This window comes from Sinohyriopsis cumingii, chromosome 1, assembly GCF_028554795.1.
Source record: "Sinohyriopsis cumingii isolate HCF-2022 chromosome 1, ASM2855479v2, whole genome shotgun sequence".
In the NCBI taxonomy this organism is placed as follows: domain Eukaryota; kingdom Metazoa; phylum Mollusca; class Bivalvia; order Unionida; family Unionidae; genus Sinohyriopsis; species Sinohyriopsis cumingii.
Window position 1 is genome coordinate 79444702 of NC_142961.1, and position 144179 is coordinate 79588880.

The 144179-nt window shown below is 35.6% G+C and overlaps 4 protein-coding genes and 1 non-coding gene across 5 annotated transcripts; 2 read left to right on the forward strand and 3 right to left on the reverse strand.

The window, feature by feature from the left end:
- The first annotated feature begins 14311 nt into the window (after positions 1 to 14311).
- Positions 14312 to 16591, forward strand: LOC149807191 (dynein light chain 2A-like). Its single transcript, XM_089935178.1, has one exon. The coding sequence runs from the start codon at positions 15118 to 15120 to the stop codon at positions 15745 to 15747; it is 630 nt and encodes a 209-aa protein (XP_089791304.1). The 5' UTR covers positions 14312 to 15117; the 3' UTR covers positions 15748 to 16591.
- A 7784-nt stretch (positions 16592 to 24375) lies between these two features.
- Positions 24376 to 63649, reverse strand: LOC149807192 (glutaryl-CoA dehydrogenase, mitochondrial-like). The gene is made up of 11 exons (XM_089963383.1): positions 63507 to 63649; positions 61981 to 62016; positions 58629 to 58763; positions 53699 to 53822; positions 50027 to 50136; positions 45369 to 45498; positions 44479 to 44698; positions 36002 to 36105; positions 33235 to 33360; positions 30587 to 30747; positions 24376 to 27312 (listed from the first exon to the last, which is right to left on the reverse strand). The coding sequence occupies exons 1-11, from the start codon at positions 63592 to 63594 to the stop codon at positions 27239 to 27241; spliced, it is 1308 nt and encodes a 435-aa protein (XP_089819509.1). The 5' UTR covers positions 63595 to 63649; the 3' UTR covers positions 24376 to 27238.
- A 245-nt stretch (positions 63650 to 63894) lies between these two features.
- On the forward strand, positions 63895 to 91963 carry LOC149807193 (meiotic recombination protein SPO11-like). Its single transcript, XM_089963395.1, has 13 exons — positions 63895 to 64072; positions 66436 to 66549; positions 67153 to 67238; positions 67467 to 67533; positions 74687 to 74795; positions 75753 to 75839; positions 78200 to 78236; positions 78735 to 78844; positions 79412 to 79511; positions 81762 to 81799; positions 82987 to 83063; positions 84563 to 84674; positions 90361 to 91963. Exons 1-13 carry the CDS (start codon positions 63936 to 63938, stop codon positions 90478 to 90480), a joined length of 1194 nt encoding a protein of 397 aa, XP_089819521.1. The 5' UTR covers positions 63895 to 63935; the 3' UTR covers positions 90481 to 91963.
- A 4379-nt stretch (positions 91964 to 96342) lies between these two features.
- LOC149807194 (eukaryotic translation initiation factor 2 subunit 1-like) lies at positions 96343 to 119828 on the reverse strand. Its single transcript, XM_089963406.1, has 8 exons — positions 119661 to 119828; positions 114172 to 114454; positions 111032 to 111111; positions 109531 to 109679; positions 107714 to 107820; positions 104957 to 105054; positions 99316 to 99459; positions 96343 to 97148 (listed from the first exon to the last, which is right to left on the reverse strand). The coding sequence occupies exons 2-8, from the start codon at positions 114407 to 114409 to the stop codon at positions 96981 to 96983; spliced, it is 984 nt and encodes a 327-aa protein (XP_089819532.1). The 5' UTR covers positions 114410 to 114454; positions 119661 to 119828; the 3' UTR covers positions 96343 to 96980.
- LOC149807195 (small nucleolar RNA SNORA31) lies at positions 106986 to 107110 on the reverse strand. Its single transcript, XR_016413471.1, has one exon. It is a non-coding gene; the product is annotated as a small nucleolar RNA SNORA31 (small nucleolar RNA).
- Positions 119829 to 144179: the final 24351 nt, after the last annotated feature.

The following is a 144179-nucleotide window of genomic DNA, read 5'->3' on the forward strand; positions in this document are numbered from 1 at the left end:
CGAGATAAATTTATAAATAATCGCGCCGCCTACATTAATAAACGAATCAACGTGTAATTAATAGTGGTCGCACCCCGTTACAGATTCTTTAAGTCCAAACATTTGACTGATCACCCACCCCCTGCGCTTCCTTCCTCCTGAAATTAGTTCGTTCTATGCAATGAACAACTAGACAGCGGTTTATAAGTCTTTGTTCGATGTATTGGAAGTAATGTGACTATCACAGAAGACCAGCTCAATTACTTTAACTACTGAAACTATTTTATTATGAGGGCTATACAAGTTTCTCGACTGAAAAAAATTGTCTGGGTGTCATCAATCATCCCACTATTTTAACTACCTGTAAATGATGGCTTACAAATAAATGGAAAACTGTGAAAACTGTGAAAATATACAACCAGCAAACGAGATCGAAAAGCACAACGCTGTATACCGCCTATAGAAATGGTGTACCTATAAACATAAAACTGTCCTGGATATTCCATTGAGTCTTAGTACATATCAGATGATGACGCGTTTGAATTTAAGGATAATAGGACGATACAATTGGGAAATATTCCATTCGCAGCTTATCGCGTTTACTAAGTTAAAACACATTAATTTATCTTGCCTGACTAAGATAAATATGTATTTGAAAATTCTCGTGTCGTGTTATAGAATAGAGATTCCTTAATTTGATGTCACAGAAAATTCCTTGGCTTTCAAGCTCATGCCATGAAATGATATAAAAACAACTGAAATAAAGAAATTATTTATTTTATAACCCATAATAGTTTTTGAAAGATGTATCTTACGAGTGCAATTCGTTAAAATTAGAAGATTTATCTTCTCAGTATGACAGGTCAGGTGTGTGAATATATATATATATATATATATATATATATATATATATATATATATATATATATATATATATATATATATATATATATATATATTCCTATGAGTTTACACTTCTTTAAGAACAACAACTACTGACCGCTTTGGTTTAAATGGATACACATTATGGTGTTAAGACACCTATGCATTTATTCGTATGTTAAGTTATAGAGGTTTGTCAAAATTGTTTTAAAATGTTTTCGACTTCGTCATTTTCTGGTGACTTTTTTTGGAATTAACAAAAAATGAACTAGGTAACGGTACAGTTATGAAGTCAGAACTAGTTTGACCTATCACAAGTCTGCAAAACCAATGTACAAGTTTAACGTAGATAATATTTTTAAAATGATAAGAACTAAAGTACCTGCCCTAGAAAAACTCAAACAATTATTTAAATAGCAATGTGCAACAATTAGAAGTATATGCTTGACTATATCAATTGTCTGCAGCAAACTCGGTAAATAGTTTCAAAGGAAATAGTACAGGAACAAGAGTTGGATATTCTTGTGGCAAACAAGTAGTAAAGAGACGTATGTAGACAAGGGGAATTAGCATTACAAGCCCCCCCCCCTCCCCGTGACCCCCTGGGACGATATACGACAAGATTTATATGGACAATCGGAATTAATATTACAAGACACCCTGGGACAATATACGGACAAGGAATATACTGACTAAAGGATGGAACTGTATTCGGACAAGGGAAAATGGGGTTGTTGTATAGAGACAATAGGAATGGAATAAGTGAGGTCACGGTACTGGAGATCGGTAACAATGTAGCAAGCGGCTGACCTCAATCGGATCAGACAGTGGGGAAAAGTGCCTAGAACTCTTGGCGGGAATAGGGCTGGCGGGACATAGACATATATAAGACATAAAACATACAGACATAGATGGATGATCATCAATCTATCACACAAACAACTATACAGCCTAATAAAAAAAAGTTGTTTTAGGCAAGAAAGCAAATTGTTTCGAGGTATATGAGTGGCCCTGAAAAGGGCATTTGGGTTCTTATCTTTTTCTTCTTCTTCTTCTTCTTCTTCTTCTATTTTCACTTTTTCTACCATCTTCTCACTTTCTCTATTATTCCCTTCTTCTATTCCTTCTCCGGCATCCAGTCAGGAGGTCTCATGGATCTAAACTTTTCCTGAACATTGATCCAATTTTGATTCATTCTTTCAAAGTCCTCTTTTTCTTTCTGTTTTCTTTGTCCATTTTCTCCTTTGCCCAGTTATCTTTTATCTTCTTCACCTCCTCTTTCATTATCTTTTTCGTCATTTCTTCAGCTGTCTTTAATTGGTCTAATCCACACTTCACAAAAGTCTACTCTGTCAAATTCTCTATTTGTTCTAAAAAGCAAATGACTTTGATCACACCATCAAGTGCCTCCTTCAGTGCTCCAACTCTAATTTACTTAGGTTGAATAAAGCCTCTTTTCTCCACTTCCTCCTTTATCATGCCTTTCACCAGATCCCTCGTTACTCTCAGACTGGTCACAAATTCTAGGATACCGAGATACTTCCATTCATCTGCAAGCCTTTCCAACACATAGGCTCCATCCACCATTCAGTACTAACTGTCTTTTAAATCGTTGAATAAATTCATCTTCCTAATTTATCGCCGGGGTAGCCAGACTGGTAGGTCGGTCGGTCGGTTAGATTAAGGTCGTTTTCGCCCTTACAGGCATGTACGACCGGTTTATTTCCCGCTTGAGAATAATAGATTCTTTCGAGGGGGAAGGAATAGAGCCACTTCCCCCAACGCATTAATGCCCTCATTTGAGTGCTGATTGATTAGCCGACAGGTCGTATGACAATAAGTCCCTTTCGTCCTGTATGTAAGGCTATCTCGAGTGGGATTGGACCCAGCACGCGCTCAAGTTAAATAAGTAAATTTCTGTGTTAGAAGGTATAACAGGATAAGTCGTCTGACAGGATTGGGCACTGATCTTATGACGTCACCCCGGTTCCGTGCGTGGGAATCGGCCCACACACTCGTCTTTAAAGGTCCAAGCAGGCAAGGAGGAGAGTGACTCGGACGAGAGGCCCTAACGTCGCCGGAACGTACCTGAAACGCCAAGATTAATATTGCCAAATTCAACCCAGTTACTTATATAGTGGGCATTCCCTATTACCAAGTATGTGTTAGCCACAATCGTAATTAGTCTTGAATCTAAGTTTTGAATTTTCCTATCTTAATAATTTCCAAATGTACAAAATACGCATTAATACCTTAAATCAAAGGAAATTTAGGTCTAAGAGACCAAATACAATTTTTGAATGTCTTGCTAGGTATTGTGGTTCTGATTTAGGACGATGGTCAAAGGATCATATTAGGTATCAAAGTATTATAAAATCGAGATTTCAAGGCAAATTGAAATCTCTTAATAAGAGGCAATGATTAGATAGCCCTGAGAAGGGCTGAGGTTAATCCTCCTCCGGATATAGTAGACCCTTCAGATGTTTTGGTGGTGAAAACTCACGTCTCTCATCTTCTTCTACCGCCATGATGTCCGGGTAGATGATATCCCCGATGACCAAGTGTTCTAATTCAGATGTTATCTTAAATTTTGGTATTGTCATGTTGTGGAACTTACTCAGTTCATTAGCTATCAATATCACTAATGGCATCGGAGTCAGATGGAATCCATCATTAGTTTGTTGAAGATGAACTGTTGCTCTCAAGAAAGGTGTTTCTCTTGGTTGAAAGAGTTTTCCCGTGTGTTCTCTTTTTTGGTAGATGTCTACCACCAATTGTAGCTCTAGAACAAATCTTCTTGGTGCATCGTTTTTGTCTCTATGATTTAATAATCAAAAACGTCTAAGTCTCGGACGATTCTTCTTTTCTTAGTCTTTCTAGCTCTAGGAGTGTGAAGGCTTCAGAAGGGGTGTTTTCGTCGACTCTTTCTGCCGTGTCTTGCTGTGGCGTCAGGGAAGCAAGAATACCGAACTCAGAAGTGTCCAGGACATTTATGGGCGTTTCTCGTCGGACCAACATGTCTTTGCCCGTTTGAAGCAAGACATTTTTGCCTGCCCTCAAGAAAGCTTATTCGGTGTTTTGTTTCTCGATGATGACATTTTGGAGAAATTCTTTGCCGTGCGTCAATGCGGCATCTTTCAAGGCGTACAATCCTCGTAACACCATTTGTTTCAACACCGGGGCCACCGAACGAAAGACCGATTTCATCATATCTCATAAGCCATGTCCTCGTTGTCGAGCGATGCCTCGGTACACAGGATATATGACTTACGAGTCGTTAGAGAATCGTTTTCGAAAATGGAGTTTAGCCGTGACTTTTCCTTTGGAGAATGGAATATTTTGTCCCAGATCTCCTTTTACAGCAATCTTGACAGTGTCGAGGTACGACTTATTGACAGGCAAATAATGTGGACGTACAAATTCGTGGTGAACGTGATAGGTGTTTCCACCTTCCTGGTCATTGGCCATGGTAGAATTCACTTTGAAAGGAATGACACGCAGTAACGGTACGGAAGTGTGTCCCACCAGGTTGTACTCCACCACACATCGGAGTACACAAAGATCAAATTCAATCCTTGGTTCAGTTCATTAGGAGATCCAAAGCCCTGTAAAAGTCCATCTTGTTGTTGAGCTATGGGCTAAAATTCTTTGTTACCATCTCTCAAGGTCCACCCAGAGTTTCAAACAATCTACCGTTAAAACTAATAGCCATCGTTTCGGTAACCGAAAATTTCATCATTAGGCGACAAGCCACTTTATAGTACTCAGTCTTAACACTTTGTTTTGGCTTTTTCGGGGCTTTGCCAAACGCGTTCTCGAACCTGTCAGCAATTATTTTGTCCACCAAATGTTGACCGCTAAATTAATATCCTGTCGGAATTTTCACAGTGTAGATACTGAATAGTGAATTGTTTTTTAAAAAACTGGATTTACGTTACCTGAAAACTTGATTTTTCTCATCTCTTTTTGCAACTGTTCGTTCTTGATTTCAACGTGAAAAGTGTTTTGAGTTTCAGTAATGTTTTGATTTTATGTAGAGTGAATCATTTCAAACAAGGCCACTTCCCAATGGGCTTCGTGATCCAATTGGATGGCCTGAAGTAATTTGGCTACATGACAACACAAAGTGTTGTTGGGAACCACCTCAATGGAACTGTCAGTGGGTACGGTTAAGTAAAACTGGATGTTGTTGTTCACATTTTCAGAGTCCTGTTGTTTTCAGAGGGGTCACTTAAAGTCAGAGGAGTGTCTAAAAGAGGATTGTTGTTGTTGTTGTTGTTGTGGGGATGGTGACTGACGTTGCACATTGTTCCCGTTAGAGGAGAATTTCAGGGAAGGATTGGGAAGAAGGTAACCGATTCAGCTGCTCAGTAAAATGGTCCACAAATTTTTGTCTCGTTGTTGCAAACTCAAATTGGAAATAGCAGCACCGATGACACAATATGCCAAAAAGATTTGGCAGAAAAAGACGATTTGCGTTTTAGGCACACGTTCTCCACACCACACCCACAAGGGTTGCTTTTGTCGATCTTGCACAGAAGAACTGGGTGATGGAGTGGTCACTGTGGTGGTAGCTGAGCCTGTGCGGAAGGGCATGGTGGTCACTTATTTTTATATTCGATGATTTGCGAAGCGTCATTCCAAGAATCAAAATCGGGAGGATATCCTTTCCAACTCACTTTGACTTCTTTGACACGTCGTTTTCCCACTTTACGGGTTCCTTGTTAGAGAATGCTTTCGATATCGTACACTTCGTCTTCTTTTTTGGTCACGCGTTGTAACTCGGGCAAGTAAAACGTTCCTTTTAACATTTCACGTTCATGTCTTCCAATTTATAGACGGCATGATGACGGCCGCGCTCTCGTCTAGTGACACGAAACAATTCGATGGTCCAGTTGGGTAAGTAACCTTTGTCGAAAGTGCGTTTGGTTTTGCCAAAGCGCACCCAATCTCCTGCTGCCAACACTTTTGTTGTGGACTGTCACCGTCGGGGACATACCAAATAAGCGCTCAAAAGCGAGTACTTCGTTGTCGGGAGTCACTTCGGGGGGGGGGGGGGTATGCCCGATGCTTCGATGGTAAGATTGGTTTTACGCTTGAACCAAGTGCGGTAAGACGTCAGTGTACTTGAGAGTGTGTTGATGCGTTAAATATTTCCACATGCGTTCTTTCAAGGTTCGTTGAAAACGTTCTACGATGCTGGCTTTGGTTTTGGGATTCTCCATGGTGAAAAAATGAATGTCACGTTTCTTTAATTCTTTTTGAACAGCTTGGTTCAGAAAATCGGTGCCTTTGTCGGTTTGCCATTGAAGAGGGTGACGACCACTTTGTTTCAACACCAGTTGGAGGGCTAGCACTAATTCATTGCTAGATTTGGAAGTCAATGTCGCGATCCGGTCAAAGTTGGAAAAGACGTCGATGACACAGAACAAATATTTGTAGCCACGATTGTAGGTGGCCAAATGAGAGACATCGGCTAAATCGGCTTGCCATTAATGATCGATGCCCTCCACTCGAGTGCGACTTCTGGAAAATTTTCGTCGAATGGGTTTGTGTAAAGTGTGCGTCGTATGTTCTTGTAACCATCGTTGCACTTGAGGTAAACGGAGACTTTTCAGACGGGGTTTGGCAGCACGATACAATTTCTGAACGCCTCCGTAACCTGCAGGATGGGATGGATCATAGTAAATGCTCGCTAAGACCTTCTCCATTTTCTTTAATAAAAATTAACCCACTTTTGGATGGGACGAAATGGTGGTTTGGAAACGGCTTTACGTGTTCGATGTGCCATGGGAGTAGAAATTGAGGGTAGTGGCGGGGGTAGTAATGGAATGGCTTTGGTCTTCGTTTCTTTTCCACTTCTGGTTTCCCTTCTTTCTTCTTTTTTACTTCTGCAGAAAGAGTAGTGGACATCATCTTTTAAACTCAAGCTTTAAGTTCTTCTCGTTGGGGAGTGGGGAAGGGGTCAACCAGTACACTGCAATCTTACTAGGAATGGGAGCTGTTGACGGTGTTTGAACGACTTCTCGTTCCTCTTCTTCCTCAGACATTCGTGGAGCTGCGTCTGTCTTGACCCTTGGGAGTGGTAGTGATGGTCTTAAAATCTTTCAGAGTAGACAGAGATGTTTTGTCTAAAGCTTTCTGGTGAAAGAGTTGCAGTCGTTGCAATAGTTCAACGTACTTTTGCGATTTTTCTGTTTCGGAGAAATCGTTGCGATCCATCAACGACTGCATTTCGTGTTGTAACTGGGTCATCTCAATCAAATGTGGATTTGGAGGCAAATGCGGGGTCTGTTGTCTTGCAAACAATGGTATTCCATCCATCGTTTGTGAGGCACTAGAGCCAGTTTTCGTCCTTCCATCGGATTTCCATGGTCACGTCTGAGGTTTTGGACCCAAAAGATCTCTTTTATCTTCTTGGTCCTTTTTATCTTGCTCCCACGAGTCCTCACAGCATTGTTCCCAATATTCTTTTCAGCAAGGGTCCTAACAACATGGCGAAAATTCCTCAGCGTTGTACCAACATCTTTTTCTTTTGACGAATGGGTATTTTCTTTTGAACCATTTGGGAAAGAACGTGACGATGTTTGGCTAATCATTTTGTCTGGTGTTTAGACAAAGGTATTGTACCTTTCAAGACGTTCAAACAACTTTCGTACACGGTATTGATGATGTCTTTGGAGGCTGTTTAATGGGTCGTTTGTGCATGGGTGGAGAGGCTTTGGACAGGACGGACATGTCCACATGTTTGACTATACATGGAGGAAATCCTTTCCTTTTCTTTCCTTTGAAAGGAAAAAATTAAAAAGCAGAGAGTGAAAAAGAGACAGAAGAAGTGTATGAACTTTTTAAAGTGTTGTGTTGTGAATTGCATTGTAAAATCTGTTCCAGAATAGACCAGATAGAAAACGTAAGTGTCTCTTGGTTTTGAATTTTTAGAATATGGACCTACACTCCCGCATTACACACGTACATCATGGGGCATCAAAAGGATTTTGAGTTCTAATTGATTTTGGCAAAATGAATGATATCTCTTTCCGGGAGAAGTGGGTGGCCCTGAAAAGGACCGTTGGGTGTTTTTGTGTTTTATTAATTTAAACAAAACTCTGGAACGAGTTGTAATCCGCTTTATCTGCCTTAAGCCTTTGCCACGGCCAAGGCCTACTGCTGGACTTGCTCCTGTCAATGATTTGGTAGAAATCACTAAAGGTAGTTTCTCAGGTGTAGAAACAGGGTTGGGCTGTTTGGCTCGGGAAGATCTTTTCTCTTGGGTCGAAATAAAGAAGTCTGCTACATTTGTTTCAGACTCCTTAACTCTGCCAAAATATCTAAGAGTACCGTCACCGTTTGACTTTCACTGTCCTCCTTCTCTCTTGTTTTTTCTCTGCTGCTTCTTCATGTCGTTTCTTTCTCGTCTCCTCTTCTTCTTCTCGCTGTTGCTGTTGAAGGAGAAAAGCTTGTTCTGCTTCTTTCTGCAGTTATCCAAATTTCTCCAATTTTTCTTTCTGTCTCTGATTAAAATCCTCGACCTGTGGTAAGGAAGGAGAAGGTGGCGAAGGGACTGGTACCGGAGAGAAATTCTTGCGAAGAAGAAAGAAAATCTACTCAATCCCAATTAAAATCGACCTCTTCTGGAAGTAGGACTGTGTTGACTTTGGTAGCCGCTGATATACCATCGCTTCTCTTCTCGACGGCCGGTGCACCCCAAGTCAGCATCTTCTTAGTTTCCGTCATGTTTGAAAACTCTGTCGCATTGATTCACTGCGCACAGACGCTAGCGCACCTATATAAGGAATGTGACATAGAAAAGTAAATGGACTTGAATTTAGAATTTCGGATGATTCTTATGGAATTTTAAAATAACACGCTCACAGTACCTTTAACAAAGTATAACCGACAAAAGCATGAAACCACAAGGACAAGGACATGGAATATCCTAACCCAGGAAGATTTCATAGTAATGGAACAAACATAGACGCGAAAATGGACTTTGATCTAGAATTCGGGATGATTCATACGGAACTTTACAAGTTTTAATCTACAGCTGAAATGAATAGGAACTTTGAAACTGATTACAAACGGATTGATAACAAAATCATTCAAGGAAAACGATATCAGAGACTTATTTACAATATAATAATAGTTGAAGATTTACTAATCGAGATTGCCAAAAGATGAATTCCTCTTATATAAGTCACTGGAACTTCTTCAAATATGGAACCAGATTACAAATGGACAGAAAACAAAACCATTCGAGGATAATGATTAATGATTTACTGATCAGGATTGCCAAATGATGAACTTGTTTTATTTAAGATACGGGATTTTAATATTACACAACACTATAATTATGCGCGTTTTTGATCGATGCATGTTTTCCATCACGTGGACGTGACGGAAAATGTAATCCCTCCGGAAATGCCAACGTACTTCAAGTCTTCAAACTATCTGACTGAGGCAATCTGTAGATAACCTTTACATACAAAAACAGAAATGTGGATCTCCTGATAGCCAAGCCATCTAAGGATGTGCACTCCAAAGAGAGGCTAAGATGGAGAGCCTTATAATTACGGCCCAGAAGTCGAGAAGTTTGAGGAAGAGAAGAAGACCTATGTGATGACCTCTGTGTTAACGAAATGGTGTTAACAAAAATTTAAAATAAAAAAATAAAAAAACTACACAAAGGTCCTTTTCAGGGCCACTCATATACCTCGAAAAGATTTGCTGTCTTGACTAAAACAATGTTTTAGTAGGTTGCATAGTTGTTTGTGTAATAGATTGATGTTTATCCATCTATATCTGTATGTTGTATGTATTATATATGTATACGTCCCGCTAGTCCCGTTTCCGCCAAGGGTTATATATATTTTTACCCGCTGTTTGGTCCGATTGCGGTCAACCCCTTGCTACACTGTTACCAATCTCCAGTACCGTGACCTCACCTGTTCCATTCCTATTGTCTCTATATAACAACCCCACTTTCTCTTGTCCGTATACAGTCCCAACCTTTTGTCAGTATATTCCTTGTCCGTATATCGTCCCAGGGTGCCTAGTAATGCAAATTCCCATTGTCCGAATGTCGTCCCACTATACTACTCGGTATTTATATCGGTGTGCAGTCGTAGCGCATGTCGGTATTTATATCCGTGTTCATTCCTAGTTGAAAGTCATCTGATGACTTTTTCAAGTTGTTTGTTGTAACCAAAAATGTTAATAGTCATCAATGATCACTAGGCAATAAAAAATATGCCGTCACCATAAACAGCACATTTTATTGTAACTTTTAAATTTAAAATATATTGGTGAAATGGTATAATTATGCTTTTATCCGAGTCAAAGCATTCTTTGTTCATAATTAAATTCTCAGATAACTTTGTTCTACAGTATCTCGAATAGTGGACACGTTAGGTTTAACATATTTTCTGTTTTACCTTAGCACCTAAAATATATATAACATAAGACGGTATCCTTTGACCAATACAGTATTCCTTCTTCAGTAACAACAGTGCTGTCTTGCAGAAGGAAACAACCCTCCTATTTACTCACCACTTGTTACATCTTTATTAATTCCATCAGTCGACAATTTTCTCTTGCGTTTAACAGAACGAGCTCCTCAGTTTCTAAGCTTTTAGTGCATCGGCAGATGGAAGCTCTCCAAACCCTGGTGTACCACTCTATGTTCATTATGAGTCAAATATTTCACTAAAATAGTTCTCTCCGACCACGATTCGGTAGAATGTTGCAGTTATTACAGATTATCTTAAATTGTTCCGGATATAAAAACTGGTTGTATTAAAGGCCTTTCCATTGGAAGAATTATTGAGCTTTCTAAAACCGTTTTCGGTTTTGAAATTAGACCTGGATATCGATTTTACTTATTCTGGTACACTTTGATATGTTCAAAAAAAAAACTTGTGTTGCTGTGTCGTAAAACATTAAGTCAGCCAACCCGACTGACGAAATGGCGCCTGATCCGAACATGATGGCCCAAAGGGGCTTTGCCGCCACAAGACCTCTAGTGCCCGTGGTGTTAGTGCCGCAAAGACCTCTGGCGCCCGGGGCAACTGCCCCGTCCGCCCCATCACCCTTTAGTACGCTACTGGCACCCTATTATTGTTGACGTGTACTGCTCCTTGTTTGTAAGAGTGGTACGTGTTTATATCATTGTCGACTTCTCGAATATTTATTAATGTCAAGAGCTTTGTATTTTCCACCCAAGACCCCAAAACTCGGGTTTAGTATTTCGAACGCTTTCTGACAGTCTGTACATGTGGTAAGGGTAGTTTAATATTCTGTAATTACCCATTCTATGCCGAAAGAACTCTCATATAACCCTTAAGTGGTTCTTATCGACAACTTGAATAAATCCAAGTTGGTCTTTGGTTTTGCACTATTTACACTTACTTAGTTAAGATTATTGTTCGTCTTAAAGTGGTACACCTGGGTTCAGAACACTGTTGAAAGAAACAGTCGTGTGGTGATATATACTAGTATGTTAATTATACACATACTTGAATCCTTGTTAGTCTTTGAGAGAATATAATTTGTATTTCTTCGAGTCACTGTCATTTTAAACCGCTGTGTTTATAGCGGCACGGAAAGAAGAATCCTTCAGCACTTGCTTTATCCCTCGAGGTTCCACGTTCGATTCGCGGTGATATGATTTTACGGGCAACTAGTCACGGTTGTCGGTAATCTAATGTAATCCTGACCCCCTTCGCTAGAAATTGAGTACGGATGCATATCTTATGGACAAACATTAAATTATATGCATCTTTTTATTAGATTTCTTAATACCAGTTAACTTATGTATGTATGTATGTATGTATGTATGTATGATTGTATGTATTACATAGTTACAACACTCGTACTTGTATGATTCTGGCATCACTTGGTCTTAAGTTATTCGAAGTTTTAATATTTTGAATGTCGAGCACGAGCTCAATAATTGTGCTCATATAATTTGTCACTTGGTATCGTCGCCTCCTTCCCTTCACGTGAAACGGGATCAACTAATGCTATGAAGCCTCAAATAACTTAAGTGAAAAGTTAGTACCACTCTTACCTTGGAAGTGGCATAAAATTGAATTTAAAGCTAACGGTGACATTGCAATGTGTGGTTTATAAAGTGAAGAACTCTTTCTTATCAAGTGAAGTGTCCTACGCAAACGGGGGTATAGACGGTATAGGCCGTATTTATCTCCAGCTTATCCATGCTTTACAGTATTTACAAAACAGAGGTAAGCTCCATGTCCAATAAATGAAAATATTCGGTTTACTCTGACTTTATCCATAGTCATGTGTCGAAATACTCAAAATGCAATTTTTTAAATTATTTGAAAGAACCCGAGAAAATGGGTGTGTGATGCAATAGTCCGTTTTGTAACAAATTTATCCACAGGGATAAATACAGAGTAAAGCACATCTACAGAAAAAAAATATATCAACTTTTCATGGATGTGTATCTGGAGTGACGTCATTGAAACTTTATGGATTCTTTTCTAATTACTGGTAAGATTAGTTTGTTTTTATTTCCCCTTAAATGCAACTCAAGGACATGTAATAAGTCACAAACATCGCACCAATAATTAGGATACTAGCTCACCACGTCATCACTATTCAAACTTACAACGTATTTCCTCTTTCTGTGCTAATTTCAGTAGAGGACAATTTCGATTAACACGTTTTGCTTTGTTTCGAATTTTTGCAGGTGTGCTGGCTCGTTATTTTCGCGAATGTGGCTGTCTTTTGTGACATTATTGACATATCAAGGTATCTCTGTTAGAATTAAACTTTACAGTCTCCGGTAATGGAGCTAATAAATGGGGATGATATTGGATAATACAGTTCTTTACAGTGGGCCCTGGAGTCGGAGTCATTTTACTTTGATTGGTCATTTAATTGGTGATGAGTCAACCATGTTTTTAGAATAGATCACGTGACTTTACTTTGTCTTCGATCAACGCTTTAATTCGTCAGCCTTAAGTTGCTTCAGTTATTTAACTATGTGTGCGCGCACGCGTGTATGTGTGATTTAGATTTTTAATGTACTTTACCAATATTTTAGCCATATCGCTATGATGTCGGCAGTGGCTGTTGAAAGAGCTGTCTAGCACTGGCATCATGCGGCAGACACGTAGAATCATGTCCCACCCAGTTATATTATTCTGACACCAGGCAGACCAGTCATAACACTAGCCTCAGTGCTGAGCGCCAAGCGAGGCAGCTGTTAAGTGTCATTTTTATGTCTTTGGTATGACTCAACCGGGGTTAGAATCCGCTACCTCCCTCATCTGATGCGTACATTTGTATTTCATTACGTAATTTAGGCAAAGTACCTCCTTTTCTGATCCTGCTAAATTTCAGTAGAGAACAATTACGATGGACGTGTGAGGGGTATGTTGCGATGGACACAGGGAGGGGTGTAGGGTTATTTATTTCCCGAATATAAATTTTCTTTGTGACATCTCAGGGTATCACTGATAGAATCAACATTTTAATAAATAATTGGTACAATCTGTAATCATTTTTAAAATCATGGCCTCTGCTCCTTCGCACTTTACATTTCATCTCTTTTTTTAAACGTAATGCTTTGTTTGATCCATTATCGTCAAAATAATATGAGAGTACAACCTCTGTTAGTATTGACTGGACGTCGGGATGGAATGAATAGTGACCAGAATCATTTGGGACAGTACGATAGTGCTAACGTTTAACCGTATCTTATACATCAAGCAGTTTAAAAAAGAGTGACAACCAGAGAAGTACACGCTTATGCACGATGCACGTGCAGTGTTCTTCAAGGATACACTTAACTTCTACAAATGTGGTTTTGATGGCATGTGAAAAAATGTTTGAATGAAACAATTATTACAAGTAACACTGCATGGTACGTTTCTGCTGATTCCCAGTAGATTAAATCTCGCTCCCTCCCCCCTCCCATCTCTCTCTCTCTCTCTCTCTCTCTCTCTCTCTCTCTCGTGCAGACGAATCAATTACAATTTACAAGGTGTACAGAATAAATACATAGATGTTTCTTTGTTCTCCCAAACGGAAGGATGAAGTCTTCTTCATAAGAAACTATATGTGAGACATATTTTAAAACTATATGTAGGCATCCTATATTATGAAAATAATAACGGCAATCTTTCTACGTATTTTATGTATAAATTAACACAAAGCTTCATATAGAACTGTGTAGTTCTAGAGCATCCACAGCTGAGAGTGCGACACAGTGCCCGGTTGCTCACAAATATTTGCGAGTTTGAGTCGAGTGTCTAAAGTGAATAAAGCAGAGTATAAGCAATTTTGTGTTATTGTTAAAGTGGCTCTCATTTTTCATGGCTATATAATGAGACAGAGAACTATTGATTCAGAGTACTTAATTGGAAATGGCATTGGTTGCGGTAATATAGATCGCACATAGTAGTACACTGCGACAATCCCATCACATAACAAACAGCGGTATAAGTGGGTCGGACTTTGACGACAAACCTGTTATATCCCATTTCAGACTTTATGACTTGCGTGCTCACCCGCAATATAATATGATTTATTTCACGCAATATCGAGGTAGAGTCACACTATACAGGCAGTTGTCAACTTGATTTGTTGCTTTCAACAGAGCGGTATTTGTTTGAATTAGCCACACGATCAGTGAGGCCCTTTCCTAGCTTTAGCAATTAACTGGCAGAAAGATAAGAAGAATTATATTTTGAGAGCTGAATATAGTTGAAAGTGAATAGAAACATTACCACTCGATTCGGAAGGGGATATTTAAATGGTCATTCAAGGAGTGATGAGAAATTTGAAAGGTGCAGGAGTAATTGTCACTTCAGATATCAACGCAAACGAAAATCTATCCACTCAGTGATCGTGCGATAATTGTTTTGCTATAATTTGATTTGTATTTGGGAGAGAAAAAAAAAACACAGACCATCTACATTATTTGACAAATCAAAGGAAAGATTAATTTAAAGAGACACATTCTTTCCTGGAGTTTTCCTCTAACAAATATTATCTCGGTAGCATTTAAAAAGACCCGAAGTAGTTGAAGTGTTTTATACGTCTACATGAGATTCCATGTTTGAGTTGTATATTTTGCCTGGCAGCATTCGTATTAAAAACGTGAAATTTGATTCTTTCTTGTTCTGTGCAGAACTAAATCAATAGCGTGATACTCAGGAAATAAGATTAATACATATTGCAGTCATATAGCAATCGATTAGTCAATATACATTGGTTGCGGATTGGAAGATGCTTCGCAAGGCTCTGACCACTTCCAGCGAATCCTCGAGTCAAGATAGAAAGATGTCAAGGCAGGATCCTAAATCGTCGTCTTCTGATGCAAGTGTGAGAAAAGAGATCACCATGCAGTCTCAGGGTGCTGTAAAGCCTAGTTTTGCGCAAGTTGGGAAGGGTCCTTCATTAATTGGGCTGCTAGCCTCCAAGAGATTTGCCAAAAAAATGACCAGCCGGTTTCTATCCGGACGTACAGGTAGCATGAATGACTCGTCTCGAATTTCCAGCATACAAAAAGAGCCCTCTTATAGGCTGGAGCCCCACCAGAAGTTTAACACAGAGAAAGCACAGGCTGTTGTGAAAGAAGTTCTGGAGGGACGATTGGAAGGGTTTAAATATCATTCCAAATTCTGTGCCAACATGTCCAAGACTTTGAGCGATGAAATCAAGGACAGGATAAAGAAACTTCAATTTGATCGTTACAAGATTGTTGTAATGACATACATCGGAGAGAATAAAGGTGAATCTTTACTGATCACAAGCAGAGGTGTATGGGATGCAAAGCTGGATGGCTATGCGACATATACATACTCAACCTCAACCTTCTTTTGTACCGCAACAGTATACTGTCTGTACAATGAATAGAACACACACTTTCTTTTTATAACTGTGGATATTATAACTCTATGGAAGAAGGAAATGGTTGTACTATTTTTATGCATAGGATGCAAAAGCATTACCACCTAAAGGGAAATGCCAAAAAGAACCCTCTTGAAGTTTAACCAGTAAGCACGTGTATCAGTAAATGTGTATACGTAACTTGGTTTATCGTTTGACACAAAACAATAAGCTCATGCGGGTTTTTCTACTACGAGTGTAACAACATACCGAACTTGATTCAAGCAACCATTGTCACTTATGTTCCTGTAATTGGGAGATATGTATGTCAATAGTGAAATGAGTTTTGTTCTTTTTTTTCTTGCGATCTATGCTAGTTTCCGCATTGTTTACCTCAGTTTTCAGAGGGCAGACGGTCCGAATACAGAAAGGTGAAACATTATAGGTAATAAAAGGCACACTTCAAGCGTTCGGATTTTAATTTATCAGCAATTTAATTTATCTAACGATGAGAAGCATTGACTGGACACAATTTGGGATAAGACATGTAGCAATTATTACACCTTTATTAAATAAATTTGTAATACCATATGCAGTGAGGTGGCTTCAAATACAGGCAAGTAGTTTCTTTAATTTTATGACTGATAATGCTGATCGTTTCCAGATAGAATAAAATATCTTGCGACAAATCTGCCTGTTATTACTTCGATATAAACACCATATAATTTTTATTTTTGCTGGAATACTGAATTTCTTGATATATGGCAATATTGAAAATGACATAAACCAATGAAATACAATCAATAAATATGCTTTAATAGCTGATTATGTACATAAATTTAGTGACCAATTAAAAAAAAATACTAACATGCATACGTGTTAAGCTTTTGTGCATGAAAATATCTGAAAATTGTTATGTCTTCCCATACATCGTCTATTATCAGTTAGACATTTATGTAAATGTACACAAGCCGGAGAAATTTGTTATTATAGAAATAATTCTATGACAGGCTTCAGGTTGAATAATTTAACCTGTTTGTGCGTATGTGAACTATTCACTTTTGTCTATCAAAAACAGACCAATCTTTTATTTATTCATTTATAATTACCTTTGTACCATGGAGACTAATGAACGAACGTGAACATTATGGGCACGGTTTGCAAACTTTATAACAGTTTTATTACATATTTTGATTTTATAACTACATTTCTTTGACCAAAGCGAGCATATTACTCCCTGTTTATAGGACTAGTTTAAGTGACCAAAGCGGTTATACTACCCTCTGTTTCTAGGTTAAGTTCGAGTGCTATATCATTAGTTTTCCGTATATGTGTGTTCGTTCTTTGTAACGATCACTCTGCCGTATGGTAAGGATTTTATCTACCTTGACTTACATGTTCATATATGAAGAACGTGCAAACTATTTTAATTCTCCCGTCATAGGCATACAATGTTGGTCAGTTCCGTTCGTCCCAACAAGTCTCGTCCCGTTCCGTCCTTCGTGAATATTGTTCTAGCTCAGTAACTGGTTGAAATCCTTTGTTGATAAAAAACATAAAATAGTTTTAAAAAGGACAAAAATTTAGAATAAAATTGGCATGCGGTTTTATGTTAAAAGGACTAAAGCAAAATTGATATGTCGTCATTCTCTGACAATATGTAATGGAATTGTAACCTCTATTTGACTCTGAATTTTGCTTTCACGGCATCATAACATATAATTCTATTTCTAGTGTAAACTCTGAATTTCGTCAGTTGAGTAGAGTGGCTGTGCATTTCGAATACATTTAATTCCACGCGATTATGACTGACTTTACCACTTTAAAAACGTCCATTTGTTATTGACAATTAAGGCATAGTTTGCTACTGAAACTATTAATTTTAATATTGTGGGAGTATCGTAAAAAAATAAACGCCCGCTTGATTATAACCTATAAAAAATCGAAAAAGAAATAATGTATTTGTCGCAAAGAAATGTAATACAATATTATTTATACTTTCATCCCAATGATGATTTTTACAGGATGTATTACAAAATCTTGTCTACAAAGTGACGGAATGTCTACATTTTGATGGCCAAACACGATATAAATGTGAGGTTTTTATGAATTACTATCGTATTGCGAAATGTATCGGCTCTTGAAATAAATAAATAAATAAATGCTATTGTATTGTACCAGTTACCAAATGTGACTAAAAGTACAGATGGTACAAATATCGGTACCAACGAGAAACTATTTTTTAAATAAAAAAATATAGGGGTTAGCTCAGAACTTCGGAGCATTCAGAAATATATTTTACCAAGGCAAGTGCATTTGACCACACAGCCACCTGGGGTCCCTACCTCTGCTAAACCCAATATAGGATTAGGAATTTTGCTCCCAAACAAATCCTCTCTCAAGCGAAAAATGTACATTCTTAATCAGTAACGAATCTTAATAAAATGACACTAATGGAATCTAAATTACCATATTTATTATTTTTTTTATCCATTGGTTTTGATTATTATCCCCGTAATAGGTTGACCACAGGGTTGGGGAACACCATGCCAGGGCCATTTTACAAACATTTCTGGTCATCATATAATCAAGGGACAATAAATATGCTGTGCATGAAAATAAATGGACTCCCACCCGTCGCATTCATACATATTGCACGCCGTCATTTTTTTAAACACAATTTTGACATATAAACACAATTTTACAGAGTTAGGTGAGACAGACTATTTTATCGTTGCATTCCATAAAAAGAAGACCCAAATAAAGACAATCAATTGCTAGAAATAAACTGATTCTTACACAGGTTACATATTCCTTACTGAGGTCCATTGTTTGAAGAAGTTTGTCCCCTTATTTGTATTTAATTTAGTATTGTATTTTCAACGTTCTTATGCTTTCAACTATTTGCTTGAAAGAATGAACGGATGGATTCTGAAAGTGTAAATAAAATCGTTAGCCTAAATAAACAAGAAATGACATAAAATGTCCATTTGTTCACTTCCTTAATTTGTTTTGAAAAACTACAATATAAGGTGCAACATGTTTAATAACATTGTACAAAACTTAGAAGTAATATCAGATTCGCAGAAAATGTGTTCAGTTCGTTCATTCTCACTCTTAAGTACATTTTGCCGTCGTCTAATGTTAATTATGTTCAAAAACGTACTGGAAACAATTATGCTATTAATTAATTTGAAATTGGAAGAGATCAATATGGTATCCTTAGTACAAGTTTTCCCCGACTATAAATCTCCTTTCACTTCTTACCACATGTTTATATTCAATACATGCACCCAATTTTCTTGCTTATCAGTTTATTGCCTCTTCACCTTTACCTGGGTTAGATGAAAGGTCCTTGCCAAGGAGAGAGAGAGAGAGAGAGAGTTTGAGTTTATGTGGGTTTGTTCGTATTCAATCTTTTATTTATTGTCATTATACATGTATTGCCCTTGTTAGGGGGAGATATATATGACGATTTGTTCACCCAAAAAACATGTCTTGCTTTGGGTTAATAAAATTCCTATCATCTCAATAACAAGGGCAACAAATATAGCGTCTAATCTCAAGTAGTTATAACATGAAGCACTGACGTCTCAACATTTGATCCATTAGTTTAAGTGCTGTAAGCTTCAGGTGTCGGCAATAAAATGGGGATGAGTATTGTGTATCTCGTTAAGCACTCAAACTGAAGTTAAAGTCAAACGGGACATGTAGTCGTGTTGTACAGACTTCTGCAGTAATATATGTCAATTTGTCTAGTTTGATGTTATTGCGATTATTCTGTGTATTTCGTTTGTTTAAGCATTCAGTATTAATTCCAAGATCACCACGTAACCGCCAGAGGAAATACATGCGACAAAGAAAAGAAAAAAAAATGTTACAGCACGTGGGCATTTTTAGACGAGGCTAACCAATGGATCATTTCGCTGACCAAGGTTGCCGATTGATGTAGAACAAATTGGATCAACAAACCTCTCATACAATAGAGTGCACGCAGGATTGACTGTCATGCGCTATAATGTCACGATGAAAGCGCCGCGTGTTGGAAATTATTTGAATTATTCTGCACTAGTTATGATTAAATTTTAGACACGTTGTTCTCTTGTTTTTGCCCAACCCCAGTTTATAATCGAACACCCTCCTCCTTTAATTCAAGTCGAGAAAGAAACTTCGAATGTAATTTGCCGCCATTATACTCATATTCCGTACTATTTTGTTAAAGAGGCACAATTGGAACACTGACATCCCGACCCAGAACACAATTTTATTATATATTCTCTACATAGATTTCATTTCCAGATCATCACTAAGACCTTTTTACTCACTGAACACTGTCACCGAAATACACATCTACAACCACACCATAAGCTCATATTCTAAAGAATAAACAATTACCTTTAATTCCATACCAAGCATGCCTAAATCTAATTCTTGTGTCACCACCAAAAGGAGACAGGAAGAAATGTTCTAAAAATAGACTGGGACTACAATCATGGGCACTGTACTGGACTATTGTGATCTGATTACATCCATTTCTGGCACAACATTTTGGGGTTACATTTCGCCTCAGTTGAAACACCAAAACCCATCAAATGTATTTGTATTCCCACAACTCTGAGTACTTCTTCACCTGATGGAAATGAACAAGTGATGTTCTAATTGCCCAGTTTAGTACCCACCTGCCAATACAAAGGTCCATAACGACTGATAATTTTTACATACGGGCTACAAGCTTGACACTCATATCTGGCTAGTGAAAACATTTGGTTTACTCAGGTCTTATTCTTAATCTTGCTTTACTAGAGTCTAATTTTGTCATGGTAGTGCTCTACAGATATTATGAACTTCTGAGAGAGTGGTGATGTATGTCATTAGTTGTGATTTGGACCACTTTGGCTATTTACGAAACAAGTATTGACTGAGAATTAACAAATGATCAAACTATTATTTGTTTCTCATTTATACCTTCCTGGTTAATCCTACAGTCCATCAAATTGTCGATATAGCCAAGTTAGGCAATATAATTTTTTTTGCAAAGAAAATTTCTGGCAAACAAAATTAATGAGTATTATGTAAATTACTGTGTTGACATACATCTAGGGTATATTTTTGTCTTGCAGAAATAGCTAAGGTAGCTAAGAGAGACAGTGACATTAAAGTAGCTCTGAACTTAAATCTCACTGGCAGATCTTGATAAAAAAAAACGCAGAGGATGTTCTGATTGAAGGTGGATATTATGCAACAACCAGGAATGAATATACTTTGGGAAAATTATATTACTAATAAATTTTAGAATGACAATTAATATTTTGTTTAAGGTCAGTAAACGTGCCCACAAAACACTTGAGGGACTAACCATTATAAATTTGGGGGTGGGGATGGAATTTTATTGACAAGGACATTAAAATCATAAATAGCTTTAAACATTCATGCTCTTATATATTGAAAAAAAGAACATAGATCGATTGTATTGGTATATCAGTGACTGATCAAAAACTGATAGAAAAGTGTCAAAGAACTATTCTGGATAGGTTTTTGGATCGGTATTAAATATTTTCTTTTACAGATAAAATAGTATTTCACATAATCTGTATTAAAATAAAGATAAAGTTACAAAATTTGTTTTACAGATGCAACACGAGTGCTGTGAACTACATATTAAGTACCAGTTTGAAATAAATACTTTTCTGTGTCAATAACTGAAAACACAGAAACCACTATACTTCATTCAGTAAACTGACCTTTGACCTTAAATCAATAGGCTTCTCCCCAACGGCATTAAGAAAGTTAGGTTCAGGTCTGCGATTTAAAACTACTGTTACTATACCTAAACAATTTTTCACAGCAATCCTGGCCTTTGCCCCCAAATTGAGGGTATTTCTCCATACTCCAAGTGCAAGTCATCCACAAAGTTTGGTAACTGTAGATCAGGGGTGGGCAAACTATGGCCCATGGGCCGCATGCGGCCTGCCAAGGACTTTCATGCGGCCCGCCAAGGGTTTTCATGCAGCCTAGGAACAAGTCATCATTCGCACCAACTCTGTTTATGTTACTGTTTATCAAATAAATGTGCTTCTTTTGAAGTTTAACTTTAAGTTTTCAAATCTTAACAACATATTAACAACTGAAAATCAGATGTTATTTAGAAAAACCTTTTGCTTTTGCTATTTCAAATATTAATTATTTTGCTTAATGAAATATGCGGCCCGCGATAAGGTGTAAATTTGTGTATGCGGCACTTGCACTGGAAAGTTTGCCCACCTCTGCTGTAGATGATGGAAAATTCAAATTTTTCTAGGCAAACCATTTTTCCTTCTTTTGTCTCATTGGCCTTTAACTTTTGACCCCAAAAATATAGGATCCTTCCTTAGTTCAGATGAAGTCACCCACAAAGTTTCTTCTTTGAGTCATAGTGATGTTGACCTTTTACCCACAATCCTCAATCATTAGGGTTCTTCCTTACACCAAATGCAATCATCCACAAAGTTTCGTAAATGTAAATTGTGGACGACTTGAATTATTATGCAGCAATGAAATCTGGCAATACATGGTTGGATAGATATTACAAAATATGGTCTGCCTTGTGGCAGGCATTTAAAAACACTGTATATACCAAAACAATTTTTGTAAAAACTCTTTTTTTTCTTACTGGATTGTTCTAACCATAAATGACTTGTAAAAATGAAGTCATTTGTGATTGGTTCACAAAATATGAAGCTCAAAAGTTTGTGGACTCCTAGGGCTTCTACAGAAGTGAAACAGCAACATTCTGTAATTAAGTAATTCTCTTGCTATATATAGACCCAAATGGTCTAACAATTATTGTGTGATGTAGTTTTGATATGAAAGCTAAGGCAGACAATTTTGGCTCTACTTTACATTGTCTTAAATTGGTATGTACTTAATTCTGACCAACTTCTGCCATTTTAAATTTTCTTCAACTGTAATTTTGTCGAAATGAAATTTTTTGACACTTTGTTTTAATAATTTATGAACTGAGGCATTTGCAATTTCAAAACCGCAAAGTATTATTTAATTTTCAGCTCAGATAGATATAAAAATGGATAGTTAACTAGATAGCTAGCTAGCTAGTTGGATAGACAGATAATAATCATTCGAGATTGAGACAGCACTAATTTAAGACTGAGATGTTTACATTTACACAAGATGTTTTCAAAGTATGAAAGTAAATACAAAATATGTCTAGTCTCATTAAAAATATTCTAAAAACAAAAAGAAGTAAAGCATCTGGTTTAAAACTTTTTTTTTTACGTGCTCAGCACATGACTATGTATTTTGAGACTCACATTAACACAGTCATGTAGAAAAAACATAGGATGATATGAATGGTCACTACAGAAAATGTAAAGGATGGAGTTTTCCATCACAAAAGTTCCACAAGAAGGGGGAAATATTAAAATCACCTTTGTTAAATGAGGCCCCAATTCACACACAAACTGACTTATAACATGTAAAGTATAAAAGATAATTGCTTAGATATTGTTTTAATTACCAAAGAGTGTCCAGCATGAAGAAAGTAGTGCAAGCATAAAAGCAAAAGAGCTAATTCCTTAATTTTCAGAATAAGTAAAATATGAAGAATAAGAGGCCCAAGAAGGCCTGAGAAAACTCACCTATTTAACTTAAGCCCAAAACTAAATTTGAACAGCAACTGGTCAGGTAATCTGACCTGCAAGGTGTAAAGCTAGATGATTCTAAATTTAATCATATATGATGGTTTTCTTTTCTTTCATTTTTAAAAGGTTAATAATAATTATATTTCAAAGTCAATCAGCATTATTTACACAAAATCAAAAGGCCATATTTCCGGATATTGTCTATTAGGGTCACAGTCTCTTAAAACAATGCTTAGAATTTGTTTAAAGTTTTGTTTTGGTTTTTGAAATTGTTGTAATATTTGCAGATCAGTAACATTTATAACAGCTTGAAAGAGCTCGATGCAAAGATGTTCTCCCTGAAATTAAATTCTGCTGAGCAGTTTTTTGAGACAAACTCATTTAAAGATATTCTTTTATTTACATGTATATTTATATTAATGGTTGTCACATGCATATCAAGGATTGGTATTACTTTTAAAGACGGATAGGTCTCAGTGCAAAATAATATTTTACAGACTGAGTCTAAATGATTGTTGTTTGTTTTGAAACTGAAAACAGTAAGTGTTGACTGATACAGCACCTGATGTACAAATTACAAATAAGCAGTGCCACCATACCATAAGCTCATCTGCCTTTACAGGATGTATTATACATAAATAATTTCACTATTTTTGTTTCAAATCTCTCAAAGATAAAAAGTTGTGAAGACAAAGCCTGATTGGGAGGCATCCACATACAGTGTTCCCTCCTCTAATTGCACCCTGATAGATAACTTGTGAACTAACCCACTAATAACTTGGAGGCAGGGTGGATTTTTATTATTATTTTACAAAATATGCCCAGACTGATCAGACAGGGGCTGAACCTGCACCCTTTCAACTGTCGAGTCTGGCATGCAAACTGTTTAGCCACCACAAAAGAAACTATCTAAATATTTTTAAGGCTTTATGAATCGATAGCAATGAAGATGAAATTTCATTAGAATGTTGTGCTTATACATGTCCTTGAAAATGCAAAGAACAAGCAGACTGTTAAAAACTGTCTCATAACCTTTAATAACCATATAGTTAGTGCACTAACACAAGTGTTAATCAGTATTAGTTATTAAATGTGTACATAAAAATAAATAAACTGTCAGTTAATTTATTTACATGTATTTACATATTAACATGAAGACAAACACAAAGGAAATACAACGGCAAAAACCCCAAAAGTCAAATCTAGTTAACACCATTCTGATTCAGCCAGCTGGATTGGCAAAACATACAAGCCATCTGTCTCTCTGTGTAAGGAAATATGTTTTGTTAAGCAGACCTGCCAATCCTGACGAGTCCGTCTCAGTAAGGCAGTTTTTCTTTTTCCGTAAGATTGACCAGTTTTCAGTAAGGTGTAACAAAATATCAATAACTGTTATTGTAAAGCTGGAAAATGTAATTAAAAGTTTAACACATCAACGATAAACATTATGTTCAACTGAAAAGTTTGTAAAGTATGCGTAGACTTTATTTACCACTAGTACAGTTGCACAAACTCTAGTTCCTAACCCTATGCAGCTCAATGGCTTATTGATATCTCTCAACTTGACATAATTCTTGGAAATTTGTTTCCAGTTCACATGATGATGGCAATCATATTTCCCGCCACAAGTCATACTCAAAAATTGGCACATGATGTCCAATAAATGTAACTGTGTCCTTTCCAGCTTTTATTCAAAAGAATCTGAATGCTCCTTTTTATTCTTCTGTGTTGATTATTAACACTTTTCAAAAAGCTTATTTTCCCTTTCATCTTAAACATGCATCACTTTCTGGATGCCATTTTAAAAAATTCTATAATCAACAATTTGACCATGCAGACACTTAGCATGAACAAATAGGCGTAGTTTAAAGTGTCTGGGGTGCTGCTGTAAAGTTAGTCTGGTTCCCTGACTAATTTCACTAATTCTAAGATGAAACCCCCGATCTAAATAAAACAAGGATGAACCAATTATCTGGATTTTTTGGTAATGATCATTTTTCTGTAGTTTTTGGTAGTATGCCTAAGTTCATATTTTAAGGGTAATTGACGTAAGACTTACAACAAAATTGTAAGAGTTGGCAGGTCTGGTTAAGTAATACTAAAAACTGAGAACTCTGTTCATCTTCAATTCAAATAATTATAAATAATCCTACTGCTGGAATGATGAAACTGGCCAGAATATGTAAGAAATGTACATATAACCTTCAATTTTATTGAACTTATACTGACTACATTTTAAATAAACTTGACAAAAATGTTATTAAAAGACATAGCTTTTAATGTGTTACGTTATTTTTACTGACATGATCCTGAGTGTGAATACTTGAAATCTTAAAGCTATTTAACTCTGTGGAAAGTCCAAGGTTTTATTATTTTATCTGCCTTTGTATGGTAACTAGAATAACATGTAGTAGTGACAGGTGCATTGTAGAAAGCTTCACTCTTTATAATTTGCCCAGTGTTCCTTAAATAAAATAACTTCCGCTCGAAAACCAAAAGTTTGGAGACAGGCAATCAAGGACCATAACTCTTCCTAACAATGATGCAGAAATCCACCTCATTTAGTGTCTCATCAATATAAGGTGCATACTAGAAAGCAATTAGAGGCTATGACTCTTCAAAATGATACCATAAGAATCTTAAAATGAAACTCATTCAATATCTGATCAACATAAAACTGCAAGTCAAATCCTTTTTACGAAGAAAGGTTAGCAAAGTTATGCTTCAGAAATGAAATTCAGGAGGAGGGCAATCAAGTGGTAGTAACTTGTATACTCATAAAAATGAAAACGTAGAATACTGGAGATCAACTTGCTCAAAGTCCCATCAATCTGAAGCCACATGCTAAATCTGGTTAAAATCCAACATATTCTGGTGATGTCTTCCAGAAACCAAATTATGAGAATCAGCAATCAAGGGACCATAACTGTTGTAATGAGAAAAACCCAACATAAGGCATATGTAAGTGTATAAAACAATATGTATTATCATCAACTGCATCAAATATGTTCAACAGTTCTGGAGTTATGCAAGTTACACCCAACATACCATGTCAAGATACAAAGTTAATTGTCAAGGGCCATAACCTCATATAAAATTTTATTGATATGACAAAACCCATATAAGTCTTATTTAGGGCTATAAGAAAATGTCTGTACCAAACTGCACTAGAATATGTTGAATGGTTCCTGAGCTATGTTTGCTATAAGGACTGGATGTAGTGGAAATGTAATACCCATAAAAAGGGCAATAACTCTGTCAAATATAGCTCTGAAAAGACAGAACCTTTGAAAGGTGCATCTAGATGCAATATTTTATTCACCTACCAAAATGGTATCCAGTTTTGTGCATGTATTGCAGAACTATGCTGGTTACAAGTAATGACTCATGAATATATGAAGTTATTTGTTAAGGGCCATATTTACATGTAATAAGCAATTCAACAACCAAATGGCACTCAGTTATGCCAAATGTTATTTAGTTATGTGTAATAAGCAATTCAACAACCAAATGGCACTCAGTTATGCCAAATGTTATTTAGTTATGTGTAAGGGCTGCTGAGCTATGCTTGTTACAAATAGTGTGAACAGACAGACTCATGAAATAAGCTGATTACCACAGACATAAATGACATGATACGGGGCAGTAATTTAATCTCTGGCAAACATCATTACTGTATTTAGATTTTAGTCCCATGGAACTGTAGCATTCTCTCACTGATTCATGCAGGTCAAACATCATCAATGTGTTCCAGTTATCCATGAATCACTGAAGACCACTTTGATTATAACTTCAAAAGTATGCAAGCTGTGTTAGCCAGCTTACAAATTTGTTCAATACATGAAAATCTGTTTATTTACATGCATTAAGTGAAAATCTGTTTAATTATCAGTTGTAAATGCCTGCAGTCCTGTAATGGCACGTCCCAAGATCAAGGCATGAATATCATGGGTTCCTGTTAGAAAGAGAAAAGTAAATAAATGAGAAAATGTGGCCAGCATATACATGCAAAATAAAATCTAGACATTTTCTTAAAATTCTTAAGACTATGTTTTCACTATAATATGTATGGTATCAAGGGCATGGGCCAATAAGGCAACATGTATTTATTCTGCTATCCAGCTATACCACATAACATCAATTTTCAGTGCTTGTCATCAGATAGGACAAAAGTTGTAACATTTTGAGTTTTGATAATTTGAGCTTGTTAGAAATTGTCCCCTGTCCTGCCAAGATGTGTGCATGGATACAGAAAGACTTGTTGATGGTTTCATACATAGACAGTTGTATTTATGAAATATACTCTGATGTGATAGGCATCATGAAATGAAAGTGTGACTGGTCAATGGATGGGTGACTGTGTGAGCAGGCAATGAATCATAATGTTAAAATGACTGCAAAAGAGGACTTATTAATAGTGAAGGCACATTTATACACCTAGTCTAATATGTGTACCAGTTTTGTATAGATATTGTAAACATGTCTGGAATCTTGCCTCAGAGAGGAAACTGAATGAGCTGACAAAATTATTGAACAAAATTATTAAAAATATTGAATCTAATGTTAGGAGTAAAATGTTTCTTTGATAATAACTTTGTGATCATAATACTTTAGGAGTATGACTACTACCTTGCAAATATACACCCTCCCAAGTTAACCTTTAGCTACAAGAAAAGCCAAAAGTCATCTGCTCACATAGGAAGTTAGACTAGAGTGATCTTCCCTTGGATACAGGGACAGGCACCACATCCCATCAGTACTCCAATTACTGCTGGAGTGGAAAGCACTTTCTACCAGCAGGATGTAACTGTGGGGAGGTTATCAGAGTGTATCTGTATTGTGATTGGGTAAGTGAAAGAAACATGTTTTACTTTAGTTTCTTTTCAAAATATGGTACCCAGTCATAATACATTAGGAGAATATATAAGTGCAGGAGGTAGTTACATCCCTTTACCCTAAAGAAGGCCTAGTCTCCCAAGGAATGTGAAGCAGCTTCCAACTTGATAGAAATATACAAACTTAAGCAGTGTCTCCACATGCCCAGACCCCCTCCCCCAAATCCAGTTGAAATCAATAGGTCATATTATTAAGAATCTGCCAAACTCACTGAATGCTTTTGAAGTATTCTGTCCAGGTAGCTGAATGCCACATATGTGTAGAAGGTCCTGAAGTGTGTGTGTGTGTGTGTGTGTGTGTGTGTGTGTGTGTGTGTGTGTGAGATTTTTAAGCTAGCTTTAACAATTTTTCAGTCATAACGCTATGATGTCTGCAGTGTGGCAGTTTATAGTGATGTCTGGCACTTGGGCATCATGCTGCAGACATGTAGCATTATGTCCCATGCAGCCACGGGACATAATTCTGTCCATTATTTTTGTGAAGTCCCAAGGATTGATGTTGTGTCAAAAAGGATGAACTGAAATATTATATTGCTGAAAGTTAACCTCAGTAATTTCCTGGAGGCCTTGTGTATTGGAATGTGGAGCTTGCATTTTGCACATACAGACTTACAGCAAAGTGACCTGAATTACGTTTAGAACCAGTATCAATCAACATCTCCATTCTGGACCATGTTGCCCACATGAAAATCTAGTTGGAGCTCAGGTCTATGATTGGCCAAAGTGTGTCTATAGCTTTGGATGCTAGGAACAGTTTTGAATAAAAACCCAGCGTCTTTGTGTTTCAAACAATCTCTACCACCCTTTGTCCCAAGTGAGTGACTTTCCTTTTTGCAGAATGTTGGACCTGAAAGGATCTTTTGGGACATCTATGGCAGTGGGGTCCTGGATGGTGAAGGAAGGGAACTGAATGTAACATGAAGCTCTTCCAAGACAACTTAAAGGATCTACAGATAACTAGGGCAAAGTCTTTCCCATTCTATAGCAAAGTAAAGTCTTCCACTCAGCAAACTATATGACAAGGGTTGCATGAGCATGTCATTTTGTGCATGAAGGATGCTTGAATAGAGACAATGATAGCCCTCTCCATTTCTTGTTGTCAGTAAGCCTTGAAATCTGTCTTGCTTTTAACTAGGGCTGTTAGGCTGTTACCCCGATGGTTGCTGTGTAAAGAAAGGTTTGAAGACACCTGGGTCTTGTAACTTCCTCTCTAAACAAATTCCTCAAGTCTGCCACTCTATCAGACTGTGGTAACTGCTTGAATTTGGACTGAATTTTCTACTCTTACACCTCTGTCCACCCTGGCATTATACTGTGTAGATTATACACTATGAGTACCAGAATTTTGCTGCTGGGAAATGCATGACATTGATTGACTATATGGGTACTCCCCTCTGGCATCAATGTAAGATTGATAAGCCTGATTACTGACCATGAGTTATCTATACCTGCAGGATTCATTATATTGGGACATTTTGAGGGATACTGGATCCACTGCAACTGGTCCCTGTCTGCATCAGGTAAAGCCATATTTGAGCTGGTACTGACCACTGTTGATTTGCCATATGCGATAAGAAATGTAGTAGGTTTATTGCATCTATTCAGTATTAGATTTAATGGTATTTAAAAAATCTTTTGCCAAGCTGAGGAGGTGAAGGAGAAGCTGTGGCTGAATGTGATGCTTGGGTTCACATCCTTTTCTTCTCCACCAGAGCACTCTCTACTTCCTTAAGGAAACTGCTCACTGATGTGGCATCAGCAGGTAAGCTAACAATGTCCTCTTTGATAGTTTATTCACTTTAGCTCACAAGCCAATGGCTAAAACTGGAGCCCACTGACTTTCCATTAAACATGTGCGAATTTCCCATGTATGGACTGAGTCACATCCCATACATTCCAAGCATGTCAAAGTACTGTCCACCAGTTTAAGCCATTTGCACTTGATGCACTTTGCCATGACCATTGTTGACACCTTTAAATACCGACAGCTAATAGATAGCATATACAGTTGAAATATTAAAGTGTGGCCTAATTTGCTGAGACATGGATACTAGTGAACAATATGAATTGCCTACATGACTTTATGGTCTATGATTACCTAGTCAGTGACTGAAAAGTGATGCATAATCTTACTGTTAAGTGGACACTAATAAACAAATGCCTATGTGAATTGTCTGTATGACCTTTCTGGTGAGTTAATTTTTAGTCAGTGGCCGCAGATGTATAATAAATCAGTACACATTGCTGTTAATGATGCCATTACTGACAGAAAAGTTATAAGTGTCTCTCACCTTGCTTACACAGGTGAGAAAATAAAGGATGTTATAAACCTACCTTCGTATGTGTTGACAGCCTCAAGATTCATTACATGTCGAATGACATGGTATTCATCAGAGATCCCATTTCCCCCAAGAATGTCACGGGCTAATCTAGCAATCTCCAGGGCTTTTCCACAGGAGTTTCGCTTTATCATGGAAATCATCTCTGGAGTGGCTCTACAAAAGAGATTTCAGTTTCTATTAGAGTGGCAGACCTGGCAATCCTCACGAGACCGTCTCAGTAAGGCAGTTGATTTTCTTCCATAATTTTGACCAGTTTTTAGTAAGGTGTAACAAAATAGGTGCTACTGCAAAGCTGGAAAAATGTATTTAAAAGTTCAGTTCTTGAAACATGCAGTGATGGTAAATATTATGTTCAACTGAAAGGTCTGTAAAGTACACACAGACCCTTATTTACCACTAGTACAGTTGCAAAAACTTCAGTACCAAAGCCTATGCAGCTCAATGGCTTGTTGCTATCTCTCAACTTGCCATAATTCTTGGACTTTTTTTTCCATTTCACATGACGACAGCAATCACTTCTCCTGCCATGAGACTCACAAATATTAAGACATGTGATGTCCAATAAATGTAATTACGTTCCTTCCTGCTTTTATTATGAATATTAATTTTTATTTTTCTGTGCTGATTACTGGCACTTTTTAAGAGGATTATTTTCCATTTTGTCTTTAACATACATTGATTGCTGGACTCCATTTTAAAGAAACATCTATAATTAACAGTTTGATCATGCAGATGCTTTGCATGAATAAAACATGCAGTTTAAAGCACCTGAGGTACTGCTGTAAAATAAGTATGGATCCCTGACTAACTCCACTAATTCTAATATGAAACCTGGATCCAGATTAAACATGGATGAACCAATTATCTGCATTTTTAGCAAAAAAATTTTTCCGTAGCTTTTGCTTTTTTTTGTAAGTCAGTATTATAAGGATCATTTCTGCAAGACTTACAGCAAAATTGTAAGGGTTGGCAAATCTGGAGTGGATCTGTGCTGATTTAAAAAAGTAAAGTTAAAAAGTAACTGCAGATCAACTAGAAATAAGTAAAATTCAGGACATTTTTAGTTTTGAAATTTACTGTAAATGTTGTTGGTAAAAGATCATAAAATTCGTATGCGAATGAAACTCTGAAGCATTACTTTAAAATTTCATGTACATGTACCGATCAACCTTAGAACTGAATGGTGTCAATGAAACAGACTTTAGTTTTTAATGGCATTTCATCCATACATCAAGCAATATGGTATTTCTCTATTGACATCAGAAGTGCTGGAATGATGCCAAAAAAAGTTAATTATAAAGACACAATGATGTTGGTGACTGATAAGGAGAGCAGACTAGGCCACATTTATTCTGCACTGGTTCTAAAACCACCAGCTCCCTCAATTTTCAAGAATCAACAACAATCATAATGGACCATTACAAAACAATTGCACTCCTTTTTTTGTTGATGAGACAGACCTAATGGTGAAGGCTTACAACAGATAACCTTCCACATCAGCCTGGGAACATTATGGCTAGTTGGCTTCCCTTACCATTATTTCACTGGTCCTCCAACAAATGCAAGAAATCATACTTTCCACCACAATGCTTGCTAGATGCAAACTTATTCAAGTGCCTGGAATAAAGTTTCTGCTGTTACAGTTATATGGTCATAAAGTAAGTAACAGAAAGAATAAAAACCAACAAGTTTTGTAAAACTTAACAAATACTTTAATTATCAAAGTTATAAAATGAACATGCAAGAGGAACTTACAGTATTTTGAAGTGAATCCAAAATAATCCTAAAAAGTTCTATTCAAGTCCAAAAGAATCGAATGTTCCAAATTAATTTCAGATCCTCGAACCTCGAATGTACAAAATCACAATGGCATAATCCAAAACTCCTCTGAATAATTTATAGAAGTCCCAGAATAATGTTCTAGTCCTATGAGAAGAATAATCCTCTCAAATTATCTAAACACAACATTAAACATATCTGCAGACTGATACAAACATATGAAATAAGAACACAATAAAAGAATGAATCTCCTTATATACACCTTCAAGACTATATTAAAACTATATTTCACAATATACCCCACATGAAAGATCATACTACTCAATATAATATTTCTAAATACCTATTCATGTGACCTAACCCATCCAATATGAATTTACTTAATTCTTCTAGGAACTGACTAGCCAATAAGATATTACCCCAAAGTTGTCAACAAAGTATATTTAATTATTAATATCATATTAGTTATCATAAACACATTTGTCAAGAGCTATTTATAGATCCTATGCAATCTACACTCTTAATACCTTAAAACAGAAACTATACCCATAAACAAAACTTAGGAATAGACAATTACTACAATTTAGAGTCATGAATAAACATTACAAAAATAATAGATATACATAAAGCTGTGTGTTAATAAATTTTGTTCCTTGGATCCATGCATATATGAGTCATTGGATATCTAAGTAACAGGTGATCTTACATGCTCCACCATATTCAACAGCATGTACATACATCCTTTCCCTTGTTTCTTTTCATCTATTTCAATACATCAACTAATATTTATCACAGATAACACCAATGCAGTAAATCCTCCTATTTGTGAAAAAAAAATATTTTGGGGAGCAGAATACTTACAATCCTTCATCTTTCAGTCTGCCAACTTGATGACAAGCCTGTAAGCCTATGGATATTTCTGTCAGCATGTCAGCTAGTTTCTTCTGTATCAACTGATTCTTAGCCAGTGGTCGTTGGAACTGGTGCCTACAACAAAATAGTGTTATATATGGTAAACTATTCACAATGTACAAAAGTTCTCTGCATAGGCATGGCTGATTCTGGAGATTACTGACCAGTGGGTCTCTATGAGCTGAACCTTAAGTAAAGGTATGCTACCTTGAGCTAAAAATATTGTGCAGAAATTTAAATTTTCTTTTGAAACTTATCATGACTATGACTTATTACAACTAGATCAAAAAATCTATAGGTTTCTTTATTAGCCTAAGAGCAAGCTATCCAAAATATTTGGTTATGGAAATTGCTCTAGAACAAAAATTATTCTGCAAAAGCCATTTTCTTTAAGAGAGAATGATCCTCACCTTGGACATTTTGACCTCTTCATAGGCCTCTTACCAAAACTTAAGTGCAAGCCCTCTACATTTTTGGTCAGGGTACATTGCTATTATGTCAAAAACATTTTCAATCATTTACTAAAAAGTGACCCTAACATTTGACCTTCTGACTCCAAAACTGAAACATTTTTCTTACCCAACATGCAAGTCATCCACAAAAATTTGATGATGGTCCAAGGTCAAGAAATGAAGTTTGTGAGCAGAAACCATTTTTGGTTTTCCTTCAAGTGAAAAAACCTTGACATTTGACCGTTTGATCCCCAAAAGTGCAAGCCATCCACATTGTTTGGTTCAGGTCTGTGATGTAGAACTAAAGTAACTGCGTGGAAACAATTTTTCTACCTTCAGTCACAGAGAACTGAACTTTGGCCTTTTGACCCCAACATCAATAGGCTTCTTCCTTACCCAAGTGCAAGCTATCCACAAAGTTTACACAAAGTATGTGATATAGAACTAATATTATCATCTGGAAAACATTGTTTTTCTTTCAGTCACAGTGACCTTGGTGTTTGACTGACCCTGAAATCAAAAGGTATCTTCCTTGCACAAATGCAAGAAATCCGTAAAGTTTGGCAACTGTAAATGACACAGAACTGAAGTTATTGATCAGAAAGGAAAAAGTTAACATACTTAGGACTGATGGATAGGATCAAAGCATCAAAATGTTCTGCCAAAAGGCAGGCATATAAACATTATGCATACAGTTGCAAAAATCATATACATTCAACTATTAAGAGTAAATACATGTAAATATGTTCAAACAAAAAAAAAAATCATATTATAAAATCATTACCTTTATGTAACTGACAAGTTTAAAAGGATTTTTACTGGTATTTCTGGAACTGTAAATACAGTTGTCTCTAACAATAAATATAAACCACTCAGATTGTTGCATCCCTAATAAAGCACAGGTGTGGTCATGGACTCCATGATGTTCAGTTAAATTTATAGGTTTCATTTTCTGTGACTGTCACCTAATTGACTTGATTTCTGTTCTTGGTTGATTATAATCCATTATGATACAATTGCACAAAAAATACTTTCAATCATGATGTGTTTTTGCAAACTACTTGCAAATATAACATGTCTTTTGCTAATTTTTTTCCTCAGTACAAAGCAGCACACTGTATTTGACATTTTTTGTACTTTTAAATTTTTCAAAGAAAGTTTCCCATAAGAATGAAAATTACTCATTTGTCCTTAAATTTTTGAAGCAGAAAAGTTTATCTTTTAAATTCTAATGTTTTTGATACCAATGTAGACTCCAACTATACGATATACATGTTGGAGAATTAAAAGAGTGAGTGTGAATATTTACCGAAAATAGCAGAAATATAGCCAATCTTTAACTGAAAACCTGTTTTACACATTTTTTTTAATTACCTGGCATTTGTATGACATTTATTTTGAGAATTTCTCTATTAAAAAGCCAATGTATAAAACTATTTAAGTATTTTCAATAGAATGTATGTTTAACTGAAGCAACTACAATCTGCTATCGATCTATCAATCATACCAAGAGTTCCTCTATGTTTTGATGTCCTATTCTTTGAAAAGAATTTTCTCTAATCTCTTAATATTTATATAAACATCTTCAAACACTTCATTTCTAAGACTTTAATATCATAATGTTGACTAATATATTCACTCTAAAGGAGATATTGGTATTTATATTTTCAGCTGTATTAAGTTTTATTAGTGCAGTAGAAAAATGTTTTGAAAAGTAAATATATACAATTTTGTTCTCTTCATGTGACTGAGCTACTTAATTAACATTCATGTGGCTTGAGTTGATTGTATGATGTCATTTTTGTCTTCTCTGATGGCTACTCATGTCTGATTCTACCATTTAACAGGTTGCTGATATTGTCAGTGTTTGATTCAGAGCTTAAGCGCACAAGATCTACTTATGCAAATGTTGATTTCATGACATGAAAAACACCGTCCTTATTCATCAATACAGTATTATCTTCATTTTTTAAGCCTGGAAGGAAAAGGGAATGGATCTGAATTTGAAGGTTCAGTGGTAATGACAATTAGTAAAAAAAAATAATTAAAAACCCACTGTGACTTGAGTACATTATTGGACAACTTTTTTTAAATTGCACAATGGCCCTTAAAAATACTGAAATAATTTGTCAAAAAAACTCCTCAAAACATAAAAAGCTAGGAAAGTAAAAGTGATCCATACATTTCTAACACATGTGCCCATACACCAATTTTAGCTTCATTTCAAGGTAATGGGCAGCTGGATGGTGCCTGTAATAACTGACCTGTCCAAGGCATACTGTCGGGCTGTTTCTAAGCAGAATTCGGCAGCACCAAGCGAACCCCAAGCAATTCCATAGCGTGCATTGTTCAGGCAACCAAAAGGACCCTAGTACAAATTAAAAAGGACTGTATTACTATGATCTTATAAAGGGTAAGCAAGAAGTAATAAAATATGTTGAAGTGTAATGATTTGCCAAAGGGTATGATCATGAAAAGAATATGAAAAATTACTTAAATATGTCTTGGTATGATGATTTACCAAGAGCTGCATGAACTCTTGCTGCACCTGCCCTTCTTCTTCCCCATGTCATTATTCTAGTCATTTGGATCTTACCCACTGCCATCCTTTAACTTTGTACCTCCCCCCTCACTCCACAGGCCCTTTTATATCTTGTATCTAACCTCGTTAGAAAATCGGTCCTTAATGGCTCGAGATGAGAGACAGCAAATGAGAACGGTATCTGAACAGCTCCAATAAATGGAAATGAATATTCATGCTTATTATTGTTTGATGTTGTCTATTAATCTAAGGCAAAACTTAATAATAATAATAGGTCATACAAGACTGTACCTGATTAAGATTAACTTGTATATGCAATTTTTGGGAGTAATATACTTTATCTAACCAGGATATCCCTGTTTTCTAGGAACAGGGTGAAAGAAGACAACAGGTTGGCACCCACCACCGCCATCATGTGAGCTGGCATCCATACAGACCATACTCTCCAGTTGGGGGTTCTTCAGACGGATTCATGCTACAACAAATTTCTGTTCTGCTTTATCTAGATCAAAATCCATTCATCTATATGTCTGTTAAAGTGGCAGAATTGGTTGAGGAGAGTTATCTACAGAGGGGCATACAAAGACAGCCGAGGTAGAAATGGGTCTATAAAAGTAATATGAGGAGATGAAAAACTCTTTCAAAATTCCACTCTTTGTTGGAAATTGACTTAGTCCAAAAATCCATGCAAAACACTTGGGAGAAGAATGAACTAGATTGGGGTGAGTCAAAAACTACATGATGCATGAAATGTTGGGAGAGAGAGTTCTGACTTTTCCTGTTCATTAGAAAGCCCATCTGGGAAAGAAGTGAGAGTAGTCTGTTCATATCCTAAACTAAAATCATGCTTTACCATACGTTTCTGCAAAATATCATCCAGGTACACCATTGCTACTGCTGATAAAGTTGATCTGAAGAGGATAATGACACAACTAATGGTCTTCATGAAAGCCTATTGGCCAAGATTTAGTCAAATAAGGAGTGCTTGAAACAGCTACACCACACAGTCCAAGGGAATGTAAAACAAAGCAACTTCCTGATGCCTGATGTATTATATGAAAGCAGGCATTAGTCAAGACTGATTGCAAACTTGTTCCTCTTCATCAGATTGGTATGGACCATGCTGTTTCCATCCTGAACCTTGACATAGCTATATACTTGTTAACTGGCTCAAGTCGATAACCAGCTGGAGCTTTTTGTTGGCTTATGGCACAAGGAAAAGTCTGGAGCAGAAACCTGGGGAGTTATCTTGAAACACATCTCCATGGCCTGCTTGGTGAAAAAAAAAAAAGATCTACTGCAACATCTCTGCTTTCTCAGGATCGATTGGGATGTCCATCATGAAAGGGCAAACAAAAGGGATGGGGGTCGAGCAAACAAATTTTGAAGCCCCTCTGACACTGTTTGGGTTACCCACCATTCATTTTTCAGCAAGAAAAATCTGTATCCAAGCCTGACAAAGGTGAATGAACATGGTACCTAATAGAAGACTGGCAGTAAGTGGATCATAAAGCAAGACACTTTAAGATTAGGAGGTTTCAGGGAGGAGAAAGTAAACTTAGTCACCCCTTTGTTATGTTGTTTCCAGAATGGATGGGGTTTAGTTCAACTGCTGTTGATCAGGGTTTTATAAAATCTTTTGTCGGTGATCTCTAGACTCAGAATGAAGTGGGTGAAAACCTGAAGGGAGGGAACAATAGCTCAAGAGGCAACCCTTGTGTGACCTGCTTCCATACTTCCTTAATGCAGCTGCTTAACAGCAAGAGAGTTCACAAAGGTAACGATTGCAAAGCCATGGAATTTTGTGGCTTATGTGAAGGTGAACAAAGGCATATTGTCTTACCAAATGTCTTATGAGACTGAGTTTGCATTGCACCATTAAGTGAGCTTTGCCAAGTTTGCAGTTTATAAATGGTAAGCCTGTGAGTACAATACCAGTTGGCAGAAAAGAATGCTGCCAGCTGGTTCCCTGAGAATAAAAGGCTTTAATGTAGCTGGGTTGTTGATCTTCTCAGAAAACAGGTGGTGGTGTGTTCGTCCTTGTCCTCCATGTCCACTAAGGCCTTTATCTTGTATGCCTGACTTACTGATAGTGAATAACTGGCCTTTGACTAAATATGATACAACTCTTTTATTGCAGCTTTGTTGTAGGGCTAGCGTGAATAAGCTGACTGAAACTTTCCCCATATTCTGGTATGTGCCCAAAGGATAAGCAATGAACAACTGACCCATCATGTGTCATCAGGACCACCCACAGAACAGACCATTTGGGTGTATCCCTGTAACTGGAGGTATAATACTGGAGGGTCAGCCTGTTGTGGACCAACTTCTAATGACGTCTGGTAAACAGCAGTGACAGATGACCTGGCAAACAGTATGGACTCATTGACAGCAGCATGGTCAAGACAAAGCCCATTGTGCCCAGACTTACATGTACCCTGGCCCTTCCTGAGTATGTGAGGAGAACTAATATCCATTGGGCTGCCAAAATAGCAGGAGCAATTTCTCCCATCATGTCAAGAGTCCTTCACAGAAAGGCAAGATAAGGGTCAAGAGATTGTCCCCAACAGCCAGCATCAGACATCTTCCGACTCAAGCAAAGTACACCACTCCCTCGATAACTCGTGCCCTGATAACTTGCGAACCCACTTATAACGCAGTCTCAGGCGTGGATCCCATTTTTTAAACCCAAAAATACCCCAAAAATATCCATATTTGTTGAACTTGATGAAAATCACAATCAAAATTGGTAACAGAAACTTTGATGTATCGCTCATTTTATCGTTGAAAACGGTAGATAGGACCTAGAAATTTTAATCAACCCTATGAAATATCAAATTTAAAAATAACTCATACACTTTTGTTTTCATTTTCTTTCCAAACGACATTTTTAGTACACCGCAATTGATGATATGTAAGGAAATTTCGATAAATGAAAATGTCACTTACGCCAAGTGGAGGCAGTACTTTAATAAATAAATACAAATGAAATAATTTTTTTATCAATTGAAATTTGTGTTCTAGCTCCATCTTTTAGTTCCTTTTACGTGTAATCGTCATAAATGCAATGTGTCCTCTTGTAATTAAACGTAAAATACGTCAATCTACTGTAACAGCTATGTCCGTGAGTGCTTCTCTGAGAACCTAATTAAGTGCCGAGCATGTTTTGATAACTGACTTGCGGAAGTATTTGTTGTATTGTTGCACTGAATTAAAAGCTGGCCTCCTTTATATTATTATGTTAATTATGTCTTTTGAATAATTAAAAAAAAGAGGTGGAATAAAAAAAAAGTTAAAAGGCACAAAAATCGAACTAACTTAAAATCTAGCGGCCTCGGTCGTATGTCGGGTGAACTCACTTCATTTGATCAATCAAACACTGTAATAAATGTTATTGTGTATGTAACAGAAACTACCTTAAATTAACCGACTCTTTCATAACTGTGATCAAAGATAACAATGCAGCAAAGCGAAAAGAATACTTCGTAAAATAAAGAGCTTAATTTCACAGATATGGACCACTGTGGGCAAGCGAGTTTCAGAGAATTCTTGAACTGGAATTTAGAGATATCCTTAGGGATGATAAGAAATTTCATTATTACTTCCAATGAAATCACGACATTAACATTGTACTAATTGAACAATAAATAATTGAGTTTCGACGTAGACATGACACAAAATAAATGTCGTATGTTTTTGAAAAAAAGGAATCTTGTTTGGTGGTGTATCAACAGGTAGTCTAGTTCCCAAATTGTGGACTACTTATTGGGCAAGATACTATTAAATACCACTATGGGAACCAGACTCATCAAGAAAACAAAAAACAGTGACGTAATACACAGATTTTTCGAGTACACGTGACGGTTGTTCAAACCAGTTGGAATGATCTTTTATATGTTGGATATTTTGAGAGAATTTTTTTTTATTTAAACAGAATAACAAATAACTTCATTAGGAAAAGTGCATTATTAAAAATTATTATTGACGTGATTGTAAAATGAGGATTCAGTCATTAAACAGCCCAGTTCCCTAACGCTGCCTCCCCTTATGGTTTTCTCAATGTCAAAGCTATATTTTTCAATTTATGGAGGTCCCTCTGTAAATCATGCCTCGCTTATAGTGTGGTCTGTGTTTGTGGACCCTGTTGTGCGCGAGTTATCGAAGCTGAGGTGTATGTGCGGGTGATAGCAGTGTTATATCCATGGCATTGTGTTTTTCTGGTTGCCCTGAAATAATGGTCACCAATGGCAGAGACCACATAATCTTGGCCTTAGAAGAGGCCATCAAGGCATCCCTAGCTATACAATCTAATGATTTCAAGGTATGATGCAAACTCAAACATTTTATGTCAGGCAATCTTGACTTTCTTGACACTGAATGTTCCTCTCCGTCATTCAGTATGTCTTTCAGTTCTTCACAAAGAACTGTAAATCATTTATCCCCTAACTATCCAGAGCAAATTCTGCAAGGATATGACCCAGCAGATTTGGTACATCCAAGGCATTTGCAAGATGTATCTTCTGTGACCTTGAATCTTTTCCATTTTATAGATTTAGCCTTTTTGTTTACCTGACAGTCATGAACAATTGCTAATAAACACAAACACAAAGGTGCACATTACATCAACATAGCTGCCAACCCCCGACTGCAAAAATACTGACTGCTTATGAAAAAAATATTGATTTTCAGGAAGAAATACTGATTTTTTAAATTTTACTGCATATATAACTAGTATTTACAACATCTACAACCGTCACTAAAGTAGGTCAGTAAGCTACTTAATTATTTAATGTCAAAGATGCATGTGTTGCACTCTTGCACCTTCTGAGTAAGTCATCAGACACAGGATGTTTATATAGGCCTTTTCCACACCGTGTCTTTTCAATAATTATTGATTCCAATGTACCATCATTCATGGATGATCTGAATTGTGTGCAATTTTTTTAAACTGAACTAAAAATCCCCTCACAATTACCATTAGAGTGTTTTAAAGAAAGAAGTCCTAACATAAAATAACCCAGGCAATCGTAAAGAAAATCCATATGAATTCTTCATCTTTGACATCAGAATCCACAGTCCATCAACACTATCGCAGGAGAGTATTGTTTCAGTCAGGGAGCTGATCTGGTATGCGGCAAACTGTGCTCTAAGCTTGTCCTGTTCTGGTATGAGGCAAACTGTGCTCTAAGCTTGTCCTGAGCATCAGAAGAAGATTTACCATCTTTTTTCAGCAGTAACATGGAAAATTTCTTGAGAAAGAACCTGATGTCTGCAAAAGAGACCTCTAACCTTGAGCTAATATTTTCAACTCAGGCATGTGTCAGAACCTCATCCTTTAAGGGGAACTTGCATATAGGTGCAAGCATTCATGAAATATCTCTTCACAGCACTGAAAAACTTCTCTCGATGCCTGGTGCTTAAGGCTTCCATAGTCTCAGCACACTCTGTCCAAAACATCCAAATCCTCATTTTTCATGATAATATTTTCATCAATGAAATCAAGGGTAGTGATGTCATTTGTCCCAACTAAGACTGCGGGCTTAATAAATCTGCAGACCAGGTCTTTGAAAAGATTCATCAGACAATCTTGTAATATATGAATTTGTGTAGAACTGCCCTGCAATAGCACATTGCTGACCTCAAACATAGGAATTACTGACTTAAGGAAAAGTACATATGCAACTGTCTCCTTGTTGATCAATCATTCATATATTGACAAGCTCTTGTTTGCCAATGGTTGAGGCTTCATCTTTTTTGATTATGTCTGTTTGCCACATTTTTTCTGGTATTGATTGTCAGCTTGAGGTTTGATAGTCAACTTTGGTGCTGAAGTTGACTTGGTGTCATGAGACAGTGCACATGTGACTTTCTCATTTGAATCACCACCTACAGCAACTTTAGGTATCTTGTACAGTTTCATTGAGCTACTAAAGAAACATTTCTGAAGTGATTCATTTTGTGCTGGAAGAGGTGTCTTGTGTTTCTTTCTTGCTGAAAGCACAAAGGTGGTGGTAGAAGTACTTGGCTTGGATTTCTGCTTTGCTTGGAGATGGACATTTGCCTCGGCTTTGAAGAAAGCTGTGAGAGGTTCCCATTGTTCCAGTAACCTGTTAAGCATGGGCCAAGTGACAGCCATCTGGTACACACATTTTAAAATTTTTATGCACTCTGATTTCGTACAGGCTTTGTAACTCCTTGAATCTCTGCACTCTCTTGGCACTTTTGTCCATGTAATAGAAAATGTCATTTAGTAGTTCATCCATTCTTATCGGTAAAGCATCAGCTACCTTTAATGCAGCCAAGATGATACGATGGCAAGAACATCCGATGGCAATAATATCTGGTTGCTTCCTTCTAATAAAAGAAATGACCCCTTTCTTGTTACCCATCATTACTGATGCATTATCAGATAAAAATCCAATGATATTTGCCCATGGTATGCCCAACTGCAACAGTTCATTGCTTATCATATTGAAGATATTTTCCCCAGCTGATGTACTCGTATTCAAGCTTGATAATGAAAGCAATTCAGTCATAATCTTTTCTTTTGTATGATCATAGAATCTTACAACAAGAGGGTAAAGCTGGCTGTTTGAATCATTTCCTCCATCAGTACCAATGCTGAATACTCCATCTAGGAAAGGAAAAGAAAAAGAAACAGAAAATTAGGCTGAAAGACACATACCCAAATTATTTGTAAATTGTTTCCTCTTAAGCTCTATCCACTATGGCTGAAGAAAAAATAGTATGTATCAGGCTCACCACTAAAATAAGCATCTCATTTTCTTTTACTAAAAATATACATTTTAATTTTAAAAGGTAATATTTTTATACAAAGTATCACTGACCTCCTCAGAGACGAAAGTTGAGTTTACACAAGTTTTTGGCTGAACAGTGTATCAAAACAATACAGCACAGAAGGAAATGTAGAGAGAAAAAATTTATTTTGTGCAAGGGAGAAAAAAAACCTGCAAACTTTCTGGCAATCAAATATAAAATTGTCACAATTCACAGTTAAAATAAGAACTTAGAAGGTCTACAACTACGCACCTTTCAGTCTTTTCACAATGTAGTTATGGTTGTCTGTTGCCAGCTCATTAATGATAGCCACTGTTTTTGTTCTAGCATATGAGTAATCCTTGGCGATGTTGCTGTCTGGAAAAAGTATGCGAAATAAATTGCCAGCCTCACTAGAAACTGAAAGAAGAAGGTTCCTTTCTATAAGAAATTTAGTAAAAAGAACTTCCGATTGAATTAGTTCAAGGTTCTCTCTGGTATGTATAAACTTCAGTTCAGGCTCTGTTGTTGATGATGAAACAGCAAGCTGATGTTTATTAGCTTTTTCATGCTGTTTTATGTCATGGGCGCCTCCATCCATGCCCAATAGCGAAATCACAGTTGCACAATTTGCAAATTGCAAAGTTTTCTCCTTTACGAGATGGTTTCACAAAATTAAAGATGACAGAATACTTGTCCTTCCAGTTCTGCTTTCTTTTCTTGCTGGAGAAAATTCTAACTCTTCTGCTTTTCTTTTCAACATCATCAAGATGAGATACAGTAATAGCAGCAGATGATCTGTGCAATCCAATATGGCGATGGCTGGCGGTTAAAATTTGACATGGCAGCCTACATGCAACACATTTACAATAATAATGGAACCTAGTCATGTTCAAAACAGAAAATTGCAATGGAATTTTAATAAAAAAATTATTTTTCATTGAAAAAAGGGATTTTTAACAAAGAAAACATACATCCATATTCAGGTCCAACATATGGGACAAATACGGAAAAAACGGGACAGTTGGCAGCTATGCATCAAGCAAGACCCCAAAGTATGCAGACTGCAAAATAAGGTCATCAATACCTGAAATAATGCTAATATCATAATACTACACAGACTTTGCAGATGGATGGTTGAAAATAATGGTAAAAACTGATGGATTTTTGGAGATGTAATGAATTGTTGACAATACTACAGTTAATGTGCAAATCCAAGAATATCTGGTATATGGGAAGCTACACAGAAATGACAAGGGGAGTAATTATTGTATACGGAAAGAGTTTCTTGCCTCTGATAGACATAAATGTGGGTGCCATTTCCTTTTTATTTCCCTTTTTGGTTTCAAAACAGATACAATACATACCACTAGAGTAAAATAAAAAAAAAATTAAACTGCATAAACTTGACACACTACTCACTCCCAGTCCTACTGCATTAGGCAACATATTCTCCTTTGGCACTTTGACATCCTCCATGCTTATCTGTCCTGTGATACTCGCCCTTAGGGAAAACTTCCCCTCTATCTTGGGGGCAGTCAGCCCCTTCATTCCCTTCTCCAGAATAAAGCCCCTTATCTTGTTGTCAACATCGGTCTTAGCCCAAACAATAAATACATCAGCAATTGGAGAGTTGGTGATCCTAAAAAAGTAATTACATCACATATACAGAAGTCAGAAAAACAGTAGCCTTTCAGTAAGCTGCCTTAAAACAAAAGCTTTATCAATATAACAGACTATAATAGTGATCAACTATATGTCAAATATTACAAGTTTTGGCACAATAAAAGCTAGCAAAATAACTTAGCTGAATAAATCTTTCATTTACTACTGTATACACTCACTTATAAGTGTGCCCAACTGCAAACTGCATAGACCAGATCTGTCGACATGTAATGTTCTGGCAGATCTGGGTCTGTGCAGTTTATTAGGAATAATCAGCAGAAGAAACAGCATTGACCCTGATCTGCTAGTGCTTTATACAATTACAGAGCAGGGTCTACATTGTTTGCAGCTGGACTGAACTAGTGAATGAGCATACAGAGAGAAGAGTTTTCTTTTTGCTTCAAGAATGAATACATATGTTTGATGTTGAATTGTAATGATTTGCCAAAGGGTTTGATCATGATACATTTAAAAACAGAATGTAGCAACTGAAGAGGTTTTTACTTATACTGTACTCTTTCAATTGAGATGAAAATACTGCGGACAGAAAAGTATATCAAAGGTACAGGAAACTCTGTGACATTGGTTGTCGATAACATTACATGAACTGTGAAAATGTTGAGAGACTTTTCTATTTCCAAGCCTACCATGACTTTGTGCCATTTAAAATATATGTCTTTGTGGCAGCATTATATCTGGCTTTGGTTTCCATGGATGAAGGGTCACTGCCATGATTGGGCTCTGTCAATCCGAAACAGCCAATCAAATCTCCTCTTGCTGAAATGAAAATAGAAATAAAATAACATTATTCCTATAGGTGATGCTGTAATTTTGTAATTTGTAATAATTCATCATATTAAACTGCTGTATCATCATCGACATTTACATGATGTCATAATATTAAATCTGTGGCATGAGGCAGCTGAAATGACATTTTTACTATTCTGTAACAATCTAAACTTCAGTCCACTGTGCATCAGCAAATATGGTTTTATTGGTTCATAAAACGTTTCCTATTCATCTCAACTAATGGTCAATAATTGCATAATATTATTTTTATACCATTTATTCTGCATTCTGACCAAACAGGTCTGATGTGCTCAACAGTAATACAATATATTGGGTTCCTGACTGTGATTCCAGCTAAGAAAACTGAACATATTGTGTTTATATAGAGGTGTTATTTAGATCATGGCATGAATGTAATAAAAGAATAACAGGCTTTTGTCTCACTCAAAACAATGTTATTTTAAAATATAAAAAATGGTTGATGCTGTTTAAACCAGGATATTCCTTTTTTTTTTAGAATTACACTAATGTATGGCATGTGTTGTTATAGCATTCATTATTACTTTCTACATTTCGATCTTTCAAAAGCAAAATCATGTCCACTTTTAGTGAGATCTCAGGTTGCTTGACATATGACCCTGAACTTTAATAACAGCTACAGGAACATGTTGTGGAGGTAACATGCAATAATGTCCGAAGACTGGCTTCTGAAGCCTGCCCTATGCCTTCTTCGGCAAAAGGGGTGAGTGTTGGAGTGCAGGAAGGTCTGTGCAAAATTACATTATTTTAACTTCTAATGGTCAATTTTAATCTGGGGTTTGTCAATTTTGATCAGCAACCAAAGAAGTGGGTCAGTGAGGGCTTGTTGTTGTTATTATTAGCATGTAAGGCATTGAGAAAGATCAAACTTTACATCAAATGACCTGGAAACAGGGAACCAAAAGTAGTCCATAAAATGTATTGATGTGTAAAAGTTCCAGATTAGTATCATGTGACCATTTACATCAAATAAAAATGTAGAAAATGCAGATAATTTGTAAAAATTGGAATTATTTAGCTGTGAATTATGGATGCTGCTTGAGGTGAAGCATTCACCAATATCATATTTTATGGCTGAATAGAACAATGTACTGAATTCAACAAAATCTCATAAATGTTAATATTATTAAATTAGAAATAAACCATGACAGGAAATTTATTGCTTCCAGACATATTTCATATTTACTTTAATACAATGAGTGGAAGAATCCTTTAATAATTTTAACTAGACCTGAACAATTTACACACACACATCCACTATACTATAGGGATATTCAGCATTCATTAAAATGCTATGAAGTCTCATCTGTTGGATAATCCCTAGCTATATCCACAAAGGCCAGTTATATTGCATAATCCCTACCTGTATCCACAAAGGCCAGTTGTATTGCATAATCCCTAATTATATCCACAAAGGCCAGTTGTACTGCATAATCCCTAACTGTATCCACAAAGGCCAGTTATATGTTAGATAAGCCCTAACTGTCCCCACAAAGGCCAGTTATCTGTTGAATAAGCCCTAACCGTACCCACAAAGAACAGTTATCTGTTGGATAAGCCCTAACTGTACCCACAAAGGCCAGTAATCTGTTGGATAAACCCTAACTGTACCCACAAAGGCTAGTTATCTGTTGGGTAAGCCCTAACTGTACCCACAAAGGCCAGTTATCTGTTGGATAAGCCCTAACTGTATCCACAAACGCCAGTAATCTGTTGGATAAGCCCTAACTGTACCCACAAAGGCCAGTTATCTGCTGCATAATCCATAACCCTTTACCTCATGTAAGTGCCTTTGGATGCTGCTACTCCATTCTCATGGAAGCACCTTTGAACTCCTTTACCTGATTTGCATGGAAGCAACTTTGGACACCTTTACACAATTTTCATGGAAGTGCGTTTGGATACCCGCTGTAAACATCAGCCATTTTGAGTTGGTTTTCGAAGAACCACCTTCAGGGAAAATCCCCATTTAGGTACACCATTCACTGATGTGAAAGACCATTGCATCATATCACGTGGTTGCCATTTAAACTCTAGTCGTAATCTGCTATTTAAAATAAATGGGTCAAATTCTACCTTCTTCAAAATGGAGGCAGAGAATTTCGTTCATTACTTTCTGGAGTTTGCATCATTAGAATCACAACTATGAAAGCGTCAATAACTTAGGTAAAGGCTCTGATATTGATATAGGCAACACTATGTTTTTATAATTTACCAAATTCAAATGATTTATTGACAAAGAACTCGTAAATTTTGAATATGAGAAATGTTGTTGTTGTTGTAGGGTTTAACGCCATTTTTCAGCACAAGATAGGCTATACATGGCGGCCAGTATTAATGATGGAGGAAGAACCCAGGAAAACCCCGGAAAGAACCACCAACCCACGAGAAGCTACTGGCAAGCTTTCTCACATACCCACATTAGCAGAATCCGAGAGTCGAACCCACACAGACAGAGGTGAGATGGTAGTGATTCGTAACTGAGAGTGCTTTAGACCACTCCGCCACTCGGGGCCCCGAGTATGAGAAATGTCAGTTATGGTTGGTCACACTGCTTCACTAACTTGACGGTGAACGAGTTCTCTCACGATTTTAATGCACATACAAAATTCTTCTGTGAAAAATAATTATACAGCTATACTGATCAGATTTTACTCTTTAATCTTTCTATACATATTAGATGTGAACAAAAAATGTAAAATGGTTAAACTTGATGTTGAACATAACATATACTACACTGCTTTAACAGTCAACACAGACCTTTGTGTATGGAGTCAAATAGGTAGCAGGTGTTCTATTTATACCACAATACACTGTGTAACTTAAGAACATATATATCAACTGCCTACTAAGTGATACACTCTATGAGGTAAAGGGTTAACCATATCCACAAAGGCCAGTTATCTGTTGCATAATCCTTAACCATATCCACAAAGGCCAGTTATTTCTCAGATAATCTGTTGTATAATCCCTAACTGCTGTATCCACAAAGGCCAGTTATATGTTGCATAATCCCTAACTATATCCACAAAGGCCAGTTATCTGTTGCATAATCCCTAACTGTATCCACAAAGGCCAGTTATCTGTTGCATAATCCCTAACTGTACCCACAAAGGCCTGTTATCTACTTTTGTTAGTACTAAGTATGACTCCTCATACCTACAGATGCATTAATTTTAGAGAAATATAACTTTATTTATCACATTGTAAGTACACTTTGCCTACAGTGTCTGCAGTTCCGTATTTTTATATTATACATGTGAACATACCACTTTACGTGATTCTGATTGGTCCAAATAAGCCCATGAAATGATTGTGCAGTAGTCTCTTTTCTGATTGGCTGCGATTGTGGGAAAACTTTTTAAACTCCGCCTTCTGGAATTTTTTGTTGTCACTGAACATTTTTGGCCTCCATTTTTTGTATTCGACTCGCGAAAGGAAATTGGGAAAAAAATGGTCTCGTCTGTTTCAATATAGCCAATTTACCCCCACAGGGGTTTGTTGTGTCATGTATAACATATAATAACATGAAAAATGGCAAAACCCCCAAGACAAAAACAAGTAAAACTACTGGTACTGCTTAGGTGATAATGAAGGTGGGGGTGGGGATGGATGGGTGGTATATCTGTAGCATGGAGTCCACCCTATATACAAGCTTGGTTTAAATGTGGACTTACTTAAGTAAATAAACTCACCTTTGTTCACTGAAGAATGCAGACATAAACTGGTCTCCCCAACTAACAGAACTAACATGGTAAATATTTGACGCAAGTCTGACTCAAAAAGAGATTTGTTTACGTCTTCCGCGCATTATAATGTTCCAAATCAAATACTGCAAATATCCGGTCACAAATACATTACAGTAAATATGTGTATTTCTGCATCCAGTAATCTTCCTTTCACAAATATATCACAACAATGTAATGTTTATTTGTGATGTGGAATTTCAAAACACTGTCACTGTGTTGTGTAGGCCAACTCAAACCAGTACTGTACACCGTATCAAATAATGTGACATCACACAAATTGGACATTTTGTGTTGCCATATCAAATAATGTGACATCACATGCATTGGACATTTTGTGTTGACTAATGTTTTGTCTTTTGTAAACTGTTCTGTTTATTTGGATGGACACTTATTCTTTTGATTTATAGTTATTAAAAATGGATAATATACTTTTACTATTTCAACTTTGTTTGGGACTATTTTTTACTCACAACAAATGAAAGGTACAGCGTCTGTCAGAATGAACGAAATTATTCGTTCTTCTTTCCATCTAAATAATTTCTACTGAAATAAAACTATGTGATAAAAAGAATCTCAAATGGGTAATGATTTAATATTAAATTTATGAAACTCATTAAATAATGTCCAGCTTGCAAAAGCTTGGACATTATTCAGCTCGTATCATAAATTCAATATTAAGTCGTTACCCATTTGAGATTCTCTGTATATTCACTCACTGACTTACTTACCAAGTGGAGGCAGATATTTCTGTTTTTGCTCCTCAGTTCCATATGCATCAATCGGATACATGACTAGTGAAGACTGCACACTCATGGCTGATCTGTAGCTACTATCCACTCTAGGCATATAATACAGTCAAACAAATAATAACATGTTCATAATTGTTTATTATGGAACAAATACCAGGTATTTGTTTTTAAATAAATTTATAAATTTCATAATGAGATATAAAAATATATCAATGTGAGAACAACTGATATTGCCACAGTGGTGATAAAGGTGGGAATATATATCTGTCCTTACATATTGTTTATTTTCTCTGTTTTAGTCCTTATTTGAATTTCTTTTTCTCTCTTTCCCTCTTCATGAACCTGAACAGATCTTAAAATATGCCAACACTGTACATTTATTTATTTAAGCAATGAGGTGGTGATATTAAAATCTGCTTAAAACAAACTCAATAAAAACAAAAGAAGGTGAAAGTTATTACCTTATTTAAATTAGTTTTCCATATGAACCATGCAAATTGTTATTGAACTGGTATTTATAGGTTACTGCATTTGTATGGGAAAATATGAACGAGGTTTTTGGATGGAATACTGCACGACCTTGGGAGTGCAGTATATCCATCCGACAAAATGAGTTCATATTTTCCTATACAAACGCAGTAATCTTTTTATTATATGCTCATTTTTTTATTCTACCCAAGGCTTAATTATATAAACAAAATACACTACAAGAAACAACGCAAATGAATGTATGCCGTATTCCAAACTAAATACACAAGCGCATATTCTTCATTACACAACAACAACATTATTACTGTGCACATAACTCCGACCAGATAAATTTGAACTAAGTTGCGCGCTGGACATAACTTTTGAAAGTGGCATGTCTAGTTAAAATTGAAATTTGAAGTCATATTGTGAATGAATGTGCATTGCAACAACTTTTCCATTTGATCCGGAATGAACAGATTTTGGTATTTTTTTTCGATTCTACGAAATTTCATGATTATGGACTGGATTTGTATGTGACAATTCCACATGAAATACATGGGATTGAAGAAGCTAGGAAGAAGCATGCTGACATCTGCAAATGTGTTTCTGTTTCTGTCATTGAATGTTTGAAACCATAATGTGGGAAAAATATGAAGTCTTTCAATTGCAATTATCAAAAAGACGCTATGGAATTTAATGCTTATTTCCTTTTGAGTACAGTAAGGAGGATGTAATTGCACTTATCATCAAAATTACAGTACAATTTTGAAATATGTAATCAAGATTGAGAACCTATGACATGGTTCATGCAATTTGGATTTGTAGAACTAAGAAAGTACATTCTGAGGAAATTCAGGATGAAAAACTGTAAGTACATTTTTTTTGCCGTTCTTATCACCAGCTAAAGAAGACAGTATATGACCTGTCACTTGTATGTTATCTGTAAGGACCTTTTCTTGCGTCTGTTGTATACTGCAGCTAGCCTAAATCTGAAACATTGTATCAACGCGGAATGTGCCAAAGCAGCTGGTATGTGGCAGTCCACGAAACATCTGTTTTAGTTCATTCAGAAACAAATTTAAACAACCACATCGTAAAGCACCTCTTACGCCAGTGTACATGATTTGTTTACAAATCAAAAGTGCTGGCATCTGCATCCATTGTTTGCTTACAATAGAAAGTAGTTCCTTTATGCACGTGAATGCTATATGTGTATTGGCGCATGGGTTCAGTATCGGGTAATACTGCACGATTCTGACAATGTAAAGTTAACGGGGGAAAAAAATTTGCTTATAATAAGACCTGTTTCTTTTCAATTTTGACTGAAAATCAAGACTTAGGTAACCAATTAAAGTTGGGTGCATCATCTTCTACCAAAGTATACTGCAAGCATGCCTGGGTCAAAAATTTCACATTTGAATGCAAAAATAAACAAAATAAATAAGCAAAATCCTAATTGGTAATTCAGTCATTAAAATCCCAAGTTTAGAGATGCCATGGTCTGAACGCTGTTGGATCTGACTCCTCAGTGCATGATGCTACCCCAACTTAAACAATGTACACTGTATCAATCCATGCAAGAAATGTGTTAATTGAAATAATTTTTTTTTACTTTTCATAAGAAAACAATCTTTATTAAAGAGGTGTTAACTGCATCTGCACAGAATGGAGAAAAAAAACGTGCATAGCTGCTTTTACCTTCAAAAATATATATAATACAAAGAAAATCAAGGTTGTTTTGGAACCAGATCTAAGAAAATATTTATACATCAAGCAGAAACATTTTCATATTGCAACAATACAAAGTTTCCAATACACATGTAAATATTTCCTTATATCTACTCCAGAAACAGAGATAGCTTCTATAAATCTACAGTTCTGAGCATTTTTCATAAAAATTCCATGAAGTAAGAAAGACACAGTCTCATTTGTTTCACTCACTTGTCAAACTGTATCAGGACATAAGTATAAGAAAAACTTAGAAAACAAAATGCACTGTATTTGTGTAAAGTGAAAAATATCTGTTGAAGCAAAGGCAAATATGGTCGTGGTTAAAATGTCAAATCTATTACCAGAAACCAAACATAAAAAATGGAAAATCGGTAGTGGGGTGGCTATAGCTCCTCCAAATTATTTTTGGAACACTGGAAATCAAAATCATTTTTTGTTGCATTAACACTGGAAATGAATATCATTCTAGGTCAAATTAACATAGAACTAGATGCCAAGTTTGGCTGCAATCCATTAATCATTTGTAAAGTTATGTTGCAGAAACCAAAACTGGCTGGAGGGGCAATAAGGAGGCAGCACACAAGTAAATGAATCTGAATGGTGGAAATCAAACTCATCAACATAATGCTGTATGTGGTTGAAATCCAACAATCATTGTTTAATGTGTGTTCCAGGAACTAAAGTCAGGGGGCCAAGCAAACTGGGGATATAACTCCTGTAAATGGAACACTGGATACAGAACCTCAGTTAGATCTCCTCAATATAAAGTCACAAATAAATCTAGTTGAAAGCAAACAATCCTTGGTTAAGTTGCACTGTGAGAACAAAAGCCAAGAGGATTGGTGATCGGCATAACTTTTGTAAAATGACAATGTGAGCTACTGGAAATGAAACTCATTTAAGGTCTGATCAGTTTAAAGATGCTTGACAAGGTTATTTGAAATAAAAAAAAAACTTGGTAAAGTTCTGCTGTGGAAACCAGTTAAAATGGCAGGCAAATCAGGGGGCATAACTCCTTTCAATGATGTTGAAGAATGCTGGAACTTGAATTTAAGGTCTTGTCAATATAGAGCTGCATACCATATCTAGTTCAAATCTAATGATCTTCAGTAAAGTTTAACTGCTGAAAAAGAATTTGGGTTCATAGCTTCTTTCATTGATGACAGAGATGACCAGAAATTGAACTCTTTTGAGGTTAATTAATATAAAGCTGTACACTATATGTATATGTGTATCCTACTAGTGTTATGGTTAGGTATAAAATAAATTTTGTTTTCAGATCTCATAAAATGTTTGGTTAAATTCAAATGTGGTTAAAATGCATCAGTTCCAAGAAAAGTTACCATGTAAAACAAATTACTGATTGACTGATGGACAGCCAGATAGATGGACTTGATTGCTATAATGCTCTGCTGACTTCACTGAGCGGGATCTTAATTAATGTATTACCTTTCCACTTCCCTGGCAATCAGACCATAGGCCACTGAGGAAACACCAGCACAGCCATATCCCTTAATGGTGGGGCCCAGCACCCCAAGTTCACCCATCTCCTTCATGATCTCTGGATGAAATACTGAAATTAGATCCTAGAATGAGTTATAAGATACACACAGGAAATTAGTATCTTCCATTTCAGTTCAGACATATCATTCAACCAATATTCTTTATTTCTATTACAAATGGATATATGGACACAAACGAACTAGTGGACTTGCCAAATCATGGATCATGTAAAAAAAAAAATTGATGTACAAAACCCCTAAACACCACAAAATATTAATTAATTAATATTAAGAACTTAAAAATGAAAATGCTATGCATCATTGGCACACTCAATATATATTTCAGGCAAATTAGAAAACACCTTTCTTTGACAAGCCTGAGAGGCAACTTACATAAAATATGGGAGGGTCCCAATCTCAATTTTTGGGGGCCCTGCGTGTCAGGCTATCCTATATTTTGAGCTCTGACATGAAATGACCTTAGCACAACACTTGACTAAGAGGTAATGCATGAATGGATGGACACTGTGAAACTAAATGTAGGTGCCCTACCAGTGTCAAGTGTCATGGTTAGGCATAAAAATAATTTCTTTTCATAAATCATGCAATGTTTGGCTAAATCCATAATTAATATTCTATAATTCATAAATTGCAAAGAAGTTCCAGCTTATGGATTGGTGCTAATTTACCTGTCTGTCTATATGGCATGGATGACTCTAGGTTTTTTTTAAATTTGGTCTATATGCTCCCACACTTCTAGAGAATGGGAAAGGTAACCAAATTAAGTGGAAGCTATGATGCACCATGCATGTGGGACCATGGTTTCCTGTCATTATTTTGTCATGTATCCTCTAAATGTGGACTCCTGCGTGCTGCCTGGGCACACTTTTTCACCAGGTATTTTTTTTAAATGCGCCAACTACTTTATTTGGTGCATGTCCTTTTACTAACAATTAAAATCACTACAGATAAATAAATATCCATTTCAAAACAACATATCTGTCCTTCAAGACATTTAATGTTTGTGGTAGTCTACCAAGTTGTAAAGTCACTGACAGCTGTTGATGTAAGTTAATGCTGAGGCTGATTGCACACCTACAATGATGAAGATTTTATTTATTTTAAGGTTCAATTCATAACTATAGGAACTAAATTTATGCATATGCACAATCTGTCTTTTAGTCTATTCATTGTTAATTTGAACAGAAAACTAATTCAAAATGGGAATCATCATAATAAATGTTGACAGGTATGAGTAAACATCAAAATCAAATCAGACTGATGTCCAAAGTGGAATGCAACTTATTTCTGGTGATCCAGATATTCAAACATGTTAATGTTTTCACAAGTTACTTGATTACCTGAGAAAACATTTATCACAATAATGTAAGTGTCCAGGGTAAAAAATAATAATGCAGTGTGAACAAAGTTTAAGTAGAAAAAGTTTCAATGTAAATAAAATTATTTAATTTTTAGCACCACTAGTGCATTAGTTAATATTACTGCCCTTTGTCCATCTAAAATCTTGTGTAACCACAAATTTGGAGAATTGCCTCTCTTAATATATTACCTTTTTATCTGTCACTCGGATTTAATGTATGTGTACCCCTGCAGAAGGACTTAGTGTTCATAATGAAAACTTACCAGAAATGAAGATTGTAAAAAGAAAATTAAATCTGTAGCTGATACCTATATGTAATGCACATACATTCTTGTTATTGTTTTTTAGCAACCTAACTACTTCTAATCTGTCTTATATAACAGGAAGTGAATAACCTTAATTTTTTACCATATTCATAGCTAAAACTACATGAATCTGTCATCTGCAATACAATTAATTAAAATAAAAAACTAGAGTACTGTGAATGGCACATAATATACCAGTACCATGTTCAATAGTCCACAAAGCAGGCACAAGTAGGGTATGGTTGACAGATTACTGACCAGTGAGTTTCAATGACCCTATACCTTTGCTCCAGACATGATAAACTTATAATGTACAAACCATTAGTTCATTAAACATACCATGACCCTGAATAACAGCCGTTAGACCCCAGAACATGTTTTTTTTTATTACCCTTAGTGCAAGCTATCAAGAGTTAGGTCAAGGAGCTTACTCAGAACAAAAGTTATTCTGCAAAGCCCATTCTTGTTTGAACCACAACAACACTGACTTTTGATCTCAAATTCAACAGACCTCTTCCATACTTTAAGTTAAAACCAAACATCAAACTTGGTCAAGTTATGTGATCTAGAACTAAAGTTATAATGCAAAACTATTTTTGTTCTTTCAGTAACAGTGACATTAATCTTTGACTTTTAAGCTGCATAATTATGGACTTCATTCCAAGTGCAAGTCATCCAGAAAGTTTGATATAGGTCTGTATATAAAACTAATGTTATCTTCATTCAGTCACAATGACCTTGACTTTGAAACTTCATCCCAACATCATGCTTTTTCTTATCCCAAGTGCAAGCTATCCATAAAGCTTCATCAAGGTCTGCTGTGCATGTTATTAAATGTTATTGTGTAGAAGCCGTTCTTCCTTTCAATCAGTTACCTTGATCTATGACCTTTTGACTGCAAAACTGATAATGTTTCTTTCTTTCATGAAGATGTGATGTGATGTGATTTTGATTTTTAACGTAGCTTTAACAATTTTTCAGTCATATCGCTACGATGTCTGCAATGTGGCAGTTTATAGTGATGTCTAGCACCGGGGCATCATGCCGCAAACATGTAGCATGATGTCCCACCCAGTCACATTATCCTGACACCAGGCCGACCAGTCCTAACACTAACCTCTTAATGCTGAATGCCAAGCGAGGCTGCTGTTAGTACCATTTTTAAAGTCTCTGGTATGACTCGGCCGGGGATCGAACCCACGACCTCCCGCATCCGAGGCGGATGCTCTAACCACTAGGCCACCGGAGCGGTTTCATGAAGATGAATGTAATGTTTGGCAAAGATAAGTGCTGTATAACCGAAGTTATGCACAAACAAAAACTACTGGCAGTGAATGTCCACATCACATGTATTTATGGGAAAAAGTTTCATAAATACAGTAATATGAAACAGTTTCTATGAATCACTGTTGGAAGTATAGAACCAAAGTACTGTTCTGAAAAAAAATACAAACATCAATGAAAACTTTATACATGTAGTATGCATCATTTTCAAATGCAAACATACAATGACACAAATTATCAAAGCAAAGATTTAACTGAAGGGTTCTTAATATGTGCATATCAGGAAAGCTTGAACTGTCTCTGTTCAACAAGAAAACTATTGTACAAAAGTCATGTATATACATCTACATTTGATAAGCCTACTTAAAGAGCCTCTTATCTTTCTGAAGATGCCTTGGCCAATTGGTTCATATGCTGGACTTATGACTAAAAGGATGTGGGTTCGATTCCTAACAATGGATCATCCTAGACTGGCTATTATGGTGTGTCCTTCGGCAAGGCACTTTACTCCAATTGCCTTTGGCACTCAACAATCCACTTTGAATCAGTGCCATAAAACACCAGCCAAAATAATCCTGTCTTTCTTTACTTTCCAAAATGTATACTGGTCAGCTTAAAAAATACAACTATAAATCTACTTTCAATTTTGCACATCATCATCAATTTTGTACATTGTTTTCTTTTTTAAACTAACTTGAAAAAATATCAGATTTCACTGGCATGTTTCATTTTTATTTTTAATTATACGTTGATGAACAATAAAGTTATTACTTTCCATGCCGTGTCAGCAGGCTCTTTAGTTGTAACCATCAAAGGAGTCACCTGGTCACCATTCACAGTTTAACAAAACAGTAGAATGACTCCATCAAAGGAGCCACCTGGTCACCATTCAGTTTAACAAAACAGTAGAATGACTCCAACAACAGATCAAAATCAGCTAAAGAATTTCAAATTGCCTTTTTAATATTTACAGTTTAAACAAAATGAAGTAAATTATCTTAACACGTGCTCAAGAATTGAGAATAATAATGATGGCTTGGGAATAGAAGCGATACTAATTTACTACATAAGATCAGTTAGAAGAACATAGCCTCAAGACAATGCTACTGAATGTCCATTTTACCACTGTACACATACTGTTCAAATTAACTGTAATATTTTCCTAAATTTTCTTTTCTTTATAGGACACTAGAGAATTTATATTAATATCAGAAACATTAATGTCATTCCCTTTAAAAGTATTTTCAATTATTGTTTTAAGTATTGCCAAAGGTGGAACAATATTCAAGGAAAATAACTACCATTAGGCCTAATCATATATCTAAATTTAAGGTGCCTTGATGACATATATATATATATATATATATATATATATATATATATATATATATATATATATATATATATAACATTAAGGTGCAGTGATTAGACAGACACTATGGTTAACATTTTGCTGGTTAGATCATCACCATTTTCATTATGCAGCAACTGTATGTTGTTATACAGTGACCTTCAGAAAGTGAAAAATATGGCCTTTAAGACAGGTGACTTCTTAATGCAAGTTATTTTCTACAATTTAATTCATGTGACAAAAATGTGCCTGTATGTATGTACCAACAAAACATGGTGTACCTTCTGCATGTGAATGAGGATACATTCTGTTGTTAGTGGTGATTTAGCACCTGAGCTTCAGACTGAGTTTTCACTATAAGCCAATCAAAAGCTCAAACTTGGACTTGGAAGTTTCAACTCAAGGTCTGAGAGAGCCACAAATAATATCCCCTCTTGCACACCACCAAGCTTTGATAATGTTCTACCTAGAGTAATAAAGTAATAAAGTGATGGATGGACAGAGGACATCACAATTTATCATACAATTTTTTTTAATGGGGAACAAAATTACCAACCTTCATTCCTGTTTGCATGCAGAATTCGTGGCATTAGCTTTTCCTGGCAGTAGGCCCGAAACTGGTCCCTCACAATTATCTCTTCTTCTTTTAACAGGTTTTCTAGATTCAAACCATCTTTCCAATTGAACTTTACTATAAAAATAAAACAAAGATCTTAGTTAACAGAAAAACAATCATCATTTTTGTTTGTTAAAGCCATGGTCATGAAATCCAAACCCCCCAAAAACAACTATCAACTGAAACCTTGCAATCAGAATCATAATTACTGTGAATTCCAATATAATGCAGGTATAATATTTGGTGGTCTTTCAAATACAACAGTTTCTTGGACACTAAATTTCACTGCTATATATTTACAACAAAAATTAAATGTATGGCAGAGATATTTTAATTTGAGCCATACAAATTTGTAAACTAGAAAGAAGAGCATATTCTGAGTTTGTCATGAAGAGGACAAATTAATATCAATGATGATATGAAAACCCTTTGTCTTGATATTTTTCTGCAAATCATTAAATAATCTATTAAACAAATGAAATGTCAACTGTTAAATGTGGTCAAGAGATTGCAGTATGATGACAGAAATTAATAATTTTAACTACTGTGACTTTAAGGTTTCGCATTTTGCCAACACCTAATAAGGTGAACTTGTGTTAAAATTTTTATGTCTACCGTCACACAGTCCATGGGAACATAAGTGAATGTTGAGTTTTAATAATATCTGATTATCAAGAACCATTCCTGTCCTTTTCCTGCATCTGCACGGAATGCCTAATGACACCTTAATAAATATAATAAAAAGATGATGGTTTAATGTTATGTTTGTTCATATAGCACATGCAATTAATGTTTTGAGGAAAGAATTAGATTTCTGAAAATGCTTTCCTTTGGGCAAGCATGTTTTGAAGACTATTGATCACATGAAAATCTTATTAGTGAAGGGAATCAGTCAGAATTTCATAATCGAAAATCGGTTCTACTTAACCAACTGATAACTGATTATAACTGGTTACTAAGAGGAAATTTGAATTTCTGTTTGTTATACAATTATAACTTTGCTCAAGAGTTCAAAATGTTAATAAATGTACAGGAGTAAATCTCTTTTAATGACATGCATACATTAATCATATAAAAATATTTTAAAAATTTATATTGTGTTGTGGTTTTTTTTGTTCTACTACTTTGTTAAATGAAAGCAACTTTTTATGGCTGATCAGTCTTATGTAACTGAAATACTGTTGCAATCCCCCAAAACCCTTTCATTCATGTGATGTGTCTATAATTTAAAGTATAGAAAAACAAGTTTTCTTATTTGTCATTATTTAAAAATACTGCAAGGATTTTACATTTAAAATGGAAGAAATCATCAAAATGTGTTTAAATTTATTACCTCAACAAATGAACAGCTTGATAATCTGTTCATAACTATGTTCCTAATTATGAAAGTGTGCACCTAAGGAATATAATATGGTTTTATATTTGTACATTGTGAATGGAATAAATAATTCAGATAAACTTTAGTGGATTGGATGCCATATTTAGCTTATTATTTACACATGAGTTTTACTAACCTTTGCATTTCTCATGCCACTAAAAATAAGTAGTCTCCCTTTACACAGAATCAATTATTGAGTTTCACAACTGACTATCTTATTGGTTTGTTCAACCAACTGATTATCGATGATAACTGATAATCAGAACAATACTAAACATTATAGCTTATTATCTTTAACAATCTATTAATTGCTTCAATGCCCATATGGATAGTAACCTAGTTAATTGTTGTGACTATAATAAATCCAAGCAATAAAAAAGTAAACTCTCAATAAAACTTGTTGAAAAAACATTTTTTAAAACAAAAAGCATATGGCAAGTGGATTTCAAGCTCATAAGTCATTTCCAAAGGCCTCTGTCATTTGAAACAAATTAAAAGCCTTGTTAATGATGTTCACAGCAGCAGCAACCTTTTTAAATCCAAACCCAATGGCTTGCAAAGCAAGCCTTTTTCAGGGCTGATCAATGTTTTTTTTTCACCTACGTGCACTTATCCAGGTTAAAGAAAAGTTCACTTGTCCCACCAACAATTTATCTTGCCCCAAAATTTCACTCTCTTGCCTAGAATTGATGAGATATTGAGTTATATACATTTTAATCCATAGAAAAAAATAAAAGAAATAATGTGTGACAGATTTATTTCTTCAAAGAGCCTAAGATTTTATTCTCAGGGTATCTTACATACACTACTTGTTGCTCCAATACAGTAGCACCCAAACTACCATCAGTAAGAATAGAAATGAATTTACTGAAATTCTGACTTAACTCACCTTAACTTCTTAAAACATAAACAACTGACAGGCAAAGTCTTGAACCTGTTCTTGTAATTACCACCAAGTTTAACGCTGTTCTTCTTCTGGTGCACACACAGCATTTCCATATCAGAAAATGGTTTTCCATATTGGGCTAGGGTGTGTTAAAGACAGCTTTTGTTTTATTTTAGGTTTCTTTTCAATCGCATTTAATTTTAAAATGGACTTTCCTAGTGGAATGTTAGCAACTGCAACTTCAGGGATTTTCTGCACATGCTGGCTAGTGCCAAGTACATGTATATACATGTACAATGCTGCAAAGACTTTATGAGGTACAAAACTGTCATAAGACATGATTGATTAAATCCTGAATTTGTCAGTTCCATAGAAAAATATGTTTGTTGAATATCCAACCTGTGCCACAATGGGATATTGTCTGCAATGGCTGCAAAAATCTTTCCTCCAGAGTCAGTGATATCAAACCATTGATAATATCACCCTAATGTGGCTGAGATTACTTTGTCTCTTAATTATGTCAAATTTGATACTTTTTGCCTGCCACAGTTATCTTGCTTACAATAAAGTGTGACAGACCAACAGACAACAGATGACAGACAGCAAAAAAAGCAACACGTCTCCTTCCTTTGGTGCAGATGTTAACAAAATCTTTGCTGAAATTTCATGTATATATTGGATATAAAGATATAAATCTGAATATGATAAAAATTCAAAACAGCAATAAGAATTAAAACATTCATTCTTGAATGTTCCAGTGCAAGCAAATTAAAGTCATCCAGATGATCACTGAGTCATTAGGCTGGAACTTGTTCTAGTTTCTATGGTATGAAGAGACTCAAATGTCATGACACCACTTGGATGGGGAATGAGTCCATCACTACTTAAACAAATACCGATATTCATTCAAAGCTAGATTTACTCAGCATACAGTTATTACTGCACTGGAGCTCAAACCCATGAGCCAATCACTAGATCATGCTGCCTCTTATCATAAACTAATGTATATGGTCATTACTTTGACTAACCTTCTGTGTTTCTTGAAGCATCCTTTCTTGCAATATCTAGGAATCATAGTTAAGGGATAATAATCAATGATGCCCCTAGCCTGTTTGAAAGGCTCTGCATCCTGCCAAACAATGCTGGCACTCTTCCTCTAAGGACAGTGCCCCACATCCTAGACCAGCAAATAGTTCCCTGCCACCTGTTATAATTTTCTGTCATGTCAGAAAATAAGTAATGGATAAAACTAGCAGGTCATGGAAAATCATTAAGAAATATTAATTGCAAGGAAGGATTCTTTTACTGTTTTTAATCAAACATAAATTGGTCTAAATTTTTATTCAATGATTTTCTTGAAGACACTAAAACAATCTCATCCAGAGGCCACTATTTAAGAAACTTTCGCAATCGGATTCCTTAAAATCAAAACCTCAGATATCATTACATATGATGGACCATGATACAAGCTCGTGTTATGTTAACCTTTTGATCTGCCAATAAAGTACTGCTTTCACATTTATGACAGTGAAAAAATTATTTGGGAACATATTACGCAGGGATCTAATTCATTCCTCAATGAGTTTCTTTAAAACAAAATCTCATCCAAATGACACCATGCTGAAACAAGGTCTCAGTCTGATTAAAATTGAGATCTCTGACATAACATTCATCATTCCAAGTAGATCTCTTGATTTTAATTATAGTAAAGGTCAGACAGGTCATGTATGTGTTAAGTACTATTTCAGTAATGGGTTTCATTTTTTTAAACAGAATTTCATTACACATACCTTATTCACTTTATCTGCATCCTACTGCATTCATATTCCTTTGGAAGGTCATTATTTACATGCCCTGATAAACACACAGGGCAAAACAATAAATAAAAGTCCGTGGACAATTTTGGATGAGGTCAACCTAAAGGTTTGATCAAGTATAAGCTGGACTGAATGTTGCATGCTGTGATGTTACTATGAGAATTATGCATGTTGAAAATAACATTCGTACTACTTTACAATGTGGTGATTCGACCGGGCGTTTTCTTTTCTGGATCCAGTTTAGTACCTGGACATCACTGTAAAAGTCCACAACGATCAAAAATTTTCACCTGGAAGATTTTTGATGACAGTTACGGTGTAAAGCATTGGGATTGACTAGACTGTTTTAAAACTATACTAGTATTAAATTTTAGAACAACACTTAATATTTAATTTTAGATGAGTAAATGCGCTTACATGACCACATTGACATTCACTGACTAAAGGTTGGATATTTTTTTTTTAAATTATTTATTTGTATGCCGAAATTATGACTGGTAATTATGTAAGTTATTGTCCCACCATGAAAGCTTTTCAAACATTTATAGCAAATATAATAAGAAATCGTGTTCACTTCTGAAGACAAAAAAAAATATCGCAGCCCACATTGGTAGTACCTTTGAGCGGATTTGACCTTTCCTATTATCAGACTCGAAATTACGTGATATTCTGTAAAGTGTTCCGTGCATCATGAACTTCAAAAGAAGTTAATTCTCTGCTAGAAAAGAAAAGGATACTTGGTGCAGCAGTCGATTTATGACAACAAGGAATATATGTCTGTCGATAAAGGTAGCAAGCTCGAAACAAATTCCGTTGGAGAGCCATTTCACAATTCCACTCAGTAATAATATTATTATGTAAATCTACTCAGGGATTGAGCATTCATTTTGTGGGTAGCTAATATTTTTAAATGAACTTTTTGGCCGATAAAAAACTGGAAAAAGATTTGTATCCTTATTTTTAGAAAGACTGAATGATACCAACTATACTAGTTGAAATAATTATCTGGATGTAAACGAACAAAAAATATCCTAATTAAAATGCAGGTGCGTCTGATAATTAACTGGATGCTCCCTTATGACCTTAACCTTTGGAGGTGTGTCTATGTCCCAGAGACAACACAGAACCATTCTGAAAGAAAGCAAACGCTGTTTTAATAGCAGACGATGGAGCCTCAAGTTAATAATATGTGGTCGTCTTTAAAATCATTAAAAGCACGACTTGTTCATGAAATGAAAGTGCTTGATAGTGGGCGAAATCAACAGATTCACCATTTAAGAGAAGATGACCATCGAACTATAAAGTCTGTTAATTATTTTTAACTTACATGCAGAGGTCATAAATGGCTTTGATTTTATTTTTGTCAGACTAATTGTAAGCCTAATGTAAACAATCCATTCCCCACAACAAACAAAGTTGATACAATATAAATGCAGATTTCAGATATATCGGCCAACATTGCATGCATGCAGACCATATAAAATGCAATTGGTGCAATCATTTAGTATTTACACATTGAATGTAACATTGTTTATGTCCATATCAGACTAGATTATGCTTTGGTCCGTTTTAGAGCCAGGTTTGGGCACAATTACAAAAAAGAAATTATGTTTATTTTCCTAATTTTAATCTAAAAATTAGCAACTTAGACAAATAAATTTGATGCTTAAATTACATTCCCAATGAAATACTTGTAATTTTATTTTACGATTAAAATTCACACCAAGATCACCTTACAAAGAAAAATAAAACCAAGGAGACACATAACTCATTTTTCTTGCATTGAAAATTGTCCCAATTTAGTCGGATTTCATACAGTGTTATAAATTCCAATATCCCCAGGCTCCATATCAAAAGATCTGAAATCTCTGTGATTCATTAAAGTGTATGTCAGTGAGGTCATGTAGGTGCATTTACTCAAAATAAATTAAACATTAATTGTTGTTCTAAAATTTAATACTAAAATAGTTTAACTAAAGCCCATTCAGTCCTGAATGTTGAATGTTCTGCATCTTAAATGTCACCCAAAAACTTCCAGAATAAAATTATTGATCACTATGAACCTTTACAGTGGTTGCCAGGTACTCAACAGGGTCAAGAAAAGAGATGTTGTGTCCATGTTAATAAATAATGAGGTAGTACAAATTTGTATCAACATGTGCTGCTTTCATTGTGACGTACAGTGTACAACATTCAATCTGAGTTTTTACTCGGTCACACCTTCAGGTTGACCATGTCAAAAAAACATTCATGTAATTTCAATTTTGTATTGTCATATATTTATTGGGGCATGTAAATAATGACCTTCCAAAGGAATACAGATATAGATATAAGGATCCAAATAAAATGGATAAAGTCATGTGTAATCAAATTCTAAAATGAAATAGTTGGTTCTGAAAGCCCACATGAGCAGTATGACTTTTACTTTAGTTTGTTCATTACAATCGTTATTTTCTTGTTGATATATGCCCTATATTGGAAATAAAATCTTTATCTTCTGTCAGTCATTATTCTGTGTTATCCATTTTTGAAAACCAGATATGAAAAGATTAATGAGAGTGTGAAGACCAAATAAACTACAGACATTCATCTCGGTCCATAATTTATGGATGTGTGAAGAAAAAACCCTTCTCTCCCTTGCCAGTCCAAAAATGAAAGTGGGAAAGGGAACTGTTTGCATCTGTATATATCCATATTGATAGATAATTGCCAGTGAAGTAAACATAAATATGATTTGCAGCATCACAATGTGAAACCATAACACTAGAAAATAGTGAATGATGCATAAGACTTTATTTTAACAATGAGACACTTCAAGTTGGTTACTGTTACAGTAAATAGCAAAACATTGCTACTCTTTCTTCAGACTTTCAAACTTTTCAAAGTGCATGTGTTCATGTAGAAAGTTATTTTTAATTTTTTGAAATGTACATATGGAAAATTTCAAATTAATTAATTGAAATTCCAACACTCAATATGCTTAGTCTTTCTTTTTTGATAAATGATTGACTGCAACATGAAGCAAAATAATGGCCCTGTTTACTCATTAGCAATGCTTCTAAAAAACAAAAACAGGTTATCTCTCCAGTATTACTATCTTACTGTTAATAGCATCAAAATTTAAAATTGGCTTTTACTTCAGGCAAGGTATTGTCTGTTCAAAGAATTTGTTTATCAGAAAGATCTAAGTCAATCACAAGTTAGAGTAATATAACTTGCAGTCTTCTGTCTTGGTTTCATCAGCAGCAAAACTTCCCAAGAATTGGTAATATTTCTTTGAATCAAATAATAAAATAATATATTGGTGGTAAGGTTGAATGCCAAACTTTACCTTTGGGTCTGATTTCACACCTTGCGTTCCTGTTGTTATCAATAAAGTGACCATATCACACTTGACTTTGGGGGGAGGGGGCGGGGTAATTCAGTATTCAGTAGGCAAAGAGAATACAGGGCTAGGGTTTGCTAGGGTTATCAACTTAAGTGTATCGCAGTTAAATATTGTGCTTCAGTAGACTAATTATCAGGTCTTTTTTTCATTCCTTTTTGTCCATCACCCAGTCCAGGTAATCAATATTTTTATATAGAATAATTAACAATATTGTGGACAAAATTTCACACAGAACTGTCTCTTCCATGCTCTCATATTTGTAATTAATTATTTTGCAGAGAGAAGACACTCATGAAAATAGAAAATGTTGTTGAGCAAGTTTTAGCAGATGTAGCACAGGGAATATCACCAAGTTTTGTATATGGTAGTACCAGTTCATGGAGTGATGTCAGGTTGGTTTTGTATTAATTAAAAATTGTCTCTTGTAGCTTTCTGTTTTCTATTCTGGAGGGATAATAACTTGTAGGATACAAGTACATATGTCTGAAATGAATACTTCATATTGTCTTTCTTATGCAAGAATATTTACTGTAAACAAATGAATTTTGTTTGAAATACAGTAAAGCTTTAATAGCTCAGACATCAACGACTCAAACACTTGGTATCACTCACTTGCATTGGAAAGTTCATTGTGGTGGTTATTAACATTGAAGGATTAGGTGCAAGACTCTCAGTGTAATTTCTTTCTTTGTCTACAGCCACAGAAAAACTTAAAATAACAGAAAATTTCTACTTTAATTTCCCCCACCATTTTTGCTTCAGTTTAAAAGTAAATACAATTTTTATGTTTTTCACTCCCTGATGAGATAGTTTGAAGGTGAATATTTCAGTATGACCGTAAGGTATCAATAGTGGTAACTTATCCATATCTTAAAAAATAAATAAAAATTGATGTACCTAAAAGTGCACACATTGTTAATTTCTCATAATATTGTTTTCTATTTTTGCTTCACCTGATCTTTAGTAATGTAAACAATGTAAACATTTAATTGCAGCTTTGTTGCTGGCAAGGGCTTAACAATAAATGGAACAAAAACCACCAGTGTTCGGTTTGAATCCTTCCAGTCAGTGAGAAAATTTGGTAAGTATCATTGCAGATTGTGAAAATCCTTTTTTGTGCTATTACAATATTTCTGTTCTATTTATTGGCTTCACTGTATCAGCTTAGAACAAAATAGAGTTGCATTTTTCAGTATAAAAATTTGAACTCAACTTTCCACAGAATTGCTTCAGAGCTCACTAGCTTGAAATTTTATGACATTTTTGTTCATACTGTTCTACTTATTGAATTCTTTTATTTTCTTTACAGGATTACTGATGAAAGTTCTCTCAATCATGTACAAGCTTGTTCAAACTGATAAGTATTGTACTAAAAGGTACAGTATATGTTATGTTCTTGTTTTTTTGTTGGGGGGGGGCTTAATGCATTTTCTTGGCACAAGATAGGCTATATATGGCACCCAATATAACTGGTGAATTAAGAACCTGGGAAAACCCCAGTAAGAACCGACCCAGGTGAAGCTACTGGCAAGCTTTCTCATGTACCCTCAATGGCTGAGCCTGAGACTTGAACCCATGTAGACAGAAGTGAGATGGCAGTGATCATTGAGGCAAACACTTTAGATCACACAGGCACCTGGGGACCCTATATTTTAAGGTACTTATCACATATTTATACTCGTCTCTGTCCATCCATCATTCTTATAAAATTATTCAGTCCAAAGATATAATAAATGTACATATGTGTTTTTTTTCCAAGCAGTTTTAGACATTAAATTTCATTTAAGGATTTAATAATAATCTCAAATTACGCTTTTTTCAAAGAAAGAAAACTTGTTATCATAATCAAGCATGAAAACACTAATGATCTTGTCTTTGGAGTGAGTATTATAAGTTATATATGACACAAAAGATTCCATAGTTGCCAGGAACCAGAGTATTTATATTTTGGTTGAATTTGTTTCCAGCTTGCTTGGTCATATGAGCATCCTGGCATAAATGCCTTTCAGCTTTGTACAAGTTAGGCAGATCAGCCATCAGATATGGCCACTATTACTAAAAATAGAAAAACCATTAAATGATATAATTTCCCAAACTGCTGAACAGATTTTAAATGTATTTATCATTCCTTAGATAAAGACTTTCAAAACTTTACAAATGATGCTGGTCTGTCTTTAAATATAGCCACTGCTACTAAAAATATAGAAACCTTTAAATAATAATAACTTTATTTAAAGAGGGTGACACAATAGTTATGTGGAACTAATCCTCCTTATGGCCCTCTATATGCATATTTACATTTAGAGCACACACACACAGAGCATTGATAATAAGCTACATCTATATATGGTCATAATAAACAGAAATTTTAATGAACATGCTCCGTCTAGGTATATGATGTATATACAGCACAAAAGTAGTGAGACAATAATTTTGAAGAAAAGTGAATTTGTACTTTCCGTTGTAATGTATTGATCAAATTGAACTGGTTCCACTTTTTATCCATTGAATTAGATTAAAATTAAATGTATTTATACTTGTACTTTCTCTAGTTTCCTCTGGGATTTTGTTCCAAATTAGTGATCCTGAATATTGAAAACTTTTCTTAAAGAGCTCTTTATTTGGTTTGGGATGAAAAGGTGGTTAGCTGAAATTGATCTTAAATTGTGAGTGTTGCCTTGATTTCTAGCATGAAATAGTTCATTGACATATAATAAGGTCATATTGTTTGAAACTTTGTATTTAACTGTTTGAAATCTGATCATGTGGCATCTTTTTGAATTGTTCTAGAAACCCCCCCCCCCCCCCCGCCCAGAATTTGACTAAATTTGACGGAACATCCTGGTGTGGATGGTTTTCAATTTTAAAAGAATGCTTCACATCTGCCATAAGATGCAGTCACTTAAAATTAAGAAATAGAAAGATAAAATCACTAAAAAGATGAACACCTTTAAATGAGTTATCACAGAGTTCCCACGCTACCAGGAAATCGGGAAAAAATCGGGATAAATTATACTTTTTTCCCCGACCGTGAAAAGTCCTGTAATTTAAAAAATATTGATGAAAGTCAGGAAAATCCCAGGAATTTTCCACCACCACTTGTCGCCCAAAACAATCACATAATTGAGTCGTAACTAAACTGATTGTGAGTTAAATTTATCGAGTTCTAACCAGAATATTTGGAGGATGCAGTATGGATTATCTGGTTGCTTGCAATAAACAAATATGCTGAGTCAATCCAAATGCCCAGTGGGTTAGATTTGTCTAGTAGACTTTTATTTCAAAGTCAGCTCGATATCCCTATCTTTCCAATCTAGCATCACAAGAGGCCAACATTGTGGTGGCAAAGCGTAGCCACTTACCGGATGGCCTAGCAAACTTTAAACGTTGCTCGATGGAGTGATACATGCATGAAATCGATATGAAAATTGCTTATTTTCTGAGAAATTGTGAGTATTAAAATCGTTATATATTTTAATCTGCTGAAAGACAAGATAAAACCACGTCATTGATGAAATGTGACCTGGTGCTCGTGATTTGCATTGCTAGTTGCATGAGTACTAAACACAAATCTAACAACCCACCTTTTCAAATGTTGTAGAGAAAAAAAGATTAAACAAAAATATTAAATGAAAGTCATATATTGTTGTAATAAGAATACAAAAACGATAGAACACCAAATTCTCCATATTTATATATTCCAAGAACAACTTTTGGATTATTGTTGCATCATGTGACTACCACATTGACATGTGATCTCTGTTTGATAAATCAGACTGGCCAGATTGCTCATTTTCACAAAAAGTATCTGATTTTCATTTAATATAATTGAATTTCTGTACACCAAAATTATAAAGGAGTTTGTTGTTGATATCACATGACTATTGGACTTCCAATGTCCTCATTTGAGATTTGTGAAGTCATGTGACCAGTAATGCAAATGGTGAGTACTGGTCAGGTTTCATCTACACTGTAATTTCATCTTGTTTGACTGCAGATTAGCAACATAACGATTATAATACTTGCCATTTCTGAGAAAATAAATAATTTTGCTATCGATTTCATGCAGGCATGAGTCGACATAACATAAGTTTAAATTTTCAAGGCCCACAGATAAGCGACTACCATGTGTCGCTACTGCACGGTGGCGGCAAATTCCAAATTTTTTATATGCATTTGTAGTGACCCCACACCCCAACCTAAATGTCCAAATATTAAAAATGGGGTGGGAATATTCGGAGGAAACTTGGATTAAAAACTGGAGTGCTATTCGTTTTAAGCCAAATTTGTTGTCCAAAATGTTGAATCTCAGAGCTGAAATGAGAAATTGTCATCCCTTTTATTTTATATTAAAAAATGATGTGAGCCCCTTTATCAATACAGGTTTGGGGACTTGTTTAATGAATAACAAGAAGACAAGTTGATTTTACAGAAAATTCGGTCCTTGTTTATACAACAGTATATAATTTTGAAGGTCTTTTGTCAAAATTTAAATCAACCCTTTTGAAAATATTTTTTAAATAATGGATTTTTAACCAGATCATGTTAAGGAGATTAGGTTGTTTGAAAAACCTTGTTTGGGATTTTATTGGCACAGATAAATTTGGGGTTAAACTCTTTTCATTACAAGGCAAGATTCTAATTATTTGCATTTTTTTTTGTTCGCACTGTAATAAAAAATCTAACTTTCTTTGAGATGCATATATATGTATTGCTATAGAATTCTTTAGAATTAAAGGTTTGAAAGGAAACTTTTATTCATTATGTTTTTCTCACTTAGCAACATGATGCAGCAAAATAAAGTGAGAATTTTTATTCTGTACATTGAAGAGACTTGACATGCCAATTTATAGGAATATAATCATACTTGTTTCGTGTGATACATTTTGTGGTTTTTTACATGATTGTCTTTTCTGACTTTGATATTTTTGGAGAATCTTGAAAGAGAAACATCTATAGATTTAGAAAATGCATGTTTTGTAATCTAAGATGTTCTTTAATTCCATTCAGTAATGGTCATATGTGAACCTTGAAAAAAGTAATTTCATCCTGGAAATGACCTGGAAATTTATCTTTAGAAAAGTGTGGAGAACCGTGTTATCAAAAACTTCTGAATAAAATTTAACCAAACTTGACAGAAAGCATCATGGCATAAAGATCTTTCAAACATTCATATATATATATATATATATATATATATATATATATATATATATATATATATATATATATATATATATATATATATATATATATATATATATATATGCAAATCTAGCATCAAATATGGCCACCATCATTAAAAATAAAAAATATGTTAAATGATGTTGCAAAAATTGCCAAATGGAATTTTACCAAATTTGATGGGATTCTGGTTTTGAGGGCTTCCAAATTCATCAAGAGATGCTGATCTGCCATCAGATATAGATGTCATTACTAAAAGTGTAAAATCCTTTAAACAACTTCCTCACAAAAACCTTTAAACAGAATTTAGACAAAAGTATCCTGGCCAGGAGGGCTTTCAATTTTATGTAAATGATGTTGATCAGCCACTGTTGTAAAAAAGATAAAAACATTTGAACGACTTCTTCAGAAAAGCTGCTTCATAGAATTTGACCACACTTTGCAGAATGTGACCTGACTTAAATTGCTTTCACACCTATAAATGATACCAGTCCACCATCACATATGGCTGCAGTTACAAAAATAGGAAAAAAACTTAAATTGATTTCTCAGAAAGTGCTCAGCTTGAGCATGTGATTCTACCACACACAACATTTTGTTTATTGAAATCTACTACATTTAAAAATTAAAAGAATACAAAAACCCAACCACAGTACTTTTACCTATTTAATCAATACATTAGAGAAACCAGCTAGAACCAGTCTACTGGAAATGTTCTGCCAGTACAAAAACTGGTGAGACGATGTATGGGAGAGTAATGGGATTATAATTATCAAAGAAAAGCTAACGTGTATACATAGCTAGCCAGCTGTAAATTGATTACCTTGTTGTAATTATTTAGGGAGTTTTTAAGACCAAATGAAAGATGTTTTTTGAGGATTTTGTAAGTAATAAAAGGATCAGGGATGGCCCATTATGTCTTCTAAGCCTTTGATGAATATCAGCTGACCAATGGCGGAGGAGACCAGTGATAAATAATTATTTCAGCAGGCACACTAGAGTAAGTATTTTGATTTTTTTTCAAGTTTAATTGTTATTTTATTGTTCAAGATGTTTTAAGAGGAATATTTAAGGACATCTCTTGCAATTTTTATTCCATTTATGTCAAAATGCCGAAACGTGTTTTCTCCAGTGCTTAGAAACTACCAGCTAAGAAATATTACAACAAGTTTCAGAGTGCTTGAATACAGAGTTTAGGTGTGCAGGTGAATAGCAAAGGTTCTGAGTTTGCATTATGTGTTTCAAAGGTATATATCTTTTGTATTTCATAAAACAATTTGAAGTACACATAAATGAAGTTTAAATCCTTGATAAAAGATAAGTTAAAAAATATATTACAAGATAATTAATTTTAAAATTTGGATAAATTATTCATAAAAACATAAATACATCATGTATTGTTCCATTGTTTTTTTCAAGTTTAAATCAATCTTTATACTTGTTTGTTTACAGTGGTGAAACTTGCCAACATATTTTGGGATCTGAGTCATGAAGAGAAGTGAAGGAAGCCCTTGAGGATGGGCACACAGGAATACAACTTAAGTCCAAGTCAGAAACTTCCTCCTTGGGATGAACATAGCATGTAGGAGTATTGGAGAGCAGTTAGCAACCTTACAAACTTGCAACAGAAAAACTGAGTTAGAACTTCTTTGCATGCTGAACATGGTTGTTCTGTCATTGCCACATTCTAATTCTGATACAGAGAGGACATTCTCCATTCTCAAAAAATACAAAGTGATTCAGACAGAAATTCTGGACCAGGAAATTAATAAGAGCCCATTAAGTGAGAAGCTTTAATAATCGGAATGTATGTCATCAGTGATTTTGTGAAGGAAATTAAAAATGATGTTGTAGTGATCTAATGTTCAAGAGAATACATATTATGGCAAATAAATGCACTTGTTTTGTTTTCAATCCCTTTAGAACACATATAATTATATGCGAATAAAATATTTCCTGGATGGTTTTAGAAACTAGTCTACTGATCAAAATTTGTAAATCTACTGGTTTGAAATACTGGTTCTGTCACAGGTACATGAGCAGAAATTAAGCAAATTCTCCAAAAAGCATTTTGTTAATAATGACTTTCACATTTTTACCAATGATCAAGGGCCATCAAATATGGCCCCTGTTAAAAAAATGGAAAATTCTTTAAATGTCTACTTCACAGAAACCTCTCAACTAAAGTTTTGAAAATTTTCAGAAAGCAAACAGGCATTTATACAAATTATGCCAATCTACCATCAGATATGCTGCTATTACTATAAGTTGAAAACCTTTCGTAACTTCTTTTAAAAGCTTCTTAACAGACTTGGGTTAAATTTGACTGAAATTATCCAATCATAAATGTCTTTAAAATTTTAATATATGGCTGAAGTTACTAAGAGTAGAAAAAAACATTAACACAACTTTATTTAATCAAATAGCTGAACATAATAAAACCAACTTTGATACAAAGTGTCCTGGCTTATAGATCTTCCCATTGTTTTCATAATATAATATAATCTCAGGGCCACTGTGGCCACTGTTCAATGAAGTTACTTAGAGTAGAAAAGAATATTAACACAACTTTATGTAATAAAATAGCTGAACAGAATTAGACCAACTTTTGATACTAAGTATCCTGCCATATGGGCTTTTCATCATTGGACTAATGATAATGATATGCTATTAAATATGGATAAAGATGGATAAAAAACAATAATAAAATGAGAGAAACTTTGAAACAGTTGTTTTCATAACATGTGCAGTCAGCAGCATTGAAAAATCAACTTTTAACCTCGATTTTTATGGCTTGCTATTCTTACATTTGGCTATTAGGCAGATATCAGCTATTTGAGTGATCTAATGACCACTGTGGCCTCTTGTTATTTGTTTGTAATCATGGAAATAATAATAAATACTTGTTATATCAATAATTCATAGATGATTCCTTATATAGGATTACCATGTAGCTATATTTTATCCATTTCTGATTGTAAGTCTGTTCTCCATCTATCCAACTTCATTTTACCTTCATGTAGCAATGACAGTAAAATTAACATGAAACTGTAAGTGAAACTGAAGTTTATTACTTATTGAATGAATAATGATGCTTTCCAAAGTGAGATTTCCAGACCCATGTCTTTTAATGTAATGAATATCTTTTTCATTGGATCTTTTATAAATGGCGATAATGGTTGAACAGTAATGAAATTATTCTGTTTCTAACAGATGAACAGTAAAGTAATGTATTTTGAGAACTGCAAGGTTTCTTTGTTTCCTCTTATATATGACTGAGAAGGATTTAATATTAGGGCATCAGTATAAACTTGGATTTTTAACAGTGTCCTCATCTCTTTCCAGAGACATATTTTATCAAGACACCAGTTTTTATGGCGCTCAGTCAATCCTGGATGGAATTGTTGACAATATCTCCTGCATGCTGGAAATACCCAGATGGCATCTTCATGTTGTAATAATGTGTTTTTACTTGTATAATATAGATGATTATAGCTATAAAAAACAGCGTTTAGCAAGACCTGCAGTGACTGCATTTCACAATACACTGATAGATTAGGGCCTTTGTTGTTCATTTGAATCCTTTTAAAAATATGAGCCAGAAATAGTTTGCTTTGGTATTTCATGGTACAACAACCTAAGCTGCTTATTTAGTGTAGACCCAAAGCAGTATAGCATCTTTCTCAAGGACACACCATTGTAGCTGAGCCATGCTGATCCAATGGTAGGTTTCAAATCCTTGCCATTTCAGTTTCAGTCCAATGCACTAACCACTGAGCTGCTGTTGCTCTAGCCTCAATTCATTGCCACTTACAACATGCAAGAGGGTGCATTGAACCTATTCTGCATCCCTGAGCAAGCAGGAGGTACTGGAAATAACAAAATGCATCTGCGTTGTCTTTTTTAATGTTGCAGGAGGAACTGTTAGAAACTTTGTAAAACTACATATATACATGTGTTTTGTTCTGTTTGTAGCACTGAAAAAAAATTATGAATGTAATTTTCTGGGCTCTTGTATTCTCAAACCTTTTTAAGTACAAGTCAAGCTCAAAATGTTCTTTACAAGAATAAGATTAATCTAATAAATCTAACATTATCTTCTTAACCTAGGTTTCTCTGATAATTACTTTCAAATACACAGGCTTACTCCAAGTATCATTCCCGTTTTAAGGTTTTAAGCCTGAGCTAGAACTTTGTACTTATAAAGCCCAGTACATACAGAGCCAGTTAGCATAATCCTTTTTTTTAAATCTCATCAAGCAGTTTTTAAATATATTTTTAGAATATAATGATAATTACAATCCAGATGTTTTAAAGTTTTGACTCTAAGCCTCAGAATAGTGTTCCATTCAACAATAAAGTGTGAGATGCAAGATTCAAAGGATTGGTCATGAACTTTTTATATTTACAGCTGGCCACATTAAAGGGATGTATTGCTGGAAATCTAACCTTCCAGGATTCTGAAGATAACCTTTTTGACTGTCAAAACACACAGATGGTAAACATTTGGTTTTTCTGTGTTTGTGTGTGTTTCAAAACCATATTTGACCAATTGTCCTTATTTTTGTGAAAATCTCTCTTTTTCTGTCTGAGAATCACTAATGAAGTGGTATGTGCCTGCCATTTCCTCGATCGAAAGGTATAAAATGCTGAATGTTTATTTCCAGGTTTTAGCGTCATGACCAATAATGCACCTACTTCCTTATCATCATGTTCCACTTGTTAGAGGACTGCTCCAGTAGCCTAGTGGTTAGAGCATCCACCTCAGATGCAGGAGGTTGCATGTTCAAAGCCTGGTCAAGTCATACCAAAGACTTACAAAAATGATACTAACACCTGCCTACTAGGCGTTTAGCATTAAGAGGTTAGTGTTAGAACTGGTCGGCTTTGTGTCAGAATAATGTGACTGGGTGGGACATAATGCTAAATGTCTGCATCATGATGCCCCAGTGCCAGACATTACTATAAACTGGCACACTTCAGACATCATATCGATATAACTGAAATATTGTTAAAAGCTACAATAACACACATATCCAATTATCAGAGCAGTTTTATTATATTTCAGTAAAATATTTGTTACAAAAATAGAGGCACCAGAAACATTCCTTTCATTAAAAAAGTCAGAGATTGGTGGCATTGCTTCATACTTTAAAATGTGAATGAGACATAATTAAATAAAACCAGAGAACCTAAGTACAATTAGAATTTGACCAAATTTTGTATGAAAGCATATATATATATCAAGATCTTTGATAATTTTGATTTCATGCATATTATTGAGGTGAAATTGCATCTGTTTGGCTTAGCTTGTGAACAGTCTAGAAGACATATTTGTGAACAGATCAATGTCAATGTCCATCCCTTTCTTAAGTTTTCAGAAAATATATCGGTACCTTGTGATCTCACTTGTACTGTTTTTCTATGTTTTTGTCAAGGGAGAGGTATTTGTGTATGTATGTATGTATGTATGTATGTATGTATGTAAGTATGTATGTTTAATGTGTATTGTGTGTTGGCTTTTGTTTATGATTATATGTTCTGCTTTATATGTTTTTGTATTGTATAAGTGACCTTTGTCTATAATTGTAAGTAGGAGTTGGACCTAGTTTGTAAACATATTTCATAGCTAATATTTTCTATGCTTTTAGATTATATATTAAGATTATTACTAATCAGAGGTAAATATGTTTACAAATGTTGAGTTAAAAGGTCTTGTTTTTGTTAGAAAGTTAAGAACGTTTGAGAAGTAAGTTATTTACAGATTTGATGGGAAAATGACAATCAACCTGGCTGTGTTTTTGTGTCTTAGCTTTTTCTTATAAATGTTGCTTACTCCAGAATTACTCATTCCTATTTTAACATCTGTGTAGTTGAATCTCTCTTTAGTTGTCTTCAGTTTGAGAGCATTTGTTTATTTATATTATTCTTTGGAATTACAATGTGCCGATCATTAATAATTTTAGACTAAATCGCTATTTTGGGATTATTGTAAATTCATTCAAAGACATTTTGGATTATATCATTATAATGCATCATTTGAGCCTATTGGCACATTCAGTATTAGAATTCATTTGGAATACTATTCTTTTGAACTTCTGATAGAACTCTTGGGGCTATTTTGGATGTAATTCACAATACTGTAATTTTCATTTTTTATTCTATAGAAGTAAATTATTTGTTAAATTTTACAAACCTTGCCGGTTTTTGCTGTTTTCAATTCTTAGTTTGAGACCATAGAGTCATAACAATATGTATGTGTGTATATATACTTGTAATTTATTTTGCAACATTGAAAACAGTACTTCAGCAGCATGGTGTGCAAACAGTTCATTTTGGTATAAAAACAGTTGGAAATGGTATGAAGACAAGATGATATGGTTAAGAGGAATGGTTTGAAAAATATGAGACAGTATGATCCAGTAACAGATACAATGTGAACATTTGTTTTCAGTTTTTAAAATTTATACTTGCTTTAATATAATTTATGAGGAAATGATTAAATTTGTTCAAAGTGTAATCAAAAACAGAAAACTGAATTTCAGTCAGTTCTGTTGGCAAGATGCCGGGAAACTATCTTGAAAATGTATGAAATAGTACATTTTGAAATGGTACGGAGTCAAAATAGATGATTGATGGATGGTTAAACATGGTAAGAAATGGAGATGGTATGATTGAAACTGTCAGAGACAGTATGGAAACAGTATGCAAATATGGTTGCAAAAAATGTTACTTGTACTGTATGAATTTTGTGTGTACGAATGATGTTTTTCTTTTTGCACCTAGTATCGTATTTCAGGTATTCCATTTTATGTTCTTACATTTGAGGCAAATACAAATTACATCTTATTTTTGCAGGGTGTTCTTGTTCCGGCCCATGTTGATGCCATTCATCGAATCCTTTTGTGGTTGAAAATCTTTATTAGAAAAAAAACTTTGTATTTGTGATACTAGTTTTCCCTGTAAGCAATTATAGACCTTGCCTCTGCAAATCTCAACATAGTGATTGCTTTGATGTTCTACGTGTTTGTCTAATCATATGTCCATGCACACTCTAGGTTAACCTCATTCTTACAAAGTTATATTTTAGGTAAAAAGGGGTTCTCATGTTTTACCTTCAGATATTGTCACCTTTCTTTCAATAATCATAATATGGTTTTTGATTTTGTTTTATTTATTGCTTAATTGTAGAATGTAATATTTATAAATTTTCTAAATATAAGAATGGTCTACAGCATACTTCTGTAACTGACCCCTTCTAGATGAAGCACTCATTATACAAATGATAATAGATCAGAGTCCTTAAATGTTTCAAACTTTAAAACAAGATAAAAATATTTAGATGATTTGTTCTATATCTTCTGATTTGACATTTCCTTAACATAATCCAAAGATATAACAACAGAGGCAGAATTCATTTTAGTCGTTGAAAAAGATGCAACTTTTCAGAAACTTTTAGACAACAAGTTTCATGAGAAGCTCTACCCATGCATTTTAATAACAGTATGAATCATTGTAATGATTCTAATTTTTCTGTGTAGGATTGCTTTCCACGCAAAAATAATTGCCACAATATGCACATAGAAAATAATTGTGTCTCTCTTTTATGTTTCTGTCTGAACTTTTTCATAATTATTAGTTGGTACAGATTTGTTGATAATTTTCTATTACACTAGATAATCACCGGTTACATCAGTCTCAATTTTGGGTCATATGCACAAGACATTTTGGTGTCCTGTTTCTTAAGGTGACCACAATATTTTGAAATCCATTCCACATATCTTTCTACTTTTATCAGAAAACTACTTTGTTGAAAAGAGGTATTTTAATTTTCTTCAATGTTAAGAAACAAATATTGTTACTGGTAGCCTTGTAGTAATGCTAACTCCTTTAAAATAGCAGATCATGAGTTTTTGTTTCAAAAGAGAAATAATTTTGTTCCTGTTATATCATTGTCTGTATTTACATTCCTTTCAGTATTGCAAGGCCTGGTCTCATAATGTTTTGTGTTATGACAGTAATAGATAAAGTATTGCTAATATGTTTACAATATGTCTGTAATTGATTCAGGGTAAAGGTTTCCCTGATATGAACACACGTTTGCTGTTACACAAGCTTTGGAATAATTTCCAGATTCCAGTTCTGGGTCTTGTTGATGCTGATCCACATGGTGAGCACAGACAAATTGCAGTTTCTTTTCTTTTTACTTTAAAATGCAGGAATAATAATAATAATAATAATAAGCTGTCCTCAGGTGCTCTACTTTCTGTTAAAAATTAGGACAATATTGTTGTATTTCAAATCTTGCAACCTTTTCCATAACTAGACAAAAGTTGGATGTAAGTTGGTTGCAATAAACCTAAATTGTTGTCAGCATATTATATGTATTATATATTGGAGCAAAATGGAAATGGTATCTTACAAACTAGTAATAAAGATGTACTTCTTTATTTAAAAGAAACAAACTTCTTTAACTGTATTCTTTTTGCTAGCTCAGTGAAAGATTTTTAAACTTAGCTATCATTAGTTAAGAGATCAGAACAAATATTTTTTGTTCATGTCAAATCTCTATGTTATAGAACCATTCTTGCTCATTTTAAGAAAGATAAAATGTTTATAATAATAATAATAATATTTTAAAAAAATAATGACCATATTTAAAGAAGGTGATATTGTTTGGCACATTTAATGTGACAGAGAGCATTGTCCAGTAAATCATGTAATTTATCTTATTTTGAGACGTGAGTAATATCTCTGCATTTACTTTAAAACACTAAATTCTGCAAATATTGTCATTATTGAGAAAGGAGCTTTGATCTGCATAGATAAAGATGACAAACTGTTGTAAATTAGAGCATTTTCATGAGCAATAAATGAGTTCATTGTTCATTGTATTCATTAACAACTTTTATTATCTATCAACTTGACAAATTATAAATGAGATTACCTCTTTAGAAAATATTTAAAATTGTTTAATCATATTTGAATAATGAAATTAAGGGAGTACCAAAAAAAAGATAAAATAACTTCTTAAGTTAAAACATCAATTACTTTAAGGAATATTTGATAGTTATGCTTACAGGTTGGCATATAAGTTAGTGATGCAACAACAACAGCAACAACAGTTATTACTGTTAGTCATGGGTTCGATCCCTGGCCAAGTTGTACCAAAGACTTGCAAAAATGGTACTAACAGCTTCCTCGCTTGGTGCTCAGCATTAAGAGGTTAGTGTTAGGACTGGTCAGCCTGGTGTCAGGATAATGTGACTGAGTGGAACATCATGCTACATGTCTGTGACATGATGCCCCAGTGCTAGACATCACTATAAACTGCCACACTGCAGACATCATAGCAATATGACTGAAAAATTGTTAAAGCTACGTTAAAAATCCAAATCACACACACACACATTACTGTTAGTAGAAGTAGTACAGTAGAATCTGCCTAAGTTAAAAAACCACCCATTCTGCCAAAAAAAATAATGGTCTTTCAAGAAGGTGGTCTCACATAGCAGGTCATAACACTATAATCAGTAAATCTGTGCATGGAGACCACTGGATTCTTATGGCAGTGGTCTCTCAAGACAGGTTTTGCTTTGGTATTAGTAGTAGTCAGTAATAAGACAAGTACTCAGTGATATCAAACCCCTACCCAAATTCTGCCTCCACATGTAGTTTCATCCTAATGCATTAATGCCCACTGTTAGCCTTTTACAGGGCTAGGTAACTATTGGTATGTTGTGTGATCTAATGGGTGGGGTCAATAAGGCAACAAAAGTCAATGAAAATTTTGTATTTCTTAGCTAATGTGAAGATTGTTTCAGGATCAAGTTGATTGATAGGTTAAGTACATGTGGGGAGATCTTTTAGATCAAAATTTATACCAATCATGTGACATGTTTGTGTAATTCTGACCGATTGAAGTAGAAATTTCTATGTTGAAGCTTAAACCAGAGCAGCAAAAAACTTTAACTTTACAGTTTTATTCTTTAAGTAACAGATTTAGATCAAACAAACATGCATAATTTTCAAAAGCAAGTGTATTGAAAATGGATAGTCCAATTTGTCAACTCACAGTATAAATTCTCTATTACACTAACCTTTGAAACAGTCAGCTCTTTTACATTCAGGTCTCTTATGTATAAAAAGGGTTTTATTAGCGTTCTATGTGCTATTGGTCAGAAAGTAAATAATCATTATAATATTAAAGCCATCATATAATAAGGATTCAAGAAATTTAATTTCTACTCAAAGTTTTGAAAAGAACAAGATTTTCAAATTTCAAATTTTCTTTTAGTTATCATTTTATTGTAAGAATTATGTATTTTATGTGTAACGAAACCATTTTTGAGTTGAACAAATATGTGGCATGCCTGATCATTTGATGTTACATACATTTCATTTGTATTTACTTAAACAGGTATAGAAATAATGGCAACATACAAGTTTGGCTCACGGGTAAGAAGCTGTGTCAGAAACCACTGGTAATTTAAAACATGCACAAGCAGACCTGTGGTGCTTAATTATTCATTGTATAAATGTGCTTACCTATTAGTATATATTCAGCATTTCTTCACTGTATGTTAACATATATGACCTTTACATACCACTCAGTATAATCTGAATGATGCTTTTGACTTAAATATTTATTTTGTTAGCATAAAGGTACTTGTTTAAGTTGTCCAAAATATAATCAAACCCCATCTTTGCAGTCAAATGTGTACAACTAGCACCTATCAGTAATCAAGCCCAACCATTTTTTTGGTCTGGTAATTGAATTCAACAGAAACAATAAAAGTGCAAGTAATAATTGCTACCATTATGTTCCTTGTAAACAAAGTGATCCACTTACAGTAACTGGCTCGTGTTTGAGGGTATTCACCCACTCAGTGGGTGACAAAATTTCATTTACACGTCTTATGTAGCCATTTTCAGGAGAGGAGAAAAATAGTTTCTCAGGATGAGTGATTGTTTAATATAGGTTTGTTCCTGCAGTAATTGGGTGTCATCCTTGAATATACTGGATTGACAAACTCTTTCTTGAGAAACAGAGTTCTTCAGACCAAGGTATCCAAAGATGATTTTGTGTAAGAGACTTCTAGGGAATAAAATAAACAAAATATGAAAGACATGTGATTGTTTCACAGATGTAAATTAGTGAATGGCAGGTTTGACTGTTGATTGTATCATTTTCAAGTTCATCATCTTGTGCATAATGTATAAACGCTTAGTTTGAATAAATTAATGGCATCACTGTCTTTGCAAAATATTTGGCAACTGACATGCTAATTACATTAATTTATGAACTAAAAAAAATTATTGGCAAAATGTACACATATTATCTCCTATAAATTGGATATAAAGATAGTTTCTAACCTAGTGTAGGTGTAATCATCTGGTAGATTCTTGGTTTATATTGACTTTTCTACTATATTTGTCCCAAAACTATTAATTTACTGTCTGAAATTGTATTCTCTGCCCACATATTTTGAACAGCTAGTCACCTGTTCATACAGTTCAATCAATGAGTGACCACTTTTATAGTGTTTGCAGTGCACAACATCATTACCAACAGTTATAATCACATATTCTAGATACACCATTAGTGTATCAGGTGCCTTATTCTGTGTTTTTCTTTTTTATAGTCCCTCTCTTTTGAAGCACAACATATGTCTGTACCGTGCATGCAGTGGTTGGGAATCTTGCCCACAGATATTCAAAGGTATTTGCATCATATATCTCTTAATGGCCAGTAATTGTTTTGTAAATCTGGTCAGATTTTTTCCATAGATATAAAGTTATTGAACTGTCTACACCAAATCTGGATTGAATATGATAGTTAATAGTTTAATACAATTAACAGATCAAGATATATATGTATGAAGCCTTCTGTCAATATTTTAATGAAATAGAATAGTTTTTTTTGCCAATAATATTTAAGCATTGTCTCTGTCATGACTGTAGTATGCAATATAATCTAATTTGTATCTTAATTAATATGAAATTACGAAAGAAATTTTCTATATTTTGCAGGCCTTGGTGAGAAAGTTATGGAAATTGAGCTGTAATGTTCTGCAATTCATTTAATCAATTAGTATTCTAATATCTATTGTAGAAATAATTTTTAAAAGAAAGACAGCAAAATTTAAAATTCTTAAGAAAAAATGTTGTCTCATGTAGGCTGTGAAAAAAATAAAGAGAGTGCATCACATACCATCATCACAAACTGTAGTCATAAATTTTATACTATCACAGTAATGGACAAAATAAAGTCAGAGTTCATGTCATAAATTTATTTGAATAATATTAATTACATTTTTGTTCATTTAAAATTTGATGCTCATATGTGTGGACTGAAATTTATAATAAAATTTCCTGCATCAAATACTAAGAAACTGAATATTCCTCCAGTTATTTGTCCTGCAGATATTTCAATTAATATTCACCAAAACAGGTATGAAAGACACTTTATGCCTTTTTCCTCACCATCACCAGCCAATTTGGAGGTAGCTGTTAGCTTCACACAGTGGACTTTCATTATTTTAGTGGCAACCAGCTGCTAGAAAATTATTGGAAGAGTTCAAGTCAGAATTCAGAATATCATATAAGAATGTTGTTGGTATCAGTTTGTAGTTACTCAAAAAGCATTATCATTTTGAAATCAGTTGGAGGTTTTACCCTTACTGCTTTTGAGTAACAAAATGAACACATCAGTCTTCATGTTTTAAAAATTTTGTCTTTTGAAATGAAAGCTTCCCCTTTAACATTGATGGACTGTTACAATGTAGTACACAGTTATCTTAATTAACCTGCTGGTTTGAATAAATACCTGACAAATATTAATTAAGCAAATGTTCAATAAACCAGACTTAATAGAAATTACATAAAAGCAGCCAGCTCTGATGATCGACACAACAAACATTATGTTAACTACATTAATTTAGAAGAAGTTGATATATTTAAGGGCATTACTTTTGGTTCAGCAGGCAGACTTACTATTTGTATTTCACATTGGTTGGGGGAGGGCAAAAAATGTTGCTAGATTCATATATGTTTTCACCAGATATTCATTTTGTTGTTAACGTACAGTCATTTTGTGATTGACAGAGAAAACATTGAAATATCAAATATAAAAAATGGGTTAAAGCAATGTTTTATCAATAACACCATGTGATCACATGTTATAAAATCCTAATTTAGAGATTATATTTCTGTTTACAGGCTGGGCATACCAGAGAGTGTACTCACACCAATGACCAAGACAGATATTTCTAAAGCTGTGTATCTACTGGACAGACCATACATGAAGTATTATCCTGCATGGACAAGAGAGGTTAAATGCTTTTCATGCAGTAAAGCATGTTGATCTCAGTTCTGTTATCAAAACTTTTCAGTTCATGTTAACCAGCATCATATTTCCCCAACATTACTAACATTTAAGGGTTCAAGTCTCGGATTCGGCCAATGTCGGTATGTGAGCAAGCTTGCCAGTAGCTTCTTGAGGGTCGGTGGTTCTTTCTAGGGATTTCCCGGGTTCTTCCTCCACCATTAATACTGGCCGCCATGTATAGCCTATCATGTGCTGAAAAATGGCGTTAAACCCTACAACAACAACAACAACAACTAACATTTAACCCTTTACTTCATGCAACCGTCTTTGGATGCCTCTACTCCATTTGCATGGAAGCGCCATTTGACGCCTCTACTCCATTCGCATGGAAGTGCCTTTTGACGCCTGCTGTAAACATCAGCCATTTTGAGCTGGTTTTTGTAGCGCCATCTTCAGGGAAAACCCCCCTATTAGATACTACATTCATTTCTGCGAATGACAGTTACGTCAGATCTCATGGTCACTGTTTATGCACTGGTTGATATCTGCTATTTAAAGTAACTGGGTCATAATCTCCACCCTCCAAGATGGCGGTCGCAGTTTTCATTCAGTACTTACAAAGTTTTCACGATTAGAATCACATCTATGAAAGATTCAATAACTTAGATAAAGGCTCTGATATTGATGTAGGCAGCAATTAGTTTTTATAAATTATCAAATTCAGATGACTTAGTGATGTAGACACAGACGAAAAACATGTAAATTTCGAGTATGGGAAATGGCAGCTACGGTTGGTCACGCGGCCTCACTGACATGACGGTGAACGAGTTCTCTCAAGATTTTAAAGCACATAAAAAATTCTTCTGTGAAAAATAATTACACAGCTATAACAATCGGACTTTACTCCAATTTTTCCACATATAATAGATGTACCAAAAATGTAAAATGGTGAAAATTGCTGTTAAACGTAACATATACTACATTGCTTAACAGTTCACAGGCAGGCCTATGCGTATGCTGTTGACTAGGTAACAGGTGTTCTATTTATAGTGTGCTGCACTTTGTCACTATGCTCTATGAAGTAAAGTGTTAAGATAACAGATTAATTGTCAACAATTTCTATCATCCAAACAAATTATGGTCCCCCACTGAGTTGGGAATTTCAGAACATGAATCTGTAAAGAATGATAGAATATACGTATGCATATCATTAAAAAATTAAAACAGTCCAACACCAGAATCGATTGAAATGGCTGAAATAAGTTTGAACTGTCAACTCTAATGAATTTCTGTTCATTGCTTTATCTCTTTCCCGACAATGTCTATATTCACTGCATACATGTACATGTGCCTTGCATCTGCAGTGACTGATAAATCTGTTAGTACACAAGCATTGTTATCTGCAATAGTGGATATATCTGCTTGCTGGTTATGTGCTCATATCACATGAGTGACAGATAGATCTACTCGTTACGTTAATGTTTTTGACTATCTAATTCATCAATAATGGCCAGTGTATGAACATTCAACCACTCAGAATATGGTTAACAAATGATGCTTCTTTATGTCAAAGATGACATATACCAAATATGGCCACTAAATACTTGGATTTTCTGGAATTTTGTAGCAATTTGAGAGTTAATACATGTGATTGTTGACATCAGAGGACAAAATTGATGATATTGATTCAGTAAGTATTGAAAGTGACATCGAATTATCAAATTTGCCCTGTCTGTCAGAAATCAAGATAGATGACAGTACAGTGTGGTAAGAGAACCACATGCTCTGCAAGTCACCAAGTTGACTAAAAGTATTGGTCCTTCTTTTGTTTTGGATGAGAGGGAAAAAAGATATAGATTTCATATTTAAATATTTTCCCCTGGTATTAAATGAAAGAATTGCATTTGAAAGTAACAGCTATGCAGCAAAATGTATGAAAGAGAAGCCAGACACTGAGGTATGAGGTATCTATAATATACAAACAGTTTGATGTTTGTCTTTGATTGAAACTCAACTAGTTTTAAAAATATGACCATGCAACATAACTTCGGAACTAGTTGAACATAATGACCAATTAAATGTTTGTAAGTAATTATGTGAATAAATATGACGTAACTTTGTATAAAATAATGATGGACAAATTATAGTGTTTCAAATACTGTGTCCTGTGCTCAATTCAATTTCATGGATTTTTTATCAGTCTTATTTAAGTCAGCGGGATAACAGACACAGGTAGTTATAGTTTATGCATGGTTTTAGTAAATAAATCAGTCAGTTAAAGAAAATCACTATAAACAATTTGCCCATATCTTCAAATCATCAGCTAAAAGTTATCATTTAGCTGCAACAGCATCAGGTTCTGGTAGTCAGCCTACAAATCAGTTACAGTAGTGTCCCCAACTACTAGGCTTTCACAAGTGAAATACTTCCATATTTCTACTAAAAAAATGTAATTTTCTTAATATGCTATATTTCAAATGGCAAAAACTGTTCATTTGCATGGATTTTCTTCATTCTGTACCAATGCAATTAACAGCTTCATTTACAGTATCAATAAAAAGAAGTTTCTAAATTTTAAAACAATTTTGGGACAGCAACATTTTACAAACAAAAGATTTTAATTAAAAATGAGAGTTAACTTGTAAGGTTTTTGCTTCTTTATTTTGTTTATTTCCACACTGCCTTGGCAAGCTTGCAGTTCAGTAGAAGATGATGAATTAAATTTTGTTGCTTGATTTCAATTTACAGTAAACAATATTCAGTGGACTATATATCCATAATTTTCAGACACGATTGGGATACAAGTTAAAATTGAAAAATGTCAGTACTATATTTAATCACAAGGTTTATTTTCTTAAAAATGTGTACTGTTTGTCATAGAGTATTACAGGTAAACAATACTGTATGTGTGACATATTATGTAGTTTAGTCACTGACAGTTTCCATGATTCATATAGAAAACTAATTATAAAAAACATAATGCATGAAAGTCTACTTTGCTATTTGGAATTCATTTTTAAGCATTTCTTGATGGTACCTCGTTGATTGCATAAACATAAATTAGATGTTGTACAGTGACATTTTAAGATCTTTACATCCTGATGAGGATGGAGAGAGAGAAGAAGCAGAAGAAAAATGAATTGGGCCTAAATATGTAAATACAGGTTTGAATAACATTCATAACAGCAGATATATTTTCTAAATGGTTAGAAAAATAGTTCCAAAGTTGATATTGCAAGAGTGGTGATATAATTTTTCCCCACTGATGTATATTTCAGTTTCTCACTATGAGATGCATATATATATATATATATATATATATATATATATATATATATATATATATATATATATATATATATATATATCTTGTTTTGCATGTAGTAATGCAATCTCTTTGTAGCTGTATGACCTGCCCCCACCCCACCCCAAAAGAATTCTTCAAATTGTATATCATCAGAGATATGAAGCCATCTCAATTTCCAAGCTTATGACTTTCCCCCATAATGCTTCAGAATTGTCAACATATTGTTCAAATTTTTGTATATTACTGCTTTTGTTCATTCATGAGAATTTTGGAGGAAGTGCCCACCCCATAGGAGTAACTCAGTTAGTTAAAGGTAGGGTATGGATCTAATTTGATTGGCTTCTACTCAAGTTCCACCAGTTATGATAAATAACCTGATTGTGGTGTTTACCCATCCAATTGTAATATATTAGGCATATGGTTAACTAAAACAGAGTATAGATATACAGTTGGTAAAACTGCTTCCACAGACGTCATCAGCCGAGTGCCCATCTTTCTACAGGTGTTTCACTCCTTTTCTTGGAACACCCTCCAGATGGTAGGGTGGCAGTAGTGACCAAGTACAGTCCATCTGTGATGGCTGCCATATTTGTCTTCATGTCTAAGCCAAAGCCAACTAGATGCTTAATCTTTGGCCCTGCCCACTGCTGGCATAGCTACCTTGTGAGCCCTTCCTTTTATTCACAGTGCACTGAGCATCCTCTAGACTGACTGGGATGGAAACACTCTGCAACCAACTTCCACAGGGAATAACTGTGTTTTCCATCCTCTGCTCCTGCAAGACTCTACCAACTCTTGGTACTTTATCCTCTTTCTCTCATGAGCTTCTTCTGTTCTCTCTTCCCACAGCACAGCAAGTTCCACTAGGATCATTTTCTTTGCAGCTGTTGACCAGATGACAATATCAGGGTGGAGGAATATCTGAACAACATCAGAAAATATGTTTCCTGACCCAATCCCCGTGTGGCATTTTCTTCTTTTTGGATGACCAGTTGTAATAGGACCATCCAAACTATGACGATAACATAATAATAGTATCATTCTCAAGAAAAACAAAACGTTATGTCCTGCTAATAACCACACCATTGTCAAGACAAGTGCAAGGGCAAGACTGCCAACTGAATGTTGCATATTTTTATTCTTATTCTTCTAGATAACTTTTGATTTGAAAATGACCTATTTTGATAAAATTATGTTTGTTTGTATCTAACAACTTACAATGGTATCATTGTATAAATTACATTTAAAAGAAAATATTTATCTTTGGCTCCTAAAGAAAATGATGGCCTTAATTCAGTTACAGTACAGAGTTAATTCTGTTACAGTGCATAGTTCATTTCTACATTAATATTGATTTTCACTACAGTAATATAATTTGGGGTAATAAATCTGCTTCCAACATGAGAATAATTTTTGGACTCTTTGAAAGGGCATGAAAAATAATTCTTTATCAGCAAATAGACAAGGTAATGGATGAAATGCATTAAAGAATATTCTTGAGAAAGGCTTGAAAATGATGTACAGGTTGACCCTCCATTTATCGGAGTATTTTCATTAACAGGTCAAAATTTCAAAAAGTACCCATGGGCCAGACAAGGAGCTGTTCAAACAGTTTTTAGTATTCACATGCTCTGTATGAAAGAACTTTCCTCACGATATTAATTAAGCCCCAAGAGATATTAAATCAGTCTCAGATAGTTCTTCCTTCTGTAATAAGTGTATTAGATGGAAGAAATCCTAAATAATATGGAGCACTTATTAAAGTGCATGGTACAAAACCCACTTCATGTTTTTCACATTTGCTTTGATTTAGCAGTCATGTGAATAGTTGGTAATGTATTGTGTATGTACATGTCTATGTGAACATATTATTATTAGGTTATATATATATCTACATAACAGAGGGTCTTGAGATATATTAGTTCTTATTTGTAAATAAATGAGTTACCAACAGAAAATACAGTTTCTATTATATTATTTTTATAAAGAACACTAAAAAATATAAACAAATAAAATGCCTCCATACTATAGCTTAGTACACCCATTTTTTGATTATTTTATGTTCACAAGTTTTAAATGAAGATTTGTTCTATAGGCTTTCCAGCTAATTTCTCTAGATTCACCTTTTTTTGGTGGGGTGGGGTATCAGCTTCCATAGATTTTGTGGTTTCCACAGACCATTTGATTATTTTAAAAAACTGACCCTTTAAGGCAACAATATTTGACAAACCCCAAGTCCACAAATTTAAGTGCTGACAAAAATGTAATATTTTTTTAAAACCACAACCGTTGACACCAATGAAAATAAATGAATACACAGTATTTGAATTTTATGGTCAGGCAAGGTGCAACACACTTACTATACTTCCTTTCATATTCTAGATTGAAGAACTGCTGAAAACCCAGAAAAAAGCAGAAATTCAAAGTCTGGACTCCATTTCTTCATCATTCCTCTGTGATGTATACCTACCAAGCAAGATCAGATGTGGAGGTTGGATATGAAATTCTGCTATGTCAGCATAGGACCCGATGCTTAGTATCTTTAAGAGACGCAGAACACAATTTCACATTCCTCAAGACAAAAATATCCCTAGAATCTGGTGGCATAAATTTACTTAAGCCATTTACTGACACATACATCTGAGTTTACAGTCATTTATATGTGATGCCATTTAACTATATTGGTGACATGGCAACTTAACTCTACCTTTTAACAAAGTACTGATCCATGTGAAGACCACTAGGAATGTGAGGGGGCTTGACTACAATGCCAAATTATAATTTGCCGATGCAACATATCCCAATAAGAAACTTGCTCATGTGCTGTCTCACTGACCAACAAACTTGCTGCTGTTTTTGAAACAACAAACTCAAGCAATATAAATTTGCCAATAATAAATGGCAAAACTGACATCTCACCAACAAGCAATCACACCAAAAGATGTTTCTGAAGGTGCACAAAGCTCATTTTTACAGTTTGCCAAATGTTTTTCACTCCCTTTGCATCAATATTGATAAGGTGTACCAGCATTGCAATGAAGATCTTATAAATTTTGTGATATCACCTAGTTGTTACCATTGAATGTGAAACTGTTTATGTTTACTGTTGTTATATTTTGCATTTTATGTTAAAATGTTTGCCCCTTGAGCACCCTCATTTGAAAATAAAACATCATGATTTGCTGGGTAAAATTATTGTTCAAATGTCTTTTGAAGATAGCTGTGCTAAAATATTAAACAAGAATTCCACAGAACGCTGTCTCACCTGCTCTGCAATGGCATAATCCAAAAATCTTGTAAAATTGCTAAAGCAGAAAAGGTAGGTCCCTGTTGTACATTCTGTGAGTTGTCATTCATGGATCCATAATGTGATGCCATGTTGACAAAAAATCAAAATTCATCACAAAGCTTCTTAATTTCAGTCATTATTCAGCAAAGTGAAGAAGAACTTGAGTTAAAAAGAAATATTTTATCCATTGTTAGCTCACCTTGCTGTAAGGCCAAATGAGCTTATGGTATGGTCCAGCCTCATGTCTTTTGTTTGCCAACAATTGCTTGTTGCCACTTTGGAGGCTATATTTCTCATATTTTGATCAAACTTGGAAATATGGGATTGTATCTTCTAAATCATGGATCAGTTTGATAACAAGCTAAAACAAGCTAAATTGATGCATATTAGTGAGGTGATCTTACATATTTGTTTACCTTGTTTCCACCCAGAAGGTTTATATATATATATATATATATATATATATATATATATATATATATATATATATTGTTTATAAAGTTTCACAAAGGTCTCGGAGTTTTAGAAAGTTATATTAAAGCAAGAAATGTTATAATCAAAATTCATTTTATTTTTCTTAATGTTTAAGTTAAACTTAAAGACCTAATAATGTTTCCTCCTTAAATATTCTCAGCATGTTTTCTAATTTCATTGTGTTTGTTTTTGTAATCATATCATTATATGTTTTTTATCTTATAGGTGTTGTGTTGTCATATGTCATAGCAATACAATTTTCAAACAACATACATTTGCATAACTAAGTTGTCGTGAAAATATTTGTTAAAATCATAAATTACTAAGTTTTACCATCTATGAAAGTGTCAGTGTGCATGAACATGTACCAGCTGGTGAAGCCATTTATGTGAAAATGTCTTTGTTCAATAACTTTACAAGTAAATTAATCCTATATTTATGTGGATGAGAGAAATTGTCAGTAGTTATTTTTTACTGATACATTTTTCAGTGACATGCAAATGTTTATTAAGGCATGTGTGTCACACTGAGCTTGTAGGTACTGTCTAAAATTCAGTATGCTAACTAGAACCTCACTGTCTCCATGTAGAACAGCTGTTGCAGAATTATTGTCATTCTCATCACCTCAGTAGCAGAATATGGGTCGATTCCTAGCAATCAATAATTTCAAAAAAAAATCGGCTGTTGGTAACACAGATGTGAGTCACTGTAACAATTAACATAATCCAAGAAATCAACTTTTTTGCTACAATGCCCAAGAATATGCAACAATTTGTGTACCATAGCATGGGGTAATAGCAGTAGCAGTAATGTTGCCATCACTGGTAATGACATCTGTTTGTTCCCTAAATCTGGCCTTTAAAAAAAGTTTGCAGCATGATCTGTGGAAACATTAAACCTTGCATGCTAAATCAATTGGAGAAAATAAATTTATTTCAGATTTATAGAAACCAACACTAGACCATAACGATTTAAAGAACTACCACCCAGTTTTTAATCTCCCATTCATATAAAAAATCTTAGAAAAGGCTGTTCTATCCCAGCTTGTATCTCATCTGAATTCAGCCTTTTTAGCAATGTACAATCTGCATAATGCCCTTGCCATAGTACTGAAACTACTCTTCTAAAAGTAGTTAATGAAATTCTCTCTGCGTTTGATAACGGAAAAATTACAGTCCTCACCCTCCTTGATTTGTCACAATAGACCATGATATATTACTTCACCGTCTCCAGCATGTATTTGGCATTCATGATACAGCCTTACTGTGGTTCAAGTCCTACTTGGTCAACAGGACACAAATTGTATCTGCAAATGGAATACACTCCAGCCCAGCTGATCTATGTTGTGGTGTTCCACAGGGGTCTGTTCTTGGACCGGTTTTCTTCATTCTGTACACTCAGTCGCTCTCAAGTGTCATAGATCATCATCCAGTCTCTCACCAATTGTACGATGATGACACCCAAATATACAAATCTAGGCACCCAACTGAAGTTGATGCTACCATCCAAGGTGTAGAGAGGTGCATTTCTGATGTGAAATCATCGATGACATGTAACAAGCTGCAGATGAATGATGATAAAACCGAGGCCATTCTGATCACAACACAAATACTTTCTCATTCACATCCTTAACCTTCAACAATAAATATCAGCAACACCAACATTAAATTCACACAATCAGTACAAAACCTAGGTGTTACTCTGGACAGTACTTACACACTGCACCAACATGTCATGAACATATGCAAGGCTGCATATCTTGAGCTGAGATGCATCAGCTCCATTCGCAATTATCTTTCAGTTGATGCCACTAAAACACTTGTGTGTTCATTAGTACTTTCAAGACTGGCTATTGTAACTCAATTCTGTCTGGTTCATCTCAATATCTGCTCCAGAGACTTCAAAAAGTTCAAAACACAGCTGCTCGGATCATACTGAGAGTACCATGATCAGAGCACACCTCCCTGCTGCTCTGTACCCTACACTGGCTATCCATTCGATCCAGAATCAAGCATAAAATTTGTTGTCTGTGCTACGTTTCACTGTTGGGCTCTAGTCCAACATACCTATCCGACCTCACCCATGTGTACACACCAGCAAGATACTTACACTCCTCTTCTGACAATCGTATACTCATTATTCCCACTATGAAAACAAAGTCATATGGACAGCGTTCTTTTGCATACCAAGGCCCAGCAACGTGGAATGAATTGCCCACTGAACTTAGACACAGTGATCCCATACAAGAGTGCTCTCAAAACTCACTTATTTCAACTGCAAGAACAAACTTAAAGACCTAATAAGGTTTCCTACCTTAAATATTCTCAGCATGTTTTTTTTTGTTTTCTAATTTCATGGTGTTTTTTTTTTAATCATATCATTATATGTTTTTTATCTTATAGGTGTTGTCTAATGGTGTAAAGCACTTAGAGCTTCTAAAGATTAGGCGCTATACAAAGTCCTCATTATTATTATTATTATTTAATTTTTGTAACCACTGTATTCCAAGCATTTTTTCTAGCTTTGTGTCTTAAAGAGTTTTTTTCTTTTTGGGATGTGAATTTTAGCCATTTTCTCGAGTCATTATTCAAAATGAACATGAGAATTTACTTCCAGCTGTACTTATTCAACATATACAGATATAAAAACGTACAAAAAAAATTTCTTTCATCTTTGAGGTGTGATTATCATGCCTTTGTTAGGCCTTTGATATTTACTGATTATGACCGATTTGTGATCGTGCTTTTATTACCTGGCACCTATGTTATTGTGCCTTTCTTCTTTAAATAACTGCCATCTTTATCGGGCTTTGGGGCATCAGGTAATAAAAATATTACAATGGACCCAATTTTCTCAGGCAGACCTAAAAATATCAAAAACTACACCTAATTAAACCTAGTAGCAGAGGAACATTATAAACTGTTACATAGTAGGAATTCAGAGGAAATTAAACTCAATTGTTCTAAGGAAATGTTGTCTCCAAGAACACTTTACTATATATATATATATATGTATGTATGTATGTATGTATGTATGAATGTGTGTATATATATATATATATATATATATATATATATATATATATATATATATATATATATATGCCAAATTTGATTGAACTCAAGCATATAGTAAATCTTGGTAAAATTGTCCTGCAAAAAAGATGACATTCACAGGTTACTACTCCAGTAAATGATGTTGCAAAGCTGGAACCCAATTTGTTCAAAGACTTGTAAATATGAAGCTGCAAACCTAAATTTGGTTGAAATCCAACACAAATTGGTTATGTTATGCCATAGAAACCCCCTCCGAGTTAGGACAGATAACCCAGGGCAACAAATCCTGAAAAATGATGTCATGGAAGCTGGATTTCAGATTCATTTAATGTCTCGTCAATATAAAGCTACTATACATATTTGGTTGAAATCAAACTTTAGTAAAAATTGGCTGTAGAAAGCAGTCAGGAGGAAGGACGGGGGGGTCACAACTCCTGTAAATGTTGTGAAACACTTTAAGTTAAAGGTCTCATCAGAATGAAGCCACATGCCAAACTTAATTGAACGTTAATAATGCTTGATAAAGTTTTACTCCAGAAAGCAAGTCAGGAGCTCGAGCAATTAATTTCTATAAATGTCACGGACATCTACAAATCTTTCAAAGTTTGTCGTTACAAATATTTAACCCAATTCATTTATCATTTTCCCTGAAAGGTGCCTAATGATTTCACAGGCTAAAAGGTCAATTTTTATCTTTTGACCCCAAAATTAGTAGGAATCTTTCTGAAGCCATCCATAAACCTTGAAGGTGTATGGTCAAGAACTGAAATTTTTGTGTAGTTAACTATTTGTCAGCTATAATGGCAATTTTGTTCTTTGAACCCCAAAGCAACAGGCTGTCCTCGCTTCAAGTGAAAGTCATGCATTAAGTTCATCCAGGTCGTTGACGTAGAACTGAAGTTACTTTGTGGATACAAGTTTTTTTCACTGACACTAACATCAATCAGCTTCCTTATCCAAGTTCAAGCCATCCAAAGTTTGGTCCAGATCTTTGTTGTACAACTAATGTTACAGTGCCGAGTTTTTCTTTCTTAGTTACAACAACCCTGGGTCATTGACCCAGCAACTCCAAATCGATAGTCTTCTTTTTATCTCAAGTGCAAGCCATCCACAACGTTTGATGAAGATAGACTTTTTTAAACTAATGCTATTGTGTGGAAACAAAATTAGTAACATATGCATTGACAGATGTCATAACAATATTAGCTTTGTCCTTTTGGCAGGTGTATAATAAATTATAAATGAATTATTCTGATACTCAACTTGGAAATTAGTGGCTTCTGTTGCTAGTTAGGGAAACCTGTACGATAACTGTCTCACAATAGATAATACATAAACCAAAAAACTGTATGAAAATCTTTAATACTTCCACTGGAGAGACGTAAAGCTTTTCCATCTGCTTTCTTTTGTCAACTTAAGTACATGTTTATCATGGTAAATCATCTTCCTGTGCTGCAACTTTGATGTACTGTCACATCTGCAGTGCATTATGTATTGGGATATTGTCAGTAGTACAGATGACGACACAATATATCAACACAGAACATTTGTGATGCAGTTTATTATTGACAAATTGATACGCATCATGAGATAAAAAAAACTAAGTAAAGCATATTGTAATAACTCAAAGTTCCTCATTAAAACGGCATTTGATTAATTGATAAATGGATCAGCATGACTAGTACAGATGTAATTAACTAAAATGAAAGGAAACTGATAAAGAAAATGTCAAAATTCTAAAACTTTCATGAGTAAATTATAGGTCAAGTACCCAATAAGCATTCTAAAAAGAACATATCAATGCACCCTGTAGCGGTATGCATTTTGAATGCAATTCATCTGGAAAATGTTGCAGTTTAAAATTAATGATCCAAATCCTTTCCAAATGCTTTATTTACAATATCTGAACAACTTTAACATGTGAGCAGTCCAATAAATACGGTATTTGAGAGCATTTTAATAGCATATAGAAATGGTAACAAATCAGGATGTCCAGTCCTTGCCTCTGCAATTATTTTTCCCATTAAGGTCTCTTAAAAGGAACCAAAAATCACAGCCAAGATTCTCTTACACAAAATATTTATAATTACAGCCTCAATAGCCATCTCGAAGTAAAGCTGCTTCTTGTTGCTCTGAACACGGCCTTTTAGTCTAGACAATTTACTCCTAGTTGTGATGTTGGGCTATGGTTCAATAACAACACTTTCATCATCTCCACTTTCCCCTTTCTCTCCGTCCTCCCCCCCATCCTCCTCCTCGTCTTCATCGCCACTGACCTCCCTGTTCTCATCCTCAAGTTGCTGTAGTTGTTTGGCAAGTTCTTGCTCATCAATATCAGACACTACACGTGACTAGAATTGAGAAATAAAATAATGAAAGCTGTGTAATAACTTGAAAATTTCAATTAAAGCAGAACTGCTGTGGCACCTTGCTACTACAGACCTTACTATTTCAAACTACCAGTATTATTGACAACCATACATTTTGACTAAGGAACATCCCTGTTCAAGATATGTCAGCATGAGCCATGGAGGGTAGTTGGCAAAACCTTTGTAATATAATGAACAGAATTGTTGCAATGTAATCTAGTTGCCTTTCATGGTCAGCCTTTCACAAGATTAAAAATATTATTTCTGTCTTCAAATGATGAAAGTTTAGTTCTTAATGCTGGATATACAACTGACAACATTTATCTTCATTTAGGAATTAAATTTTCATTGATGGAGATTGTCCTTGGACATTTTATGAGTAGTACCATGTTCAGCAAACAAATCATAAGAATCACAACATTATGGTGTAAACTTAATTGAAGGTGAACTTAGGATTGTTCTGTTTAATGTTGGGGCCATACTGGATATCAGATCAACACAGTTTAAATTTATAACTAATGATTCTTTTCAGGAAGATAGCAATAATAAAATTTTCAAAATAGCGGCAGCGGTAGTCGTACTGGATGTCAAATCATCACAAGTTTCATTTAGTACCAACATGAAAAGTATCATGGTGAAAACCCATATACAAAACCATCCATTTACATGGAGTAGCACTGACAAGATTGTCAAGACGGCTACTGTTTTATTGATGTCTTGGCAGTACCAGTCTTCATTCAGGACCAACTAAACATCGCAAGTCTTCTGGTTGTTGTTGTTGTTGTTGTGGGGTTTAACGCCATTTTTCAGCACATGATAGGCTATATATTCGAGGCCAGTATTAATGGTGGAGGAAGAATCCGGGGAAATCCTCGAAAGAACCACCGACCCAAGAGAAGCTACTGACAAGCTTTCTCACATACCCACATTGGCTGAATCTGAGACTCGAACCGGCACAGACAGAGGTGAGATGGCAGTGATCCGTAACGGAGAGTGCTTTAGACCCCTCTGGGCCCCCAAGTCTTCTGGTGAAAAGCCCATGCCAATATGACTTTTAATTCTAAAGAGTAGATGTTACAATTTTTTAGAAGGCTATCATGGTGGCCATAATGAACATCAGATCAGCACCATTTTCATTTAGGTCCTTAGATCTTTTGACGAGTGTGTGTGTAAAAATATACTGAAATCCTCCAAGTAGTTTAGGAATAACGACAATGTACATGGCCTAATGGATGGATGGGCAGACTTGATGGTGGGCAACTGGCTATCCCATAAGCTCTTATCATTCACCAGTAGAGCTAAAAATATCTGCTATCTCTCCTTTCATCTGATGCTGCACTAAGTGCATTATATGAAATGACTGTTCCACACATATGCTTCTATAGCAAAGGTTGTTTGGTTTTTCGGCACAAATATGAACATTTTATTCACAACTTAGCACAATGGGGAATTTTGACATGATACAAAATGTACCTGCATACATGTGATGACTCCCAAAAAACCCAAATGGGAACCCAAACGAGAACCACAAATGGCACATCATATGCCTGCTTCGTGTTTTAATACTGAAACCATCATTCTTCTTTAAGAAAGTTATATCCCCAAATTGATAGGCTTATGCCTTACCTAAGTGAAAGACATACACAAAGTTTGGACTAGGTTTGTAACGTCTAATATTTTTGAGCAAAAAGCAATTTTTCTTGTTTCGGTCAGCAACAACAACCTTTTGACACTAAAATCAATAGCCATTGCTAACCAAAGTGTAAACCATACACAAAGTATGACAACACCAGAGGATTGAGAGCTCAAGTTACTGTACAGAAACCATTTTTCTTGCTTCTGTCATTACCCTTGAGCTTTGACCCCCAAAACTGAAAAAGTTACTTCCTTACCCCATGTGCGAGCCATCCATCAAGTTTGGTAATTGTATGTGGATATATAATTTTCTGCCATTTTTGACAGATGCTTTAAAAAAAGTTTTGGAACAGGTCTCAAACCCATAATTGTTATTACATCATAATAACTTCACTGATCTCACACCAACTGGATGAAGTGCCAACATTAATAGTAACATAAACACTGCATCTTCATTAATCAAAGAAAATAGAGGTCTGCTATGAACAGCTCTGATATTGGGAATCACATGTACCTGTTGTTGAATGTTGAACATGCCTCCTGCCTGCTCTATGCAGGTCTTAATAGACCCCAAAGCAGTGTTCAGTGCTGCGAGTCCTTCTGCCCTTTCAAGGGTTTGTGTAGTGACAACATACAGGGGTGGGGCTATTAGGTTGATCTGAAACAAAGAATAGTCGATAATAAACATAGAAAAATGCAAACTTAATGCATCAGATAAAAGTGTGATTATTTGTGAGGAATTAATCACTTTCAATGGCACACGGGTCAGTTCATACCAAATTTGGCTGAAATATAAAAAGAGTGGTAACAAGCTCAGCCAAATTAAATATACAAGATCACTTCATTAATATGCATGGATCCCACTCAATTCTGAAACTGTACAAGATCTAGAGTGCCCATGGGTGCCATGGCACCTGCCAAAACTTATCTGGCTGCCTGTGTTGTAGGCTCCTAAATTTTGTAATAAAAAAGTACTGTATTTACCGTATATACTGAGACATTATAAAACAAATTACTTTATTCCTGTTCCAGTTATGGTGAAACTTTGTTTTTAAAACCTTGGTCACATGTCCCAAGACTTAAGGAACAAATAAATTGTGTGTTGAATTTTGCACCCTCTCCCCCAAAGAACTGAATACACTTGTGTTGAATTCTGCACCCCCTACCCACCCCACTGCATGTTACAATATAATTGATAAAGGAAACCCTTATATGATAATAAATGAAAGAAACCCTTCTATTGTAATCATTTACTCTTTTCTCTTCATCATGAGTAATTTATTAAAGAAGAAAATATAGCCACAAACTCCTTACGTGTAGCGTATGCATCCATACTGCAATGTATATCAGATTAAACAAGTCTTATATTACGTGTTTAGACTCGAATAAACAATAACACATGAAAGAGTGAAAACAACAAGATTTGAAAATTATAATAATTTATTTCCCTGGAATAAATCTGTAAAAATGAAAAAATATGAACTTAGGGTTTTAAGAATCAAATCCAAAAATAATCCAAGAATAATCCACCAATAAAATTTTAGAAGTCCTAATAATAAAATGTTTTAATGATTTCAAGTTTGAGTTCCAACGAAGAATTCAAGATGGAAGACAATGACATATGCTGTAACCTGTAGTGTGTTGAAGTTTACAGTTCCTTGTAGAAACAAGAAATATCACTCCGTTATTGGAAATCTGAATAAATTTTTATAAGAGTTGTCTTTGTTGAAGGTTTTCATATGAGCATAAGTATATCTCCAGGAAAAAAAGAATTAATCCTTTTGAATCCAAATTATCTGAAAAAATTCCAAACGACACAACATACACTTTCCAGTGTAAAGAAAAAAGCCCAACTAACTGAGAATATTTCTCTAAAACACAGGTTATATCATATTCTAAAACACAGTTTCAAAAATCCCCAAGTTGCAAAATCGAAAAAAAAAAAAAGGGGGGGTCACGTGATCATGTTTATATCACGCATGCCTAACATGACCCTGACAAAAACCAATCATTTTACCCTAAGAAATAAATTTAAAAACTTGTTTACATCTAAATCTTGTAGTCCCATCATGACCTCAACAGCAGCTAATCATTTTAAAATAAAAATAGAACTTATTTACGTGGCTCCTACTAACTTTGAATCAAGGTCAGGATCCAGGTCAACAACTGGTGTTTACTAAAACGAACAGTCAAGGTCAAACTATTTTCTAAAAAAAGCACAAGTTCCTATCAAACGGAACTACATTATTTTGACACATAATGAAATTTTGAATAAATAAAATGATTTTAAAACTAACAAATAATTAAATCAGATATAATTAAATCAAATATACATAACACAAGACACACTGTTCATTTACATGAACACAGAGAATTGTGTTTGGTTGAACTCAAAGTTTTGAATATGTTATCGACTGAAAACTGGATCCAACAAAATCAAAAATAAGAGAGAGAGATAGAGAGCAATATCAACAGACTGCTTGAAGGCACCTACCATTCACACATGACGTAGTGCAAAGGTGCAAAATAGTCAAGACTATTGTATCCAGGTTAACTATATGACAGTATCTCATAAATAAAAACTATTATTTGACAATACATTCACTGTGAATGCAAATGACCATCTTTTCACTGAATGGGTTAAGAAGTATCTTTAAAGCAAGTTAATATTGTGTATATTATTTACCCTGCATATATCAATGCCCATTAAATCAGTTACAATTACAGATGGCAAACTAGTAATTGCATGGGTGGTGCATAAACACAACTGGTAGCAAGCAATAAACTCATTATGTGAACTTACCAGCAGGATATCAAATACAAATGGTTATTTGATTACAAAGCAAGCTGACCCTGGAAGCCAACTTTGGAATCCTTAAAGTTTATACACACATACACAAAGTTGGCTGACAGAGGGAAGTAAATTGCAAATTGCAATTTTTTCCCCTTATTGACAACAAAATATACCATCATGTGATTTTTTGGGCAACAACCTTTTTGGCTGTTTAATTTGTAGATACAATCATGGATCTGGAGTGGATACATTCAAAGGGGCCATGAAAGGAAGCCACAAACTTGGATACACAATGCACTCGAACCTATCTCTTACATAAACAAATCCTTTGTTCATACTGACAAACCCATCTTTACAGTGCATTGTTACATCATAATCCACTTATGTTGACATCAGGCCTGAGTACTGTATGCTGTGATACACTCGGTCATGCTACCGGACTATACCTACAATTGACCAACCTCTGAAGATGCAAACAGAAACAGCTACAATTAAGTGATCGGCTAATCCTTCTGTCGTTTTTCAAATATACCAATAAAATAGTTTTGCTGAAACTTCAGAGAAAACTGATTAACTTTGAAGTGCTAATTGCTGTGTATAAATACAAAGCAAATGGAAAAGAATCTCAATCAGAATTATATACTGTCAACAGTGCAACTTTATCATGGGTAAACACAATTTAGATGTTGCGAGTTCATTGTTACATCCTAATAATGAGTTAACAAAATTAACAGCATTTGGATTTAGTGCAAATTCATCAGACACAGTCACCGAACCTGATATTATACCTGGCAGTCCAACATCATCTACATTTAGTGATGGTAGTAATGCTTCAAGTGCAACACCACATCATGATGAACAGGTCAAATGTTGCGGAAAATTTCTCAACAGCTGGAAACATGGGCGTCCTTGGCTGAGATATGATACGAGGTTAAAGTAGATGTTCTGTGATATATGTATCATAGCACAAGTCGTCCATTAATTTACAACTGGTTGTAATATTTTGAACAAGGAGTGCGTCACCAAACATGAATCCAGGCGGGGTAAGTAATATATGTTAATTTTGCTCATTGATCTTTTACCTTTGCCATCAATCCCATTTTATGCATGGTTTTAGTCTATAAATAAGTTTATTATACAGAAAATAACTGAAACAATTAGCTCATATCCCCACATCATCAGCTAAAAAGTTATGATTTGGTTGCAGCAGCATTAGGCTCTGGTAGTCAGCCCACAAATCAGATACAGTAGGCTGCAGTAGTTACCCCAGCAGCTAGGTATAGCCAGGCACAGTAGTGAGCTATACACTGGCACCAGTAGTTAAAGAGTTAAAACAATGAGTGAGAGAGAGAGAGAGAGAGAGACAGCAGCATTTTTTGAAAATTGGCGAGAACTTTTGAAAAGCCAGAATCATCCCTGCACAATCTGCTCTGTGCAGGGATATTGATGGCCCAGCAGCTCCAAGATTTCTAAGAGAAAATAAAATCATTCCATGAATGAAAAGAGAAGATAATTTTGCCGACAGTATGATCATTAACATAGATGAAACTTCAGTGCGCTCTGATCTCATTCTAGGACGTACTGTCAATAATAAGGGGGTTAAAAGTGTGAGAATTTGCACAACTGGTGTAGACTAAAAATCAAACTTAGTAATCCTTTTAGGGGCATATTAGAACTTGTAAGTGGTAGTTAAGTTCACTGGTTGATGCCTGCCAATCTCTCATAAACTCTCCAATGTGCCTGAAGGAATAAAAAGGCTGGGAGCCACTGATATAGAAAATACAAACACACCTTCCAATTTTCATCAACACTGGATCAGAATTACGACTTACAGAGTGGTAATAAGCTCAGTTAATTGGACACAAGATCACCTCATTAATATGCACAGTTTTTGCTTATTACCTATCTCCCTTTGGGGCCCCGAGTGGCCAAAAGCGCTCACCGTTACGGATCACTGCCATCTCACCTGTCTGCGCGCGTTCGAGTCTCAGGCTTGGCTAATGTGGGTATGTGAGAAAGCCTGCCAGTAGCTTCTCGTGGGTCGGTGGTTCTTCCCTGGGTTTTCCAGGGTTCTTCCTCCACCAAATATCTTGGCTGCCAAGTATAGCCTATCTTATGCTGAAAAATGGCATTAAACACTACAACAACCTATCTCCTTTGAGATCTTGCTTATATATTCCAAATGCCCAACATCATAACATAATATCTTGCTTTATGGCAGGCATATAAAATAGATGGAGCATACTTTCCATGTGATGATAAAACTTGTCGATTGCCCTGGCTTAAGAAATGATGGGTACCTGCAAAGCCTCCAAATCATCTGACGAGGCACAAGCCGAAATTTTAACAGAACCACTCTCATCAATTTTCATCTCAGTTAGCCAACATTTTAGCACTTTGATTATTACAACAAGCTAATAGGTTTTAACATCTTTCTTTATGTGGGAGGGTCAGATTTCTGAAGCAGCATATCAATTCCTAAAAGTATTCGAAGATGAAATGTGTATGCAATTCAAGGCAACTAAATACGGTATGCTAACAACTAAGTGGACAAAAGCATTGTTAATTAAACTATCGAAATTACTTCAAAACTCTTATTACTTAAACCAGGGTAAATTATTTGAAAATCAATTCCCTTTCAATAACTCTTCATACGAATTTAAATGTCTTGGAAAGTGTCTACAGCTTTCAAGTTTAATCATAGAATTTATTTTTTCATATCAGGTTTGACTGTTTTTCATTATCTTTTAAATTTAAAGGTAAAGACTATACCATTGGATATTTCTGTTTGACATAATCAGCTGTTATGCTGGCAGGTTGGACTGTCTACATATACATTAAAGGCCTGATGCATACAGAGATATATGAGTAAAACTTTCTGTAGGAAACTAAAAGTACCATAAAAACACAATGAAAATCCCTACAGGTCTTTTCTGTGCACGAGATTGATATAATCATGTGCATCTTTTGAAAAACTGTAATTTGAGTCAGTCATATCTGAAATATTCGATTGCATATATCATTTACATGAAGAGTTGATATGGCAATAAAAACTGCTATTCCATTTTATTATGATACCAAAATTAGTTCTCTTAGTCTTGATTCTTCCCATGGACATAAAGTTATCAGACTACTTTTATTTTTACAAGGGTGAGAATTTTGTATTCAAGAGGTTGAAAAAACAAACACACTCTCTCTTGACCCCAAAAAAGTAACCACAATTTAATTACATTTAATATTATTGAACCCAGCTTTAGAGACATATGCATGGAAAGACTGACAAAATTGAAAATGAAAGACACTTCCTCATTCATGGCAGGCATGGAAACAAGCATTAAGTTTAAGTGAATCTCCGCCTTACCTTTATAGGCATATTTTCTGTGGAGTGTTCTAAACCTTTTTTCAAAGCCCTTTTGACAGCATCTACTCCTTCATAGTTGGTGCAGGCTACTTCAATATCTAGAACAGCAAACAAGAAGTGTTAATTTTCTTGCGCAAACTTACAACCTAAAGCATTGCAGCAACTTACCCACAGGTTTGTATTTTTTGCCATTGTTACTTTTGCCAATGTGGTTACATTAAACAATGGATTCAAGGATAGTTAACAGTGTTTATTTTACTAATGGAATACATTACATAGAGTTTTGTGAGAGAAAAAAATGCCAAATTTAATGAAAGATTTTCAACTAATCTTGCAGATTATGCTAATAAATGCACACACACCCCAAATAACTTGGCTTGGCATGGCCAAATTTGTAATACATATAAATGGTCTCAAAAAAATTTAAGTTTCATAATTTAATAATTATTTTTGTTACTATATTTTGTAAGGCAATACTAGAGGCATGCATGTTATTTTAACAAGTTCAAATTACACAACTCTTTTTAATGCATACAAAATCAAAGTTTTGTCTGACTTCATTCAAACACTACAACAACTTTTATGTCGCAAAGAAAGCAGAAGCCATTCAATTTACCATCTGTGTACAAACCATTATGAAACAGTCCAAAATGGTTGTCAAAAGATGGAGACTATACACTGCTGATACAATTTTTCATAATACACTAAATTGTAAATCAGAAAGACAAATTGTATTCCTGTGCTTTAATTTATATGTTTAAGTTTAAAATTACTATTCATTACTCTACTCCAAACATACCTCAACCATTTACAAAAGTCCAAAAAGTATGAGGCAATAGTCAAGAAATTTTTTGCAAGCACATCCCCAATTAGAAAACCTTCAATACCAAGACTGATATAACACAATTAGTAAAGTTGAATATTTCTTTGAAAAATCAGCATTGGAAGATACTGTGCCAAAGAACTCAAAATGAAGCTACGAATGAATTATGGACAAATTTTTATTAAGCGTTTAAACATGAGACTGTTACCAAAGTAAACAAATTATACAAGTGATTTTATCAAATTATGAAAAGGATAATTAGATACATATATTGTTAATATGGCCTCTAATTTCCAGCATCTTTTTCACAAGAAAGATTATTTGTCATTGATTTACAACAAACATACCTCAACCATTTACAACCAGGAGTCCCTTGAAAGTGACTGACACTAAACTATCTAAAATTTGTTTACAGCAATTCAAGATGAGACAATTTCTTCTTAACTGTTTAGCACTGAAACCATTTCTGATATTTTGGCAAAATTTACAAATCAGCCATTGTAGTTGTTGTTATGTCTGTAAGACTGGTACCATTTTCATTTAAGACTATGCATTCAGGACCAACTAGATATCTTCTGGTGCAAAACCCACATCAATAGGCCTTTCTATTTAGAGGATTAGCAACAACGAGATTTACATGATGTTACCATCATGGCCATACTGGCTTCTTGATTGTTTTCATAAGCAACTAAACAGCATATAGAGGTCTTCTAGTGAAAACACAACACTGACATGCCTTTCCATCTAGAAGGAATTGTAAATAAACTTTTAAGATGGCCAATGTGGCAGCCATATTTGATATCAAATGTCACATATTAAATTTCTTATCAGTATGTTACACAAGTAAATGGATTACACAAGTCATAACATTTCAATAAAACACAGAACTGTTACATGTAACTTGTTTATGCTATTAGAGTGGTCCCATTTTTCAAAGGCAACTCTGAAAAGAGGATACTCCTGATGACAGGCCACCTTACGTGACACCAGAATATTATATTTTTAGCATTTCATCGGACTCCTCTCCTGAAAACAGACGGAACCATTGCCTATTCTGAATGGCATAACTGTGATTCCTGTCAAAGGCTTTTTCAGTTGTATCATTTAAAATTTCTTTTAGAAAAATTTGCCAAAACAATAATATAGGCATGCATATTATTCAGAAACATTAAAATACCTGGCTCTTTTTACTGCATACAAAAAAAATAATGTCTGACTTCATTCAAACTCTATGACAACTTTTATGTCACAAAGAAAGCAGAAGCCATTTAATTTCCCATCTGTGTACAAACCATAATGAAATAGTCCAAAATGGCTGTCAAAAGATGGAGACAATATACGGCTCCACTATTTTTTCATAATTCGAGTGATCAACCAAAACTGACACCCATAATTAATAAAGCTGAATACTTTTCAATTGTTTAAAACATCTACAGTGAAAAGTCATGTGCAAATAACCCAACTGAAGTCAAGAAAAAATTATACACAAATGTTTGTCAAGCATTTGAAATCTCACATCAGAAAGCTATCAAAGTAAACAAATTATACTTTATCAAATTATGCAAAGAATAAACACTTTTATCAATTGTTAACTGGGCAAATCAAATTATGTTCCTATGCCTTTTATTTCTTGCATCTAGATTACGTAAAAAAGACTATTTATCCAGAGTCCAAATACTTTTAAGCAGTAGTTGCAATGACCCAATTACATTTATCCAAAAGATGATGTTTGCACAAATGCTCCCATCTAAGAAAACCACAATACAAAGACCAATGAGCATCTTTTTTACTTCAAATCTACGTTGGAAAGGCAATGTGCATACCACTGACAAGAAGCCATGAAAGTATTATGCAAAAAATTATGTCAATCATTTTAAATCTGATAAGAATACTACCAAGGCTAACAAAATACACAAGTGATAATAATATCCGACCTGCTCGTATTTTTACGGACTGAGGGGTTAATCTTCTTTTAATATTCTGGATCAAGTTTTCTTTTGTTTCTTCATCTAAACCACATTCATCAAGTGTTTCAGGATTGCTGAAATGAGAAATGACTTTCTGTTGAGGCTGGCTTTTATTTAGCAAAGGAGTAAAAAACACCATGTTCAGTATAAAAATATTAAATGCTGACCTTCATGTTGGTTATTGATGGACATGCACATCGACACAAAAGTGACAACTATGTTAATAAAGCATTGATATCTGGCAATTTAGACAGCCAGTTTTATGTAATAGGGTCGACCACTGACAAGAATGTGTTTTTTAATGGATGACCCCATTCTCAAAAATAAAATATCACTTGAAATGACAGATCCAAAGTAGTAGTTCCTTCTGCCCAACTACTATCATTAAATGGACCAAGCCAAAATGGTAACTTCTGATGGCCTTTTGTGATTTATTTATTCTGGCATATTCTACCGATGAAGAAACCATACTTAACTCATTAACCCCTGGCGCCGTGTTCACGTGGCGGGAGGTAGTAGCCTACTGCAGAGCTCTGTAGCGTCAAGGTTATGTATGATACACTAAAGTGGGTGGTATTATAAAAAGGTAGACAGATGTAGCTCTACAATGATACCAAATAGTCTGGACGTTCTAGTTGCACTACAAAGTAAAGAGGGAAAAACATAATTTTTTGTACCAGTTTTTTTCCACCCTAAATTCGCATGTGGTTGGAATCCGATTTTGTTCTGGATTTTAGACTTTTTGGCTTCAGATCTAAGGCAGACTGGTCTGAACTGCATACAGACAGGTGAGCCTTTGAAAAAAGTTGGATAAGGTGGACATTTGGAATAAAGAATGGGTCTCAATACGAAAATGATGGGTCTGTTAAGCAACACAAAAAAAAATGAAGAGGGACTCCCAACTTTTACCCTTCTTCTCATGTGTGAGCAAAATAAGCAATGAAAATCTCTTGACAGTTGATGTATTAGGGTGTATTCAGAAATAGCCCCCAAAATGTGCTTCCTACTCGCATTTCAGGCAAAAACAACAAAAAACCTCCAGGGTTTAATGAGTCAATATTAAGTTCCTCTCCAAAACATACACTTCTACATCAAAGCATTGAGAATACTATTGACTTGGAGGGTTCAGAAAAGAAGTGCATTAAGCACAACTAAAGGTATGAACCTAAACCATGGAGGTCCAACATCTTTAACAGTGTGGGCCACATGGACCAAAAATGTACAGTTCATGGGCCATACATGATATATATTATAATCCATGGGCCTGTAGTTTTACAACACCGACCTAAATTTTGAATACTGAAAATCATATTCCTTCAAGGGAAATAAATAAATAGCAATATCCATCTAATAATCCCAAGTTTTATGTTTGAAAGGCTTTGATGCCAGAATGCTCCATATAAATTGTCAAGCATTTCTATAAACAACAATTATGAACAGATGATGCATGACAAAGAACCATACTTTAAACACACTCGAATTTCTAGCCTGGCTAGGTTGGATCCACTAGGATTGGTTTAGGTTTGGCAATTAATTAATTAGCCCCTTCACAGCAAAACATTTTTTCATTTTCTAAAGAGGAATTGAGTTGTCCAACTAAAATGCCAGAAAATGTTCTTAAGTTAGGAAGAATAAAAACAGCTGATCAAGTACCTGTAGCTGAATCAATCTTTGGTTAAAATTACAGCAGATAAATTCCTATTCATGAGAACACAATCTGTATAGAGGGTGGCATGGGGTTAATTTAAATCTATACTATTAGTGGACAAAAGATATCAACTTACGTCACAGCATGTTTAAAGGCTTCATATGCTGCTCCTGGCCTTTTGTACTTTTCATCAAAGTACCAAGCTGTTTTCTTGTAAAGTGCTTCTAACTGGTCATCATTTTTGTAACCCAATAATTCGCCCACATGCCGGAGAATACTGTTTACCTGTGATAGACATAAAACATTATTAAATATATATTTAGCATCAGTAATAGTTGATAAACAATCCATCACTAATTTACATATCAATATTAACATGAGCAATTAGAATATAGACATCTGATCAAACAAACAGTGAACCCTTCTTGTGAGACTACCTCTTGTGCCAGTTAAAAGTAGTTGTTCAAAACAGTTGGAATGTATACAAAAGAACGTTTCACCAACATTAAAAACAGGCAGTTGAATAGATGACCAACAGACTTGAAGCCACTTTGAAAACCCTAATTACACAGATTCATAAATCAAGAAATTCTGCTCCACCTCCCCCCCATAAAAATGATTTCTCTGGTGCCCTTTCAGTAAAAAGATAATTATGGGCACCCATGGGGCCTGGTTACACACTCTTCCTCCCTTGCAGTTACAGGGGTTGCTTGGATGTTTGCCATGCCACTGATTATGGCCCAGGATTTTCTGGCTCACCCTGTATTTTTCTACTGGCTTAAAGAGCCAAATACTTGCAGGTAATCAAAGTGAAGATTTTTAATTTTCTGAGAGAAAGTAACATTTTTTAATACCATGTCAACTTTTAGAATGAACTAGTTTAAAAAGAGGGCTAATATAATATGTATGATATCAAGAATCAATCCTTCCTTGCCTATGCAGAGGCATGCACATTTTCTGGACCAAGGCTCATAATAGTATGGTTTTTATTAGAATTAATTTTCTTCTTAAAGAAAATATAATTAAATATAAAGAAATTCTCATATTCAACCTTCTCAGTATCTTCTGAAATAGGTATCAAAATCAAAATGTATGAAACAATAATATAACAAAAATATAACAATGTTGTAAAAGTGGACAACTACAAATGATACATTTGGTCAACACAGAAGGTTTTGGAGGTGATTCCATATTTTGATACAAGAGACAATTTTATTTGTTCAGCAAAGCAGGAATTTCAATATGAAACAAAGTACCAGGCTGAATTTCAAAACTGGCTTGGTGGTGGTGGGTTTGTCTGTATGTATGCCTAATTAGGCCATTTATAAATACCACAAGTAATCTTGCTTTATAGTTTATACAGGTCAAGGTATGAAATTGACACCTGCCAAAATCAATTTTACTGGGTCAAAGTTTCTCCAACCGGTTTCTTTAGTGTCTTGACTACTGAGGCAAACAATAAAAGTAGCAATGGGTGCCATAAAACCCACTAATGCTCAATAAAATTCATGATGGATTTCCATTGTTTTAATTGGACATCCACCAGACCGTGGACATCCAGCCATATGCTGCAGGTACTTAATTCCATGACACAACACATGTACTGTTGGTACAGTTTAATTATCGAGTACACTTACTGCCTTGGCTTTGGCAAATTTTTCTTCACATTTAATAACTTCCTCTGGGGATACTCGTCTCTTTGAAAGATCAATATAGCCTGAAAAGAGAAAGTAATTCTGCTTACATGAAAAATAAGGTCTGATCTGTGCATAGGACTTGACATTAGCTAATGTTTCATTTCTTTCTCTTCTGGATCATACCCTATATATGTCAAAGACAATGATAGATGCCATCTTGATTATTGGCAGATACTTCTCCTTTAAGGAGTGTTACATTCACATTTTTCTTGGTTAAATCCACAGAGTATACTAAATTTTAATACTTCATACCATACACTTACAAATCCATCAGCGTTTCTGCTATATGCAATGCTATTAAGAATGCATTGACTCGTATTAGCAGTTTACATATACAAGGGATTCACCTTCCCTGACGGGTCCATTTCCTGTTAGAACAATCAGAGGAGGTGCATCCCATACAGATGTAAACTTTTGATTTAAATTTTGAAACTATAGACAGTATATAATTCATCAGGATGCATTACTCTGATCAGCCACACAAATAAAACCAGCATAAAATCAACCCAACACCGACTCTTGAGTATTCACACTTAATCATGAAAATTACCACAATTAATGTAGCGGAGAATAAATGCAAACACTTGTGGCTGCTTACATAAAAAGAAACTACCGGGTACTGCTGTTTTATTATTTTAAAATATTTTCAAAACATTAGTTCTGTGACTTCTTTCATTTTTTTAATTACAGGCATTACTTGTTTTAATGCTGCTGTACCTATGATTAAAAAACCAAGAGATTTACTTTATTCAGCAAGAGCTGCACATTTTTAATATGCAATTGGTGGTGCCATGATGTAAATGAGGTCACTCAATAAAAGCGATAAACCAAACCTGGGCACCATGGCTACAACTTTGTTTTAGTACTACTTGTAATTGTCCAACAGAATAACATCCATGGTTTACATATCTAAAATTGATATATGAAAACAGATGTAAAGTACATAGCTTTATTTATTTCTCGAAGAATTCACATAACTCACATTTGATAAAAATCCCACCTACAGAGTAATGGGATTGGTCCCTTGACAACTAGCAAGCCAGCAACTCTAATGCCATGATCATCCAAATGCACCAATTGGCAGGATGAAGCAAAAACAAAGTCCCAACTTTTACACTACAAAATTATTGTCTGAAAACAATGGTGTCTGAACACTTTATAATGTCCAAAGACTTTTATACACTTTTGGTTGTTCTAGATCTAGGAGTAAAATATCAAAGTTGTTAAATCCTTACCTAGATCTCTGTACACATTTAAAAGCAAACTGTACACCAAGATCTGGTCTAACAATGCTCAGCATAGTCTCTGATCTTCCTTTTACATCTGGGTCTATGTTGTTTCAGTTCTGTATACATCTTTATAGTACACAAGTTAACACAGTCCTTTGAGCTGATTTGCACATGTGCTAGGGAGTAATCTATAAAATTCTTTTCTAAGATGATCACTTCGGAGGACTGCTCCTGAGAATCCATTTGAAATGAAGCACCTCATTCAAACGACAGATCAATTTAACTGATATGTCAAATGCAGGAGATCAATCTGCCCCAACAAAGCACACAATCTGGCAAATCAATGCCAAATTAATTATCGTGATGTAATGCTATACTCTGGTCATGTTAGTTTAACCAATTGGCCTTGACTTGCCAGATTGGATATCTGATCAGCATTATTTTCATTTACAATCAACTAGACACCATAAGAAGTTTTCTGGTGATAGCCCATGTTAACATGAATTTCTATTTAGAAGGAGTTGAGAAACAAATTTTCAAGTTGGCTGCCCTGGGGGACATATGGGATTTTAGATTGGCACCATTTTCATTTAAAACCAAATAGATATAATGAGAAGTCTTGGCGAAAACCTCCATGTCAATAAGACCACCCATTTAGACTGTAACCAGCTAACAAGATTTTCAAGATAACCATCATGAAGGTCATATTCAATTTGGAACTGGCAGCATTTTCATTTCAAATTGTAACAAGCCTTTAATGAAAGCTCCATATCAATACAACCATCAGTTCATGAGTAGCAGCTATAACAATATTGTCAAAAATATCTGACAGCCATATCTTGTGTCAGCTCTGCATCATTTTCATTTAGAAACAACTAGACAAGATAAGAAGTCTATTAGTGAAAACCATATGCTGATATGACAATCCATTTAGGATTAGTAGCAACAGACATGATTTTGGTCTTCCATAAAAAAAAACTGAAAGGGATGTTGCAGAATGGGAGCAAACAGACTGTTTTAAAAAAAAATTTGGAGATTATATAAAAAACGGACTATATCAAGAAAAATCTCAGGTCAGGAGAAAAGCAGAATTCCACTTTAAAACTGATAAAAATCATGTCTGCAGCGATAACAAGACTCTGGAAACAAATGCCATGGTGGCTATACTGTTTAAGGGTCACCAATTTTATTAAGAACCAACTAGACTCTGGAATGAATGTGTTTTCAAAGTTTGGAGGCAATCCTCCCAGTAGCAAGGAGAAGCTTGTGCTAATAGCCATTGTATGAAATGCTCAAACATAAGCTCTTGATCTATGAGCTAAAAATTACTAGTTCCAAGATCGGGTATAATCATGAATCTCACTAATTACTGAACTAGTCTGAGCTCGTGATGACATAAGCCTGTATTTGGAAGAAAATCTTAAGCTCAATATGTACCAATGGCTTTAAGAATTGGGGCATTAGGAACATTCTGTGAATTCACATTTTTTTTAACTGGTGGGTTCCCTCAGTGTCTGCAGTAAAAAATTCCAAAACCAAATTAGGAATTATTTTTAAAAAAAAGTTTCCAATACTCTGGAACTTTGCTCTGGAATTGTATTCCAGTTGAGATCAGAAATGCCCACTCTATTTCCTTCTTCCAAACACAATATATCCAGTGGCTTCAGAGATGCAGCTAAAATAAATAAATTCCTCTGTCTGAGGGCCTTAAGGTTGATCAGTTCTTAGCTAACTGTGTTACCCTATTTAAATATAGGAATTATTATTATTATTAGTTCATTTGCATTACAATTACGTAGCTAATAAGGTGTTAAACAAGTGGAAACAGTTACAGTTGGACAATCAACCTACCTTTGTCTTTGTCTACTCTTATTACAACCACACATTCATTTCTGCCAACCCTAATCAATTTGTTAATGGACCGAATTCTCCTCCTGGACAGTTCACTGAGTAAAATCATGCCTTCTATGTTGTTGTATTCCAGTAAATGAACATAGGCACCCATTTCAGCAATAGAGCGTACATTTACTACAACCACATCCTCTATTTCAGGATACCTATTTTCATAAAACCGACACGTCAGCACCATTTTTTAGTCTTTTTCTGAATTGTGATCGGGTCTTCACCTTTGAACCTGAAGTAGAAAATTGACAATTATGAGCAACATTAAATTCTTTAATCCATATTTTAAAAATTACTTTTATGTTACAGTAAGGAGCTATAAAATACTAGAATTACAGAATTCTAATTCCTCTTTGACATAATCAAATGAGAAGTTTATATAAATACCATCAATTAAGTCATTAATTCTAATTCAGTGTTTTCTTGGTAACAACTGCAACATCTGATGGAATATTGGTATCAATTGTAAAAACTTAAAATCCCTCATACCAGAATTCTTTCAGTAAAATTTGGTCATATTCGGTCGAGTGGTTTACAAGAAATCATTTCAAGAATTTTTCATTTTGTTAACAGCATCCATGTTTGACAGAAAATCATTTGTATAAATGTGTAAACCCTTTAATACCAAAATGATTTGTCAAAATCTGGTCAAATTCTGCTTATCAGTTTTTGCCAAGTCCTAAAACGGTTTTCTTTACTCCATCATAATGTTACTATTAGATGGCAGATTGGCTTCATTTGTAGAAACTTGATGACCCTTTATGCAAGGTGCTTTCTGTAAAGTTTGATCAAATCATGTTCATCAGTTATTAAGAAGACATTTAAATATTTTTCTAAATTTATTATCACTAGCAAAATTTTATAGTGGACTAGCAACATTTGTAAAAATACGAAAGCCATTTATCCCAAAATGTGATCAAATTTGGTCAAAATCTGCAATGTAGTTCTTGTACAAAAGACAGGCCAATAATTTTATTAACAGCAGCAACATTCTGATGCTGGATCAACATCCTTCGTACAAATTTAAAAACCCTCAATACCAATATGCTTTATGACAAATTTTTCAAATTCTCTTGCGAGAGCCTTGAGAAGTTGCTTAAAGGATTTTCTATTTTTAGTAATTGTAGCCATACTTTATTGTAGTAATGCTTAAAGTATCAACACCACATCATGATGAACAGGCCAAAAGTTAAAAAAAAATGTCTTGACTGTTGGAAACTTGAGCATCCGTGGCTCAATTATAGACAATGTTCTGTTCATGTGTATCAATGTACAAGTGGTCAATTCATTTTGAATGGTGTAATACATTATCAATAAGCATGCAAAAACAGTCATGCAATGATTTATTCTGTAATATTGTGGTACTATATTATTTGTTGTCAATAAAGTAACCCCATCTTTTTCAATCTTTGTTTACTACATTAATAGGTATAGAAAATACAGACTCCTTGCTTTACAACATTTTTTTAAAAAATTGGCGACAAAACAATGAGGTTGGGAATATTTTCAATGACAATTTTTTTAAACCAGCACCATCCTTGCTGGTCTGGTGGTAGCATTCGGACTCCAACCCATTCAGTTGTGAGGAAAACTGTTGGTTTTAAAATTGGAATTTGTGTCCAGATTTTAGTCTTTTCGGCCTTAGATCGAAACCAGACTGGTCTGAACTGCATAAAGACAGAGGAACCTTTGTAAGAGAAGGATAGGCTCCAGATTTGGAGTAAAAATGGGCCCAGGACACAAAAATCATGGAAATCATGGGTTCAATATGCTTTAAACAGGTTCCCAAATTTTCACCCTTCTGCATACGTGAGGCCAATATAGTCAAACGAAAATGTTTTACACCTATGCATCCAGTTACTTGAAAATCTTGGAAACAGATGTGTTTGGAGCCATTCAGAAGTAACCCCAAAACTCTGTTTCCTCTACACATTTCAGGCATATATAAAAAGAATTTCCAGGGGACAATGAGGTAATGGGTAACTTTCTATGACATCACTAAATCTGAATATTCATTGCTTATTTAATCTTTGTGCACAAACACTGCAAAGAAATAACAAAAGTAACCATTCCTTGACAGTTTGTAAAACAAATAATCGAAAAATCTTTAACTCATTAAACCTGCATGCTTAATAAGCATGTCCATAAGCATTACCCTATTTCGGAACGATGTAACATCAACAACAATTAAGATACATCTAAGTGGGTGGTATTACTGAAAAAGGAAAAGATGCAACTGTATAATGACATCAAATAATGTAGACTTTGGGGCCATCCATTAGTATGTACACAAAAATCTGGCCAAGCTTGACCCCTCCCCCCTCCCTGTACACGTGCACATTTTTTTAACACCCACCCACCTGCGTACAAACGCTTTATGCAACCCCCCAATTCTACAGAACGGTTTATATTTAATCCAAGCAGAAATAATCAAGGATTAATAATATTAATGTGTTTAACGAAACAGTCCAACGACACTGAACGTCTGGCTGCATCAAAGAAATAAGTTGCATAACTTAAAAATGTTTGTCTAGTGTCAGCTAAAATTCAAATGCCTATTGAACCGAGTCGAACAGGTTACGTATTAGACAAATTATTATCGAGGTTTCACCCCCCCCATTTCCCATCTGTATGTACGTTATCAGTAGTCCCCCCCCATACGCAAGCGTATGCATTTGGATTAACCCTTCCTCACCCTCCATATGTACGTACTAAATGGACAGCCCCTTTCTACTTCAGGGTACATATTGATCTGGAAAAATGAAATTCAATGACTCTTCCATGACTTTTCAGTGTAAAAATGACTACTTACAGTATTAAAGTGTTCTACTTTAGTTACTAATTTAAGTTTAAGAAACGAACACACAAATATACAGAAATAAATTAATGAATTATAAAAGGGAAATGATATTCATAAAAAAGTCATTGTAACCAATGTTAATGACCATTCTTTAGCTTCTATACTCTTTCCTCCAGCTGCAACTCCTGTGCTTTCACTTCTAAGATCCTGCCAGGATTTTACAAAAACTGGAAAGGAGAACTCCCACTTCATACCAACATAAGGAAAGAGTGGAACAAACAAGAGGGAAACTGCTATCATTCAATATTTACCTAACACTTCAATATCCGTCTCTCTTTAGTTTTAAGCAATACTTTATTTTCCAGTTGAAGATCATCAACACACTTAGGAGGTGTATACAAGTTAATATGATCATACTAATTGTTTTCATACTTGTATGTTAGGATCGAGATAAGTGAATTTTGGTTATAAGACTTTAAAAGAGCAAAGCAGAAACTATACATTGTAATTAATTTAAATGATAAGAATAATGAGATTAGAGTCTAGTAATTCCAAGTCAGTAAAATGCCTTCATAAACCACCACTTTTGTATAAAATTGTAGTGAAAATGTTTTTTAAAACTCCTTTAAAACAACCCATTTAACATGTACATAGGAGCAGTGCACAAGTGACTTCATACCATACTGCTCATCATAATTTCATTGTTGTCGATAAAACATTACTGTAACTATTCATAGACAATATACTAAAGCTGATATATGACTGAAATAGATCCTTCTTTTGAGCAAATCAACACAACCAAAAACACGTATGGCACCACTGTGCATCTATTTTTTGAGAGATTTTCTTAACATAACCACTCACTTTCTAGTTTCATGACAGTAATCCATTGATAGGAATGTAAATTTATGGTTTTTATTATTTGCCTAAATACTAGTAGTAATGACATGCATTGGTTAAATAGTATTTGTGTCACTATCATTTTCGTACTGTCACAATAATCAATGATAACAGTAAGCAACATTGACCTTACAGTGGTTGGTCCAGTTCCACTGCACAGCATTGTTTAACATGTATCTGACCTACATCATTAAATATTTATGCTAAATCTTCAACCACATAATATTTAAACTTTGCTTTCATTGAATTATATATTTTCTCTAATATATTTACCCAATTATTTATGAAAACAGTCTAATGAAGTGGCATTTCATAAACACAGTGATGTCTGCCATTGTATGTTCACATACAGTTTCAAACTGATGTTATAAAGGAAACTGTGCAAACACTACAGTTAAAATCTTCATTTAAAAAAAATTATATTAGAAAGTGTTCCTCACAGATTATATTCTTAAAAAGCAAACTACTATTTACATACTGATGTTTAAACTTCAATACAGAATTTGGTACATTTTCATCAAATAGTAAGTACAGTAGGCCAAACTTCAGGAAATTGAGCAGCGATATCTGCTCGGTAAAGGGTTAATGGTCAGTTAGCTATTAAAACATGTATGCGGATACGCAAGAGTTTGTTTGTTAGAGCAATTGGCATCAACAAAGCATAAAAACATTTTGCCTTTGTCTACAACAGAACTGGACGATTACTGCGAGAAGAGTACATCAAAAGTTGCAAACCAGTCATTGTGCATCCCAAAAATCAAGGGGTGAAGTTGTTGTTTTTTCTAACAGAAGAAGAACAAGTTTACACGTTTCAAGTGACTTTGTTGCCCACTTTACCTGGCAGTGTGACCCATAATTATTGTGTTTTTAATTTTTAATGCACCTTCAAACATTTGTGGTCATATTGCTACGATGTCTGCAGTTTATAGAGATGTCTAGCACTGGGGCATCATGCTGCAGACATGTAGCATCATGTCCCCCCGAGTCACATTTGTGTAAGTCTTTGGTATGACTCAGCCGGGGTTTGAACCTGTGATCTGAGGCAGATTCTAACCAATTAGGCCATGGGAGCAGTTGGTCTCATTATTACATGTTTGTTGTGGGGGTTTTTTTTAACCCATAAACCCTAAGATATTACTCCAGGAGCTTATTAAAAATTGAAATCTTAAAATAACACATACAAATCTTCAGACTCTGCAAGCATGTCACAGTCAAACAACTTGACAAAGACGATGGGAGAAATCAAAAACATAAATAACAATGCAGTTCTCACAGAAGTACAAAATTGTAAATACGAATCCTATTTATAGACAAAATTTTTCTAAAGTGCTTACACATCTTGTGGCACTAGTCCAATATATCAGTCATCCCAGCCCACCCCGAACTGTGTTGGTACTTACTAATGGAAAGAACAATCGTCCGTCAGAATGAGCACAAGTTTGGTTTTTTTTGGGGGGGGGGGGGGCTTATTATCGTACTTAGGCATAAAACAGTAGTTCCTACGCGTACGAGACGTAGCTGAAGCCAGAGATGGCACTGGAGCTTGACGATAGCTGGTCATTTCCATATTAGCCGTAGCCATCTAATACGTCTTTATTATACAGATGGTACAATCCAGTAAAAAGTATACAATAGCTAACATAAAGCTCTTAAGAGTGGTTGAGACTTGAGTGCACGGAGGTTGCTGGAAAAGACATGACAATATTTCAAGAGAACTGTAAGATTTCATTATATTTACCAATGACTCGGTCGCTTCAAACGATCGAAAAATTATTGTTGGAAAATAATTAGGCACTACACGATGTATCAAGGTCGAGGATCTAACACTATTTTTGAGAATCCACGATCCATGTGTTTCATACGTGCAGTCGTCAGCTGTAGCGTCGTGTGCAAAAAGGTATCCCCCAAACCAAGAGGTTCCCCATACTAAATATATTTATTAACGTCAACATTTTACACACATGCCAGTCTGGGTACTTGACATTGTTTGAATCTAACAACGTCTAAATGCAAGTTATTGTTTATGATATAGATGTAAGACAGTCTGCCAGTTCTGTAATTTTGCACACGGTTCATACAATCTGATGCAACATGGATGTACTCGATTTAGCGGTTTGTATAAAACTTCCACTGTTCCGTCAACACATGTCCCACGATGCCGCGTTCGGGACAAAAACTTTCTACACCTTCTCAAATGTACGAGCAATGGGGTGTAAAGACGTAAGCACAATGGCGTCAGTCATGTACCAATGTAGAGAATGCAAACTTATTTTTTCCCTCCATGGATCATGCTAGGCTAGATCAATAATAGCACGTAAGAGTAAAAGTTTGGATATGAAAATAAAACAGCCTAATAAGTATAACGTGATCAAGAAGGCGCTCTTTATGCTGTAGGCTGTGTTGGACTAATTTTCTTTTGAGTCGGTATTTAATTGCAAAATATTAAATATTAGTTCGTTGAATCGATTTTTTAAAAAATCGATAGTAAAATAGTTTATAGTTTATCAACAGACATACTTAACAAAAATACACTTTTCTTTCTAGTTTTTTTCTTCTAGTTATGATATTACACTTTTAATTATATATTTATAATTCATGTGGTTATATAGGAACAAATACTTAATTTAATATTTTTGTTTTAAAATTTTATACTAATATAGTGCAACCAAAGTCTAATCAATCCTGATTGTTGAATGCTCTGCACCTTAAACGACATCGAAATAAACTTCCAAACGAAAATTATTGATCGCTATGGCGTTTTACAGTGGTGGGCAGGTACTAAACTGACTGTTGAGTATATCTTAATAAATGACCACGTTTTAAGATAGGGTTTTTTTTTTCAGTACGCGTAGAGCGACATTCAAGCCGGTTTATGCTGGATCACTTCTTTAGATTGACCTTGTTCAAAAACATTAAATAACTTTAACATTGAGTTTTGTTGTATTTCATGGCGTGTGTAACAAGTACATATCAATCCAAAGTTGTAATGATCTAAATAAAGTTAATTATAATTACTTAAAAATATGTGTAATCAAATTCTAAAAAAAGAGACACCCATTAACGAATTAGGTGGCGCTCTACAGTTTCGTATTTTGCTTAGGGTTAGAATTTTTTAAGAAAAGGATTTTCTCTGGTTTTCCTCTTTGATTATACTGGCTATTTTAAAAAAAATCCTTGTATATCTTAGGTATTGTTCAAAAAACCTTTAATTCTCTTTATTTTGGTGTATGATTGACGGGTGTAATATGGGTTTTAGTGTTTACAGCTTGGCCTTACTCCAGATGTGCATCTTTAAAAAAACTGCTAGCTCCACTTGGTCATTTTCACTTCCTGGACTTCAGAAGTAAATTGTATTTTTTTAAAAAAAGGAGCCCAAACTTTTATTTACATTTTATATATTTCGTAATTCATTCGTTGCACTTTCAGAGTCTGGTATTGTCTAGATGGGCAAAATTCATTTGCCCTATTTCAATAGGTGCTAAAGACAATGTACTTTAGACTAATTCAGGCTGATGTTTTTTGCACAACGGAGCATTTAGTTAGCAGTGTGCTTAGATCATGCACAATTTCCATAAGTACAATATGTAAAGGAATGTCAGCAACATTACATCAATGTAGCATAGAGATATGCCAACATTCTTTCCACTGTGCATGTTTCAAATGCAAACAACTTCACCTTACATACGTCACTCTCTCAAAAGTACGTAATAACTGGTGAGCGCCCCTTGGTCGGTAATGAACGCATACACGATCTGTAGTATGGACACATCTGAATCTTAATCAAATATGAAAACTTTCAGCTATCGTATGCTCATTGAATGTTAAAGCTTTGCCGGAGCCTTGCAAGAGTTTTGCCGAGTAGCGAGAATCAGTCTGATTAAAATCAGATCTCCACAGTCCTACGTGAAGATCTGACGACGACCGCTTAAGGGTAATGTTCTGGTGACCTTGAATTAGCTAATGTTTATGCAACTTTCAAAAATCTGAAAGTGAATAAAATCGTGAGGTACACATTCATGTTCTTCGTCCACGCTGCTGTCTCCAAACGCGAAGAAATAAGACGTGAACTGATTGGTTGATAAAATTAGCATTATGGTAATAACAAAGGTTACCAGAACATGACCCCTAAGAAGTCACTGTCAGATCTTCATGGATAACAGTGGAGCTCTGACTTCTGTCAGACTGAGCATGATTTTTTTCCAGATGATTTATTGGATGATGGCCGCTCCTGATATTCGTGCTGCCCACCACCACCAAAAAAAGAATCCAGAAAAAAAAACAAAGCTTTCACCTTTGTCTGAACTACTACATAATGTTTTAATGTAGCGAGAACCGTATTGCTGATAGTGCTAGTGAAAGCTCTGGAACTGCAATACAAGGCAGAAACTTTTATTCAGTCCTTTATAATGCACAATCACCAGCAATTAATTCTAGATAAACCAAAACCTCTTTCTTAAAGAATGCCATCTTTTATCTATTCTGGAACTTTGAATTGGTCTTTCCGGCTTGTGTTATTCTTGAAAATGATGCAAGGCATGTACACCTCATGTAGTTACTGCACAGCATGTAACCAGTGAAATATCAATAGTCAGCTAGGAAGCAGAGCTAGCCACTTATAATACTAGACACTTTGGATGAAGGCAAGTAGAATATCTCAAAAACTACATGAATGATAACTATTTTGAATTGCATCAAGATATTAAGTACACAATGGTTTTCAAAATTATCAAAAAAGGGCTTCTGTTTGCACTGTGAGCATCACATATTCTCAAAAAATGGCCGTTGGACATGAAAAATGCATGTATAAATTTGGGGGTAGGGGTGCATTAGCTTTTTATTGTTTGAATTTCCACACTTGTCAGGTCCACAGGGGCTCGTATCGTTGTTTACAACTGACCTGTCATACATGTACTATATAATAACTACAAGAAAGGACACTTCTCTCCTTTCTCGCTCTACCCATTTAAGAATAAACGCTGTTATTTCAAGCTACATTTCGCGCAGCTTAATAAATTTTATACCGGTGTTTAGCTCGGGCATTCGACTATGTATGATTTTCCAAAGTTTGGCTTACTATCATAACTTTAAGGAATGCCAGACCATTTTCCCACACTACTGCTCGACATAGTCGTGATCGCACCAGAGAGAGAGAGAGAGAGAGAGAGAGAGAGAGAGAGAGAGAGAGAGAGAGAGAGAATGTTATGGTCAGTAGTAATGTTAATTAAGCAGAATAAGAACTTAAATCAAATGTAAATATATTAAAATGTTTTAATTACCTCTTGCTGGTTCATCATTTCGCTTAGTTTCTATTCCACTCTGTAAGGTCGCCCTCTTAGTAAGAGGGGTGGTTAATTGGATTTGGCTAGCGCTACCTAGGGAATGACCTCCCTCGATTTTATAGCCCGGTGGGAGTCGATAGACAGAATATCAATAGAGAACTGAGCAAGACTATTGGGAAGAAATAATGCAATACGAGCCACCTTAGACAAGAAAAATAACAAAATTTAATCAAGAACAATTAATAGCAACAATTCCAATTCAACCTAAGTTATGTCAACAGAATTTAATAGCAGTGTCTAATTTGGATTTATTTCATCATAATAACGAGTGGTGAAAAGAGAGCAATGTCCACAACTGATTGCATCACCTTCCTCCCTTGACCGTATATCAACGGCTTCATATTTCCACGAACCTTCCTATTCCGAACGCTTCGTGTCTTTCTGGACTTCTTAGTCCTTTATTCTGAACTCGTCACTTCTTTTTTCGGACGGACTTGCGTCTTCGGACTATCCCCTCTCTAACCAGAAAGCTGTTCTTAAAGGACAAAATTACCCCATAATCTCTATATGTACCACTTTCTATACGTATATAAAATTTCCTCACTTACGTTACTCAGAAGCATGAATAACTATCCTAACACTGCATAAATTCTGAACTAATCCGATTGAACATCAGCCTCACTTCACAGCGACTGGCCATAAATTAACACGAGATCTAACATAATCGTATCTCTTTATCTACCCTACAACATGCTCGATTACTACAGCATAAAATCCACAAAATTCTAGGTCACAGCAATCCCTAACTTACAAGATTATTTAAACATTACAAAATCAGATATAAATATGCGATTATCGTTAACTCACGATAATCAGTATCGTCCTAACAAACAAAGGAAATTATTTCATATAACCCTATGAAATCCTACACATATGAAAATTTGGATAGCATGCAATCGTCAATACTATCAATCAACTAGTAACTATAAAATTAAAGAGATAAATTGCAAAACAACTCCAGCATTAATATATTTCCATGAAATTGAATAAACGATACATAATATGGATCCTTGTCGTATCAAACACATTTGCACAAAACGATAAAAAATGGAAGATTACCTGTAAAATTAAGATTACGTACCGTAATGCTGTTCTGTTTCAGAAATTGTGCGTCCTAGAACTAAACCCAGTCTTTCCTTACAAGACAGCCAACTGGTCTTGTTTAACGAGGAAAGCACTATTCTTTTTAGGTTTCCTCTGGGCCAGCCTTCTCTTCTCTCAGGAAATTTAAGTCTAAAGAATTTAGACAAAGGTCGTCACTTAAAATTCATATTACTTTCAAAGTATACGCCTTAATTTACTCTCTCCATCCATGAGCAGCGGTTCCTAAATTATCCCCAAATAATAAATTCTTTCGTCAGATTTTCAGATAGTCTATAATCTCTGAACTACAGCGCATATCAATTTCCCCTTGAAAATAAAAATTTGACAAGAATTCCTATCAAGCGGTTATGTTTGGTACAGAGGCGTAGCTATGATATTTTGCGCCCGGGGACGAACTATAAAATTGGCGCCCCAGCCCCCTCCCCGTTTAATCACATTTTTGAATATTACCCTTGTTTACTTATTATAATATAACGTTGTAAGCCTCATTTTGGCGCCCCTGTACCTTGGCGCCCGGGGACATATGTACCCCCCTGCCCCCCCCCCCCCCCAAAGCTACGCCTCTGGTTTGGTAGCTCAAATGTTTACTTTCTCAGGACAGCGTTGCAATGCCCTGGCAAATCTTATTGAGTCATAAATGCTAGCCTTTCAAGTTTAACACTGACACGGGGGGTGGGGTGGACAAAGAAGAATAGTTGAAGGGACCCTTCACAAAAACTTTTCTGGCTTAAATGTGATGAAATTGTAATGCTCAATGCATTCAATGTTAAGGTTCAATACTGTTCAGAATTCGACACTGTACAAAAAGCTTCATAAAAACCCAATCTTTTATGTTTAAATCATAAGTATATCTTATATTGATTTAATCATTGTGAATTTTAAAAAAATTAAAAAGAAAACAACCAAGTTATCAATTAGCAAATGTGATTGTGAACAATAAGAAAATGCATAGAACTACATTTTATAGCAGACACACTCGTTGCCCAGCGTATACCTTAACTCCGTTAAAAAATTGCAAATGTGTATTTATATGTGTGATTTGGATTTTTAACGTAGCTTTAACAATTTTGCAGTCATATCGCTACGATGTCTGCAGTGTGACAGTTTATAGTGATATCTGGCACTGGGGCATCATGCCGCAGACATGTAGCATTGTATCCCACCCAGTCACTTTATCCTGACACCAGGCCAACCAGTCCTAACACTAGCCTCTAAATGCTGAATGCCAAGCGAGGAAGATGTTATTACCATTTTTGTAAGTCTTTGGTATGACTCGACCCGGGGTAGAACCCACGGCGTCCCGCATCCGAGGCGGACGCTCTAACCACTAGATCACCGGAGCGGTTGTATTTGTATGTGATATAAATTATATATATATATATATATATATATATATATATATATATATATATATATATATATATATATATATATATATATATATATATATATATATATATATATATATATATATATATATAGTATGTACGCTGTATAAATGATATACCACTCGTATAAATTTGTACATCTCGTGATATATCATTGAAACAACGTACATACTATGCATATATTCTATGATTATATCTTGCTAGCTTTTGTCCATGATTATAGATTATATTTTGAACTTGAGTTGTATAGCGACGTCAGTCTGGTGGGGATGTGTTGCAACATAGATCAAGTAGGGATTTAATAAGAAATTAAGTCCGATAGGTTGTATATAACGTGGAAAAAGTAAACAATTATTCATTGCATATGATATTCCTGGTCTTATTTTATTTTCATTCTGCAGAAGTATTTATTATTATATACTTACTTTTAAATTATTTATTGTAATTACTAAATGCTTATTGGCTGTTTGGACCAAAATTACTATTTTGGGATTCATTCTAAATTGATTGAAAAACATTCTGGACTATTATCATTATGATACATCACATTCAAGTCTATTGGTATACAAGCACATTCACGACCTGTAATTCATTCGGAAAACTATTATTTTGGACTTGTGATAGAACTTTGGGATTTATTCCGTTCAAAAATGGCAATATGTATTTGTATGTGTGTGTGATTTGGATTTTTAACGTATCTTTAACAATGTTTCAGTCATATTGCTACGATGTCTATAGTGTGGCAGTTTATAGTAATGTCTAGCACTGGGGCATCATGCCACAGACACGTAGCATGATGTTGCATCCAGTCACATTATCTTGACATCAGGTGGCCAGTCCCAACACTAACCTCTTAATGTGATCGCCTAGTGAGGCAGCTGTTAGTACCTTTTTTTAATATTTATTTTAGAAGAATTTGATAAGACTTGGCCGGGGTTCGAACCCGCGAACTTCCGCATCCGAGACGGACGCTCTAATCACTGGGCCACAGAGCGGTCTTCATTTTATAAATTAGATAATTAAATTATTTGTTGAACTTTACTAAACCTTATGATTTTGCTTTTTCTTACTTAATTTCAGAATATGGAGTCGTAACAATAAAATGAGGGCTCCTATGAGATCCACATTTTTAAAAAATGTTTCAGAGAAATAAAAAAAAAACTTTCGTTTGAAATTTAAATTCACTTTATTTTCTGTATTTTCATTGTCCCTGGTAAAGATTTTAATTTCACAGATCTGTAGTGAAGCCAACAAGCTTTTATAATGTCATCTAATGTGGAGAACTTTGTTTCAAATCCTAAAAAGTGAGGAGTTGCTTGATCTTGCCCGACATTATTCTATTATGCAAGTAGGAACATCACTGGCAAGGCAGGTAGTGAAAAATAAATTTTGGCCCAGTATTTGGCGGAAACATTTTTAAAGTGTTTAGGATTTGATATAGACAGTCTTCATCTGAATCCGATAGGAAATTAAAAGAATTGCAGTTAAAATACATAACGGAAGTAGAATTAAGAAAGCTTCAGCTTCTGGGAGAAACGATGGAATTGCATTCAGAAAAAGGGAAAGAAGGGACAAATGCAAATTTAAAAGCAGAGAGAGAAAGAGAGATAAATGCAATGAGAAAAAGGAGGGAGAGAAATACAAATTCAGAGCAAGAAAAGTTAGAAGCTCAGAGAAAAAGATGGGAAATAGCGAGAAAGAGAAAAAAGAAAGAGACGTGCAATTTAGATTGTTTAAAAATTAGAACTGGCAGGCGAAAGCACTCTTCTCTTTTACACACAAAGATTCAGGTTTCGATGTTATCAGAAATATAAAGTTAGTACCCCCTTTTTACGAAAATGAAGTAATCGATAATTTCATTATTTTGTGAAAACTGCTGAAAATAAGCAGTGACCAAAAGAGCACTGGACTTTATCATTACAAAGTGTACTTATTAGCAAAGCTCGTCAAATCTACACGTTACTGTAGGTACAACAAAGTGCTGATTATGATGCAGTTAAGGAATGTATCTTAAAGGGTCACGATTTGATACCTAAGGCATGTCGACAATGGTTTAGGAATTGTTGAAAAGAAAATTAACAAAGCCGTGTCGAATTTGCAAGTGAAGCACAGCGGTTTGATAGGTGCTGCAAGAAGGTTGGTAACGGTTATGATGACTCAGACAGTTCATATTAGTTTAAGTTTCAAGCACTGCATTCATAGTGAGGTCCAGGCCTATCTTGACGAGCAAAAGGTAAAAAAATTTGGAAAATGCTGCTTGTATAGCTGACGGCTATTTCTTGATTTGCAAAGTCTCCCTTTCAGCAGTGTTTTGATAAAATACTATCTCAGTCTCACACAAGTACTTCCAAATCTCAAACTGGCAAAACGTTTAGGAATCCAACTGATGATAAGATTGATCAGAAATCCTTATCTCTTCCTATGTGCACTTATTGTAAGAAAAGGGTACCTTATTTTTGATTGCTACAGGTTGAAAATCAAGCAACAGAATAAAAACAGAGGTATTCCAAATGCTCTTATTTCTAATAAATCAAGGTCGTGGTCTTGTCTTGAAAGCAACAAGACAAGGGTCAAACAAACCCCCATCTGATTTTATTATGGAAAATGAACCAATCATGTCGAAAGATTCTATATTACTTATCGGTGATTCTGCCAAACTTATCCCTATTAAAATATTGTTTGGATCAGGAAGTTTATCCTTATGAAACTTAAATCCCTGACATAGACTCTGTTTGTACAATTGCTAAAGCCACGGCAAAAAGAGCTCTTCTGATTTATGCTAATCTGGAAATTATTCCTTTTGCTGACTCATTTATTGGTCAGTCTTTCATGAGATCAAATTTGTGGCTGGTATTGATCAATCAATAGATTTTGATCACAGTGGTTCTCCTTTTTATTGCTCATACTCATTATTCTTAATTCTAATCAGGGTAACAAAAGACACTGTTGAATAGGAACAAGCAGCAGAGGGGCTGTACAGACCGAAACTTTTTGCACAATAAACCCCTCCAGGAAACTATTCCTCGATAGAGGGCTTATTTCGACGAAATAAACCCTTCTATTCAGAATACAGGACAAAAAAAAATGTCCCCCGAAAACTCGAAGAGTTTCCAGGGACAAACTCGTTGAGTTTGCACTGACAACTTGGGTTACTTCAATAAATCTGAAACAGTTTCCGTGGCGGGGTCGTTATTGAAAAATCCATGGGTCGGGTCCATCCCCTCTGCTGCTCTGGGAAATGAGTTTCCAAGGAAAAACATTTTTATGTTAGCGGAATTAAATCATTGACAAATAAATAATGGCAAATATTGGAGAAGCACATACGACTAGATTAGCTCGAGAACGTCTCGAAGCAATTCAGAAATTTCTTCCTGTCCGTGATAGTGTCAGACAAAAATTACAACTAAGACAGCAAGCACGGGAAGGCTTTGCAGAGACTACGGAGGAATTATTTAAACCCGTGACCAAAGCTACTGAAAAATCCGCAGCTGTTACCAAAGAGGCTTTAATAGAGCAAAGGAAAATTTTACAGGATATTTCAGCTGGACTTAAACCCCCGCCTCCACCCGATGAAGTTGTTGTGTCAGTACCTGCTGGTAAGCGAGTAACAGGGAGAATTACTGACCCCGCCAAAAGATTTACGCCGGATTATATTGAACTTCTTAAAAATGTACCAGAAGAGAAATTACCTGAGACAATACTGTTAGGATTGATTAGAAGAGATGTGTCTTTAAACCCAGAACACGGTTCTATGACAGATGATAATTTTATCAAATATTCGTATCGTATACGTGAAAATAAAAAACAAATCAGCAGGGACGATACAAAATACGATAGACTTGTAGATGCTATACGTAAACTTGAAATTCCACCATCGCAACCTCAAGAAGAAAAATCACCGTTGCAACACACAGAACGACAACAATATCCTTCACGGCGAAGAGCAATAGATCCTGACCTAACTCCGTTAAGTGAATACGAGGCTGCATCTGAAGGAAGTCCGCGGGGCCAAAAATTCAAACAAACTAGGTCGCCGATAATTAGCTTAACAACATCTTCTGAAAGTTTGCCTCAAGACATTTTATCCCCAAGAATTGTACCATCAACAGGGGAGGGTTTAGGATCCGGTTTTATTGCCTGCCCTAATAATATCATCGATGATGTATCACGGTTGGAAGTTCTCATCGGAGGAAGACGTGCCGGAAACAATTCTCCGGAAATTATAAATGAAGCCGCAGATATCTGTCAGAGACTATTTCAGCGTGGCATCATGGATATCAGCATCTACCGGGGGCTCATTGATGAACTCGCAGACGGTTACCACAGCGACTAATAATTAAATTTGCTAGCAAATTCAGTTAGATAAACAATAATTAAATAAAATGATACTACACGATTCTTTTCGCAGACCAAGAAGTGTCAGAGTAGTAAACTCACGATTACCAGTATACGAGGTTGTTTACGGAGATGGAGTCGGTGATGTTGTTAGGGATTTAGTCACAAGAATCGCTCCGAAAGCTGGACCGTTAGCAAAACAATTCGCGATGAAAGCCGCTGATGTTGTCAAGGATAAAGCCATTGGCACTGTTGGTAGTCTTGCCGGGAAAGCATTTCAATCAATCAAGGATCGACTAGCACAGCTGATACGAAAAAAAAACCCAGTCGAGAGGTTGGTGCCAGTAAAACTACCATCCACTGAAGCTATGCCGGCAAATGTTAGTAGCGTAGTAAATAAGGCCGTAAATCAGAAATTAGCTGAGATCGCAACAGCAGGAATTACCTCCAAAGCGTTGCAAGATAGTGTAACTGCTAATTTGATAGCTGGTAGTGGTTTCCGGTGACGATAACATTTTAATTAGATCATCACAAATAATAATAATGTTTGCACGAAAATCCAATGACGCGTTTGATATGTCCAAACCAGTACTTAAAGACGATTCTGTACGTGATTTTCAATATTATTCTTATGAAGCACGTGATCCTAACCAACGCGGAAGAATTGAACTACAGGTCCAGGATACAAGTAGATACTTCTTGCCCGCTGAGGCCTTCATCGAAGTTGAAGGTAGGCTTTTAAAGAATGATAACACTAACTACGGAATCGGCGACCGAGTTGGATTTGTTAACAACGGCATCATGGCGTTATTTAAATCCGCTATTTACATGATAGATGGAAAAGAAATTGAAACAATTCATGATAACGTCGACGTTGCCACAACAATTCTCGGGTTGGCGAGATACTCGGATGATTACACCAGATCAGCCGGACCATCAATGATGTTTGCAAAGGATATAACCGACAGCCCCGAGAACAGGAATGTAACAATGAATAATGCCGGTGACGCAGTTGCATCGATGAACGAAAATTTTAATTTGGGTTTTGCAACACGTAGATCGATGTTAAGTGGAGATGAAGAGTTCTCAGGTGTGATTCCATTGTCTCACATCTTTGGATTCTGCAGAGATGTCCACAAGGTCATATTCGGTGCCAAACACACAGTTGTACTTGTGCGAAAACCTGATGATAATGACGCTATCTGGCGAGATGCTGCTGTTGCCCCTGGTCAGGTAATACTAACTAAACTGTGGTTGTGGATGCCAGTGTTGTCTCCGTCAATCACCGAAGAACAACGACTGTTGTCTTTCATGGACACGGGCGGTAAATCACTGCTATCCTGGAAAACAACAACCACAGACGTTATTCAGGGTGATAATGGTGGGTTGTTTACATGGCATATATCATCGCAACAAGGAGTATCAGCACCACGACATATTTTCATTGCATTTCAATACCGTGCTAGAACAGATAGCCAGGAAAGAAATCCAATGGTATTTGATACACTTGGAGTTTCTGAAGTTTCGTTGAGAATAAATGGGCATCAGGAGCCATCTGAGGATATATTAATAGATTTCGAACATCATCGTGTCGCACGCGCGTATCATCGTCTGATGTCATTTATGGGGCGCGACCTTAATGTAGACACTGGCCTGCAAATATCACAGCGAGACTTTATGAGTTTATATCCGATTTATTACTTTTCGCTGGAACATCTTGATCTGGTTAAACAATCTGTTGTCGACCTACATTTCCGAGCTCGTGTAGGTGTTCCTGCTGGTGGTTACAGAGCGATTGCTGTCATACTCTCCGATAAAGCAATGCTGCTTGAAGGTGTTGGCGGACGAATGAGGGTCATCGACGCTCCAATCGAGAATATGTAACGCAATTAAAATCAAACTTAGGATATAATGTCATACAGTCATGTTAATGTCACCTTGACTTCCGGTCAAACGAAGAAATTGCAATCAAAGAACGCAAGCACGTGCGGGACATCAATAACACTAAAACGAGATCAGATTACTGGTGGTCCAAACAAATTGTCGTTGACTAATACTCAGCTTAAACATTTTAATAAGGCACTAACAGCAAAAACCGGTGTCCGACTTGATTTCTCTGCTGCAGCTATCAAGGACATGACTAAAACCGGTGGAATATTTCCTCTTCTCGCAGCAATACCGGCGTTGATTGCCGCGGCAGCACCAGCCGTAGCAAAAGCCGCAGCACTCGGTGCAGTTGGAACTGCAGCTGGAATGGCACTAAAAAAGGCAACGGGAAAAGGATACAAGAAAAAAAAGGGACGCGGTCTAAGACTACCAGGAACTCCACCATCATGGTATCCAAAAAAATTCTAACGCCGTTGAGCAATTTTGATTTACTCGATGCTGTTAAAAAATTGCGTGTAAAACATTTCAGAGGCGTATTTATGCGAGATCAATTACCGCAACGACCGAATAATCCAGAAACTGGCATTATCAATCTCGACAACAAAGATGGTCCGGGAACTCACTGGGTTGCTTACGCGATCGATCCACGTGGAATTATCTATTTTGATTCGTACGGTTTAGCACCGCCAGTTGAGTTTCTCAAGTATGTCAGCAGATTTTCTAATGTTCCAGTGTGGCAGTCGACGTTACCAACACAAACATTAATTGATCCGCCCATTTGTGGGAGGGAGGTTTTAAATGTTCTTGATGCAATCTCAAGAAATCCAGCAACTCCTCCTCATAAAGTAGTGTACGAATATACCGCATCGAGAAATGCTAGCATTTGAAAAACAGCAATAAGAATAATGGTGGATATTTACGGAAGACCTTTCACACGAGGAGGTAAACCAAGCACAGATGCTGATCTCTCAAAATATGCGACCAAAGATGAAGTCGATAATCTTTTGAATATAGCTGGAGTTGACCCAGATGAAGTTGCTATTTTCCAAGACAGGCAAGGAAAACTAAGAACGAGCAACATTAAGTGGAATGATATAATTCGCAGAGTTCTTGGAGCTACCAAGGATAACTTCGTTGCATTTAGTGATGGCGGCCGGATCAAGGACTCGAATATATCAATCGCAAGCATCAAAGACAGTATTGATAAAGGTGTTGATAAATGTGTGAAAAAAGCCGGTGACACGATGACAGGCGAACTCAGCATGAGCGGCAACAAAATAACCGCGTTAGCGAATCCCGAATCCGACCAGGATGCGTCAAACAAACAATACGTGGACATCGTCAACGGTAAACTAAATACGCTGCGTGCAGAGCATGATGTTCACGTGGGCGCGTTTACAAGATTTCGAAGAAACTTCGTAAAAACTGATGAGGTCGTGGATAAGTTCTTTGGGACTCCTCCAGTCGTCGATGTAAAACTCGCTGATGTAAAGACCGACATTAACACGATCAAACAAACACAGCAGGATATCGTATCGGGTATTCCTGATATCGTTAACAAAACCAGTTTGATTAAAGTTCCCACTGGAGTTACTCCGGGGCATATCACCAACATCGTATTCACGGTATCATCGGGATTCGCAACATGGTCACGACAAAATAACACTATCAAATATACAGCAACAGCCACCGGTGTTTACAGGTTGTCTGTGTTTTCAGCCGCTAAATTTGAAATCTTCACAACATATCCTTGGAGACATTCCACCGATAAGTATTCCGGGGTTTGCACTGTAATACTAAACAGCGGAACCGAGGAAACATTTATGCTTGAAGCCGAGGACGATAGTTTAACAGCAACATCTTACTGGTTTTGTTTGGAATTCGTCGCTGCAACGCCTCAATTGGTTACCGCGTAATTGAATAATGTCAACGACGCCAGATGCTCAACAATATCGATACAATCAAGTCCGTGAGTGGCAATCTGAGTTAAAAACTGTCATCGAAGTAACTAGTCAAAAAGTAAAAAAATACAAGCGCCGCATAACAGTGCTGGATATTATGGTTTATTCAGTATCTGCCGTTGTTGCATCTGCCGGAGCAATACTATCAGCGGTCACTCCGGTAACTGCAGCAGTCGCCGCCACGATCTGTGTTTCCGCGGCCACAACAACAGCTGGAGTTTTCGGCATCATAGCAAAAAAAATATCATCATGTGCTAACACAAAATTACACGATTACACGACAAAATTAAATACAGCCACGACCGCATATCAGAAATTATCATCGCTGATATCATCATCGTTAGACGTGCAAAGTAGCGACGCTACGATATCAGATTCTGAATTCAAACTAATGTCAGATGCGTACAATGACTATTTGAAAACTAAACAAATAAATAATGTCAATAGAACTGCTTCAACAAATAGTCACAAACACAACACCGGTAAGGACCACAATGATCTCAGTGTCCTCGACGACACCAGAATTCGGTATTAATTTTCGAACTCCAATTCCAGTGAGTGAAATCGCGTTAGCAAAGCTCAGTGTGTATCACAGCTGGCCCAATGTTAGGTCGGCATCATTTGGTGGTCTGCAGCCAAATAATTCATTCGTGTTCGGGAAAAGCAAAGCCGACTCCGGCGAACAGGGTGAACTTGACTGGAATACAATTACACTTCCCACTGGGAGTTATCAGATCGAAGAAATCAATAATGAGATACAACGCCAAATAAAACGAATCACCGGCAAGGAAGCCAAAATATCTATAACAGCTCATGAACCAACGCTGTCTGCGGTCATTGAAATCTCAACGCCAGGATACGCCGTGGATATTTATAACAGCTCAATCCGAACATTATTAGGATGGCCAAAGGCCCCCGAGGTTAAACCTCGTCCACCAAAACCTGAAAAATCGGATTTTATGACCTATAAAGAAGCACTACACGACCTCGAGTACAATTATTATTTACTCCTTGCAGATCAATTACTAGCAAGAAAAAGTACTTTAATGCCCGATACTTGGAGTATAGAAGCTCCACGTGTTAAGGGGGGGCAGGAGCTCCGTGTTTACCGTCTAGATGATATAGAATCTGAATTATTTATTCCGATCAATCTAGTACATAAACAACAGCTACAACTCCTGCGAGTATATTTCCAAGATTATATTTCTGATTTAACAAGTCCGCGTGATAATATTATCACAACCATAGAAAAACTAAACAAACTCGCATCGGCCATGGAAACTATAAATCTAAGAATAATTCAGGCTTTACTGGATCTTAAAGACTATATCGATGATAATTATAGACAGATAGCCAGAGCAGATTTTGCAATTAAATATGGTATTCAAGTGAATGATATTTCAGATTTTAAATTTCCTGGATATAACGTGCCCGAGCTGAGAAAATCAGTCTCTGATCTCATCGATCAATCTTTCGAAGATATTCTTGCCGCGTACGAACGAATAAAACCACAACCTGTTATTCTCAAGCACGACAACAGTACAGCATCCGATGGCAGACACATCTCACCCGGGATCGTAAATATCACAGATGTTATTGCGGTCAATCTTGTATGTGACGTCATCGATGGCAGTTACAGCGCATCAGATACTACGACGGCACAACAGGGGTTTATCCTGTATACGTTCACACCAAGAGACCCCCCTGGTTTTCTGATTGTGCAAGAACCAATCAATCCGGTCTATCTACGGTGTCATAACCCGTGGTTGTCAACGATAAATTTCAAACTCACCGACCAGAGGGGGAATTTGTTGGACCTGCGTGACGAGACTGTTAGTATAAACTTACTGGTGAAGTCCTAAGTCAAGGGATCCATAATATTTATAATAGTTTTTTTTTTCTGCACTGATCCATTTTCGTCATTTTATCGTGCAAATACCCTATCAAAACCAGCATAAGTTATCGTTGAAAGTGCTAGCACGCATTTAAAAAAAAACGGTTGTGTATAATGTATCAACCCGAGTACATTCATGCACGAGTTCATATTCATGATAAGCAAATTCTTTACGAGGCAATAAAAACCGCATTTCAAATACAGACATTCCCAGAACAGTATTTCCCCGTTAAAATAGTTATTGACGTGTATGGTGACGAAGACTTCTTGTTAACTCCGTCACAATTAACAGAGCTACAGCAAAATCGTATGATCATAGTTTGGTGTCAACGAGAACAGATTATGAACTATTCTCATTCCTGTATTGATGTTGAAACGCTTAAGCAAATCCTGAAAATCTGAAAGCGCCCTTCACTTGAGAAACTCTTTGAGTTTCCAAGGGCAAAAAAAATAATACACTTTTTTTTTTACCCGTGGAAATGTGCTTTACACTCCAAGCGGGGGGGGGGCGCTAGCGTTCTCAGGTTCTACTTTCACTTTGTGCTGTGAGTCACACGCTATGCGGTTTATACTTCCTTGTCGGCCTCGTAGTCAGAAACACTAGTATTTTTGTCAGAAATGCAAGGCATTTCCGTGTCTAGATTCTTTATATAACCTTTTAACCGTCTCACCCTGGTGCTAATTAATTTTCGAGTCTCATACTCTTGTGACAATCCAAGACGAATCTTCTCAACTGCACGGCACAGTGGAATAAATTCAGATACCTGATTTTCAGTTATCCCGGCAAGTGATCTGTAAACACGATCTTGCAAACCCTTAATGAACCTATAACGAGCAGGGAGATTGTTCTTCCCCAAGCGTGATAGCTCATTCAAGGATTCAAAATCTGACATAATTGTTTCAGTGTCTAGTAAAATATTAAAACCTCGCTGTTGTAATTCTTTAATTTCAACAAGTATGGTATTTATATTTTCGTGATTCATATTATTATATATTTTTATATTTTTAATAGAAACACTTTGCATGAGAAACGCTAGCTTTCCAAAACAAAACGAGACAGTCGGAAACATTTATCCCCTGCAAGGGCCTAGATCGTCAAATAACGTTCTAGAACCCCACGAGGACTGCTTCCGACATGACAATACAACATGTAACACGAAACACTTTATCCCCTGCAAGAGCCTCTAGATCGTCAAATAACGTTCTATAGGCTCAAGAGGACGTGTTTAGTGAATTGACAAGGACAAACATATAACACGTAACTTATCCTAAGGACGGACCCCTCTGACTGCCAAGTGACTCAGAGGCACATTTATTTACAAGACGAGACAGCCCTGGCTTCTAGGATCGAGTTCTCTAGCAGGCCCGGCAAACATTTATTTGACAACACAAACAACCTTTACCTCTGATTCGAGTATCACAGCAAGCAAAGGTACAATGAACATGTAATCTTATCCTAAGAGACGGTACAGAACAGACAACCTTTACCTCTGATTCGAGTATCACAGCAAGCAAAGGTACAATGAACATGTAATCTTATCCTAAGAGACGGTACAGAACAGACAACCTTTAACCTCTGATTCGAGTATGACAGCAAGTAAAGGCACAATGAACATGTAATCTTATCCTAACTTATCCTAAGACCTTATCCTATGACGACACAAACATACACAGGTGGGTCATTTTCTACGGTCAGCAGCAGAGCAAAACCATCCATTGAATCGACCATTGGATGGTGCACAAAAGACACCCGCCATTGGCGGATTAAATTTATGGTTTTGCTTGCGCGTGCTGACTTTCGATCGACCCAAAGGTCTTAGGGAGCGATTTCGTATATAACCCAACTGTTACTTGCGAGTTGGAAATTCGCTCTAGCAGTGGGCGGGACTTGTTTAAAATATTTTAATTGTATGTTTTCTTAAGCGCGGTCATATAACAAGCACAGAAGAGCAAAACAGTCGGATATATTCAGTAAAACGAGGATATTGTTTGTAAAAAAATATATATTCTACGGTAAATAAATGATTACATGTTATGAACTCGATAAAATATTTTATCAAGGTGGCTTTCTTAGGGGGAGCAAATCCTCTGACCAGCAACGACAACTCTGCAAAGCGTTACACACTCTCGGAGGAGTTATCGTCGTTTGTGTCAACGATAAGAGTTATATAACAGAATGAAATCTTCTGTTTGAGCTTCTTTGAAAATGCTGTTTTGTAGATCCCATCTGCGACATGCTGTACAGAAGGTGGACAAATACCGAAATACCTACCGGCTGCGCTCATTGATTGAAATATTATTTCTTCACGAGTCTCAACATTCACAGATTTCACTGCTCTTCTTATAGCTGTTTTACATTTAACTCTTCCTCGTATGGTATTCTTGCTCTGAGTGATCGCTTGAAGGTTTTCAATACTGTTATCAAGTCTGTTCCCGTTAATATGATCAATGACAAGGCCTTTAGGGATCTCTCCGTTAAAAACCTCATAGACGAAACGATGACATAAATACCTCCCTTTCCTAACAGTAAATCTTAAATAACCAGCATTATCAACTGTACCAACTTGTTTCCTCAGCCTGTAGTTTCTCACTATGCCATCTCGGTTTGCCTCATAATTTGGAATAGTTGGATGTCGGACGAATTCTTGATTCATTATACTATAAGCAAATCATTGTCTAATTCATAATTTGTCTGAAAACTTATTTATGTAATCACGCTCGCATTTGAGAGCGTTATCACAGTCTGGATTTTTTTTATCATAATACCGTTTTAGTTCTCGATAGCGTTTTCCACCACACGCTGAACATAATTGCGTTTTTCCTCGTACTCCAATGCCGCATCTGATACACGGTATCGGTCCTAGACTCCCACCGCGGACCTGTTGAGCATGTTGTCCACAGTATTCGCCTCTGCAGGGTTTGCTACACGGCGCTGATGAATTTAGTTTGATCCACTTGCATTGGTTCATCATATAATATATTTGTCTATTTAAATATTTGTCTTAATTATAATAATGGGTTTTGAAAGACTATCCAGAATAAAACCCATATCAGGTTCTAGATTCGATCTTGACCGGTTAACCGCTGATCCACGACGAAGAGAGTTAGCAGAGGTAATTGGTGTTATCAAGAATGCCAAAGAAGAGTTTCGTCGTGATGGTGCCGCACACACGTGGTCTTCGTATAAAATTATCCTCGGAAACGCGAGCATTTCTCGTGACCGTATCATTGATGCTACCATGAACGATACAATCGCGCGTAACATAATTGGGTATCTCGACGATAGAAGATATTTCGTACAGATAAAATTTATTGTTGGAGTCGGCGAGGGAACGTGGATTATCAGAGACAAACTAGACCCTGTTCTTGATGCCAGAGGCGTTCGTGGAAAAACCGTTCTGTTAAGTAAAGACTCAAAACCGGGAGTACTTGTTGGGATTGATATACCATATTATGCCAGAGCGTATCCTGTGACCGCAGTTGTTTATGGAATTTATCCGATGAAGAAACCACGCGTTGATAAACTCAAACCGATGAAGGTGTCGGTGTTGAATTGTGTAGCTGAGCGAGTAATGGAACATTTTAAAAATGCAATGCGAGGAAACGGCCTAACACCGCTAAGACAAACTAAAATAACAGCGTGGGCGACACGAGTAGCGGATAAAGGAGCGTCAATAAATGATGTTGCTGAGCTAGAGCGATTACTAAAATTTCCTATAACGGTTTCATCGTTAACCGGTGAGGTATTGTATGAGTGTAAATACAATTCCCGTGGAACACCAATAACTATTATCGATCATAACAGTCACGCCTGGACTGACTCGGTTAGGATATTTCCGCAAGACCGTGTTGTGAAGTATTATCCGGAATTGCAAAGTAATTCTGGGAGCATGTTTGATTTTATTTATCAGATAAGTAAAACCGATCCAGTGTCTGTGTGGTTATTCAGAAGTAGCCAAGATGGAGAATATGATCAGTTTGTGAGACCCAACGGGGAAATATACAGAACAATGGCGTTACAGCAGGAAATGAAAAAACTCGCAGAAAAATATCATGCTGGCAACACTGATACGTTACTGACACACTGTTTTACTGTCCCGGGTGTTGTCGCGCATGTAGCCCGGGAACGAAATTCATGGAGACCAACTCCGAAAAGTTTTCTTGCTGATATCCAGCAGAGCTGTGTCGAATACGGACACGGCGGTTTGTGGAATACTCAGTATGATCACCGCGGTATGATATCCGTGGACATGACGGCGTGTTATCCAGGAAGTTTCCTTGGGCGTGGAGAATGCAGCGAATATTTTAAACGGTTTGGCCACGCTGGCAATACCATGACAAGAGTAGCTGTCAACGGTGTTTTACCCGATTTTGACTTGACCGGATTTGCTTGTGTGTCGTCGTTTAAATTCGCTAAGGATTTACATCCTGTGTGTTATGTTTGGTTTGGCAGACATTTCGTTGAGAAGCGATGGGCACCGATAGTGTTATTGCGATACATGCTTGACAGTCGAATACTGTTGTCGCTGACGGTCAGCGAAGCGATTATATGTTATTGTCGTCAAACCGAAGTTTGGTTGCCAACTCCAACGCCGGTTACGTTAGAAGAAGTCATCGAAGATTGGTCACGAGAATATCCAGAAACTTCTATCGACGCTATCATCAAGAAAGCTCCTGAAGTACTTAAAAGCAAACTCAGAAATGATGAAAGCACAGCAAAAGATCTAGGACGAAGAATAATAGGGAAATTCACTCAAGGTGGAGCGTATGATCATAAACAACATCACAGTCGATTAATCATGGACAAGACTGAATTGGATCTTATTGTCGCTGATGCAGCCACGAACAACATGTTCTGTAACCGCAAAGATGTGTTTCTGTCAAACGGGGAAAAACTAGGGACTGTTTTTAGTTATATTGACGGAGAATCATCTCAGTACATACATTTGAGATCTTCGATGCTGGCTTATGTATCCATAAATTTGTTGTCGATGATCAATAGATTCCCTGTTGCCGCAGTGAGAGTTGCAACGGATTCATTTTATATTGATAAAAAACACTCAGCGCTGTTGGATAATGTTATATCGGATGATCCATCGTGGGGCTCGTGGAGAATAAAGAATGAAATGTTACACGGATATTGTAAATCGGCTGATGTTGAAATCGAGGATGAGTATCGCAGCGCAGAAATATCTTCGATGGTTTCGTCGGGGGCAACTTCGTTGTTGCCGCCGGTGCACGATCCTGTTACAAGACACAAAACAGTTTATCTGAACGGTCCTGGTGGTTCTGGTAAAACAACTCGAGCGATTGAATTATTTAGAAACTCTGACATGATTGTGCTAACACCCACACACAGACTTGCCAGGGAGATGAGACAACGGGATGTTAACGCGTGCACGTATCACAGTTTTTTCAAATACAGCGGCGGCACGTGGACATCTGAACGAATGGGAACGAAATATATTCCCGAGAAAATCATCTGGGATGAGATAGACACTGTGCCGTTGGATACATTAAAACAGTTTCTGGATTGGCTGCTAAAGAAAAATACCGCAGTGGTGATGTGCGGCGATCATGGTCAACCACCCCCATTTACAGGTGAATCTCCACACGAGTGGCTGAAAACTTTTGTAGATTATTATGAGGAAATAACTAACGATGTTAGAGCACTCGATGAAACGCTGAAAGAGTTTAAGGCACTGATCAGGCTACAAACCAATAAAGTCCAGTGTGAGATAATGCGTGAAATAATTCCAGAGACTTCGCTGAGCGACTTTTGGGAAACGTGGAAACCAGGTGATTTAATTGTGGCAAGTAGAAAGATAGTCAGGGACACACTTCAGCAGCGGTTATTTCAGTTACATCAGAAGAAATTTCCCATGTTGCCAGTGCCGTTGTGTTATAGACCAGCTGATACGCGATTGCAGAATATTGATGTTGATATTCCAGGGCGCCTGACTGCGTCGGGTCCGGAGAAACAGAATTTAGTATTAAATGATATTGTCACAGTTGATGTTGATGCTGTTGAACAGGCACTGAAAATGAGCAAATCCCCGTGGACGCTAGGATACGCTATGACCATCCACAGTTCGCAGGGACTAACTATTTCAGATACAACAGTTTGGATTGTTGATGATCGCATCGAGTGGTCAAATTTAGTTTATTTAGCCGTGTCAAGAGTAAGAAGGATAGGTCAGTTACGAAGAATTGTATTAGATGATGTTGTCAACGACAGCTCAATCGCTGATGACACAATAAGAAAGAAATTAGCCGGTTACAAACAGAGCGACAAAAAAAATGGTAGAGAGTTTGATCCCAAACAAAGTTTGGATGTTGAATTTGTAATACAATTACAACAACAGCAGAATAATCACTGTGCGAGTTGTAATTGTTTATTGCTGTGGCAGTATTCGAAAAACGACCCAAGGCAATTCACCGTAGATAGAATAGATAGCAGTCGCGGTCATACACGTGAAAATGTGATGTTGACCTGTCTTGAGTGTAACCGACGCAGAGGTGTTGCTGCAGTTATTTAAATGATTGAATCACTTCAGTGCGGATCACTTTAGTGATCGGGGTGGTAATTGTGTATCCTCGGGAATCACCTGAAGTTGCTCGCGTTTAAATCCGCGTTGAGGAGCAGTCGAATCTAATCTGTAGATTGCGTTTCTCCCAGTTGATCTGGTTATGCTGGATATCTTATGTGTAGTAACACTCCATGTGGGATCGGTTGCTCTTTTTTTTCCTCCTTCTAGTTCGCCTGGTTCGTATAAATACCTAACGGTGACATTACCCAGCAGTGGGGACGCTAGCGTCCCTGGCTGCGTTGAAACATTTTGTTGCTGTTGTCCGCGTTCACTGACGCGGGGTATATATTTTTTTGTGATTGCATTTACAGGTCTCATGTTTGTTGTTCTGGTAATTTCATTATTCAGTGCGGCTATCACGTTTGGCAGTCTTGCAACCCATTCACGAGATCTCGTATCGTAAATGAATTCCCTCGCGTACTGGTATCCGAATAATCTCTCAGCGAGTGTTCTATTAAATCGCTCAACAATTGCCTGATCCCGATGAATTTCAGTATGTCCTCGTCGTATGGTAACGTTATGCTGCTTTGTCAGTGATGACACCGCGCCCTGAAATTCCTTGCCAGGATCAACTTGTAATAATCGTGGCCAGTTTAGAGGTCCTCGTTGATAAATTCGTTTAAACGCAGAGGCGACTTCGGACGCTGTTTTAGTCGCTAACGGTTCTGCTTCTTTGTATCTACTGGCAACATCAACTACTGTTAGCGCGTATTTGTATATTTTTCTACGGACAGTATCATGAGGCAGGAATAGTATGTCAGCCTGATGAACTTCATTGGGCACACTAACATCAAAATGTGCAAAGTTGATTTGTCGAGGTGGTGGTAAGTAGATTTGCCATATTGCTTGTTTTGATAGCCAATTTTTGGCAACCTCGCGTGTTACTGATGCCGCGTTGGCGAGTTTATTAATTGCTGAGTTACCTCTCCAGTATCCGATTGGGGAATAATAAATCGCTTGCATTTTTATTTAATTATCCAGCGCCTAATACTAATTTAGATTTCATCGCTGATCTTACTAACCAATTAGCGAGTGACTCCTTAAATGATTTATTTTTTATGGCGCTTAGTGCATGAATTAATTTCACATCCGCGATATGCCTGTCTTGTAGATCTTTACTTCGATAAGCAACATCATGTATGTGACACGCTGCGTCGATAGCGTTTATCGGATACTCTCCCGGTTTTGGTTTAGATTGTTCATCAAGTCTGATATCTAGTCGGGTCCCTGGACCGCAGTAATTGTATCCTGGGAGATGTTTTTCTCCGGGATACTTTGCCCAGGGAGTTCCGGGGAGCTTTCCAAGTTTGGCTGCAATGTCACCTCCGCTAAATTCTCGCTTTTTTTTTGAAATCTAAATTTTTTTGTGCCACATCGCGTACACTTACCAGAAAGTGCTTGTCTGTTATTTTTTGTTGTAATGGTTGTTAGATCATTCGTAGGGGTTCGTGCCTTACACTTCACACAATATAGATCCATATTCTTTATATACAAATGGAAATTACAGATTTTTCTGCGACAAAAAAGAAAGAGCCAGTTAAGCATAATTCAGTGCTACCAAACTCTATCCGCGCGATTATAATTGGGCCATCCGGTTCAGGTAAAACACAGCTGTTGCTGAACTTGATAATGAAGTGGATGAAATGGGATAAACTGTATTTGATAGCTCCATCTGTAGATGATCAACGATGCTATAACGTTATAAAAGATTTTAATGAGAGTGCAAGCGCGCTGAGTAAAGACGGTGAGGATGTTGTTG

Coding starts and splice junctions, on each gene's coding strand:
- LOC149807191 (XM_089935178.1), top strand. CDS start 15,118: ATGCTTCGCAAGGCTCTGACCACTTCCAGCGAATCCTCGAGTCAAGAT.
- LOC149807192 (XM_089963383.1), bottom strand. CDS start 63,594: ATGGCTCTCCAACGGAATTTGTTTCGAGCTTGCTACCTTTATCGACAG. Junction 62,017..63,506: donor TAAATCGACTGCTGCACCAA/GTATCCTTTTCT, acceptor TATGATTCCTAG/ATATTGCAAGAAAGGATGCT. Junction 36,106..44,478: donor CTAATGCAGTAGGACTGGGA/GTGAGTAGTGTG, acceptor AATTTGTACTAG/GGTCCTTTTGGTTGCCTGAA.
- LOC149807193 (XM_089963395.1), top strand. CDS start 63,936: ATGGAGCCTCAAGTTAATAATATGTGGTCGTCTTTAAAATCATTAAAA. Junction 78,845..79,411: donor ACCCATGCATTTTAATAACA/GTATGAATCATT, acceptor TAATTGATTCAG/GGTAAAGGTTTCCCTGATAT. Junction 83,064..84,562: donor TTGCCCACAGATATTCAAAG/GTATTTGCATCA, acceptor TTCTGTTTACAG/GCTGGGCATACCAGAGAGTG.
- LOC149807194 (XM_089963406.1), bottom strand. CDS start 114,409: ATGGTGCTGACGTGTCGGTTTTATGAAAATAGGTATCCTGAAATAGAG. Junction 109,680..111,031: donor AATTTGCCAAAGCCAAGGCA/GTAAGTGTACTC, acceptor TGTCTATCACAG/GTAAACAGTATTCTCCGGCA. Junction 107,821..109,530: donor GCCTTTAAACATGCTGTGAC/GTAAGTTGATAT, acceptor TTCTCATTTCAG/CAATCCTGAAACACTTGATG.